The sequence below is a fragment of the Athene noctua genome, chromosome 6, assembly GCF_965140245.1.
Source record: "Athene noctua chromosome 6, bAthNoc1.hap1.1, whole genome shotgun sequence".
Classification (NCBI taxonomy): domain Eukaryota; kingdom Metazoa; phylum Chordata; class Aves; order Strigiformes; family Strigidae; genus Athene; species Athene noctua.
The window spans coordinates 47,015,571-47,158,469 of record NC_134042.1 but is presented as its reverse complement, the minus strand read 5'-3'; the positions used below and the strand labels follow the sequence as shown (position 1 = coordinate 47,158,469).

The window sequence follows — 142,899 nt, the reverse complement described above, 5'->3', positions numbered from 1 at the left end:
AGTGTGCTGAGTTGAAGATTAGGCTGTTTCCAACTTTGATATTTCTTAGCTCTCCCTCACCTGCCTTCCAGTGGCCCTGGGCAGTTTAAGCTGTGTTATCAGATGTGCACTGGACATGTCTGATGAATGCCAAGATCTCACAGTTTGAGCAGACAGCTACTACTCTGATCTGAATTTGCTGCAGACTTTGAACAGGCTGTGTTTAAGCTGAGAGTGGGTGGTCTGAGTTGTCTGCAGACAGTCTAACTTGAGAGGGATCTTATTCCTGGAGCATATCTAAAGCCATATATCAAAAGTTACTTTGATTCTTATCAATATTCTGGAGGCAAAACTTCAAAATATGCCATTAAAACAAAGAGACATGACTGATCTTTGTAAGAACTCTTGGGAATTTATTGTTGTCCTAAAGTCAAACAACCTAGGAACAGAAAATATATTTTCTGAGTAGATATCTAGGTTAAAGCAACTTCCTCTGTAAAAAAAAAAAACCTTTGGAAAGTCTATTTCTTCAGACCTTCCTGACATTGCTCTAGTTGAAGTAAGCAGTCTCCTTAAAGCAGATCTCACAGTGCAGTTAAAAATGACCTCCAGCAAGAGACATTTTCTTCAGTAAACAGCCAACAAACACCCTATTAAAAAAAAGTATCCTCATTCCTTAAATGACATGCAAGCTAAAATAATGGGCTTGTGCTGTCTTTGTTTCTTCGCGATGTACGTTCTGAGCCCAAGGGGATTTTCCATAAAGAGAGGAGGGCATGGATGGTCATAGGGTAGATATGTAGCTATGTAAATCCACAAAGATTTCTGTTATTTTATGCTCATTTATATTAGCTGCAGATAATATAACTTCCTTTCCCACCTACATCACAGATTCATGTTGTGTTTGTAGTACTCTGTTGCTTGAATGTCTCTGGGAAAAATGATAGTTTTATTACACAAGAAAGGTCAAGGAAAGGGAAAACTTTGCTGGGAGTTCTGTGCTCTCTTAACTTTTACTTCTTTCATTCAGGTCAAATTAATACATTATTTAAAGTTAAAAATCTCTTGATGAAAATTCAAGAGCCAGTAGGTTAAAGACACTGTTATCTAAACTTTCTGATGCTTGCTTTGTTGGAAGGAGAGGCATAATTGATGGAGGTAGAGAAAATCCCTACAACCCCTTCCAGAACTGACCACTTGTGTTTCAAAAACCCGGGGCACAGACTGAACATCCACATCCTTTTCTGTATCAGTCTTAAAATATCAGTGGGACAAAGTCTCCACAAGTGCTTTGGAAAGCAAGAAACAGCCTCCTTATTTCAGCTGTATTATTTGGTATTTACATGTGTGTGGCAGAGGGAAAAAATGTGATTTAATTAGCTTTTCAACCCTGTGTATGCTTTTAAGATATAATGCTTAAATGATTTGAAGCAGTCTTGTGTTGGAGACAGGCTTCTTAAAAAAAATTACTCTCCCTGTGTAATTACTCATAACAAAGCATAATGTGACTTTGCAAACAGCAAGCACTTTGTTTTTTTTCCAATTTCATATTAATTTTATTGGCCCTGAATTTAGGGTTGTGTTTTTGTATTTGGGATTTTACCAGAGTAGAATATCTCCTGTGAAAATGTTGTTAACTTGCCGGCATTATAAGTGTTTCCTCCTCCATAGTTTTGCTCTGAAAGAGCTGGTAGATTTATGTAAGCTGAACACACTTTCCTAGTGATATTGGTTTTTCTGGTGATAGTTATTTCCTAGAGGGTGCAGGCTTGTCTCTTTGGTTTATACTGTTTTCTGCCAGTGGGGAAAAGCATATACATCTGTGTCGGTCGATTTACACAAAGAACAGCTGTTTTAGCCCCTGTAGAGATATTTTCCACTTGAAGAGGATTGTTTGGTCTTGTCTTTACTGCTAAATTTTTTAAATCTTTCTTTTCACCCCAAGGGAATCAGTGCTCATCCAATATCCCGAGGTAAGGACACAAACAAGATGGTAAAACTAAAGCACCCTGTGAGATAAATTTGCAGAGGTCAACTGCAAGCAGGAACAGCATTGACCTTGGTGTTTACCCACAGTAAAACTCAAGTCCTTCATCCTGGCTGTGCTGTTTACCTCAAGAGAGCTGCTGGACATTAGTTACCTTCCAGTGAAAAGAAATATAACTGTTTTTCTGTAATGAAGACAAGTCTTTGGAGATTTGACAAAACCTGAGTTTAAATGTATTGTCAGAATTCAAAATAAAGTGGAGATTCTGCTACCTTTAACTCCCGAGAGCAGCTTCAGCAGAAGTGTATTTGGGAGAGCGTGTGCTGGCTGAGCGAGCCCTTCCTGGCCAAATCTGCTGCTTCCCTGCCCCACTTCACTACCCTGCCTTGGGCAAGTTCACAGGTGGACCCGGAGGGCTTTAAGTCCAGTGCCAAAGTATTGAATCTTCACGTGTCCAGAAAGATGTGTCTGATAAGCATACCAAAATGAGTCAGGGAGCAGGGTGAGGGTTATAGAGGGCATAGGATATGACATTTTGAAACCCAAAGGTGATGGTCCTTTGAACTTGGAAAAAGAGCTGCAAGACTTAGCCAGGATTCACCTGGGTCAAACTTAGATTGGTTCTTCTTTGCAGAACAAAGTGGAGAACAGTCGCATTCTTTTTTTTTTTTTTTTTCCCCTGGCCTTGAAGTTGGTAAAAGTGGCGCTGCCAGTGGTTTTACATTATTCTGAGTGGCTTCATTTTAAAGGATGCCTGCATGGTGTTTTGCTGCTTTCCTTTGAATTCGGTGGGACAGGGTCAGTGGGACGGGCACTGAGCCGCTGACGGGGCTGTTAGCACATCTGCGAGTGCTGGCTGCAGTGCTGGGAAGGAGGATGGAAAGCAAGTGCTGATGGAGATTGCTTTAAACAAAAAAGCAGAGTGGAGACAGGCCAGAAACCACACTGCAAAGGTCTTTGGGGAGCAGTAATAATTCCTCTTACTGGCCAAAGGCTACTTCCTGCTGGTCTGTGCAAACAACCCCGCTGCATTAACAGGGTCCTCAGGCATCCGAGGAGAAGTGGGATTTGGCACTGGTCATGCTGTGCGTGTGAGCAGGTCCAGAAAGGAGACCCGTCCTCTGCAAATGGGGGTTTGCACAAGCCCCGGCTGCTCTTTTTGCAAATCCCCCAGTGGGGCTGTAGTTCTCAGCACCACACCCAGGAATTAGAAACTGGGCTCAACCCCAAGGTATTTCTCTGTGACATTAAGCATGATAGGAAGACAGGCTCTTAGCCACAGAGGAGCTCTCTCTTTCCTGGCCGGTCGCCCTGCCAGTGTAAAAATCAAAAAGTGCTCAGCTGTTGTGGTTTGCAATGTTAATATTTCAAGCCCGAGGAAGCATTTGTTCCTGAAGAAAAAAAAATGAACTTTTCAGAAATGAACTTTTGAAAGATGAACTTTTTCAAATTATATCAGTTGCTTCCTATAAACCTCGCCTGGAAAGAGTAACTGTTCCCCAAGGGAGCTGAGTATTTGAGACAGTCCTGACCTCTCCCCACATGTAATGTGCATGTAAGAAGGGTTTTCACCAGGTGCTGTTTGTTTAAATAGATTTCTGGTGACGGCACGCTTACGTATGACCTTTGGGGACAGGGTTGATAAGGAAGGAGCAATTAAAACAAAACCCTGAAAGCAGATATGGAGACCTATCAGGAAGCCAGGGATGCAGATGAAAGAGCATTGGCCCCACAGTTCTGAAAAAACCTAGGGGAGACAGTCCTGTGGGCTGCAAGATGGCTGGAAGAGGCTAGTGCTTCTGGGCAAAGAGATGTGTGATCCAGCCCTGGGATAAAAACTGCGTGTTTTTTGTAAATGTGCAATTGTATCAATATATCTACCTGTATTGCCAGTTTTGTTGTCTTAACAGAAACAACCAACAAACCTCAAATATGATCAGATCAGAATTTATTGATTTATTGATAGTTTTGAGGTAGGGAGTTTCGATAGTTGAAGTTGGCAGAGGGAAGGCAACATGCACAAGGTCACCTAGAAAATCTGTGGCAGAGGGTGCTCATGGATGTCTTAAACTCCAAGTGAATGCCCTAACTGCTACAGCATACAACATCCTTTTGCTCTGACAAGAGGTCTTGAGTCCCTGTTCCTTCTGTACTAGGGCTGCTGCAGGAGCCAAACAGTTGAGCTTCATCCATTCCTTATTACATTTTATTCATTTATTTTCCATTGTTTGCTATCTCATTATGGGGTGAACCATCCTTGAGCACCCTGCGGTTTTGATTCAGATCTTTCCCCTCTCAGGCACCATTCTTCACCTAGTCACAAGTTCAGGATACCAACACCCTTGTGTTACCCCTGCTGTGAATTTGGTGGGTTTTGAGCTTGTGAAAAGGTTTTGTGTTGAAGCCTAGGGCATCAACTTATGAAAAGTGTCTCAGAAACCACTATGGCTCATAATTCTCGTAGCCTCCATGTCCTGGCTGTGTGGGAGATAAGGACAAGCTGATCAGCCAGCCAGGGGCTAATGGGAACAGATAGAGACATTCCTCCTCTCTTTGCCTCTCCAGAAGTGCTTGGTTAGGTTTCTCTCCTTTTGTGCAGGTGATAAGTTTCTCTTTGTCTGTTCAGTGAGAAACAAATCAGTAGGAGCATTATCTTGGGGGCATCTACCCCTCTTTTGAATGTCGTTAAAATTGGCAAGCTTGTTCAAAAGTTTGAAGGTGGAACCAACAGGCTGTATCCTCATATAAACCTTGCTTCCTGAGATAAAAATGGGTCCTACACCTTCTGCACAAACTTAACCACCTCTCGCTGTGTATCAGGCAGCTAATTGCTCGCAGCAAGTAACGAACTCATCTGCTCATGATCTGCCCTGACTATGTCGAAAGGAATCCTCCTTCGCTCTCCATCTCTTTTTGCACCACCCACCGCCCTCACCACCGCCCACCCAAACCTGCTCTGCCTTCCAGGGTCTTGGAGGCTTGAGGTCTCCTTTTATCCAAGGCTTAGCTCTGCGAAGAATAACTTGCTCTAACTGGGATGTGTCCAGCCACTGTTAATCTTCATGCCTTTGAAGTTGTCTATTTGCAGTGCACTTCTCTGTACCATTGTTTTTACTCCTCCACGTCCTTTTTAACATCCCCTTCACAGCTGCCTTTGCCTCCACCCCAGGCATTTGGCAGTGCAAAACCAAACAGGGAAGTGGAGTCGCCCATAATCTTAATAAGATATTCCCTCCCCATCCCATGGGCTGGAGACAGTGGCTCTGGGAGGAGGATTTGCTGGCTGTGATGAGGGCTGCTTTCGTTTACCCAGTGTCCCACTAGCTCTTTCCCATGAGGCAAATTGCAGCAGTCTGCCATGACCCCAGGGCTGAGCAGCACGGTGGTATAAAACCAGTACAGCTATCATGCTGACTGGAAATGAGCCCAGATGAAAATCCCTGCTTCAAATAGCTTCAAGCTTTCAAGAGACGTTTTAATTCCAGACCAAGAACTGATTAGTAAGAGGTTTTTTTGTTTTTTTTTTTCCTCAATGCATTTATCCTCTGCTCATCGCCAGGGTACCTGGACTTCTAGCAGTGAGAGAAAAAGCAATACCTGCAAAATCTTAAGGTATTCGGAAGTTGATCAGGATGATATGAATGTTGAACCTGAGTATTTCATCATGCACTGAAAAACAGTACTGGGATGGTCTTTGCAGAAGGACAATCATTATAGAGGATTACAGTTCATTCTGAGGGCAAGGTGAAATCTCAGAGTGCATGATGTTTAACTGGGAATACGTAAATTAATTCTCCATTCAATTTGGCCTTTGCTCAGGACAAGCGGTTGAGTTCCCCCTCCCCGACCTCACTTATTGAAAACATATCTTTGTTTAAAACCATAGGGAGTTCATTAGAGTTGTCTGTCTCAGGGCGACTAAAGATTAAGGTGTGCATACATTAGCCAAAGCAAAATACATCAGGCCAAGGAGAGAAAATAAACCAGGCTGTATTCACTACAGCTGACTACAATTGTGCGCTGCCACACACCAGTGAATATGGCCCTGGATCTCTCACATCTGATTCTGCACAGAAATAAATCAGGAATGAATATGGGATCTATTTGTATGTCAGCCTGCAGGACTCTAAGCGTGACTCCTGGCAGAGGTTACTTGGAACGGAGCCCACGAAACCCCACTGAGATTCCCATTGAGATACATATAGACCATTGTGTATTGCACATTAATGCAGAGTAATTATGTCGTACTGGAAACCTTTCAAGTCAGCATTCATCATTCAGAAATCGTCTTAAACCAGTTTGTGCTGCTCTTGTGCTTGAAAGTGAATTGTGTGAAATTGGCAGCCATAACCACCACTGCAACAGAGCGTATAAAAGCCCTTTCATTGTGGAGTTAGTGGTTTTACTGTAACTTTCCTGTCTCATCAATGAGCACCATAATTCACTGAAAAAATCTATAAATCCTGGAACATCCTGAGCCTTTGGCTTGTTGAGCATGAGTGACTCCAGTCTGAGCTGTGGTGGGATCATTGCTCCACGTCCCGAGTGTACCATCAGCAGGCAGACATCAAGCCTGGAGTCCCATGAAAATGGGTCCAGATTGCACTTTCCAGGTGGTACGGCTGCGCTTTCTGGGTGGGAGTAGGGCGGTAGGAGGAACTTCATCCTCAGCAGCAGTTCTCTAGTTGAGCTAATACAGAGGCGAGCAGGCATTTGCAAATATCATGCTGGGCAAATTCTCCAAGGCCTCTGTCCCAGCTGCAACATGAGAGAGATGATAATGAATATCTAGTCTGTTCTGTGGCCTTTTGGGCTGTTCCTGAGTTTGCGGCAGGATTACTGTATGCAAAGAACAAGCCTCCAGCCTCATGCACCAAATTATGTGGTAAAAATAATTGTGAAGCAATTTGTGGCTCGGTTTCATTATGTTGTGTTTTCTTTCTTTAGGAGCTGCGGTGTGCTGCAGACGCATGAGAATATCCTCAAGACTTCTCTGAAAAAAAGGGTATAAATAAAGAACTGTGAAGATTTTAGTTGGTGAAGATCTTCCAGCTCGATCGGTTTTGAAATCCAGTTCCGTATCATTGCAGTGTCAGGCATACCAATGAAGAAATAGCCATCCAGGTTGCTAGTGGTGGGAAGGAGTGAAACAAAGGTAAAACTCTTTGAAACTCACAGGTAAAACACCGTCCCCACTAAGTTCAATGCAAACCTTCACCGATCTCATTACAGCCAGATCTTCACCAGGCTCTGATTTTAGCGGAGCTGCTCACATGCTTACAGCGAGAGTCTTAATAAGCTGTTGCAAACTTGGAGCCTTAACTCATGGTCCCAGCTGCTGGAGGTGGGAAAGATATATTAGTCCAGCTTTTTGCCATGTGGAAGACCGCTCTCTACACGACATTAATTGCTCTCTGCCTAGCTTAATAAGAGTCTGCTTTCAGCAGCTGAATATAACCATGTAATCGGAAGAATTTCTGTTTATTGTTAAAATGTTTTCATGCCTAGAAAACGAGGACTTCTGGAATGTGTCTGATGGAACACGGAATGGGCGTTAGGAGCAAGCACAAACGTCTGGAGTGCTGAGCTGTGATTTGCTCCGCAGCCACCCCATGCCCTGCTCTGCAATCTAAAGCAGCCGATGCAGAATTTAATTTCACATTACGGAGCCTAAGGCAGCAAGGACTTTTCATTATAAGTGAGGAAATAGCGTGCCAGCTATGCTGCCTGCTTGCATGTGTTTTGTGTGTGTGAGCACACAAGCATAACTGGTGATCCACCATGATCGGAAATGATGAGCAGCTGGGATGTGTCCTGAGCACATGCACAACTCCTGGAGTGAGGGTGAGCTGTCAGATGTGTTGCTGCTTTCCCACAGCAGGGATGGCACGAAAACAGCATCAGCAACACCCTTCTTTCCAGGATAATCCCATGCCAGCTGTCCACACCATCCCCACAGCTATGCCCTGGCACGCCATGAAAGGAAGGAGAGGACAGTCCAGCCTTTGGGGTGCCAGCTTGCACTTTAGGATGTTGTCACCTTTGGCCATGACTCTGACAATCATCATCCCCTCTGGTCCTCTCCACCCCTGGAAGTTGTCCCATGTGTTTTGCATGGGAAGAGGGCTTCAGGGCAGAGGGTTTTCCTTCTCGAGTGGGACTTTCTCCAGGAACCATCTCCCAGGTGCCCTCATCTATTGCAGGAGCTGTGCTGGAGAAAGCTGGGCTCAACAAAAGACACTCTCCCTCAAAAAAAAAAAAAAATCTCTCTAACTACTGCTGATGGTTTTTAATTGGGCAGCACCTTCTCAGTTAAATTAACTGGTGCTTGGCTGGTTCATCCTGTCTGAACACTCCCCCACCCCAAACCTCAGACTAGCATCCACTGGGTCTCAGCTGGATCTAATTAGCGCTGGAAGAAAATAACATTTGAGAAGCTGTGTCAGAAACAGGCATTTTTCAAAGCTCTTTTGCCTCTGGGTGTTTGATGAAGAAAGCCACCATGCTGGAGAGCAGGCTGTGTGTCAGGGGACACATCTGCAGCGTGTCCCCACTCTCAGCATCACAGAGAGTGGTTCCTGTAGCACTCAGCGGCTGAGCTGTGGCAGCGGCAGGGACATGCATGCCGCAGGCATCCCATGCGCCAACCAGCCTTGGCTTTACCTATTTATTTTTCAGTAAGTGCATCTGAGCCAGGAAAGTTACTGTTTTGGCTGCTTCTCCCTTCATCCGTGAGTGTTTTTTTCATCTCCAGGCAGCCACCTGCATGTGGGGCACAAGGGACTCAGTAAGAAGTGAAAAGCACTGATTTTTTTTTTTTTTTTTTTTTCCATTGCATTCTGCACGTTTCCAAGGGGAGACCTCTCCCCTCTTCCAAGGTTCAATGCAGCTCTTATGCACTAGATCCACAAAAAAGCAGTAAATACAGCACAGAAGCATGCTTTGTGTGCTCTCCTGCCCAAGAAAAGTGTTGTAGAGCAACTAGAGTTTCAAAGCTTCCTCCGATAGGACGTTTCATTCCCCGCGGGATTTTGGGCACCGTGAAGCCTAGCTAACTCAGCAAATGTGTTTACTTTTGTGAACCGGAGAGCCACAAGGCAGGAATTCACAGCAACCCCAACTTCTTAGCACAGAACCAATAACATTTTGAGCACCTCAGGGCAGCTGTGAACAAGGGCTTCTTTTATAGACGGGAAAGTGTAATACAAAGTGATTCTCGGCCACAGGAAAAGGGAAAATCGCCCAGGTAAATGTGCAGTGGGAACTGCAAACTGGATTCTTTCTGAAAAGTCTAATAATTCTGTGCTATTCTGTAAAAGCTTTCCAGTATTATGAGGACTAACCCCCTCCCCCATCCCTACATGTTAAAGTAATTAGATTGCAAAATGCAATGACTGTAGAATGTATCTATGGCTTTTGTTATTTAGCAGGGTTTGGGTTGGTTTTTTTTTTGGTTTGTTTCTCTACCCCCATGATGAGTCTAATTGAAATCCAAATGAAATCAGAGTATAAAATAAATGGTGACAAGCTGGGTGCTTCCTCTGGGTCTGTGGCCCCACTGACACGCACATTTTGTTCAAAACCGTCTAGAAAATATAAAGCCAAATTAGAAAAGTCTTATTATAATATGCCCAGATGCTGCAGGAGATGTTTGGCTGTTCCTCAGGAACTGGTTCTCCAGATCAGTTCTTTAACTGTGAGGATTTTTTTCTTTCCAGTCAGCCTAGCACAGTGGTTTTGCTAAATTAAATTACACAGGGATCACCAGCACAAGGAAAAGAAAAAGAAAACCTACCATTCCCCAGATAAAGGGTTCTAGTGTATTGTCTTGTCAGACTGGAAGGAAATTCCAGTTTATCAGGGAAATAGCAATGTTAGGCTATTTTCTAAAGATTAAGCAACACCACTCCTACCTTGAATTGAATAAAAGACTCTTGTAATTGCTTCATATTTTTTCTGGCTGTTTGACCAGAGAGGAGTTTGGATGCAGAGTCAGGTGCTTCCTAGAGAGCTGAGAGACACCAGCAAAAAGTTCTGGCACTGCTTCCATCCCCACAGAGAGAGGAAAAGCAGAGGTCACGTCCTGAAGGGCCGGTGCTGAGCTATCAGGAGGGGGAGCTCTGGCCACGCAACCCAGCTGCAAGCCTTTTCCCCTTGCTCCCAGATTCCTGCCCACATCTTCAGTCCTCCCTGGTTTGTACTGGCACGTGCATTAGCACCCAGCCCCATCTCACTCTGCTCTATACACCTGCAGCAAAGGTCTCTGCATCACTACCGTCTGCTCAGGGGAATGAGATCTCCCCCCCCCGCCCCCCTGATAGCACTTTCGGGGTTCCCCAGGAGACAGAACAGAAAGGATTTGGTGCCTGGTAGAGAGTCCCTTTCCCTGTCACAGCACAAACCATCAGACCCTGTGGCCCTCTCTGTGTTTATAGTGTCCCGGGGAAGCTTTTCATAAGCTGTTGTTCTTAATGGAAGTTTTTAACACTTGCATCTGTAATGCTGAATGTGTCTTGCAGAATGCTTTTGACTAGATAAATGAAATCCAGTTATTTCAATTTATGTAAAAACTCTTCAATGCATGTAAGAGTATTTTTAAAATGCACGGCATAAAGGGATGCTACAGAAAAAGCAGATACTGAGGACTATCTGTCAGATGCTGGGATCCTGCTGATAGGTATCAGTCCTCGTGACAGAGCAGAACAGGGCAGAAAATGATGAATAGGAATTTTCACCACCATACTAATTCCTGTAGTACCTGGTGGCTTCCCAGTCCCCTAATAAATTTAGCCTCATGACCTCCTGAGGTGCCAGGTGCTCTGAAGGGGACCGAAGGCACAGCCCAACATGCCATTTTGGCTTTAGGCTTGAAACTTTTTTCCTGTCTTAGATCCCTTTAAATCTGACCCCCAGGGTTTGAGGAGGACACTGTAGCCCCAAGACATTGTTTGTCTCTGCATCTGTGTTAGAGGAAAGTGAGGGACTCTGGGGATTTTGTTGACATTCATTTGTAACAGGAGATTTGAGAAACCTTAACAGCCCAACATCTGTAGGTGACTGTTTCATTTCTTCTGCCAGTGCTTCTTGTGTTCAGGTCCATGCTGGTTTAGCACCTTCTTGATGAAAAAAACATACGAAAATCTACCCCAGCCTGAAACAGTGACACCTTCCCAAAGAAGGCTCCTCTAGGACCTGTCCCTGCTGCCATACAAATACCTGCCTGAGAAAACTGATATAAAGGAACTGTGCCAGGACTAGTTTGAGCCCATCCTCCTTAAGAAAATACAATACGTATATCTCAGAATGTCTGTTGTTAAGAGAAGATGTCACAAGGTTCAGACCTTCGATGGCTGGGTTGCAGGGAGGGTGCCAAGGGAGGATGGATCCAGCCCTGTCCTGGACCATCCCAGTCCTATCCAAGACCGCCGTGCCCAGATGAGCTGCATGCCTTCTGCAAGCTGGTATGTGAATTAAATGGAGAGGGATGAAATGGATGCATATCATAAAACTGCTGGGCTCTGAAATGAAATGATTGTGAAAAGAAGTTTAAAATATGTTGCCTGTCCCTCCTCGAAAATATACTTTCAGTTGCAAAGTGTTCAGCTTCCTCAACCCCTTTCTAGGCCACAACCTGGTTCATGTTTCCCTGTGCTGGGCTTTTCCTCTCCAAGTGGTCCAGTCATTGTTTCCACTCCAGAAGTTTCTCTGATGGGGAGAACTTTCCCTTTCTGAAGCATTTCTGCTCTCTGTGGATTAAGCACAGTCCCAGCCCCTTGTAAATTAGAGGGGTCTGTGTGTTGAACAATGAACACTCCTAACCAAGACTTAATAAAAACTTAAAGACGTCACAGTGGAAGCAAAAGCAGCTGGAACCAGAAGGCTTCCTTGCATCTCTAAATGCTCTCTTAATGCTGAGGAGTGTTGCAAAAGGCGACACTCTTTTTTGGAGTGGCATTTCTCTACTTCTGCTTGCTGTCAAGAGTAAGCACAGGAGTGAGGCCGGTCCCAGCCCTTAGCTGCTGCTGGAAATGCTGGGCTCGGTGTAAGAGCCTGTGACCAGTGCTGGGCTTACCTGGCCATCCAGTAGCAGTGATGGCTGTTCAGAGTTGCAACTTCCCCCTAGAAGCTTTTAAAAATCCAGTGTAAAATATTGTCAAAATACAAATCAAAGAGGCTTATTTGTCATGGAGCATCAGTTTCCCTCTCCACAGCTGGCTTCATGTGGTGGTCTGAAATATTACTTGTAATATTATGAGATCCAAAGTGATCTTCATATTGATGATGTCCCTTTAAAATGACTTTCAAAAATCCTTTTAAAGTAGATGGCAGAATTTTAATACCGCCCGCAGAGTTCAGCATGTATCAATGTCACTGTTCCCACACAGCTGTAAAAAACTCTCTCCATCTGGACTTTAAAAGATTTGACTGAAAAAAAAAGCAAAACAGCAAACCCCTAATCATTAACCAGGAACCATTTGCAATAGAGATCTATGAAATTAAAGAGTGCTCATGTTAAATTACTTCCATCCAATATGTACAACACATTAGATTTGTTACAGTTTGGGAAATCGTGATATTAGTTCTGCTATTACTAGGCAGAAATATAAAAATTCCTAATAAAAGAACACACACATATGAAAAATCAGATTCTTGTGGCATTTCTCTTTGAAGCTGCTCTGGCTCTGTGCCAGTGGGCGGTCACAGACCCATCTGCAGACGCTGTACATGCTCTCTGCATTACTGGACCCCGTCTGCTAACAGAGACAGCTGGACTCAAGGCCAAAATTTGAGTCAATATCCTCTCTCTCATGCTACTATGATCAGTACGGCACTTTGCAGGCCCCAAACGCTTTGCTTTTTTTTTTTTTTTTTCTTTTTTTAAAAAATCTATTTCTTGCTTTTCAGAAAATTCAAACTGTTGCTGTCTTAAGTGCAACAGGTGACTGCATTGAGAGAGCTGCAGTTCAGCACCAAGGGATATTGTGTGTCTGTGAGGGGAAAGTCACCTCCTAGCATCTTCTCCAGCAGCAGTCCTATCTCTCGTCCTCAGAACCTGCTCTCTCTAGCTAAGAGTTTGTCCTGGCTTTGATAGCCATCTGCCTCTGGTTTTGTGCAGGTTATCCAAGGATACGAAGCAGGAGGACTTATCCTAAGTGTGGTAGCATCAAAGACACATGGGTTATCTGAGGGGTGAGTTGTGAGTATGAGAAACAGTTGATTGAAATCAGACGTGCAAAACTGTTGAGAAATGTGGTAAGCCCCTGTGAAGCCTTGCATCCTCCTTGTCCTCCCACATCCAAGTATGTGTGGGCCCTGCCTCAGTTAGAAAAATGTACAAATAGCCAGGAACCCCACAGGTGTGAGGTAGGGGAGAGGGTGAGTCTACAAGAACATGAAGAAGAAAATGAGGAAGAGTTGATTTTTATTGACATCTTCCACAGGCTGACCTTTATCTTCACCTTCTGTGGAGAGCTGATCTTATTTGTCAGGTCCTTGTGAATCCTTGTGAGATGTGCCCAGAGATGATGCCTGAGACTCCAGTGTTTGAGGGAGGGATGGATGGATGATGGATGGATGGATGGATGGATGGATGGATGGATGGGCACAAGTAGACACATAACATATCCTCTCTATTCTCCCTGCTTCTCCAATTTTTCTATAGAAATATACATGCCCCATCATTTATCACTTCCTTCAATCCTGACAGCTGATGAGAAAGTGTTGTTTAGGACTCAAGGTCTTTATTTAGTTTTCTAATCAAATAATTTAAATGTATGAGTTGACACAATAGACGAAGAACCGCAAGTCCCACTGCTTTCTATTATGTGTGATTCTCCTTTGAGCAAATATATAATCACAGCCCTAAGTTATAATAATTATGTAATATTTCTTGATAGGAGCAATTGGAATCTATTGTGTAGGGAAGTAATTACAGCCTACTTTAGTTCCTTTGTTTCTGAGCGGGTGGCATTTATGGGCAAAAAATTATGCATACTCAAAAATCTTTATAAAATGTTGGGTTCTCAGAAAGTCTTGGACTTCCTCAGATGTATGGGGGTTTTAAGGAATAATAACTTCTCTTTATTTTCTTCAGTGCAAAATGTTTATTCAATTAACCAAGAAACATTTAGTTCTAAGGATGGTAGAACACCAAGACAAATGTTTTCCTTACAAGAAAAGGAGAGTTTATAAATTTACACATTCAAAGAGGCTTGATGGGTGTGTGCACATTCCCCCTCACACACACAGAAGATACGAGCTGCTTTTAATCTGACACCTTAAACATTGATTTTTATCCTGTAGCAATTTCATGTTGGAGGGTTTTTTCTGGTAATTAAATTGTTGAGAAAACCTGCACAGTAGTGACAGTGCAAAAATTGGCTCAAAGGAATAAATTAACAGTAATAGCACTAAAGAAGGAATGTTAAGCAGACTTCTACAACACTGTCAAATTTGCTTCTCCGATCGCATCAGTCAAGGTCTGGAAATAACCAAATGCATTAACGTTTATCTAGAAATGAAAGTTGCTATCCTGTCAGATATTCAGTTGGTTTATTAATTACCAGCAGAAACATGAGATGGGATGTGTGTTGGTTCAACTACTTAACTGCTCACCGGAGAATGTTTTTAAAGGGATTTCCTGTAGAGGAATAAGAGATGTTTGGGAAATATTTTTGAAGCTTGAAAACAAAAATGTTAAGTTTCAGTTCCTGCCATGATCTTTCTAAGTCTTTCATCGAGCGTTTAGGGGACTAGTAAAGGATGCAGGAAGTGGGCTGAAGAGGAGAAAAGATCATAAAAACATAAATATTTATCCTGGAGGCATGGGGTGGCTTTTTATACGTAGCAAGCTAAGGGGCTCCTCTTATAGCACGGTGTACTCAATCAATCCTGCACCCGTTATGGTCATGCTGGGTGCCAGAATTAGTGTTGACGAAGCTGGAATGGGTGTTTTCTGTGTCAGAGGTAGCACTTGCATCATCTTCAGCCCTGGCAATGTCTTTTCTCACTGAAACAGAGTGTTGACTCTGGAGATTAGATGAGACATCTCCCAGACCCAGGATATCTGGTGACAGAAATTTCTTCGGGTCTGTGCTTTCTGCTTGAATTTAATTTGCTCAAATAAACCAGCTCATCTTTGGTGTTTGTTTTATATTACCTTGCATCTTTTTCTGTGATGCTACCGTTCTAAAGGATGCTTTTCCCCAGATCTGCCCCAGCATACCTTTCTGAAGTAAACTGCATTTCTTGGGGTTTGGGGAATACAAGAAAATGTATTTGAGGTACCACCGTGGCAGCTCCTTTATCTCTGTGCCCATTCTTGGGGTCAGAGAGAGAAGGGGCTGGTGGGACACCAGTGGTCAGTGTCTCATGTCCCTCTCTGTCATCATGTGGTCTGAACCAAGAGTAGTCTTGCTGAAAACATTTTCCAGAGGTTTGTGGGGGCATCACCTCAGAAAAGGAATTATTTGGTGCTAATCTTCAATTCCTAGACTCAATTTCAGTGACGGTAAAGTACAAGAACCCAGCTGGGAGTCTCTGTTATCATTAATATTTAGGCGCGAGCACCAGCTGAGAAACTGGCCCATGGCTTAATTTTCTCCTTATTGACACAGAGGTTTAAAAACATCAGCTGCAAAGACACCTTCAGAGCCATCACTGGGCTGATAGCACTAAGTATTCCTTCTGCTTAGATCTGCATATTTCATCTACCTGCTTCCCATGGAAAGCCTTGTAAGTGGCTTCCTAAGATGAAAAAAAAAAAAAAAGCTATTTTCCTCCCATTACATGTAGACCCAGATACTTTTCTTCCTTTTGACCTGATTCCCTGGTTTCTGATCAATAGGCCAACATTTTAGCTAGTGACCCTTTCCAAAATATTCTCCCAGCCACTAGAGAATCTCTAATTTACCCTAACAATTTTCCTGGTAAGAGCAGAAATATGCAGCGTGGTCCCAGCCCTGTGCAGTGCAGATGCACAGGCTGTAACTCCATGCTTACATCTGGGTAAAGCTCTGCTGGGTGTAGACCTACGTGCCTACCCCCAAAGTGGAAACCTTTTCTCTGTGGCTGAGCTGCACTTAAGATTTTTCAAGTGTAAATTTTACTCTAGATGCCTGCTGCTTAAAACAGTGATGTCAGGATAACAAAGCCCACCCTCTTCCACATATTTTGACTAACTGCCTCAAAACATCCTGTGTTAGATTCAGGCTGTGTTTTACAGCCACAGCATCAGCATTTTCTTGTACATTTTATTTCACTGGCTTTCTGAAGCAAGGCTGTGAGCTGCCGAACTCCTCGGACATAAATTAGAGGTCAGAGTCTTCACTGCTGCTCCTGAGTGACGTGGACAAGGAGAAAGCCCCAACTCTTCCCCATCCTACAGGACAGTTCCTGTGTAGCTGTGAAAAACTTAGTTTGCAAAGAGGATAAAGAAACTTTATACTGCATTTGATGGGAAACATAACTGATCAGTGTGGGAGGTGGTTGAAAATCCCCCCTGAAGCTCTTTGTACAAGGTTTAGAGAGGCAGATTGATGGTGGGTGCTGTTCCACACATCCCTGGCCATGAAGCCTGTTTTTTCTCCAGACCTGAGTCTCACCTGGAAGGAGACTTTCTCAGGAACAGACACTTCAGGGCTGTGCCAACTACATAGCTGCTGCTTACCTTATTGATGCTTCGTATTGAGATTCAAATTTTTTTTTGAAAGATTGCAATTTAAGCATCAGTTTTATTGTATCTGGGGAGATTCCTTAATAACTTCCTGTCAAATACAAAATGCAAGTTAATTTCTGATCCTAAAGAGGTGCTGTGACAAAGGCAGTTTTAATGACAATGTTTGGTACAGCCAAGCCCCAAGCCAGTCTGCTCCTGCAGGTCAGTATGTACAGCTCATGCCCCCGTAATTGCTGCCCTGATGTCCTTCACACCATAAAATAACACTGTAATTCTCACTTGATTGGAAAAAGTCAGGCCAAGTTAAGAAAGAATTTGTTTTCACCTAAATCTTAGAGGGATAAATTTGGCCTGTTGGTTTCAGAAACTGCAAATGTGACATCGTCCCAGGTGAGAGCTTTTAGGAATATGCCTGATTGACAGCCGGCTGAGCAGGAGCCAGCAGTGTGCGCAGGTGGCCAAGAAGGCAAATGGCATCCTGGCTTGTGTCAGCAATAGCGTGGCCAGCAGGGACAGGGAAGGGATCTGAGACCTGTGCTGGGCACTGGTGAGGCCGCCCCTCGATTCCTGGGTTCAGTTTTGGGCCCCTCACCCCAAAAAGGCCATTGAATGACTCGAGTGTGTCCAGAGAAGGGCAACGGAGCTGGGGCAGGGTCTGGAGCACAGGTCTGCTGGGGAGCGGCTGGGGGAACTGGGGGGGTTTAGTCTGGAGAAGAGGAGGCTGAGGGGAGACCTCCTGGCCCTCTGCAACTCCCTGACAGGAGGGTGCAGAGAGGGGGGATGAGTCTCTGGAGCCAAGCAGTAAGAGATAGGACAAGAGGGAATGGCCTCAAGTTTTGCCAGGGAAAGTTTAGAGTAGATGTCAGGAAGTATTTCTTTGCAGAAGGGGCTGTTGGGCATTGGAATGGGCTGCCCAGGGCAGGGGGGAGTCCCCATCCCTGGGGGGGTTGAAGAGTCGGGTGATTTAGTGCTTAAGGATCTGGTGTAGTTGGGAACTGTCAGTGCTGGGTGAACGGTTGGACTGGATGATCTTCAAGGTCCTTTCCAACCCAGATAATTCTGTGATTCTGATAGCTCCAGAGTGACTTGCTTCAGCAGCCCACATTTCTCCACGTGCACAGTTGTCTCTGCCTGCTGTGGCATTAATAAATAACACCTTCGTTTTCACAGCGTGTACGCTGAGACGGAAAGTCATTGTCCCAGAAGCCAAACATCTCTTATGATTCATAAAAGAGTTAACAGGCAATCCTGCACCTCGCAGGGAGACCTTTGCTACACATTTTTAATGGCCTGGGCTCTTGGTAGGTGAAAGGAAAGTTCCAAGCAATAATTCAGGTTTAAAATACTGTCTCAGTGCCAAGTAATCAAACTAGTTTTAAGTGAAGCAATTAGCAAGCATTAGAAAGGCAGCTATTTCCTGCTTGAAGGTGGTAAACTCTGTGTCTCTTATTATGATTTCTCTGGGGATGTGAGTAATGGGCTATGGGCTTTTTTTGGGAGGAGTGGGGAGGTTTTTTTGTGTCCATGGAAATACTGGCAATGTCCTAACTCCTTGACAATTTACTAGATACAAATGACGATGAAGGTGGAACAAAGTCCTTACTCATTTCTGGTGGATTGAGCAATATATGTGTCGAAGTCAAAGAGGTGGTTTTCTCATTAGTTGCTTAAATCCAGGTTTTTCATTGTGGGTTCAGGCTCACTGCCTCACCAGATCACCATCTTTGGGACCAGGTTAGCGCTTGGTGCCTGGAATGAGCAGAGTGGGCAAAAGCTGATCACTTTGCCACATTTGCTAGATTTTGTTGTGGGATTGATGAAACACAGGCAGGGATCACGTCTCCCTGAAGGAGAGGTTCCTCTTTGGCACCAGGTTGATTTTCTGCCCAGGGGAGCTCTCCGCCTGCATTTCCAAGATCTGCAGCAGTGGGGTGGCTCCTGGTGGGTCCAGCTGCTTCAGCAGTCTGTTATAAAATAACTGGGTGCTTTTGGAGCCAATCTGCCACTTGCTCTAATTTCCTACACTTTGCTTTGTACAGGTGACCTGCCCTGGAGAGCCAGACCAGGTGTCTCCCCTATCCCCTTAATGCCTCTCCCCTCTACCACAGCCTTATACACTGCCATCCACATCTAAAGCTCCTCAGATTAATAAGAAATTCCCCTGTTGGCTCTGCTGGGCTTTGAAAAAGGCCTCAGGGGCTCCAACTGAATGGATGTGCAGCCAAATCAAGGTGAGAAGCAAGTCTGACACCTTGCAAAAATGCCTGAGGTGCAGGAAGGTGTCCCTGGAGGCTCAGCATCCCCTGGGGGCAAACTGTTGTCCCAAAGGGAAACCTCTGTGGGAAACAGACACTCTGTGACCGTTTTGTTGCAATTTATTTTTCTTGTTTTGACTTTGGGGAAAAAAAAAATCTGCCTTTTCTAAGTGAAAAGTGTGAATCTCAGGAAATATTAAAGCCAGTTTGCTTTCTATGGTTTATGTTCCTTCCCCATCAAACTCAGGTAGGATGGCAAGAGGCTGGAAAGCCTGAAAACCAAATTCTTCAGTAGCAATTCATATTTGTGCGAGCACGTGTCCTTATCTAGTACTGAGCCTGACGAGACCAGTTTTATTTTAACAAACCTGTATCATAAATTTGATCAGATGGCAGTTTGTAGTAGTACCAGCTGAAACCTGTACTCATAGAATTATTGCTGAGTATAAGCAAAATAGGAAAGCACACACAGAAAGCTGGAATCTTACCTCAGCTTGAAGAAACAATGGGAAGTTTGGCAGAAAATCTGGAACTATGTCCTTTTTTAAAAGTTTGGAGTTTTCAGGACCACAGGAAGAAGAGGGGGAAGGTCCCCGTCCTATACCCTGGATTTTCAATCAATTTGCTCTTAATTCTTTCTCTGAACATATAGGACAACTTGGGCTTTTCTGACAGGATGTCTAGGTACTGAAGATAACCACAGCTGTGCTTAAACTAATGGATTTTCTGGCTGAGCGCTGGGATAAAGAGCAGAAGAAGAAACAGTATCCCCAACATGCAGGACCTCAGCCCAGATAGGTATTGGCAAAAGAAACTCCTGTTTCAAAAAAGAGGGAAGCTGACTATCTCCTTTCCAGCTGACAACTCAGCTGATGAGTCTATCAGCTCATCAAAAAGCCTCTTGCCTGCTCTTTATTTATGATTATCATGGCATCTGTGCAAAATTTGGTGTTTTTCACAGCTTTGATTTTCACACTTGAGTTTTTCTGGTGGGGGCACGAATGCCTTCACATTCTAAGCACCTTCCTAGTAGACTTGAATTCATAGAGAAACAGGCCAGAGATTGAAAACTGTTAGATTGCAGCTGATAGTTAGATGTGATACTTTCCATCAGAAGACCCAGCATTCTTTTTTTTTTAGAGCTTTTCGAGTCCAGCCTGCTTCAGATGGGAATTTTGCTGTGTGTCTCTGGTCAGGTCAGACTCCTCGGAGATGGGGCACTAATTATGTGCTGCTGGTCTCTTCAGCCCCCAGCTTGTGACCCCCTTCTGCCAGACACAAGGGTGAGGCTCTCATGATTGCAGATGCAGTCAAAGGGGACCTGTACTATGACCAAGTAAAGTGCTATGGAAATAAGTACTCTGAAAAAATCAAGCCTTCAGCTTTCTCAAATTAGCAGATGCTTTTAACAATGTTGACCTTCCTATCTCTGCAGTTCTGTTCCCCGTCTCTGAAAATGGGGATAATAGTATCATTTTGTGGCACAGAACTCTGCGGAAGATACACCCATTAGTGCTGGTGAGGTTTTCAATCTCAAAGAGAGAGCACTTCACAGGGAAGCTCAGTCCAGGGTTTGAAAGATAGGCAAGCGAATGAAGACGAGAGGCTGTGTGTGATGAACAGGGACAGAAATAATGCAACAACCGTCTTGTCTGGGGGTGTGGATCACTCTGTACAGAGCAAAGCAGGGTTTGGTGGAGGGCGGAGCAACACGTCTGTGATCACATCTTCCTAGACCACATAGTAACATATGCAGAGGAGACCGAGTCAGTGTATGGCACTGTGTAAGTGTGTGTGCACACAGCAAACATGCGGCATCTAATCTTAAATTAACTGCTAGGGTGAGGCTGTGATTTCTAACGGTGAGATTCACAGGAGTGAGTGTGAAGTTGAGGATGACTGTGAAATGTATATTTATAGAAAAATAAATAAAATCAGGGATTTTTCTAATACTGCTATGGAAAGATCCTCTGATGCCACGAAAGTTATCAAAACAGCAGAAAAATTACCCACGGTAGCAACAAACTCTTAGGGCATCACACTGTAGCACAGGCAGGCTCCCAGGCATTTCTGAATGACAATAACCAGGGCTGCTGAGACAGGCCTCAAAGGCTTGGGATGTTACCAGGCACCAAAATCCTTCCAGCGTGTCCACCCGCTTGTCTGAACCAGGAGACCCTCCTGCGCTGGCTGTGCGCTGCTCTCTGCCTGGGTCTGGGGTCTCCACCACTTCCCACTTGCATCTGCCCCTGGCCGCCCTTTAGCCAGGACCTGCTCAGTGTTAAGGTGGTATTTGTTATTTTTGCAGCCAGATCTCTTCAGGGATGGGGTTTGAAAGGCAGAGAAATGTCTGTGTTGTGCTGCTGGTGGGGTGGTAACCTCTGGCTGGCTGGGGCAGCTGGGGCTGAGAGAGGGTTATAAACCTTTGATATCTAATTCCTCCTGCATCAGACTTCTGGGGTGGAACAGCAAGATTTGCTTCTCACAGCTTATGTCTTGCTAACAACACTCTCCAAACTCTCTTCAACCCTGCCCACCAGCCAATTACAAGTGTCTCTTTATACATATTTTGTTTCCAGCTTGAGCATCCAAACTTTATCCTGCTCATGTTCACTCATTTGAAGATTGAATCCTCTATATCCTCTATTTACTCTGTTTTCTTTCAGACAGGCCTGATTGCTGCTTGAAATATTCCCATTACCTCCAACTGATCAAGATTTTTCACAGTGGAGCACAGTGCATTCACCTGGAGTGTATCCACCTGATTTCATCATGCTGTGTTATTTGCTTGGGAAGCTATGACCTTGAAGGCTTTATATTTAATTTATTTCAACATTCCAGTCATAGAGATGTTTGCTCTGATTAGACCCAGTAAATTACCCTCTACAGATGAATTATCAGGGGATTTTCTTCTTTTTTTTTTTTTTTTTTTTCCCCTGCCCATTCTCAAACTACTCAGAACGAGCCCAGGTATGTAGCTGTGTGTGTCTGGATAGCTTAAATGACTCCTTTTCCGTAGCACAGGTCTCTAAACAGTTTACGGTGAGTTTTCCTGAATGACTCATGGCTCATCATGTATGTGCCATTTACGGTGTCACCCAGGTGGCTAATTTGATCATCAAAACTTTTCAATAATTAAAAAAATCACAAATTATTTGCAGTTTTGGCCAGTGATTAGCAAATAGATAGCAGATCCATAGGGATATTCAGATCTACACCCCAGATAAGACATAAGCAGCCCTTCTTTTAGCATACTGGGAAGGAGAGGAGTTTTCTTATCAGTTCAGGAAAGCAGACATACAAATAATGAACGAACAACAGAAGGCCTGAATGAAAGTCCACAGATGCTGGCTTTCTAGAATTAAGTGTCTTGATTTATATAGTCTGCTATTGCAGTGACCTTGGCTTCTCTAGATGAATAATATTGCTTGCAGAAATGTTTGGTATTCTGGTAATAGAAAAATGGGAATTTGGTCTTGGTACATGAACCTCAGACACACTGACCAGACAGAAGGAGGGCTGAACCAAATCTTTAACATTTTTTCTGATTCTATATGAGCAAGAGGTGTGCTTTTTCTGCAACCAGAGATATAGCAAGTACTTGCAAGCAGTTGAGTTACAGAAGCTTAATTCTTTATCACTTTTGCCCCAGCAAGAAGCTTTGTACGACTCTGAGCCAAATGCAAATGTAAAGTAAAGCATATTAGCTCCAGTCACCCTGCAGGGACATTTTGTTTTGCATTTGCAGGAAGCTAAAAGCCTGCACATGGGTAGTCACCATAGCTGACTTGTTAGCAGTAACTTTTGCTGAGCTTCCCTAATTTGGTCACCTGCAGCTACATGAATATATCCTTAGGGAAGAGATGGTTATATTAGCATGTAGAAAAGGGCTTTTTCCAGAATGACTCAAAGATTAAAAATAAGGATATAGATGCACCCTTCTGTAGGTGTTTTCTTCTCCTTGGGGGACATCTTTTCTTTAAGCAGGAGCTGTAGCATGTGCAGAGGCCAGGTTTAAGCCAGCGTGCTCATGATTCCCAGCAGAGCAGTCAAAGAGCCTGTTAGGACAAGCGTTCACCCTGCAAGATCCAGGGCTGTGCTACCTTACCTATGACCTGCCCAGGTTCCTGCAGGCTCCTCAGCTTCACCTCCCATCTGGAACAGTGATGAATATTGCCTGCTCTGCTGCGCCCCTGTGCTGGCATGCTTCCAGCACTGGGCTTGGGGACTCCATCGGGAGCTTATTGCATTCTCAGACAAAGCTATCTTTACAAAAAGCATTATCTGCTAATATCTCTGCAGCTCCATGAGAAGGTATTTCCCCCACAAACTCATTTTCTAGTTTCGATGAGGTTGGAAGTGATGGGAGCTGGTGGCTCTGGGTCCCCTGACATTTGTTTCCATGCAGTGATTTGGATAATGCTTCCTAACTCTGGGGGAAGGAGAGCTGGATTTTTTTTTGTTTTTATACCGAGGACTGGAAATTGTGATTTAATCCTTGAACTGTGTAAATAAAATCCTAAATGCAGAATTACTGGAAAAGGCACAGGGGCTACTTCAGCCAGGAAATAGCTTCATCAAATGTTTTTTGGATCAAAACTGCTCAAAGTGTATTTTACACTTTTAATAAAAAAAAAAAAAGGAAAAAAGTGTTGCAATAAATGAGGATACATAGTTATTTGAACTCTAGCATAAAATGCTAACATAACATTTTCTTGCACCATTAGCTCTGTTTCTTTGGGGTATGTATAGCTACAGGCAATTCAGAGCCTTGGCAGGTCAGGGTAACATTTGCTTAAAACATGTTTAAGCCTGGGCTCCAGTGACCTCACTAACCAAATAGAAGGAGCTAAAAATAAATGTGAGATGTTGTAGACACACAGGAGCCCCTGTTCCCCCAACTGTTTGCAAAAGGAAGAGACTGATTCTCCTGGTCGCAGTTTGTCATTGGAGATAAGAGCTCACATCAGACAGTTTGGGTGGGGGGTCCTTTGGTCTCATTTTCTCAGACAGCAAATACTGCATAGAGATCCTCCAGAAATCCCCACTGCTCTCTGCATTCCCATTCCCCAAATACTTCAGACCCTTACAATTTTATGGCTAGATAATGAGGCCAGGCCAAATCTGTCATCTGATCTCTTTGCTAACGTAGCAGACACAGTTTTCCAATCCCAGTTTAAGCCGATTTTACTTAACTGTGACCTCCGCAGCTGATGAGAAGTGAAACAAAACTTCTTCAGTTCAGGTCCTAGGTTTTGGACAATGTCTGACTGCTACTCTCTACAGGCCCATTTGAAAATCCATAGAAGTAGCGAGTCAAGATAGTTTAGAGTAACTAATTATCTTAAGCAAATAATTAGGCTCAGCTGCAGAAGTGGAACTTTATATTCACAAACAATTTGAGAATCAAACTGAGCTGGTACAGAAAGATTACAATAGACGACAGACAGTTGTCAGTTTTCCCACGTAACATGGATACAGAATGGCTTCAACAAAGGTTTGGATGTGCTGTGCAGATGGATGTGCTGTGAAGATGGTCTTCCACGAGTCTGGATGAGTCTGATTCTTTTGAAGCTACAGGAAGCAGAAGTGAGTGATGGTAACCAATCATGTTTACTTTGTGTTGACACAGCTCTGATTGACAGAGTTGACTCCTTTTGTCTTCACCCCCAAATGAGACTGAGGCACGTTTCTTTCAGCTAGTGGAGAGTTAAGAGACTTTACAGTGGCTCATGCAGGCAGACACAGGGCACCTGCAGCACCAAAGGTGTAACTGGGACACCTAAAGAGTCTGGAAGTCTCATTTGCAACCAGCCACACCGTGACAGTTAACATTGGCATGGGTCTCCACAGCCGTTGTTCCTTCCCCTCTTAATTAGACATGGCTTTATAATAGTGAGGCTGTCAGATCCAAAGGGATCTGGGTCCCGTGGGCTGGGCAGGGAGACTGGCCATCCCCACTGTTCCCCAGATTGAGGCAATTTCCTGCTTTTTGTATTTGGAAGGGAGCTGGGATGGGGGGAGGCAGGGTTCTTTAGGGGATATTTTAAATTATTTTTCCTGCTGGCAGAAAAGCTTCCAGAATGAGACCTGACCTTTTGCGTGCCGTGGCACCAGCTCCCAGAGAGGCCCGTTGAATTCCTCCCTAATGAGGAAGAACTTTGTTTTTGCACCGTGGCCGAGTTCACTGAGAATAGCCCCGTTTTCCTGCTGATCAGCTGGAAAACTTCCTCTCTCGGGGCTCACATGAGCTCCTCTGGCCGACAGCTCATCCCATCCACCTCATGCACGGGAAGCCCACTGCATGCCAGCTTATGGGACTTTCTGCCCAGGAATGGCTTGGTCTCTTCAGCATTTCTTCCGCAGGTGACCCCAAGGACCTCCACAGCTGCCAGTCAACTCAGGGAGGCCCAGGAGCTCTGACTAAACCCCAAAGCCCCTGGGTAAATCTGATCTGCCTCTACTATTTCTTAAAAGAGCCTCACAGCCCCAGCTAGTCCCAATGGAGGGAGAGTTTGGGGAGTGCAGACAACTCTTTTCTTCCAGGAAAGGCAGAGATGTCTCCTCCACTGATTGTTCCCTGCTCTGTGCCCCAGTCCCCACTTTATACAGTCAATTCCCTTTGTTCTCCACTGTAGCCAACCTCCCCTCATCTCTCCATCCCTCTTTCCTTGCCCTGCACCTGGTAGCTGTTGAGGAAGATGAAGGAAAACTGCACATTGCAGCAAAAGGGATAAAAATGGTTTTTCTTCTTTGCTCCATGCTGAAATGCAGCTTTGCTCTTTTTCACCCTCTGTTCTCCTATGATCATCTCCAGTGAAGTTTGCAGGCTAACTCCAGTGTCAGCTCAGCTCTGTGAAAATTTGTAATATATGTATGTAAAGAAAACCCAAAACCTTGTCCCTTTTTGTAAAAAAAAAAAAAAAAAAAAGGAAAAAAAGACTGGTGGGAATGTGTCAGCTGTAACAGCTGCAACAAAGGGAAGGGGAAGCAGTTGGAGCTGGAGTATGAAGGATGAAAAGTTTCCACCAGGGATACCCTGGGATGCAGGTAAGGTGAAAAGGGAGAGAAGAGAGCTGAGGACATGTTGCAAACAGGAGATGGGAGAGGAGGTTCAGTCTCCCATTTGCTCCCTGCTGGTGGGGCTTGGCAAGGACAGGCTGGAGTTTGAGATTTACGCTTAAAACTTTGCTTCTGCTTTTGGCCAAATCACTGAGCCTGGCTGCATCTTGTCTGCAAGAGGGTATTCACTGCATGGAACTGTACACAAATAACTGCATTCACAGCCCCGAAGGGCCTGAGCACAGCAGCACCAGGGACTGTATGCACAGCCGAGATCCACCATGCACCCTTTTCTTTGCCCTGTTTGTGAATCACGAGGGTGAACCGTGTTTGTTAAATCGGAACACCTCTGAGGGGGCTGACACGTTTCACCAAGCAGGTACAAATAATTGCTTTACGCTGCACAAAAGAAGCCGAGGGCTGTTAAAATGTTTGCGGTGACACTGTGCCAGGCTCTGTGATGGGAATTCACCTTCATGTAATTAATTCTGAGGCTCTGTCACTGAATCTAGTTGTCCTCAGATAAAGCCGGTGTTAAATAGGCTCAAAAACTTGCCATGTCAGTTCGCTTTGTGCTTGAGAGGAGACATGTACCTTGGGGTAGGGGGAAGGGAGGGAAGGCAAATATGCTGATGACTGAGACACACTAAGATATGCTGGTAATGGGGCCAGCCAAGAGCCAGAGAGGGAATAAATAAACATAATTTGCTAGTGACAGTCTGTCTGGCATTGTACTGCGTTCTGCTAAGATTTCTTTTTTTAAAGGATGCAGTAATATAGTGAAAGCAATACGGTGAAAGGGCTCTGGTGTTATCGATTATCTTTGATCCATAAATTGCTGCTGAGTTCCTTGAAAATGCATGAGCCATGCAGGATAGACTGGGGCCAGATCTGGACTTATGCATGGGTCTCGATGGTACTAGCACCACAAAATGTGATCTTAAAGCCAACTTGAGTGGCAATGCCCTGTGTTGGGGCTTGGCTGGGTGTAAAGCTAATGAAACCGGCTCTACTCAAGCCCTTCAGGGTCCTCCTACAGTTTAGGGACACCGTGTTGGGCTGCAGTGGCAAGGAAGCCTGTTTGAAGTGTCTCAGGATGGGTGTGAAGTAAGCCCCGTGGAGATGACGTGCTGAGCTGGGAGCTGGAGGGGGAGTAGAGACAACCCAAACTGGTGGCTAGCAGAGCCAGTGTGTGTGCTGGGCTCCTCCAGTCTCCTAATGCACCCTTTCTGTCGCACATTTGCTCTTGGTTTTAGGTGAGTTACCACAACCATAAGTGGGTTGCAAGCCCTTGGGCTATGGAAAATATGTGAGTTGAAACCTTATCCCTTGTGATTCCTCCTCTAAGGGAGGTTTCTTTGCAATCTCAGGTTGGACAGCGTTATCAGAAATGCTTATTCCCACAGACAAATTTGAGAATCTGAGCTCTGTTTGGAGGAAATCTGACCAGATCGTTTTCTGAGCAGTGAAACATTTCATAGGGCCCTAACCCCTAAGCGATGTAAAAATATTCATCTCATCTGTGCAATGCTTGCAGGCCTGACATCTCAAAACATGGTTATGTCGCAGCATTGCAAGTGCTGTTGCATGTCTCTGAATGCACAGCTTAGATCCCTCAGACACAAATTTCCTATGGCTGTTATGTCACTGGAGCCGTGAGCAGGGCTGGTAGCGAAGAGCGGACTCACGCAAGGATCTTTCTGTGTAGAGTCAGGCTTCCACAGAGCCTGGAACTGGCAAATGCATTGCAAGTTGCCAGCAAGTCTTTCCTGCCTTTGCCTGTTGAACCTCCAGACAAACACATTCTCAGCCTCTAGTGATTCAGGATGGACATTTTATTGCATTAGGGATCAGTTGTGGTCAGATTTGGCAAAGCCAATGACATCTTGCCAGCTGTCAGATGTTTAGTCTTCAAAGAGGTGTGTAAGGAACAGAGTATCCCCTTCTTATTGCAGACGGGAAACAGCTTATTTTAAGCATCTTGTCTTGCAATGATCTCCAGAGTGCTCCAAGTCTGATCAGGGAAGTAATTTGCTTTTCTTTGGACCATCACTGCTTCCTCATGGGTCTTTATGGGTAGCACACTTGCTAAGCTCTTTCTCACAGCACCAGCTCCTTTTGCAGTTGGTGCTGGAGCTCTCCTGACTTATCCTCCCACTGAAGTCTGTATCCACCTGGCTCCAAGTCAGTGACACATTGCCCATCCAAACTGCCACTGTTTCTTCAGGATCAAGCCATACGTGCTGGTCTTCAAGGGCTTGGATCTGAACACTAGAAGTGTCTATGGAGAAATTCCTGTTTGTTTCAGCTTTGGACCTGGTGCCAAGTTCTCAGCACTGTACTGAGTACAAGCCAGCATCCTGCTGGAGGCAATATCTGATGCAGCACCATGTTACCTCTTTGCATTCCCTGTCTTCAGCTTTTAAACCCCAGAATAAGTATTTCAGTCATCTCCCTATGGTTATTCAAGAACACAAGATGGAAAGACCCTTCCTTGAATCATCAAGGCTAATTCCCTGCTCCCTTGGGCAACCATGCCGCTCAAATCCTTGCCTAAACCTCAGTTTTGGTGGTAATTAAACTGTTTGACCCTTTAAACCATGGATAGTCTCTCATGCATGTTGCACTCTTTTTCTGCCCAATATGCAAGTGTGTTGTAGAGTCTTTTCTAGCAGAGCTTGGCTGCTGTCATTATCAGCTCACACCTTCTACTCCCACCCCATCTGTGCCTGGCTCTATTTTCATGCATAATACATCGATCATCTGCAGCCTGGTGGGGGGGAAATCATCACTTCAAGTCACTTGTCTGAATTCAAGCCACATCTGAGCTGTATCCTTTGCTGAATCCCGTATCTATAGTCTGATGGAGGGGGGGGGGGGCGGGGGGTGGCAGGGAGGGGAAGCCAGCCAGAAGATCTCAGGCTCCTCCTGTCTGCAAGGACTCCAAAGAAAATATTGCTTACATTTATAGAGGCCTTTGAGAGCCTTATGGGTCACAGTCAAAGCTGGTGGAAATCCATACAAGTCTGATGCACCCTTGCGGCAATGCCAGCTGACACTAGGCAAGGGATAAGGGCCGCGTGTCTTTGCATGTTTTGGCTTTCTGCAATGCAAAGGATTAGGCTCTCCTCTTCTGCAGATTGTTTGTGACCCCATGAATGTTTACCAATTTTCAAGTGTACTACTCTTGATTTATACCAACATTGCTGGGAAGAGCGTTGGTATTTCATTCTGGAAGACAGATCTTCAAAGAGTAATGTACACTTAACAAACTTGGTTTTGAAGTCTCTCAGGAAGGCTTTGAAAAAAAATGCTCAAATTCCAGAGTAAGTCGAAAGTCCTTGGTTCCTAGTGGTGAAAGATTCCTACCAGAATTATTCCCAGAGGAAGTATAGACTTTGCATTTTGCCTCATCTAAATGCATTAGGAGGAGTATTAGATTTCACATGTGCTGCATGTTGATGTAATTCTCCTGACATGTCTGTTTGCACCATTATGAAATAAGGGATTTCCTTTCCCTTTCTTTCCACATTTGCCCTGCTCTCTAGGGATCTCAAGGATATGATCCATTGGCATACAAGGATTATGCCTTTTACACAGAGGACTTAAAAAAAGCTTCGTCATTGTGCTAACAGAGGTCTGGAACAACATCCCGCACTAGCAGTGTTTGACTTAACTGACAACCTATGACTGGAAGAGATACATTAATCTTCTGTGACACGATCCCTCCAGTCACCCCTGGCCCTGCTCAGACTTTGCTATGTGCAGCTCTGATCTTAGGATGAACACTTTGGAGCGGGAGGATCTTGCGGGTCTTTTCATGATAAAAAACCACAAACACCGCTGTGGCCTACAAGAGTTGGGGAATCTGGAATCTCCTTCATTAATTTTTTGTTTTGATCTGGTGTTAGAGGGAGTATGTGTTTAAATAAACAGCTCCTCAATCTCCCCCCAGTTATCTGCAGGTGCAAGGTTAGGCTGGAGGTTGCTCCCTGAGACCCTGCACATCCCTCCTCCGCAGCCTATGAAAGGGTGATCAACGGTCTCTGTTGGGTCTCACACCTCTGCTGCCCCAAAGCTTGGCATCAGGGGCCATGCTGCTGTATTTATGACTTTATTCTGCATCACAGCTCCACCCTGTGTCAGAAACAATGTAAATGCCTGATTTGAGCAGAATCTGGGGCCTTTTCCTTCTCAATAAATTTTGAATGCATTTAAATCTGGTGGGCTGTAAGGAGAGAGCAGAGTTAAGGGGAAGAAGAAACAGAGATGGGATTTTTTTAAAGTGTTTTGTTGTTTGTTTGTTTTTTTGGGTTTTTTTTTGCTAATAGGTAAATTTACATTGCTGAAAGAGTGGCATAAAATGAACTTAACAGGCTGAGGGGAATAGAGGAGACAACCAATTTCTTGACCAGTTAATGTCAACCTTAGTACATAGAGTTGAAGGCATGCTGCTTTCCTCTACTGAGGGACCCAACCCATGCTTATGTTCTCAGATCCTTTATCCAGGGCAGATTGCTTTGTTTCTCAGCTCATCACTTGCATGGCTCACAGGAATGTGTACTGGAAGAGATGAATATGCATAAGGTTAGAAAAGAAACTGGAGGGCATGCCTTGCTTTTACCTTCATGAAAAGTTGTCAGCAAAGAGGCTGTTATTCTTAAGACCAAAAGTTATATATATGTATATATATATATGATGAGGTAGGTATGTACGTAGGTGATGAACACCTACACATACAGAAGCCCACATGTGGTCCACATCAGTATAATGTGCATGTAAAATGCTTGTGTGCACAGCTACAAACTACATCCCTTGGTTTTGTCTGTGAACTGAGCACTTGTTTCAGGTGAATTGGAAACTCTCGTCTGTCTCTTTGTTCCAGGTACTGGCAGGAGAGTGTTTCTGGAAGTCAAATCCTGCAGGTGGGGTTTTTCTGCACTTGCTTGGGTTGCTGCTGACATCTGGAGGCTATGTGGTGGCAGTGCAGATGCACAATTATAACATGGATTTTTACTCATCTTCATAGTTGCCTTTTGTGAGAAGCACCTTTTGGCTATCGGGCTATGCCAGGGTGATTTGACCCCGGGTCATGCCTAATTTTCTGGATATATTTGCTGAAATCCTGCTGCTGATTTGGGTAGCGTTTAGCATGTTTGCTCTGGTTCCCTCTGTTTGTTGCATCTGCTCGTGATGTGGTTAATAGCTGTGAGCCCAAACTTGAACAAGGCAGTTCTGGATACCAGACAAGCGATGATCTGACCAAGTGTAAAAGTCAGGGAAAACTGAATTAGGCTTTCAGATGATGGCAAATGGACTTACTGTCTCAGCTGATGTACATCTAGAGCATCGCTGCTGTTCATAAGGGGAGTTCACCTGTAATGCCAGCTATCTTACACCACTGACCCCAAAAATGAGCTGCTATCCATAATCCCATAGGGAAGAGTTCTCTGCCTGTCCTCCTTCTCTGTGCCACCTCTCCTTGCCATGCTGTCACCACGTATGATGGATGAGCCTGGTGGTGGAGTGACAATGTTACTGTAACCCACTTTTCTGCTTTCTGGCATCAGTGAGGTAAGAGCGAGCTTTGGGGTTTTTAGCATGAGGTTGCCATTCTCTGCTTTTACCCATGAACCATTTTAACTGAGAAAACTCTGTGCCAAAGCAAGGCTCTTTATATGGAAATTTCCAGTCATTCTTTTAACTTCCTAGAAGTGTAGCTGAAAGGCACCCTGGCTGCTACACCAAAGCCCTACCCACTTTGGTATGGATTATTACTTTTTGTTACTACAGATACCAGTATGCAAATCGTCATGCATAAGAAATCGTGCTTCTTCCTTAACATTTGCATCCTAAGAGGATGTTTTCCACCTTCACTGGTCTGTTTGCCAAAGCAGGCTGAGTCCCCACAGAGGGCTGCAGGATGATGACTGGGAAGTCTCATTTCCAAATCCCAGCCCTACAAATGAGCCACATTTGAGCAAAGACCCAGGGCAACTTATATTCAGGCTTTTGCTTAGAGACTTACTGCATGAAAGGAATAGACTTTTACAACCGCTGCTGGGAATTCCTCTTTTTGGTTTCCTCCTGGCAATTTTTGGCTATTTGGTATCACCAAATTGTGCTACCACTGCTGCTATTACACTCAGCTTTTAAGCACTTTGTAGACCCTGCTGCTGGGCCATGTTTCTCTAGGAGCTGCCCAAGCATTTCTGGGACTGCAGTGAGCTCTGCTACATCCATTCTTCATTCCCGCACCAACTTGAGAGCTGTAAGAAAGAAAGAAATAAGGAAGAAAAGGAAGAAAGGAACAAAATCTATTAAAAAAAAAAAAAAAAAAAAAAAAGGTCTGCATTGGAATTTTATACTGGCACTTGGGAAACTGGCCGAAGTTCTGCAGAGATGGGCATTTAATCTCTAATTGATTTCCATCTACTTTGGGGCAATATACATATCCTAATGCCAGCATTTCTGTTACACCAGACTTGCACAATAGAGATGCTGAACAGCCCCTGCATGTTTTGTGAAGAGGCAGACTGCTTGAATAGGGAGAACTGGTGTCTAGCAATTGGAAGGTTCCTATGCCGGGCTTCTTGCGTCTTTCTCATTCTGAGCCAGTGTGTATTATATCTTGTGATGAATGCCTGCACTTTTTATGTTGAGACTAGACAGATGTCTGCTCGGGTTTCATCCTTGGTTTCTAGCAAATGTCTAAAGCCATTTTAAATTTAAGACCTTAACCTTGTTTGAAAAGCACTCAGTGAACAGAACTGTGAATTCTGGTGGATTTTCAGCAAAAATTCTAACATGTTCTTTTCTGGTCTTGATGCATGTTTTTCTCCATGCCTTGCTATGATGAATCATCTTTGACTTTGAGAAGCTGGATTCACCTTAAGCCACATTTGTTCTTTAAGAATATCAGCATCTTTCTGGCTAATCCCTCTCAAGGAAGCCATTAACTTAAATTGTAAGTTGTACCTCCCTTCATTTTTCAATGACGCATGCTTGTTATTATTATTGTTCTGCTTATCAGTATATCTGTCTTTCTGGCGATACATTATTTCATGCTTAGGCATCTCACCACAGAAGTACAGCTATGGTTTCCAACCACATATGTGAGAGTAATTGAAAGAGAATTTTGGAAAGTCTTTATTCAGGAGACATGTCTCCTAAATCATGTAGGAACGGTAATTAAATTGATTCAATAATTACCCTAACTTCAACTCAGCAAAATGAGCCTTTCCAAATCAAGTCCAGAGCCCCTCGTGATAGAAAATGTTGAATTTTCCAAACGTATTTGGGGCTGTTTGAGTTCATGTCCTGAGGTGGAGGTGAGGCCAGCTGTGGGGACAAAAAAGCATGGAAAAGGTTCTCTGGAGGACAGCACTTTTGCTTCCTCCAACTTCTTAGTCCCAGAATAGCTAACTATTGACTTTGCTAGCATGGAACCAGCAATGTTGCCCCAGTCTTGTCCTCAGACATACATGCCAAGGATCCCGGGGATCTCCTTTCCTTACAGTGTAAAAGCTGGTATAAAATCTCGCAGGAAATCTTCAAGACCACTTTGAATCCTGATGGAATGGTACAAGGGGACTTGGTTGATACCAGAATCTGATTTTTTTGTTTCTTTGGTTACAATCGTGAGGGATGGAGAACAGGAGAGTGATTAGTTATGTCTGTTACACCAGTTCTGAGCTGGATCCCCAGTGCCTTTTGGTCATAAGTCAGGCAAGAAACCACATGTCCAAGTGTGACAGAGTGGAAAATAACATGTGTGTGGCCCCCGTTTAGTAATTTCTGTAAAAAAATTATCCCACTGGCTATATGATGTTACATTAACCAAGCTATTCCACTGCTTTGAGTACTTTCTCTGCTTCCAAAAAAAATGTAATCTCTCCAAATGAACTGGCTATTAATTGAAGGAGACCTCAGAAGTTCCCTAAATAATCCCATGTACTAATTAAAATCAGATCAAAGTGCAGCTTTTCCTATTCTCTCTGGAGGCAATTGAATTTCTGAGGGACTTCTTTCTGAGGGAAAGAGGATTCCTCATGGCATTTCCTTGGTTTCAAGTGCAGAAACGCACACTGCTAGCTGGCAACAAAGACGTAGGTGATATATGAGGAGCAGCCCAGATTGAATGCAGGAACATGCTGCTGCCATTTAATCCAAGATAATATATTTCATGATCATACTCCTGGAGTTTTTCAGCAACTGGTTTAATGTGCAGGAAAGTATTTGGCCTGCCTTGGAAATTTTTCCCATTTGAAAACAAGCTGCAGTGGGAGAGCTGGCAGTTGCACAGGAGGCAGCTCCATGAAAATTGCATTTCCCGGAGTGGTGCAGGGGCGCTGGGTCACAGCGAGGGCTTTTGAACAGCTCCAGGCTGTGCAGATCTGCCGATGGAGAACTCCTCTGCCTGGTCTCTGGAGGACTGCTGCTGCCTCGCCACTTGGCAGAACAGGGAATTTGGGATGGATTTTATTCCTGTTTTCTGTCCTTTGGTCAAGGGGAACGTGCAGAAGAGCCAGAGCCTAGTTTACACTCATGATTTAAAAGTCTTGCGACCATTTTAAATCTCCAACTGTGGAGGAGAAGTTGTGTTCTAATTTTGCTGTCTATTCAAGATTATTTTTCTTAACCTCAGCAACTGCAGAACCACTAGTTGGGTCTAATTTATTAGAAAGCAATACCAGGACACCTGGTCCTGGTTGAGAGAGCACCAGACCATGTGTTTGCCAAAGGTCTTATGCATGAGCTCAGGTGATACACTTAATTTTCTCCAGGGGCCCTTACTATCTGCACAGAAAGCAACAGCTCCCCCTTTCAGGGGTAACGCGAGGACAAAATATGCTGCGGTTGTGCAGTGCTCAGAGGATGATAAAGCTGGAAGAGGCTGCTTGCTCCAGCCCTGGAGAGATTTGTTGCTGTGCCTAAGCCCTTCTGAAGACAGCTTTATTGTTCAGTGTAAACATGAGGAACAATATAAAATCCAAAAAAGTTCCTCTCCCACCCTGGCTTGCAGCTTTCCTGGGCTTTTCCCTTGCCTTTCCCAGTGGAGAGGACCACACACCCTTTGATGCTGTTTCTTTCTTCCATATATCTGCAGCTTCTATCTCCCCCCCCTTCTGCTACCTGAAGCACTACCTGCCCTTGAGGCTGCCACAGAGCCAGCCAGCTCATCCTGGCCCCAGAGCCTGCAGCCAAACCTGCCATTTTGCAGATTTTTTCTGGGCCATTCCCTTTCCTCGTGGGACAGACGGTGTGAATGTGTGCCTCGGTCCTGCAGCAGACGTTCTGCAGGGGATGCTGGTGCATGGGGCGTGTGATACGAGCGTACCCCATCATCAGCACCGTGCGTGCTGCCAGGGAGGGTCCTTCGCATGATGGTTCACTGACAGAAAGCTGTTGCATCCCCAGCTGACCTCCACAAAGCTGTTTTAGTGTGGGTACAAGGCAGGACCTCTGGCTGGATGAGTTCGGGGTGCCTATCCCCACCTTTTTCTAGAGAATGAGGCATGTCTTAGTCCTTAGTGAGCTCGTCTGCACTGCATAAAAACACGGGATGGCTTCCTCTGGTTCACACTGACAAAACTGCTGCTCTGGGATTTGCGCCGGCCACGGCTGTACCAGCTACATCAGCTGAACTGCACAGTATGAAGCAGAGTAAAACTGCCTGTACTTGGCAGAAATTCAGAGGGAGGGGGACTGCATCACACAGCTGAGAGAGGGCACAGGAAGCAAAGCTGAGACCCTTCAAAAGGCCTCCCTGTGGGTATGAGGATTTATGAAAGGCTAATTTTCTTTCTCAGAGCAGTTACCTGAATTTCTCCTGAGAGCTTTTATGGGTATTATGCTTGTGGATGTGTTTTCTCTGTTCCCAGGCTGGCATCTACAGCTGAAGGGACACCTCAGTTCTTGGAGTCTGAAGGAGGACAGCCCCATGACAGCCATTCCCAACTCACCTTTCCCACATCCCCTGGCCCTGGGTGAGTTGTTCAGTCCCTCTGTGCCTTGTCTGGAGGGGCACATCCTTACCTGGGGAGTGTGGCAAGAGGGAATTGGTTAGAAGGTGAATTGCCTGCACCCGCAGTAGCTGCACGGGGCAGACTGAATTTTGGAAAGTGCTTGATTTTTGAGGCTCATTATTAAACACCCACCAGTGTGAAGGACAGAGAATTTGTCCTGTTCTGCTCAAAGAGCCACTGCTTGGCTCTGTGCTTGCTGTTCACGGTCAGAGCCCATGGGCCATGTCTCTTGCCCTTCCTGAAATGTCTAAACAAGCATCCTCGATTGCTCTGTGTTGCAATGGGACGTTACCAGCTTGTTTCAGGGCCAGGTATGTTATTTGTCATGACAGGGAACAAGTCGGGACAGAGAGAACAAGTTATAGAAAACCCACCAGAGGTGTGTTGACTTCAAGATGTTCCTTGGAGTCTTTCTCCCCAGCAATAGAGACAGCAAATCGACACGCATTGTGCTGGCCCAGAGGCCCTGCCTGACACCTTTGGGGCTGGGGGGCATCAAACACCAGGAACTGACCTGGTAGGAACTATGAGAGGCTGTGCAAAATGGCCATCACATCCTAAGACAGGACTGCTTCTCCCTAAACCAGCCCTGACAGTACCTCTGTTAGGTTGGGGATGGTGTTAATGATTCTTGGAGGAAGGGCTGGGAAAAAACAGAAGAGAAAAAAAGATGCCTGGAAAATAATAATGTGAGCCAATATTTGATGAGAGGGGAACACAGAGAGGTGAAGAGGTCCCTCTCCAGGAATATCCAGCTGCTTTCTCTGCCTGGCTATGGTGTTGCCTTGTGATAGCAACAGGGTCATGGCTTGCACAAGGACCACTGTGTCCTATGATACCCCTGCCACCTTGCCCCAATTTTGGTCATTTCTTGTTCCTTCTGCCTCAGAAAGGTTTACTGAGGGTGAGACATATTAGACAAGAAGTCAGCCTTGAGGGCAACACTGGAAAATAAGTTGGGGAGGGCAAGAAAGTACATATTTGGTCAGGTCTACATGCCAGGTCTTGAACCAGCAGAGCTGTTTTGGCAAGAAGTGTGGTTTTGTTTGATTGAAATAGTTATGAGTTCAAGGTTGATTGCATCTTTATGGCCTAAAATTGCTTTATAGCTGTAATTTATTATTCCTTTTATACAGGAATAGCTCTGGCAAGGGCTGGTCTCGCTGTAACTAACACATGGAGGGTGAGCTGAGAACAATTATTCACTGTCTGACAAAATAGGAACTTGAGGATATCACAAAAACCTGTCGAGCACCATCAAAGGGAGGCAGCTCGTGTACTGAACCTATGGTCTGCCTCGCGTGGGTCCTGTGGGTGCTGATATGAGTTCAGCATTTGGGCAGGTTCATGGATTTTGAAGTACAGAGACCCTACCTCTTGCTTGGGCAGCCTTTGAGGCACCAGCTACTGGAAGAGGGAGCGTGGGAGCATGGCAGAGCTGCCTCATTCTGACGCTGTTTGGAGGCATATGCTAGTAGGCATGGTCTGAGACAGGATACTGGACTAGACTGACTTTTAGTATCACCATATACACCCACGGGACTTTTCACCTCTATGACTGTGTCTACCACAGCTGCTTTGCCAGCACTTCAGGGTAGAGTTTTCATGCACTCTTGACACACACAAAGCACCCGACGCAGAGATTGAGCCTTTAAAAGGCCAGGATCTTCACTCAGGGATGGCCTGCAAGCCTGGAGGAACATCTGAAACACCGTGTCCAGATTTGACATCTTTTTTTACCTGATTGATGGTAAGGCTGCACTGTTTATACAACACTTGCACTTGGAAAGCTACCTTAGCACAGCATAACAGAATAATTTTTAAATGTTGTTATAGCTCCTATGGAATATAAACATAGCAGGAAGGCTCTGATGCAGTGAGGACTCCTCCATTCAAACCATCTCTGTAGTTATAAAATACTTATAGGATAAAATTATTATAAAATTTCAATTAAAGACATGGGTTTATATGTGTGTTCTTTAGAAATACCATCAGAAAGGTTTTTCAAAGCCACAGGGATAAAAGCTGAAATTGCCTTTGTTCATCTTACTATAAAACAAGAAGAGGTAGAATTAATAATTTCTAACATGATAACCTTTTTCTAACCCTGTCCATTAGATGCTTCTAGTGTCTCTGAACTGAGTCCAGGCCTTGTCCTTTAAACATACCTTTCAGATCATAATAGCTTATCCAATATGATGGCTCAAATCAGGCATCTGATCCAATATACCCTTATTTTTTCTTCCAAAGGTGCTACGCCATGCCTCAGAAAAGCTTGTGCATGTCAGTTCCTGGAAGAGACACAATTTCTTGCAAGCAGCAAAGTCCAAGTAGAACCAGCAAGCTCTGCCATGCCCCTCCTCTGCATTTTTGTGGAAGCACCTTAAAAAAACCTTGCAGAAGAAGTGCACTTCTCAGGTTGTCAGCACAACCTAGCTGCAAATTGAGGAGCAAATGTCTTACCATTAGTATTCAGATTTGTGTAACTGCAAGTCTTAAGTTCTGAAAGGTCATATCTTAGCAAAAGGTAGGAGAAATTTTACTTCCATGGGCATTTCTGTAGAATAATTCACTAGCAACTGTCCAATGAGGAATTCAATTCTCATATGTTGTGGTAATAGGTTTGCTATTTAAAATTTTTTTTTTTTCATTTTTTGTGTGTTCAGAATCTGCTGCTAACGACTCCATTTCCTGCTTATCCCCTCCAGCACATGGCGGTAGTAGTTCTTCTTCTGGAATAAATTGAGCAGGCCAGCATCTTCTTTGTTGGCTTTCTTCATTGTCCTTACTCACCTTTCCAATTTGATGGAGATCTTTGACAATTATTTTTTCAGTATCTTCTAGTACAGTTGTCAATAAATTAAATAGGAGAGCAATCCATGCAAGGCCGAAAAGAATCCAAATGGCCACCAGTGTTCGGTAGTAGGAAAAGTAATTCCTGCCAGGTTGTTTACCTGCAGATAAGAGGAGAGAAAGCAGAAGAAAATTAAGGAGTTAAAATTGCTTTGCCTGGGTGAAGTGGGCCAGCCTAACGGACTCAGTAATGTGAGTATTTTAAAGGGACTTCTTCATTGTAGTGGAGTCTCTCACCTCCCCAGCATTAGGTTAAAGCTGGGAAAGTCTCTTCTTGTTGCAATAAACTGATATATGCTAGTACAAACATACTGGCTTGTCCAAAAGACATACTGGGATTGTGGTGAATTAGTAGCACAGAAGGATATTTTTTTCCCCTTATAGCATACCAATCCCAGTTCAACCTCTGCATCTACAGGTAAATGTAATGATGTGGGAAGCAGTGTAAAATTGTGCTGTATTACCTTGAAAATATAACCAAACTCCCTAAGCACAAAAAGTAAAGCACAGTGGCTCACTATAACCACACGACTATTACTACCTAGGTTATGGTAATTCTGTGTATTTCTATAAAGAGTGAGTATAACCTAATAAATATTTGCTTTAAATGATAGGTACCCTTGATCATACAAAGAGAGTAGTTGCATCTCCTACTTCACTTTTGAACGGCTTCAGGATCTTCCTCCATTAAAAAACTAGGTGCCTGATGAGAACCCACTGACATGTGCCAAGAACACAACTTTCTGTGTTGGAAATCGGTTGACCAAAGCTTATTTCACGCAATCCAAACCTCTTAACATCATCCAGTATTGCACGCCAACTTTTCTACATGGGTCATTTTGTTTGTTTCTTCAGACACCAGCAATCCACCACCAACATACAGAGAGCATTTTCTCCCACTGTACTCAGTCCCACACAAAGTTGCCATCATGGTACAGCTGATATGGCCCTGGCATCTGCAGGAAAACTTGGTGATATTGCTTATTGAGTGCTGTAAGTCACAGTTAAGGATGGCTACATAGTAGATAACACGGCAGTGTGCATAGACAGGGAGATCACCAAGAACCGGGTGGATCATTTCCCATTGCCAAGCTGTCCAGAAGGAGCCAGGATGCTGGCAACACTTTTCAAGTCCTGCAGTGCTCTGTGCTGCACAGATCAATGTGCAGGATTTTTGTACCTCATCATGCAAGATCTTTGGAAACGGGGCAGGTTGTCATCATGGATAGATATCCAACAGCAGTTTCTTTTTCTTCTGCAGGGGTTGAGTTGACAGAGGGGATTCCAGCCTTGCTACAAAGGATCTCCTTCTGTGCTCTTATCTGAAGTTCATGACGTGGGGTTAGCAAAGCAACTAGTAGTATCTTCCCAATGTTAACTCAAAACTGGACTTCAACAGGGCATAAATTCAGTTTACAGCCCAAGGGCAGTTTCACCCTAAAAGTATCACCTATGTGTATATGTACTACAGACAGTTAAATCCAGACTCTGACATCTTCCTAGGATGTCTCCCTACCCAAAACAGGCTTTATCTCATGTTTGAAGTACAACAGCTACAAAACAGTTTTGAATTACTAAAATGCAAATAAACTCAAACCTGTTCTGTTTCACTTGGCCAGAGAAAATCCATTTGTCATCTGTAAGCAGTTCTAAATGCATAATACTTAGAGCAGTCTTCGATTCTTCTTCTTTCATTGTGAAGGTGTGAGGCACTAAACTTCTCATCATTCTATCAGCGTTGTTTAAGGCTAATTGAAATAAATACTGCAGGGAAAAAATTTTCAGCTCCAGTTAAGTCATCTTAAAGAAGATGAAAACACAGAGCCAGGAGGCCTCTCTAATTGTAATTTTAAAACTGTATTTATAAAATAATGTGGTTGCAGAGGAGGAAAGTGCTATGGAGGTAGTGGTTTTAAGGCTGTAACTTTCTGTCACAAGTGTAAACATTTAATTTGGACAAGGGAAGAGAATGCACCAGTCTGATGGTCACATTTTCTCCTGCACAGCACCATTCACTCTTAACCTTCCAGTATTCCACGTCACTGAAGTTCAAGGTGCTCTGTATCACACAGACCACGCTTATCAGTCCTACAGATGATTAGGAAAGAAATGCCTGTGCCCTATTGTCCTCTACTGCAGTGACAAAGATTGGCTCAGGCAGGAGAAAACAATGAGCAGAGGCCACGGGTGTGTGATACAGATTCCTTGCTGATGCCCAAGTTCTGTATCGTGTTCATGGCAGTACTGCTTAACCCCTGTTGGAGACAAAGAATCTTCTCTCTGGATTATGTGAAAAGCGTAATTTCAGGGGACACTGGTTTCCTGTGCTTTGTAGCAAGAGGGAGCAGTTAGCTCGCAGAAATCTGGCCTAATCAACTCATTGCCATTGCATGAATTAACCATCAGTTAGGCTACAAGATCATTATGATCACTAAACTCATGCAAACAAGCAAGATGTCAACTGGATCATCAAAGCCCTATCCAGCCTCTTTAGCTGACTCAGAGAAATTAAGGTTGGCAGGGAACAGCAGACAGTATCTGGAAAAGCTCGTGGGTTCCCTCTGCCAGAGTTGTCAGCCTGATGTAAGAAATATTTCAAATGCACAGCAAGGCTGACAGCCAGCCCCCAAGGCCCCCTGCCAGTCTCCGAGGCCTCTCTTGCATCTCTGCAAGTCTTGAGAGCTTGGGGTTTGTTGTGTGGTGGATGTCTGACCACCAGATAGGGACACAAGGCTTACAGATTCTCTGTAGGGACACGGCTGGTGCTCAGGTATCAGCTTCAGAGCTTCCTTCACATATCCCCACTGAAGAGAAGTTCAGGCTGGCAAGATGCTGGAGGTTGCTGTAGAGAAATCTTTGATTCTCCATAGAGTCCAGGTGTTTGATTGCTTCTTCTGTGGACACTGATTTGGCTCCTGGTGATCATTTTGGAGTTCCTCCAGAAGCTGATTCCATGGAGCGTACATTTTGGTCAGCAGACCCACAAGAAGTGTTTCGAGAAGCACTCCAGCACACTAGAGTGTAGCTTAAACAGTTCATCTTCAGGGGAAATCCTAAGCTTTGGCTTGTGAAGATGGAGAGCCTCCAGTGATCACTGGAGACTTAAGAAGGCCACTTTCACATTGATATGTATTTTTGAACTCCACTTCTCACAGAGTGAGTAGATTTCCTCACTTTCCTATGGCTGGGATTTCCACCTCTCAGTCTGTTGTGTAAAATCCTGTCTTCTGAAACACGACCACTTATTTCTTGACTCTACACTTTGAAACATAAGTCTTAGATAGCAAAAGCAGGAATACATGCCTTATTTTGCATGACTGTTGCAAATGGTTACCTTTTAGTATATGAAAATTCCTAGGCTTCTTGAATTCTCCCTCTATGTTTCCCCTTCCCTCCCCAAAAGAGTTGGCTTCTTTGCACCCCAAAGCACAACATTCCATTATATTTAGACAATTTTGTGCTTTTGTCAGCACATGCAATCCCAGAGAAATGAGTACTTCCCCCAGAACTGTACAAGGCAAAGACTAGTCAAAGACTGAGACAAAAGATTTGTCTCTACAGTACATTGGCAGCCTGTGCAGTCAACCCATGGTAATCACAGTCATAACCCTGGGGCTTTGCTGTGTCTCCTCTCTGAAATCAACCTTACCTACTACATAATCTCCAAAGCCAATGGTGCTGAGGGTGATAAATGCAAAGTAAATTCCTTCACTGTAGGACCAGCCCTCTGTTATCTGGAAGAAGAGTGATGGCAAGCACAGGAAAACTAGGATCCCCGTTGCCAGGAAGAACAAAAGGGTCAGAAATTTGATCTTCTTCTGAAAAAGAAAGAGACCAATTCAATTGTAATCATGATCTGACACACAAGCAGGCCATAGATAAGGGTGGCTATTCAAAATGGGTGGCTATCTAGGGCCTCTTCCTCTAAAGGTACCCTGCCCTTGCTGTGAAGCGTGGGGAAGCCATGTATTATGGGTGTTGCGTGTCCACAGTAGCCCTGGGAGATGTACTCTTATACTGGATTGTATCAACCTCCAGTGACCATGACAGTAGGAGGAATTCCTATCCAATGACTTTTACTGGGGTCAGACTATTTCTACTTTTCACCAGACAACTTCACTTTTAGGTTTTAGGTATTCAGGTGTGACACCTAAAGAATATTCAAATTTGCCTTGGAAAATTGACTTTTTAAAAAAAATATTTACACTATTTCTGACAGTATTATCTCCAAGAGTCTTGAAGGTTGACTGTTTCTTATTGCATCAGTGCCACAAATTGGCTCCTATCCCATGGATACCTTACTACAAGAAGACCTTTAACAAATGAGCTGATGAAGCTCCTGGAGAGTGACTTTTGAACTATCCTACTTCCCAGCAGTCCTGAAGAAGCTTTGTCTGGAGAAAAAGACTTGATATATTAAGATTCATCAGTCAGATGCACATATAGTTTATGTATAGAATTTTTTAAGTCCAGACTGTCTGAAAATTAATGGCAACTCCTGGATAATTTTTAATGCGTTTGTGCATGTGCTTGAGTCTACATCTCATTGTGCTGGGCTGGTGTGTGGCGGGGGGTTTGGTAGCGGGTTAGGGGGCTACAGTGGTGGCTTCCATGAGAAGCTTCTCAAAAATCTCCCCCAGCTCCAAGCCAGACCCATCTCTGGCCAAGGCCAAGCCAATTAGCGATAGTGGCTGTGCCTCTGCAATAACATATTTAAGAAGGGGAATCTGGGATGAGGAGTTGGAGTTGTGAGGAACAGTTGTGAGGGAGACACCTATGCAAACACCGAGGTCAGTGGACGAAAGGAGGAAGAGAAGGAGAAGTGGAGGGGGAGGTGTTTTTTTAAGATGTGGTTATACCTCTCACTGTCCTACTCTGATTGATTGTTAAATTAAGTGCTGTTGTTGTTTGAATTAAGGTTATATTATTCTTCTTCCCCTAATGAGTCTGTCTTTTGCCTGTGAACATAAGAGGTGTTCCTCATCCTGTCTTTGTCTTGATTCCCGAGCCTTTTGTTTTATTTTCTTCTTCCCGTTCCTGAGGGGGAAAAGAAGTGAGCAGCTGCGTGGTGCACAGTTGCCCTCTGGGCTCAAACCACGACACTCATAGAATCATAGAATGGTTTAGGTTGGATGGAACCTTAAAGATCACCTAGTTCCTATTCCCCCACCATGGGCACAGACACCTTCCACTAGATGAGGTTGCTCGAAGCCCTGTCCAACTCTGGGCAACTTGTTCCAGTATGTTGCCACCCTCACAATAAAGAACTTCTTCCTTATATCTAATCTAAATCTACCCTCTGTTTTTTAAAACCATTACCCCTCATCCTATCACTACAGGCCCTTGTAAAAAGTCCCTCCCCATCTTTCTTGCAGCCCCCTTTAAATACTGGAAGGCTGCTAGAAGGTGTCTCCAGACCCTTCTCTAGGCTATATCTGATCAAGCCTTATATTCTATTTAAGTTCACCAGACACAGTGAGAAATTTAACAATTTGAAGAGGGTTGTCTGTAGTGTTCATACCTTGTCCTGAAAGGGAATTACAGTAGGAGACACAGAAAAGCTATTTTCATTTCCTCAGTAGTGGTGAGAGAAAGGGAGGAGCTGCAGATAACTGGGGCCATGACCAGGCAAGACACATCCCATCTCTAGCCCTTTATGGGTGCCTCCTCACCTCTCAGCAACTGGGCTCAAATGGACAACTTCAGCCTGAGGTTTCCTTTCTGCCAAAGTCAAGGGAGGAGAGGGCTCAAAGGCCTGCATCATGTATAAAGAGGGGTGACACACTAGGCATTGAGTCAATGTCTATTGAAGCCCTTACAGCTCACCTATTTTTACAGCTTTTTACAGCTCACTTGCTTTCTGCTGCCTCAAGTTGAGATGTTTAATCATCTCTCTCTTTGCTAGTTATAAAGGGAAACAGGTACTTCCCTCGAGTGTTACCTCTTGAGGTAAGTGTCTAGAGAAGTGGGATGAGGTGCCCACTCTCTCCATTGATTGCTGAAGGGGGCTGGATGTCTGCCACTTCGATGAGTAGACAAAATGCATCTTCTCTGAATATCTCCTCTACGGCTGCCTTGTCAGCTCTGCAAGTGAACGTCTTTCCCTCTCCTAGTACAATGTCTAACACAGCATGAGAGAAAGGAGCATACAACTATGCCTGAGTAAGTAAAACTAATTACCTTTCTCATTCCTTTCTCGTACAGGAATTTCCCCAGCTTTTTGCACAGCAGTGACAGCATCTTACCGACACGGTGCAGAAAAACAATATTCAGAGGGATTCCAAACAGGGCAAAAAAGACACAGAAGATCTGGCCCCCAGCAGTTTTAGGACGTAGTGTGCCATAGCCTATGAAAAAAGATGGTTCAGAGGAGATATTCCAGACAACTGGAGCAGTCTACATTCACACCTACCCCAATCTGGTCTGCCTTTGACCCCAAAAGATGTGGCTAGCACTTCTCAGTCCACATGCACTCTTTTTTTTCTGAAAAAGGCAGTCAGCAGATGAAGCGATTCATCCTGCGTGTTATGGGGGATGCAGAGAGCACTGCGTGTTTCCAACCCAGCCTTAGTGGGAACGAAAGCACAATCTAATAGCAGTTATGGAGAACATGCTCTGTTCTGTGATAAATACATGGAAATACAGAGACCAGAAGTCGGGGGACCTGGAAGACATCAAGGCTGGAGTCCCAGGCTGTTTGCTGTGCTGGAATCTCTAGCTTCTAGTCCATCTGCTTGTGTGTTAGTGACCTCCCTGGCTAAATGCCAGTTAGTTGGTATGCCCAGATACTGGCTCCAGTCCTGGAGGCAGGGCAGTGTGCTTTAGAATAGAGGGTGCTAATTAGTGCAGACCTTACTGGTGTCTGATTTATTCATGACAGAGAGATATTAATCCTAAAGAGGATTTATCTCACTAGTGGAACAACAGCTGCAGAATTCCAGACATGTCCTTTAATGGACTGGAGACCGTTCATTTAGACCCATGAGGTACATTCCTGAGTGCAAGAGTCCTGTACTTTGTATATGTCTTTACCAGTGGCCCCAAGAAAAGGCACTTTTCTGAGCACAGTTCATCTCATGGCATCCATTACTTGGAAAATGAAATGTTTTCTTTGGGGGGAAAAGCCCAATAAAACAACTGACTTATTGGCTATTAGGCCCCCAAATGCTTAAGCTGTCTTGTGCTCCCTGTTGCAGAAATACTTAATCACAAATCTCGAAGATGAGTGGAAGTACCTGATGTACCTTCACAACAGACCTCTGTGGTGAGGGTGCAGAGAAACAGGCACTGTTGCACTTTTCCTGGGACAGCCTGTCTGCCTCACCAGGGAAACAAATTTGATGGGAAATGACTGATTTGTTTGGCAGAGAAGTGCTGCAATGAAAAAGCACAATAATACAAGTGGTGGCAAGGAATGGATTGGCTAGTAGCAGGGTGCTGACAGACTAGGGAAGCTTTATCTATAGGTGGATGTTGTTGTAGCTGATGTGATGACTGAGAATCCTTTCTTTCTTCTACAGCAGGAGGTCTCCACATGGGTTCACACAACACCTACACACCTGCCATAGTGCTGGGACACCACCCGGGCTCTTGTGACATGTCACACTCACGGATCAGTGGAGCAGTTGTGCCTAGGGGTGTCGGGGGAGTGAGGCCTCAGCTTCACTCTGCAAAAACATAGATTTGACTTTCACTGCATGAGAGTGTGAAGCAGGAGCCAAGAGTGTGGATTTTATGCTTAAATTTGGCAGGCCTGCACTTTTTGAGATGTATATTTGAGAGAAAGGGAGAGGCAGGCAGGGGCCAGCAGCCCCTGAAAAGGTCAGAACAGCTTGAAGCAGCAGTGTAAAAAGTCTCAGCATTTGCCCTGCCCTCTTCCCCTTTTTTCTCTCCTGGCATGTTACTAATTTAATATGTGCACTAACAGCTCAGCACGAGTTATTAAGACAGTGTCCATGCCCCAGCAGAGTGCACTTCTTTCCTACCATTCTTTTATGCTTTACAGCACTCTTGAATTTAAAACCTATTTGACCCTAGAATAAAGATTGGGAAAGTGAAGCTTATCTCCCACCCACAACTGGCAGCAGAGTGAACATTTTAACAGATGGGTCGAAAAGAAGAAATAAGTGGGAAAGAATACGAAAGGCCACTGGTATTTCACAAGCCAAAATAATGCACCAAGAGCTGTGCAGTAGTGAGGCCTTAGGACCAAGTTCATTGCTGCTTACCATCCATGACACCACAAGGCTGGGGTTTTATCCTTGAAAGTATTATCCATTCAGGTCCTAATAACCAGACATAATAAGCATCACACACATACACACAAACATGGAAAGCATTAGACCTACCTATTGTGGACACAACCGTGCCTGCAAAGAAGAAGGAGTTACTGAAATCCCAGTTGCTGTCTTCAATCCGTGATTCATTTCCGACAGGGTATACTCCATTCTGAATGGCTTCTGTCAGGTCCTGAGGGGGAAAACAAAGTTTGGTATCGACATGGCTGATTTCCTCAAGTGCTTGCTGCAGGAATACTACCGATTTAGCCAACTACTGCTCCTTTCCCAAGAATTCCACTCACCTGCCCTCAGCCATACTCTGACACCTTTACCTCCAAGGTTGGGTAGCAGCCAGCCACTGGTTTGGAGTGTTAATCTTTTGCCCTGCTTATGCTGATTGCTCTAGTGAGTGTTAGAACTTGTTTCTTCTAGTGTGATCAAGGACCTCCATTCTTTTAGGCTAAGTACTTTGGAAAAAATGGTCCTATAGATGACTAGGATGTGGCAGAGCAAGAGAGCCCACTGGCTTAGGTGATGGAGTGGCTGCTTGCTGCTTTTGAGTTTGCCCTTAAGATGGCAGCAGTGGATCTAATCACCCACCTGTATGCAGGTACACCAAACAGTGACTTCGATCCCTCCCAGCGGGGCATCGGTGAGTTATAGCAGGGTACACATGACACACACAGAGTATTTCATTTTAAGAGTGTATTCTGATCAGTGTCATAGATCTAAAGTCAAAGAAAGCCCACAGATTTGCGAAGCACTACTCTTGGTACGACCACAAACAGAATTCAGTCTGACATACACACTCTCCTCCAAACTGCATGCATGAACACACATGCACATATTTGCAATGCGGCCTTTGAGATGAGGTAAGATGAACGTCCCTCAGAGATGGTTTGTGCTGAGCTGAGACTTCCCTGCCACATGGGGTTTGACTAGATGTTTCTCCTCAGCCCCTCCAGCCCTATCATCTAATCATGCCATGCATTTTCAGACTCTTCCTTTCTTCCTTGTTTTTAATTCTAAGTGCGGTCATATTTTTTAAGTTAAAAAAATAAATTAAAATACCCAAGGAATAGCCAGCTGTCCGTGCCTTTAGCCAACAGAGAACATTGGACTGGATGTCTAGAAGGCAGGCTGGTTTGTACAGAAGCAACCTAGATAAATTCCAGGGCTGAGCATTTCCACATTCCCATATGGAAACGCTTACAGCAAGGCTATTTGCACTCCCCATTTTCTTCTGCATTGTAACAGATAGAGCTAGGAAATACCAAAGATGAAGAGACAGCCGTACTCATTCTCAGCTTCCTGTGCTGTGACCAGAAACACTTTTCCCTTGGCTAGGCTACCTGTTTCACAGCATCTTCAAAAAGTAAACCCTATGACACTCTCCTTGTAGTGATTTGGGCTGCTTTTTTTTTTTTTTTTTTTTTTTTTTTCCCCCAACAGATTATTTCAGACCTTGCTGTATTGTTTCTTTGCACTATCTGTGACACTGTGGTGTTGATGTGACCACTCCATTTCAGACGGCCTCATTTTTCCTGCCATGCCACCACTGTAGGTGAGCACAGCCCCACTGAAAGCTGAATCAAGAGGAGGCAAGACCCCAAATTGGGACATCGCAGGGTGGGGACCATTAATAGCTAACACACAAGGTTTTGTCAGCTACACCAGCTGTATTTAGCATCAGTGTGACTTGCCTGATCAGACGGGAGAGTGGGTTAGGGGTTAGCTAAAATCATCCAAATGACTACATCGGTAGGAAGGCAGTGAAAGTCATCTGTGTAGCAAGGCTGAGCAGGAAACATCATCTGACGGGGAAACAGGAGGGAGAAAGGGTTGTGTAGGGCTGGGACTTACCTTCATAAACTGCTCCATCTCCGCCACCGTGAGGTGGGTGAAGTTCTGCAGAAAAGCCTCCTTCATCTGGGCAGCTGCTATCTTCTCCTGCTTCTCAGCAGTCCTCTCCAGCGCCTGGAACACGGCTGCACCCACCAGCAAGTAGACGAAGTAGCCAGCCACCAGCAGCCCTGTCTGCAGCTTGCCACTGCACATGGCCTTTGGTAAGACAGAGCAAGGGATGGGGAGTGAAAGGTGGCGATTGGTAAATCCCTCACACTCCTGGGAAGTCTCCTCCTGGCAGGAAGAGCCCTCCCAGCTCCAATTTCCTCTGGGACCCTGCGCAGACAGGGAGAGCAAGCTGTTGAATTAATCCATCAGGAAGCTGGGGAAAAAAAACAAAACAAAACAAAACAAAAAACAAACCCAACCCCCCAAAAAAAAACTTTCCACTCTCTGGGCTGCATGCACTTTAGGGATTTCCTCTTGTCTGTGAAACTCTGCTTTGCTGAGTTCTCAGGAAAAGTGGGTCAGGATGTAAGGCGCTGGCAGGTGGCCATCTCCTGCTCAAGAGACTCTGGGGACAGGTGAGGACAGCTTGCAAAGGGCCCACAGGGGAGTTTGCTTGGAAAAACATTCTTTTCCCTCCTCTGCCTCCTGCTGACTCAGAGGACTGAACTCCAGGTCAAGCCCTGATGACCTCAGAAGCTCCATCTTGCCCTATGTTCAGGGACAGCTTCGGGGAAATGCAACTGGGCTGCTCTGCTGGACTTCACTTGTCCACTTGCAGCACAGGGCAGGGCCATGCAGCCCTGCACAACCACAACAGCTTGCAGCAAAACCTCGGAGATAGAGGCAAACGGCTGCAAGTTGCGTATGTGCCAGGCCTGGACAGGTTCTTCCGCCAGCATTTCTTACGCTGTGTATCCAAGAGAGGAATCTCAGTGTCACTGGGTGCACAACTGTATTAAAAAAAGGTCATGCCGTCAGATTCATAGAATTACAGAATCACGGAATCAACAAATCATTTAGGTTGGAAAAGACCCTTAAGATCATAGAGGCCCAACTGCAAACCTAACACTGCCAAGCCCACCACTAAACCATGTCCCCAAGCACCACATCTACATGTCTTTTAAATACCTCCAGGGATGGTGACTCAACTGCTTCCCTGGGCAGCCTGTTCCAATGCTTGACAACCCTTTTGTTGAAGAAATTTTCCCTAATATCCAAGCTAAATCTCCCCTGGTGCAACTTGAGGCTATTTTGGGGGCGGGGGGGGGGTGGGGGTGGGGGGTGGGGGTGGTGGGACGTGAGGAACAGAGAAAGTCCTGATGCTGTGCAAACATTTTTCAGCAAAAGCTAGAATATTAATGTGTTATCAGCACTGGTTTTGTTTTGGTCAGGAATCTAAAATACAGCAGTGTATAAGCTGCTAAGAAGAAAATTAACTCTATCCTAGCCAGGCCAAATACATCATGTCAGATGACAACACTGTGCCAACCTCTTGGTATGCCCTAAACATGTGAAAAGAACCTCAAAAACTACAGGTTTGATCCTAAAGGGTGTACAGGATGACATACCTCTAACATTCATGGGGATTTTGCCTGGATTGGATCTCTGGGCACCAGCAAACAAAGCATCTGTGTACTGATTCCAATGGGACTTCTCTATAATAAAGTCTTCCATGACATCACAGGATAACTCATGTGGGAAGAGACTTCAGGAGGTCTCTAGTCCAACCTCCTGCTCAAAGCAACACCGGCTTTGAGGTCAGAGCAGGTAGCTCGGGGTTTTGTCCAGCTGGGTGTTACAAAATCTCCAAGGATGGAAACTGTGCAACCTGTCAGATCCTCAGGCTCTTTGTCCCAGGTCTGATCTCCAGTTAGTCGATCCTCAGCCTATATCCTTGCAAGGTGTTTTACTTTCCCAGGGGCATGACTTTGCATTGGGCCCTGTTGAATTTCATAAAGTTCCTTTTGGCTGATTCCTTCAGCCTTAGCAGGTGGCAGCCCTGCCTGCAAACAAATTTCCTGGTCCTCTCAATTTGCAGTTACCTGCAAACTTGATGAGAGTTCATTCTGTCACCTCCTCCAGGTCACTGATAAAGATGTTTAACAGGCGAGACCTCAGGACAGACCCCTGTGGTACTCCACTGCACTTGAAAAAGTACAACCCATTAACCATTAACCTCAGAATATCTTTAATATTTTTATTCATCATCTGGATGGGGGGATCGAGTGCACCCTCAGTAAATTTGCAGACAATGTCATGTTGGGCGGGAGTGTTGATCTGCTTGAGGGTAGGAAGGCTCTACAGAGGGATCTGGATAGGCTGGATTGATCGGCCGTGGCCAACTGTACGAGGTTCAACAGGGCTTAGTGACAGGTCTTGCACTTGGGTCACAACAAGGGAACTGGGGGTGTTTAGCCTGGAGAAAAGGATGTTCAGGGGAAACCTTATCACTCTCTACAACTACCTGAAAGGAGGTTGTAGTGGGCTGGGTGCTGGTCTCTTTTCCGTGGTAACAAGCAATAGGACAAGAGGAAACAGCCTCAAGATGTGCCAGGGGAGGGTTTAAATTGGATATTAGGAAACATTTCCTTACCAAAAGGGTTGGAACAGGCTACCCATGGGAGTGTTTGAGTCACCATGCCTGAAGGTATTTAAAAGATGTGTAGATGTGATGCTTAGGGACATGGTTTAGTGGTGGGCTTGGCAAGCTTTGCATCTTAAGGGCCTTTTCCAACATAAATGATTCTGTGATTCTATGTTAGCTACACTAATTTAGCCTCTACTGAGGTCAGAAGGATGGTTCCCATGTACTGGGAAATCACTTACGTAAGTGTCAGAGCTTGTTCCCATCAGGTCCAATGGGAATCCGGCCATCACTGAGAAGAATTTGTAGGATGGGAGAGCAAAGCCCTTGAATGAAGATACTGACTGGAACAGCTACCAGACAGATCTTCTTGGCTGTACCATGGACATTCTTAACACTCAGATTAACTTGCTTGACCCTAGATTTTCCAGCATTTTCATTTGCTCTGTGCACAATTTCTTTGCTATTTCAGCAGATACCCTGCTTTAATCATGAGAAAACACTGAAACAAATAAGCCTTTGCAGAAGCATTTAAAATGTGTCACTTATTCTGCTCTTCAAGCCTTTGTGTTTTTACTGAGTTTGAAAATACAAGAGAAGGCAGAGACTCTGGCATTAGCTCCGCAGGACCAGTGTAAACAAGAAGTGGCAGGTGGCTTCCCTCTGTCAAGTGCAGGTTGTCCTTTCACACATAAATCTGTTTTACCTCCAAGGAAAACAGGAAAACTAGGAATGAAGGTAAGTGGCTTTGCAAGCCCGTAAAACTATAAAGATTTTCTTCAGAGTTACTGGAAAAGGGTTTGTAAAAGCAGGATGTTTCATGTTTCCTTCCACTTCTTTTGAAACTACCAGGTGTCAAAGGTGTGTGTCCTCCTCAGTTTTAAACTATTTCTATACAAATAATGGCACCTATGGCTTCACCCTTTTGCGTGTCTCAGACTCCCAGCCCTGTGAGACAAGAGAAATCCCTTTAAATGTAGAGATGCAGTATTTCCTTGTCTGCACAGCAGGCATGAATACATGTGGAGTCTTTCCTCAGTATATCTGCGGGGAAAATGGATCTAAAAACTATGAGACTCATGGAAGATGGTGAGAATTTTGATACTAACTTCAGTCGTAGTAGTTGGATCAGGGTAGGTAAGGTGTCAGGAAACCTCACCTTTCTCATGCTGTCTGCTCTAAGCTGCATTTCTCCTTAACCCTATCTCAGAGATAACAGGTTTTCTATTTGTGCACACATCTCCAGAGGCCCTTGACTGCAAGAAAACATTCAGAAGTTTGGTGATATTTGTTTTCCTCTAGCTCTGGAAAAGGAAATACACACCGTCCTTTCTCAATATGTTTCTTCATACCTGTCTGCGAATCGTTAATAGCCATTGCAGATGGTTCTGACATGAGAAGAGTGTCCCATCACACAGCATCTTGTTCGTACTTGGGTTGACACTTGCAGAGGAAAAGGGAGAGAAAGTGCAGTATCTGTTCACTACAGGGATCTTCACAAATAAGTTGGTTTGGGGAAGAAAGGAAGGCGGAACCCATGTTCACTCAGTGGAGTGCTCCACTTGAAGCCATTCCTCATACAGGTGAGAATAATTTCCCTTAGCTGTGACTCTGCTCCTCTCCTTACTTTGCTTAGATTAAAAACTGCAGAACACGCTTTTGGTGGAGGTTGCTGGAGCTGTGCCATATGTTGTAGCTCCTGAGTGAAAGTCGCTGAGAGAAGGGGGATCTGGGCTGAGCCAAAGCACCATCACTGACTCCTCCCCACCCCAGGTGTCTGGACGCTGAGCTAGCCTGACACCACGCACCCCAGTCGTGCAAATTGAGCACTTCCTAAGTGCTGGGAGCTGCTGTAGGTACAACATGCTCATGAGGGCTGATGCTGGCACCTCACACCTGCCTCATAACCACGGTGATAACCTGTCTAGATAGCTGGGAAGGTAAATGGGGTTAGTCGATACGATGAACCAGTGACCATTATTGCTGTGCGCTGGGAGATCATAAATATAACCCACCTAGATGCAAGTTAATATAACCCTCCTAGAAGCTAGTTAATCACAACAAATCACTGGTGAGGGCAGCTCTTCTCTCAAGTTCCCCAAGACTTTGGGCCAGCTGGACTGACAGATCTATTCAATGCCACTTGTTCCTCAAGGAGGAGCAGAAGAAGTGGACATAAGGCCTCATCACTGTACTTTTCAGCAGTGGGAAACCAACAGATCCAGCTATCAAGCAGTAACACTTCACAGCTCATAAATTGACAGGGGGACTGCTGTTGGCACAGTTCAACCTTCCCTTGGGGCTGCCTCGCTGCCACCTCATCTGCATCTTGCGGTTACAGCAACAAGAGGATCTATTAGGGTGCAGGAGGCTGTGAGTGGTTTGGGGTGAAGTTTCCTGGCAAGGATTTGCAGCAGAATCTAGGTATCGTGGCATTGAGGATGCTTGTGCTAGGGTGCAGCAAGAGCCAGCAGCTCCTTCAGGGCCCGGGAGTTGGGAATTGAGTGTGCTAACACCAAGCCCTCTCCCACCGCCCCCATCGGGGGAGCAGGGCAGGCCTGGAGACCCTTGGCAGGTTCAGTCACGCTGGAAGATCATCAAGCAATACTTTTTGTTCCTAAGCTAGGAGAGACCAGTGATGCAGTTATGGGGCCAGGGCAAGAGAAGTGATGCAGACTTCTTGCACCTGCATTTGTTACCCAGTCCACTGCAGGGAAACCCACGTAGTGAGATTCAGTGGTAATGGAGGGCAGGGAGCATCTCCCGCCTGTGACACAACACACTGGGACAGGGTTTTTTTACACCAAGTCCTGCTCTTGCTCCTTCCCACTCCCATCATACCCACAGTTCAGGCATTTCCTTTCTGTACTTACGGCATTAGCTATCTTGCTGCACCCTTATGTGTTCTGTGTTCTTAGGCACATGATAGCCTGAAATTAATTCCAGCTTAATGGAAAATCTTATCAGTTGCCATGGAAATGCCTTACCATGTGATTGTGGTTGTACTTCCTGTTGTGCTTAGGGCTAAAACCATTAGATGACCCTCATTTTTACGCTTTCTTACGGTTCTCCTATAAATATCTGTTACTCATAACTGTGGTCAGAACATTCAGTCTTCTAACACAGGTCATTTTAGTTTTTATGCTGTGATCTTACGCCAGGCTATTAAGCACTTATGCTAAAGTTTTCTTCAACACAGATCCTCAGACTTCCTGGGTTGTTCTTTAAGATCTGCAAAGCCAAATTCCTGCAGATAACTATCAGCTGTCAAGGAAATGGGCTGATTTCCATGAGTGAAGAAAATAGGAAAGCTGGTCACTCACCTTAACTAGCTGGCTGATACTGAGGTAAGAGCTCCAGTATGCGGGAGGTAAGGGCTGCTGTGCCAGGCAGCCCAGCATGGAAAATGCCCCAAGTGCTGGGTGACTCCTGGCCACAGTGTTAGCCACTGTAAACAGCACATCCTTTTGCCGTATATCTGCCATCACTAACAGCTCATTTGGGGATCTGTACTGGCTCTTTCTTTGTTCATCATATAGATTAGGGATTCAGGTAATGCAGCTTTGTACAAGCTCATCTCTGCTGTTGCCATCATCAAAGAAAAGAATCCCCCCACCATCAGCAGTGCCCCCTCCAACAATATTTGGACAACGCTTTCATTACTGGTAGCTCCACCTGAAGGCCTCCAGAGCAATGGAAACATCTGCACTATAACGTCTTTCACCCCCACAACAAGGTCACCAAGGCGTTTGATCCTCACTGTCACAATCAGAGCAACATAGAGAATTTGGGTTGGGAGAGACCTCTGGAGGTCTTTAGTCTAGCTCCCTACTCAAAGCAGGGCTAACACCAAAGTTAGGACAGGTGTCACCTCCCTCTCAGATGAGGGAGACCAGCGACTCAGATTTGCAAATCCCCAACAGAGCGGACAACGCTGAGACAAGTCTCAAAGTCCAAACACTTACTAATTTCTACTAATTGGACACATGATAACTACCTAAGTATATAACGAGTTGTGGCAGACAATACAGTATGCCTTGCAATTCTTAATAGTAGTGAAGGAAAAAGGGGAAAAAGAAAAGGAGGGAGATAGAGGAAATAGAGGAATAGAGATCACCGGTCTGTGTCTCTGCATCAATCCCAACCAGCGAGGGTTCCAGGAGGCATCTGTCTTCGCTTCACTGCACTTTACAGCCCCCCCCTCCCCCCCCCTTTCCTCCCCCTTGATTTATACCCACTTTCCTTGGGTCTGTCCCCTAGGTCGACCCACATACCTCCCACATACTCCCCATACGTATGGGGAGTGGTAAGGTGTTTCATGGGATGATGTAATTAGCATGATCTTGTTAGTCTTTGTTAGCATATTCAGGGTGTTAACTTTAATATGCATTTCATGGATAATGAAGCAAACGTTATTCACCAGACAGATGGCCCTTGAAACTTGACCAGGTACCCCAGAGCAGAGCCATCCCGTCTCCACAGGACTCCCTCCTTCAGATGCATCCTGTGTTATTCGGGCAGCCTTATCAGCTTCAGCCTCCGCACCATCCACCCCGTGACTATAGTTTCATTATTTGCGAGTGTTTGAGGCATTCCTTAGCTTGGGGGGCCTCAACTTTTATCTCTTTCTCAGGCTGTTTTTCTCGGTCTCGCAGGCCTTTTTTTTGATCTCTCACAACATGTCGCTCAGGGTCTTGTCCAGATGAACTTTCAATGTTGCGAAAGGAGATTCCTCACCCCCTCTGACTCCCTCTTCCAGGGCTTGTCTGCTCTCATGGAATACTACCCTTGGCACAAGTGGGTGATCATTGACAGAGCTGCAGCATCAGCCTGTCACCAAGAGTCACTTATGCACACAGATAGGGGCAGTATAACCTGTGGGATCCTCTCTAGATTTCACTCTGTCCTTAACCACCCCTGCACACCTCTTGGCATGCTTACTCAGGGCCACTGGCATGGACTGCAGGCTCACATGCAACTGTGACCTGGCTATTACTCAGTGGATAGTGCCACGCATGGACGAATCTATGTACTGTCTGAAACACTTCCTTCACTGACCTTTTCTTACAGTTGTAAGCTTGCAACATGAACATCCTCATGCCTACAGACTCTTGGCATTTAAAAGGCCTCACAGTTGCACAGAAAACCAGACAAGCACCTTCTTCCTTATGCAGCCTGCTCCTAGGAGCCCTACTTCCCTGGCATCCTGGGGCTCCCAGGAACTAGCCCCAGGCTGTACTAATTCCCTTCTTGACAGGAATCCTGTCTCCTCTCTGCAGCATGACAGCCAAGGGACTTGGGGAAGGGACACAACTGACAGCAAGCTGCCAATGCTGCCAGGCAGGTCCTTCAGCATGCTCCTGGGCAAGAGGCAGCTGCTGGCTGGGGCACTGCTGGGACCCAGGGGCTGTACAGGGGGTGTTTAGTTGTGCCTGAACACAACTGGGATGGAAATCCCACAGCAGCTGCCTATCTGTGCCAGTTGTACTCTGGGAGTCAGAAAACAGCCTGGTCAAGAAAAGTTTTGAGTAACGCTGCTGTGATCAGCGTTGTCAGTGGCTCAGGCTTTTTACAGAATATGAAAAGGAGAAAATTCAATCCAGGATACTCCTCTCCAAGAAGAGACTGCAGACGGGTAAGCAACTCTGAGGAAGTGACAGGAAATTACTGGAAAACCTGGGGCCTCTTGGAATGGGAACCAGTTAACGTGACGAACGTGCTTTGGCCTGGGTCACTGCCAAGCCTGCCTTTGTGCTAACAACCTGTTCGGATGCAGAGGGCTAAGCAATTCTACATAAATGGCAGATCCAAAGGTCCACGAGAGGAACAAAGAAAACTATTACTGCACAATCAATTAGATAAATTCCCAGGATTTAATCCAGGACACTTAATCCCTCACTGTTTTTAAGAGGAGGGCTCTCAACCTCGAGGCTTTTCCTTGGGCAGCGTCCTGACCCAAGGGGAGGGTCCTCGACTGCAGGGAGCTGCTCCAGAGGGGACTGGCTCAAAATGGCCTCCCCAAGGGGCTCCATTTATACCTGAGCCAAATCTGACCTGTGGTCAAGACCAGCTCCCACTGGGCAAGGCCCCCAGGTACTGTAAAGGCCTGAGAACAAGGGTGCAAAAAAGGAATCAGCAGCCACTATGTCTCAACAGCCAGGGTGTGTGCACCTGCCACGATGGGGAATGAGTCCCATGCTCTTGGGATACTCCAAGAGCTGCTGGCAGGATGGGTGCTCCTGCTTGTGCCCAGCAGCCTGGGTGCAGAGAGACCCTGATGCTGAAATTCAGGGTTTTCGACAAGTCCTGGGAGCTTTTGCATAGTGGGGAGGACTGGATGCTTCTCCACAGTGCTGCAGAAATGCACAACAGCCCCAAATTTCCTCATTTCCTTCCTTGTTGTCTATGATAACAATTACACCACAAGGCTTTAGAAATTTACTTTATTTGCCCCATATTCTCTGTCAAAATTACGTCCCACGTAATGTATAAAGAACAGGTGATTTAAAAATTTAAAAAAGAAACTATTGGGCTTGTCTAAGCCTCTGGTTGCATGCATGCGTATTTTAAACATATATCGATCTGTAATAACATTGCAAAAGCAGGGATAGAGTAGTTTTTGTCACTACCTTGTCATTTACATCACACTTTTGTCACTATGTGAACATTTTTTCCTTATCTTTCCTACACCCTGAAACACCGTCTAAGCTTTGGCTAAGCCTTGAAACACTTTTTGAGCCTTGAAACGTCTTGAAGCTCGGCAGAGGGAGAGAATGAAGCAGCTTGCCTTTCACTGATGACCCACGAGCATCCTCTAGTGTATATTCAAGGTAATACTTACACGTCCCCTGACTGGTTGCCTTAAGAAAAATGATATTGTTAGGGGCAAAGGAGCAAAAAACCCTCCATGAAGTTCGTGATAAAAGGCAGCACAAGATGCTAGCTGAGGCAGTAGATGCAAACAGAAGCAGTAAGTGTTTCCCCCCATTCAAGGCTGACTTCAGGAGGAGCCAAGAGCTGAAAAGAGTGTGAAAACCCCACAGGGCCAAGCCTGTCAATGGGGTAGTTGGGTAGCTGTCATCTATAAAACTCCGAGAGAAATTGAGAGCCAACCATTTCATCATGTTAGGTGTATTGATGCGTCCAGGTATATTAAAAACGGAAGACTTGATGCAGACAAGCACCTTAAAACGAATTAAAATGCGTATGATGTTCTTCTAGATAACAGTGATGTCTGTAGGGGGCATGTTTTGACTGCAAATGTATTTTGCTAATTAGAAAAGGTAAGTGAAACCACCTTTGAGGTTGTGCGGTGTAAACCTACTTTATATTTTTGGTAACAGTAACCAATTTCCCGCACTGGGACATTTTGATTTTTTACTACACTGCGAAAAATGGTGCGTAATGAAGGGTGTAGCTAAAGATTTAAAAATAGCCATTACATGGCTATTCTGTGTATTTATGCTATTAGGGTATTATATGACACAATTCTAGTCCCCCTGTTCCTTATTTTTTTTCTCCTGTAAAATGGAAAAAAAAAGGCTAATTTTCCCTGCCTTAGAAGGGAATAAACGTATTATCTTGTATGCTCAGCTAAAAGGTGATGGGGAGCTGTATAAATGTTACAGGTGAGTGGACATGTGGCCAATGACAACATACCATGTTCCAATGTCTGGACAGCAGAGATGATGCCATGCTTTCCTTCCCTGCCTCACTGCATCTTAGCATTTTGGCTTTCCTCTGCTAGCAAACTACCCATTTCCAATAGAGTCATGGCACTGAGAGGGTTTCCTCTTGCCATCTTGTCATGGTTTAACCCCAGCCAGCACCTAAGCAGCGCACAGCTGCTCACTCACTCCCCCCAGGCAGGATGGGGAGACAATCAGAAGGGTAAAAGTGAGAAAAAACATGGGTTGGGATAAAGACAGTTTAATAAGTAACGCAAAAGCTGAACACGCAAGCAAAGCAAAACAAGGAATGCATTCACCATTCACCGCTCCCCATCAGTGGGCATGTGCCATCTCCAGGAAAGCAGGGCTCTGTCACAGGTAACGGTTACTTGGGAAGACAAACACCATCACTCTGAATGCTGCCTCTTCCTTCTTCTTCCCCCAGCTTTATACGCTGAGCATGACATCATATGGTCTGGGACATCCCTTTGCTCAGTTGGGGTCAGCTGTCCTGGCCGTGTCCCCTCCCAGCTTCTTGTGCAGCCCCAGGCTACTCGCTGGTGGGGTGAGAAGTGGAAAAGGCTTTGACTCTGTGTAAGTGCTGCTCAGCAAGAATGAAAACATCTCTGTATTATCAACACTGTTTCCAGCACAAATCCAAAACACAGCCCCGTACTAGCTACTATGAAGAAAATTAACTCTCTCACAGTCAAAACCAGCACACACCTCCTTTTGAAGAATGTCTACTCCAAGCCTGACTCTGTGCACGCACATGTTCATAGAATAGATCACAGATCATAGAATGGTTTGGGTTGGAAATGCCTTTAAAGACCATTCAGTTCCAACACCCCTGCCACGGGCAGGGACACCTTCCACTAGCCCAGGTTGCCCAAAGCCCCGTCCAACCTGGCCTTGAACACTGCCAGGGAGGGGGCAGCCACAGCTTCTCTGGACAACCTGTGCCAGTGTCTCACCACCCTCACAGCAAAGAATTTCTTCCTAATATCTAATCTAAATCTACCCTCTCTGAGTTTAAAACCACTACCCCTTGTCCTGTCACTACATTCCCTGACAAAAAGTCCCTCCCCATCTTTCCTGTAGGTCCCCTTTAAGTACAAAAACTATCCTGTTACCAGGGTGGGGTTTTTTTGCAGTTGTTGTTATTGTCTGATAAAGGCCTGTGGCAAAACACTCCTGAAAAATTCTGCAGGAAAGGAAAGCAGCATAGCTCTAATTTGCAGATATTAGGACAAGTAACATACTCTGTATGTGTGCAAACTTGAAACGAGTAGAGAGGAAGGGTGAGATCAGGACAGCCACACGTTAGATTAATCTCACCTCTGTGGGATGAAAGGCTTTGAGAGAAACCTTGAAGAATTGAGCATCTACTAACATGGAAGCAAATAGAAAAAGAGATAACATCCAACAGAGCTTACCCAAAGTCCACCATGCCAGCCTAACCTGTTAGCTTTCTTTGATAAGAGAACTGATCTTCCAGACAAGATCTACTGCATCCATACATTATCTGCCTTGTCTGTCAGAGCAGTTGCTAAAGTGCCATTCGGGAAATTACGCATTAAGATGGGAATTAGTAGGAGTGTTCTGGTGGGATAAGGAACTAGCCAGGGCAATGTGATAGTAAAAAAGGCCTTGGGGGAAGCTGCTGGAGCAGTTGCTCAAGAAGGAGACTGGAAAACCATTGCCAGTACAGGGGAGCTGCTGTGTCCCAGTGGGGCACAGATGGAAGGACTAGGAGAAGGGGATGAAATTCAGTTGCTATGAGCATGAGCTCATGGAGTAACAACAGAGTTTCTGCCATGAAACTGGTGCTCAGCACTTGGGAATGACTAGGAAGGAGAACACCTCAGTGCTTCCTCTGAGAGCAGGAGGACTGAGATCCATCACCACGCCATGGCTCTGACAGTGGTGTGTTCACTCCTAGGACGTAAGGGGTGGGGATGGATTTCCAGTAGATACAAGATGGGATAAAGGCCATGGTACGGAGGTTGTTAAGACTTCACCTGGGATGCTCTGCTCAGTCTGGTCCTCTGTGTGAAAGGAAAATGAATGTAGGAGGAGGCAATGAGACAGGAGCATTTAAAGGTGGTGTGGCAACCAAAGGGAGCAGTCCTGCCACCGAAGAACTGTCCTGCACTAAAACAATGTGTTTTCTTCTTCCTTTTTTTTTTTTTTTCTTTTTTTTCCCTCTTTATTTATGTGCCCAATGTGAATTTTACCCTGGCACAATCAAGGAGTACTTGGGTGGGAAGCAGCAGCCCTGGTGAGGAAAAGGAGGGGCAACTATTTCCAGGATGGTTCCATTGCACAGCATGGAACACACTCTTTCACCATCACCTCTCATTCAAAAGATACTGGAGATGGCTAGTGGGGCCCAGTCAGACAAACTGGAGCTGGAGAGGCCATGGCCACATCTCTGGCCACACTGCTGCAGTGCAGTGTGTTGTGGGAACCATGTGGTGGGGAGGGTGAAGGGACTGCCTTCTGGCTTCAATGCTGGCACCAGGATCAGCAAATCCAGGTTGCCTCATGAGTAGTTTTGGTTGGGAATGAGCCAGCTTCTAACTCTTTGGGCTGGAAGAGTGTTCTTGTAGGGATGAGTATCAGGAAGAGAAGCCCAAAGTGATTGTCAAGCTAGAGCTTGATCTGTTTATATGCGGGGTGTTGTGACGTAGTTGCCTGAGGCTAAGAAAGGACCAAGCTCAACCTGTGAGGTAGCTTAGCTTTATAATACACCTAAGGAAATCTATGCTAAAAAAGAGGAACGAGGAAGGGAAAAGGACCTGAAATTTGGGAGCATTTATTTTTTGATGGAAGAGCATGAAATACTGAGAAGTAAGAAAATCAAATAAGGCAATTCTGAGTGAGTGCTCTGAAAGGAAGTGTGACCATCATAGAAGGGCTCATTTTAAGGCATTCCCTCCTCCTGTTTCACCTTTGTATCGCATCCTAGATGCAATCGTTTGGGTGCAGAAGCAATTTCCATTTCTGTTTCTACCTCTTTAACTATACTGGTGTGGACATGACAGACAATTCCTCACCCATCTCCCTCCTTCACGCAGGCACAGTTTTCAGTATAAAAGGGATTGTGACAATTCTTTTATTTAATTTTGGAGGGGAAGATGGCTAGACAGGTATAAGCCAGCCTTACACTGGTAGTCTGCATCACAATAAGTTTATTTAGCTTTCAAAAAATAGAGTTCACATTCTCAAAGATTCTTGAAGGCTGGTGGTTTTTTTTCAATTAAGCACACACTAGTGTATACAAATAATTACATATTTGTATGCCAATCGTTGTGGAATTCATGTGCTACCTTGTATGGAATCAGTGTTGAAACAGTTGAAGGAATCGCAGCAAAAGCAGGAACTTAGAAAGTCCATCGTGCACAAAGGGATCTTAAAATCCCTTATTTCATTTAGACACTCTCAAAATTATTTTCTAAATATGAATATCTCTTGATGTGATCAGATAGATGAAGCAACAAGTTCACAGCCTATTACAAATCTTGGAGAGGACTGAAACCACAGAATGTTGAGTTCAGTTAACATAATACATTGTATAGCTGAGGTTGACAGTGCTACTTCTAACTTCCTCTCATAAACCCATTTTCACTCAGTTATATTTGGTTTAAGGCTTATTCATTTGGGTTAAACCTCTCAATTCGCTCTTTGCCTCAGGCCCAGAACTGAAGCTAAATTTCTTTTTAGTTATTTCTAAGAAAGACTAGAAGGAAACAGAAATGCTGGCAACCCACTCTCTTTAGAAACTTCAGCAGTGTGCTGTGTTTCAACAAGATGGTGAGATCTGGCAGGAGCTTGGCCTTCACTTTTGCTTTTGTTCTACACCTGACCCATCTTCCTCACTCAGACACACTGACATATGACCAAATGGAGATGTCCGAGTTGCCACCTATGCCCCTTCACTTGCCATTTCCCACTGCCTGAGTCTTCAGAGCAGACTTGATGATCATAAGGGTCTTTTCCAACGTAAATAATAATATGATTCTATGATGATGAAGGAGCAAAACAGCACCCGGATGAACCCAGAGCATCTGAATATGGCCCAGTCCTTATACCTCAGGCTTCCTGTCCCCATCTACTTTTACATCATTTCAACCCATGACAAAGCAAGGTTTCCAGAAAGTTTTCTTCACTGGCCCCAAGGAACTTCAGTAAATTCTAAGACACATGCTTGGGATGTCAAATTTTAAATTAAATGCTTCTTGTGATAAAACTACAAGTAACTGTGTAAAGCTGGATCTACTGGGAAGTACTGGGCATATCTACTAGGCAAGGCAGGCGGCTTTGGGGAGAACATGCACAGCTTTTTATAGGCAAATATTGCAGTTGGACTAGATGATTGTTGTAGATCCCTTCCAACTGAAACTATTCTATTCTATTCCGATACCTTGAAGAGAACTGCTGGGCATACACCATAATTTTGAGCTTAGTTCTTCTGCTGACTTGTGATTTAATCAGGTCACGGAGCTAAACACAAGATAAACAGGTTCAAGCAACACAGATCTTGAAAATCAAAGTAGAAATATTCATGTCAGCAAGGCCACTCTGGATTTTGCCGGTTCAAGATGTTAACTGAATCACAGATTGCTGAGTTTTGAAGACTGACATCCTCCTATCTGCAGCTGGGGTGGTTTTGTGCATTGGGAGCATAAGTGTGTGTGAATATTTGCCCATGGTCTTGCAGGGCTGATTGCTCATCTCCTGCCCTGCCTTGATCTTGTATCCTCTGGGTAACATATTGCAATCCCACCTTGAGAGCATGCAGACAGCATTCAGTTTATATTGTCAGTGGTTCCAGTAGGACAGTATGGATAATAGAAGCATTGCAACAAATGTCTGTCATGAATAGACACAGGTGGGGCCAAATGCTATGTCATTTGGTCAATAGAAAGCCTCTCAATAATACTTGATCCAGATTGTAGAGCTGCTGCATAACAGTGGTGAGGAGACGTGTTGCTGGAGTTATTAATCCAACCTCATGCAAAATCTTGCAACTCCCTGTCATGTCCCGTCACTCCCTGCTGTAAAGAGCAGTGGCTTAGCTGCTGATCAAAATGCGCATTGGATCAGGTGTTGGTGAACACTGTATTTTCTTCCACTCTCTGTTTTAACTGGTAATGGCACTTGCAGCAGTGACTGCCAGTTTTCTCCTTAGATATTGAGTGATGCTGCCTCTGCTGTCTTCTTGGTATCTCCCTGCCTTTTGTCTTTCTAACCAGGTTTTTACCCATTGACTCAGCCTGTGCTATTTGCCTTTGCCTGTTGCAGGAGGGTGGGCTCTGGAGTCACTTCTGTGTTGCCCTTTGGCTTCTTGGCTTCTGTCATTTTTGTGGAAATACATCCTACCTTGCCAGCATCCAGCCCTGTCTCCCAAATCCAGCCTTCTAGCTATGCTGCCTCCCTTTAAGTCTTGGATATCCAGAAGCTGCTTTTCTCGGGCAAAGAAGCTAAGCTTGATTTATAAAGTCTATGGTCGTGATTAGTGCAGGTGACCGCTGAACTTCTTTTAAGCCTTTCCTTTTCCCTAGAAGGCTTAGCCCTTGCAAGATCCTTTGTATTCACCTCATGGTCTTGCTGAGCACAGTGCTTGCGGTGGGAAGCCTTCCAAAGTCATATCACCTTGTGCATGACTCAACTCAGGTGAATCGTTAGCACTCAGTGCCAAGAAATCACAGTAATTGCATAAGGGCCTGAAGGAAAAGTCAGTGCAAGCTGATCTATAACAGCCTTCAAATGCAGTGAGCCCTCTGAATACAGGGGTCCTAATTCCCCCCCCTGCCTCTGCCGGTACTGGGGAGCCCACTGTACCCTGGTGAGGGAAGGCAAAACGTGGCCCCATGTGCCTTATATCTCTTTGGTGCAACATTACATTGCGAATGATACAAATTCTGCAGAGTTCACGGAGAGGCTGGGCAAATTTGCAAAAGACTGTTTAGCAGAGGGAAACCACACAGACCTCAGGCAGCCCCTGAGCTGCAAATGGCTGGCAGCCAGGCAATACGCAGGGCAAGTAGGTATTTTTTCATTTTTCTCGAGGAATTCACTTTGGCTGTGGCCAATGAAGCACTGCTGTTAGGTGGCCCCTTGCCTGACGGGTATGGCCATTCCCAGGAAAGCCATTGCTTCCCAGAGCATGTGTGAACCCTCGGTTCTCCTGCTCATCACACACTGGCTGCCCTCGGTGGGAGCAGGTCGCAGGGGCATCGGGAGCCTTTGTAGTCTGGACCCGTCTGCCTCACGTCAAGAGCAAAGCAAAAGCTGCTGTGCTTCCTGAAACGCAGCTGGCAGTGCCAACTTTAGGTCAAGAGCGTTTAATTTCCCTGCAAATAGCAAAGGCTGCAGTTTAAACCTTCCCTGAGCGTGGGGCAACGTCTGTCGCTAACAGACAAGGGTGCAGTGTGTAAAAACTTTCCTCACTGAAGTCAGCAGGAGTTCACCCCTTCCCTCGAATGAGGGGCTTTTCTGGCCATCCCCTACCTTTCCATTGTGAAGGAGCAGAGACATGCAGTCCCACGCAACAGTCTGCAGTCAGCAAATCCTCCTGTCGAGAGCAGCAAATTTATGAATTTTCATGGTATCCATTAGTAGTAAGCAGAAGTTGCCTTGAGACAGACTTTTTGTTAATTAACCTTCTGAACACACACTTTTGTTTCTAACTGGTGAATGAATTTGGTGTTCAAAGTCTTTCCCACATGATCCTGCTTTTTTCTTTTTCTCTTCCAGGTTAATGCCATTGTAATCCTTCATGGATAGTAAAATAATTACCAGGAGGCAAGAGAGGTAATTACACGGAGCAGAATAAATGCATGTGGTCAGACCCTCTGCTAAAGTAAATAGATTTTGAGGGATCTATTCCTACTAGATGAGGGTGTTCAAAGCCTCTCCAGCCCTTCTTCTTCCCCCAGAAGAGGAACTTAACAGTGTAAGTTCTCAGGAATGTGAAATATCGCTGTGTAAGGATGTTAGCATCTCCATGTTTACTTCTCGGCTTTTTATTTTTACACTGTCTTAGCAAAAGCAGTCAGAGCACAGATGAAGCACTCAGCTGTGCTAAATGCTCTCAGCATGACTGCTTTGGTGACCAGAAACTGGAATCCCAAATGCTGAGCCTCTTGTGCTCTCATGAGTCTCTGAAGCTGGATGGCAGCACACAGGGCTGGGAGGTTTCCAGGAGTGATGCACGAGAGGACACGGCCTATCTCCAGCCAGTGGGTGATCTCGTGATCCGAGAGGGTTGGAGTGGGATCTGGGGGTTCTGCATGGTGTCAAAGCAGACTGGTTCAGATTGACTTGCTTCTGCATCTGACCAGCACTTTTCCCTTGTGCCACTGCTGGGAGAGAGGCCCCAGGGCTGAGCTCCTGCCCCACACCCGCTCTGGATTTTGTATACCCAGAGGGACCAGCTGCAGCCCTGTTACGGGATGATATTTTTTCATAGCCAGTTGCAGAGGAGTCAGTGGTACAAAACTGACTTCAGCTGGCACTCCTACAAAACATGACATCCCCATTTTTTAAATTAATTTTAGTTTTACACAAACTACACAAAACACTCCCCTTAGAAAAAGCATCAGGATGATGTTGGGTACAGTATCAGGACCTGGTTACACTTCTGTTTCTCACTGAGTCTTTACCAAAATCTGTATTTTACTTAAGACTTGCCAGTTTGTCAGTTCTTAATTCACTTACCTGGTATTAGTTATTGTGAGAATTTCTGAGACCACTGCAAATGATAAAGCAATTAACAAAAGGCAAATATCTTATGTCTATTTAGTAGCTGTTATCAACCACACCAATAATTTAAGGAAAAAAGAAAATCAAGTTTCGTTCACAAGATTTTTTCCCTGTAAATTATGTTGACCCCTATTATTTCCACTGACATTCTTTATTTGCTGACTTCTATACTAGTATTTCATTACTTTGCCCAGAATTGCTAAGCTGACTGGCTTAGAATTAATTACATTGCACTAGTGATTTTTTTTTTTTTAATGATTTACCCAAAATACAGCATTTCTCCAGTCCTCTAAAACATTTGCAGCCCTCCAAGATTAAGTGGGAGTGGGTCAGAGATCCCTTGAGCCAATTAATTTCATTTGTGAGGGTGACAGTTGTCTGAACCTGTTAAGGTAATAATGTTTATCTCTAGTAATGCTGTTTAATAGCCTTCTTGGTTACTAATGGGATGCAAAGTGCATTGTCCTCATGACATCAGTGCATGATTCTTCTTGTTTCCAGATTCAGAATAAAAGTATTTATTGAACACCTGAGTCCTTTTCACATCATCATCAACAATTTTACCATTTCCATCTCGTGATGCAAGTGCCTTTGAAGCAAGCATCATCTTAATGTAAACTAGAGCCAAATGCCAGCTTATTGCCCTGTTCTATTTAATGTACTTGTGACTGATTTAGGACCTGATTGTTCAAGACATATGAAAATCCTAAAGGACCTTCAGGGGTGAACTCAACCTCACAGGATATAGAATCACAGAAACGTTTGAGTTGGAAGGGACCTTAAAAATTGTCTAGTTCCAACCCCCCTGCCACAGGTAAGGACACCTTCCACTAGACCAGGTTGCTCAAAGTCCCGTCCAACTTGGCCTTGAACACTTTCAAGGATGGTGCATCCACAGCTTCTCTAGTATATTTGCTGCTGCCTGCTAAAATTACTTCAGAGATTGAAATGGGCAATGACTGACGCAGCGTATGGTCTTATCGATTTTGCTACAGCTAAAAATGGCTGCGATTCAAGTTTTAAATTAGTCAGAAAGGCTGCACAGTACTTTCCTTAAGACAACGGCATTCTTATATTTGTTTTACAACAGTAGACATCTTTCATACAATGCTTTTAGAAGCTGGTTTCTTTGCACCATCTGCTCTAAGTGCTTCTAATGTAAAAAATTAACCAGGTGAGATGGAGGAAAATAATGTCTTAAATCTGATAGCACAGCACAGAAATGGCACAGAGCTACAAAAGTGCACCATGAGGAAGTGCCCGATGGCCAATGACATCATCGCTGCCACTGATAACATCTACGGTCTGTGACCTGACCTTGATTAGGTCTCTGAAGGAACCGACATCACTTCACGTGGGTTATGTTACATCAGGTAAACTTCTGTCTTTCTGGACACTCTTGGTCTCAAGCTTCATGCTGCTGTGAGCTGGGCAGTGATGAGGGGCTGTGTTCCTGCTGCTCTGGGGTTCTTGTGGTGAGAGCACTCCAGTCCCACCAACGCAGCGCCTCTCCTATTCACTGTGGGGGGGGCTCTGCAACACCCTCGGAATTATACAGTTGCTCTCATTTTTTCCAACTCCATTCCCCCTTTCTTTAAGGAAGAACAAAAAGCATATTTTAAAAGACAGCTATTTTGGATGGGTGGGTTTTTTTGCTTTAAAGCAGGAAATGACATCTCTTTGAAAGCTATTGTTCCCATTTCTGTTTGCAAAGGTAGATGTGTAGGGACAAGGAAACCTAAGCCATGCTTCTGTGTTTTTATCCTGCAGGGTGGAAAAACCCAACCTAGCAAATAATTGGCCAATGCACTAGGCAGAGTTCAAAATGCTTTCAAGTATTAACTGGAAATTTCAAAAGTCCTTTTGTGCCACCAGGACAGTATTGGATTGCTTTTTTTTCTTCCCTTCAGATGCTTGCAAAAGACATTTGCATAAAGTTTGCTGAATTCACTGTGAAAGCACATAGCGAGCTCTCTGCAGAGTGTAGTCAACCTCAGCTCCTCTCCCTGTCCAGACGTGTCCCGAACAATCAGCTTATGGCTGAAAAACAGATCATAGGACGAGTTGAACTACAAGCTCTAGAATTTCCTATTCATCTTCTTATGTTAATAAGATGACTTGTTATAGATGTGATCATTTGAATAAAAGGCGTTGCTCAGTTCCTTTTTTTCTGCTCAGCTATTACCAGTCTATCAAATAAATTATAGACCACGTCATCAACCTTAACTATACCACCATCTCTCTTCCCTCCTCAGTTTATTGTCTTCATAGTTACATTCTAACAATAAGCTATCTCCAGTTTACCTAGGGTCTCAGAGGGATCGGATTTTCAACCCTGTCAGGTATACATCACATTCCGTTGAATGATTATTTGTATTGCAGGAGTGCTGGGAAGTTCAATGTAGAGTACAAAGTGTAAGAGGCAGTCCCTGACTCAAAATGCTTGCAGTCTTCTTGGATACCAGATGACAGGGGGGAAAATAGCTGTGAAGTGGGACAACTCTCATGTCCCACCTGTTCTCAATCTTGTACACCACCTCGATCTCCAGCCTTTTTCTTGCTCTCCTTGCATTTTCTTTCATGTTTGCTTTTTCCTGACCATCCAGGCTCAATGCATACACTTGGAGCACCTCTTCATGGCATCTCTCTGCTGTGTTGGCTCCTCCATTCTCCTCTATGTGTCTGAGCTGATGCATATGCAAGACCAGGCGCTGAGAAATTCTGATGTGCAGTGGGGTAAATAATCCTTGAGAATGAATGAGAAATTAAGATAAAAAACAGTGTTAATGAATGTCTCTGTATTTAAATTCAACTCACAGTGAGTGGGCAGAAAGCTCTAGAATGTTTCTTCAAGATCACAAAAGAAGAAATTTGACCTGTAGCAGCTAGTGCCAAAGACAAAATGAAGCTAGACATGGCTGAGATGGTGATGTGTTGTAGAGAAGGCTCTGCCCTGTGATGTGATGCAGAACCTATTCTTTATGTCCCTGTGCAAAAAAAGGATGGCTACAGCCCCTCAGTGAGATTTAGTAGCATAATCCATTCTCATACCTAAATACTCAGCTGTTGGGCAGGTGTGATCAGCATTAATTGGTGTTACAGTCACTGTTTTTTCCTAGAGGCACAATTTGCTGCTGGCGTTATCTGCTTCCTCTCCTCTCTAGAACAGGTGCTCAAGTCAGTGAAAAAGAGAAAACCTGCACAAATCTGCTGTGCCCCAGGGAAAGGAGAGGCATCAGCCAAAGCTGATGACTGGATCCTCCTCTCAAAGCTCCTACACCCTCTGATATTAGATCTGGCCAATGAGCTACAACATGGTCCTTCTGCATGCAGTGGCCAGGTGTGATCAGTTCAGAGTTGTTTCTGCTAAAGCTTTTCCTGCAGAAAATGCAATTGATCTGCAAACACTGAAGCTGATACTAACAATGGCAGTTGGATGGTGCCATTATCTAACAGCAGGCATTCATCTTGTAGTTATAGGTACTGAAAAGGCCCAGAATTTTATTAATCTCGAAAATACTTCAAGAATGTGAAACTCAGTGGAGGTGAGAAGTATTCTGAGTCTCTTCTGGACAATTTAAACCAAGCATCCTGTATGCGTAGGAAGTACACAGCTGCTCAGCAGATAACCAACACTGTGGTACCTCTGGTTCTTCTTTGGGTGTCACTTCGTCTTCTTCAATCAGTTACCTCACCTAGCCACAACCCATTTTTGAGAGTTAATTTCACCAGCATGGAAATACCCTGGAACTTGAGCCTTGCCAGGAGTGTTGAAATGATACAGTGATCTGTGCCCAGCTTACCTGAGAGCGTCTGTCGGTAGGGATCACTCTATTTACCTGAAATGGATGGAGCTTACTTATAAAATCTGTTGGGAGAGGACAGCCCCAAGCACGTGTGCAGTTAGCTAACATGCATATGTTGCAGGGTTTTAAGGTGATTTAACTCATGTGGAACACATGGGAGTTCATGCACCTGCAGACCAAAGAAGATTATCGCAAAGTATCCTGAAGCTGTTAAGAATCCGTATGTAATGATTCCACTACTACTGCATCTCAAAAACACTGCCCTCCTGGTCTCCTTCTGGTGGCTTTTATTCTTCCACGGTGCTGCTAATTCAACTGTTTTCCCCAAAGAAATAATTATTGCTTTGATGAGTTCTTATGTCTAGCAAGCATATAAATCTCCAACTGATGGCTTGTATGCTATAAATTACTAAAGCTGCCCCTAGAGTTGACCCCATGGAAGCAGGCTGGCTCATCCTGACACTGCTGACCTTTTAATCTATATTCATAACCTTCTTCTCCACCATTCTCAAGTGAAGGAAGAGCATTGCAGAAGATCAACACAGTGGAATACGGTTTTAACTTCACAGGGTGGAAAATAGGTGAATCTCCAAGTGATTTAATAAATTATTCCCTGCAGGCCAGCAAATTATGAACCTTCTCTTCCTGTAAGGCGTTTGCTACATTGGATGTTACTGTAACTATATCCTTCAATTTAAAGGGAACTCTGATTTTTTAAAAAATGTATCTGTTAAATATTTCATCAAAGCTTTTAATCTCGCAGGCAAAAATTATAATGCAACAGAATGCAAGAAACCAACAAGCAGAACTGACATTTTCATTAAATTGCAATACAATGATCTAGTATTGGTCAGCAGAGTAAACACTTGGCTACAGAGACAATAGTAATGATTCCTCTAGAGATGCAACTGTCTACTGCAACCTAAAATCTCCTTTCTTTATTTGTCTTATCTGTAAGTCTCCTTACCTTTACCCCTCCAATTCTCTCTCCCACCCCCTGTGTGGTGTTTGGCTGCCATCCGTGTTTAAACCACAACAATAAGGCCAGCAAAGAAAGTTCAGCAGTCTTGGATTTCCAGTAAAACACATTAATTTGATCAAAATGCATAGGAATGGCTTCTTTTTTATGAGTTCTCATTCACCTGTTGCTGAGTCTCTAAGTCTTGTCTCAGTAAGTCTCTCAGGCAAGGAGCAACTTTGTGCAGTTCATAAACCAGTGAGCTCCTGCCGAACAACAATCTTGGTTTCCTTTAGTGTAAACTGATGTTTAAATTTGGACTAGGGTTTTCATCCTCTTCATGAATATCAATCAAATGGCCTCAGTGAACCAAATATCAAGAGGATTCTCCCAGAAAGGCATGAAACCGATCCAAAAGAGAAGTTCTATAAAGCATCTTCAGAACACGCAGACTCTTGGAACAGGGTAGCTGAGGATCAGCTGTGGGGAACAGAGTCTGTAGAGAATGTACTCCCAAAACAAACCTTGGGTGAGGTCTGAAAATGTGGAAGTGCATGAGCGGAGTAGTAGGGGAAAGGAAGGAAAAGAGAAAGAGGCGATTACTGGAGCAAAACTGCTTAAGGAAATCTTGCATCTCTGGTATTCAACAAAATATTCATGCCTTAGCATTATAATAGCAACCACAGAGAGACAGAAGGAGTTTGCTCATGGTTGAGGGCAAAGTACAGTCCTCTAGTCATGCATGTTGCATTGGATTCTCCAGGCCATGTGAAATCATTTTTCGGTTTAAGTAGGCCTGCAACCTTTATCATAAGAAACACGCGCATCCATGAAAATTAATTGAAAGAGTAAGAGTAACAAAACTGAAACAGAGACGATCTCAAGCTGGCTGTTGTTCCCATTCTCCCACACAGGAGTCCTCAAAACCCTGCTGCTTCTCTTATGAAACCAATCAACTTTCCCTGAGAAGCTATTTCTTTAAATGTGATATCAAAATGGCTCCGACTTGCCATAAGGTGATTCCCACTTAAGATGCCACACCATACAACCATGTATCATCTGACCTAATCTCATCAGACAGCACGACATCATCATTGCTGAGCTTTTACTAATTAAAAATGCCAAAAATGAGCTCAGTTAAGTGTATATTTTTAATTCTTTCAGCCATGTTTTATGCCACAGAAATCCTAGGTGAGACATTCTGACAATGTTCACACTACACCAGCTCTACTCTTTTATTGCATTGATATTTATTTCCCCCCCCCCAAGTTATGTGGGTCATAAATTAAAAATAGCTGTATGATTTTGGATACATAATAAAAAGAAAATAATTTTTGTGGCATAGCAGGGGAATAAAAGAGGATGACTGGAAAAGGCCATACTGCACATTCTGAAAAGGAGTGTTAAATGCATATACGGTTTTATATTAGTAAATTCCATAGAAGTAAATGTTATGTTGGTACATAGGACTATGCTGTGGGTAAAAATACCGGAAAAATTATCCAGATGGTATAAAACAAGGATGCCAAACTGAGGCCATTTTGCACAGTGCTACCACACTCCAGCTAAGAATCTGTCCCTATAGCTGGTTAATGAATGGGTTAAAAATACTAGTATTGTAAAAAGCCATCTTGTAGAACCATCTAAATGACAGAGGTCTGTCCCAGTCAGACTGTATCTATGCAAACATTTATGCCAGTGAATAACCATGCACATGAATGGACTTACTGTTTTCCAGTTGACTAGGCAGGACTGGGGCCTGTTCCCGGCTGTACAGGAGAGGGGAATGTTGGCAACCGGCACAACAGAGATATTGGGCAGAGCGAAAGATTGATGCTTAGACAGAGAGAAAGGGTGGATTGCTTTTGCTGGTCCAAACTCCGTTCAGCAGCTTTGTTACAGCAGTCTAACTAAAATTAAGATAAACATCCATACTCCTGACAAACACCTAGTCATTTAAAAATCAGTCACCGAGAAATAAAAAAAAATCAAAGGAAAGATTTTCAAAATGGCACTTAAAAAGTGCATATTCAGGAGGAGGATTATTTGCATATTATGATGATCCAGCTCATGCTGGTACACAGAACCAGTGATGAAAAGCTTTGGTCTCAGGCTCTATAGGAAAGAACTCAGTGCTGCACTTTCTCTTGGCAATCAACAGCACCAAGGACACAGGTTCAGACCTGCAGTGTCCTCTTGCAAAAGTCCACAGATTGCTTGCATCAAAAATCCAGGCAGAAATCCTGATCCAAAGTGAGAACACTGCAGGTGCACACCAGGAATGCATGGCCCCTGCAGCAGAACTGACCTGGCTGCAATATTGACTTTCTGGAAAAGATACATCAGTGGGGAGCAGAATCCATCTGAATGAAGAAGGAGGTTAAGAAACCCTGCGTGACCTACTTGTGAACCTCTTCTCATGCATCCTGAAGTTAGCAAAGAGCAAATGAAATAATCTTGGGGAACAGTGCCTGACGACTATCTCTACGGTCTCTTTGATGCAAAGCAGCCAGGAATTAATGATTTGTCTACATACCTGTGAATATATATGCATGCAGCTGTGTACACCAGATGTCAGCCAGCCTGTGATGGGTTAATCGGGCAGAGGTCACCTAGCTGTCCTGCACACCTTTACTTATAAGTTACCCACCATGTCAATATCTAAGCAATAACCAAAATTACTTATTTTCCTTAGCTCATACACCAGGAAAACTGCCCTTCAGGGGGAAGCCACATGGGCTATCTGGATCAGGCTATGATCTGTCTGGAGCAGAAGCCTCCTCTGCAGCAAGATGCAGCAAGAGGGTTCATGTTTTGGAACTCTGTCAAAAATCTCCCTTACATCAGAGCCTGGCAGAAAGAGCCTGATTCAGTTCAGGTCCTCTGGGAATGGTGGGATCTTTATTTTGAAGAAGGGATCTGAAGTGGTTCTGCTCCAAGTTGTGATAGCTGTGGTTTCTGCCTGTCAGTAGAGCAGACAACCTAATTCAACAGCTCTGGCTTTCCTACAGCCCTGTGACCTGCTGTTATTCTTCTGCCTGGACATTTTGTTTCACCTTCAGTCTTCTTGTTTACTGGGAATATTTGTGCTTTGGGACAGGGACTGGTCCTTACTCTGCATCTGCACAGTACAGGGAACCTCTCGCCACCTGGGTCATGCAGACTGATACAGCCGTGGGCATGTCCCTTGTCACTGAAGGTGACAGTGCTGTAGATAAACATGGAGAGATTTGCATGATAAGATCCTTCTGTTGAAAACTTAGTGTGAGCCACATTGAGGTGGTGCTGCTGCACTTGGCTTCTTGAGGTCTTTCTCAGGCCTTCCCTCCTCCCTGCAGGAAGAGATAGTTTTAAGACACTTCCACAGTATCCTATTTTCAAAGGCAGTTCTGTGTTTAGTCAGCCTGTGAGTAGCCCAAAGTTTGCAGTGACTGCCAACAGGGCTTGTTCCAATAAGAAAAAAATGTAAAATCAAAGTACAGCAGTGCAACAGCTTCTCTTCCCCAAAGACACACTCTCTGCCTGGGATTTAAAGATGACAGTGTAGCACCAGGCAATTCTGCAGCCGCAGTGCTCACACACTGCTTTGGGAGGGGTGAAGGGAAAGGAGAAGGAAGGACTCACTAGGTTTTTTATTCCCTTTAGATCACTGGAATAAAATAAATAGGCTGTAATGCAGCTTTCAGCCAGGCCCAGTGTATTGGCCTCAACTGCATCTTCAACTGGGTCAGAAGACACGTGGTGTGAACAGGAACTATTTTTCTTCTCTATAAATAGTGAAGTACTGACTGCTCAGATAAATACACATGTATAAATGATCAGTAAAACCGGGCTTAAAGAGAGACTAAAGCAAACACTAACCTTTTTATAGTAACTTATAACAAAGATTTGCCTAGATGGCAGGCTTGTATAAAGAAGTAAATTATCCTGCTTCCTCATGGCAGTATAGAGATGCTCTACGAATCAGCTCATAAAGCAGACTCTCCAGTAAGTAGATGTGGTTCAGAGAGAAGTGAATAATATTTGTAAAAACTTAAGCTACAGGTCAGTTAAATCACTAATAAAATATCATTCAACGACAGGACAAACTGGCAAATATGGTGAAAATCCATTTTGATTTATAAAGGTTTTCTATTACTTTATGGCAACGCTCAATGCAAAAGCCTTTAAAGTGCCCTGGAAGTGGAGGCCGCTCACTCCCTCCTCCTGCCTGGTGTGCTGCAAGGGCGTGGTGCTTTGCTCCCAGGAGATACCAAGAGCACTCCAAGAAAACGTAGATGCTGCAGCCTCAGCCCGCTTCGAAGACTTTAAAGATAATCGTACCTTCAAATCACTGTGGGGCGTGATGTATTTGCCAGGGAAGAAGTCAAATGTTGATTAAAGAAGGCAATAATGCTGTTAATTAAATAATAATGAAGTCGTACAGCTCTTCAGAAGGAGGAAAAAGAAGAAGTGCTGTTTTCCTTCCTTCCTCACGTTCCTGCTGCAGCTCACTTTGCCTCCCCTGGCTCCTCAGCCTTGCAGTAAGGCTGTAGGCCAGGAGTAAGCCCACGGAGTGATGCTGCTGTAGGACTGCTCCCAGCGAGTGGTGTACTGGACTTATGGTTTCCATGCCACCAGACTTCATTAAGGTTACATTCTGAGCCAAAATTCTAAATGACAGCACTGAAGACACCGAGGGAAGCTCCTGCAGGTAACTGAGAAGCAATACTCAAAACCAAACATAGTGTATAAATGCAAAGACACCTTTCCAGCTGGAATACGAGTCTGGGGAAACATTTTTATGAACTTGCTGTCTTCCTATGGTCTTTCCTTAGCAGCTGGTGCCAGCTGGAGCCAGCGCAAAGCTGCTGCTGTTCGCAGCTCCACCGAGTTCTGCAGGAGCTGGGGGCTCTCTTGAAACAGCTCTTGCATCAGCAAATAATTGGATCCATTACCGTGATACTCAGTTTTCCTCCCGATGGGAATAAACGTGGTCATTGTGTTATCCGAAAAGCGGATTCGTGGCCGTTGTGCAATAAACCCATCTTAACACGCTCAGGAGAGATACTGTATTTATTCAGGCCTGGGTGCTCGGTGGACTTTTCCACACGTCAAGCACACCACCAGCAGGTTTTCATGCTCCTTTTATACACAAAAATCAGAAGTTAGTGCTTTTCCGTAACACGCCTATTAGATACTGATTGGTTAGTGATTATCACACACTTCTAATGCGGGTTACCTAATGCCTGTAATACTACGCATGCTCAGGGGAAGGGTCTTAACCTGACTCTGTCAATTGCTCTCTGCACTTACTGCTGTGCAGGAATTTTCTAGTCACCTACAACTGAAAAGAACCCAAAAAATGGTGCGTCCTTTCACAGCACCCATTTGGGGCTCTTATTCCACGGTCAGATCCTCGAGATTAATTCAGTCCTGGCCACTACCTTGAGGTACTGCCCTGCGAGGGGTGTGGAGGTGGGTGCCAACCTACCCCCCCAAGGCCGGTGGAGAGGGAGGGAGAAGAGGCCGGTGCTGGCACTAGCGGAGGCAGCATCTCCGGTCCCACGACCTCGAGCTCGCCTGTCGGGCCCTCCACGGTCAGGGGCCGCTGCGTCCCGGTCCCAGAGGGGCTGTGAGGCCCCGCTGCGCCTGGCGAGCCCCGGCCATGGCTGTTACCGCGCTGAGGAGCCGCGCCCCGGCCGCCCCGCCGGCCGCTGTCACACCCGCCGCCCAGGTGCCGGGCCCCGGGGAGGGCCGGAGCCGGGGCCGGCCCGAGGGGCGCGGGCAGGGCGGGGGGGCGGCCGGGCCCGGCTGGAGCCGCCTCCTGACGTCGGGAACCTGCCGCGCGCGGGGGCGGGGCGGGCGCCGGGAGCGGCCCGCGGGGCAGGCAGAGCCGGCTGGCGGGGCGCGGCGCCCGGCCTGCCACCGCGCCCAGGGCCGCAGCAGGTACGGGCGGCGGGCCGGGGGCGGCGGGGGGAGCCGGGCGCCGGCAGACAAAGGGCCGGGTCCGCCCGGCATGGTGGGGGGGAAGCGGGAGCCCCGCGCCGCACCTGGCCCGCCGCGGCCCCTCCGGCCGGGGCTGCCCGCCCTCCCCTCGGCAAGCGAGCGCGGCCCGGCCGAGGCCCCGGGGAAGCGGCCGGTGCCGGGGGCCGCTCCGCAGCGCGGCCCGTGCTCGGGGCGGTGCGGGGCGGCCCCGGGGGCTCGGCCGGCGGCGCCCGGGTCCCCTCCCCGGGCGCTTTGTCGGGGAGGCGGCGTTGGGCGGCAGGGCCGGGCGGCGGGCGCGGCGTGTGGCGCGGCCGCTCGCATGTCGCGACACGGGCACGGCAGCCCGGACCGCCGGCTCCCAGAGAGGGTTTGCGCGTCCGCAGCGGGGGAGAGGGCGGCGGGGGGTGCGAGCTCGCTCCGTGTGTGTGTGTCCCCGCCAGGCCTCCGCCTTGGCGGGGGAGGTCATTCATCCTCCCCGCGGGAGTCACCCCGGGGCCGCGGCGGCGGGGGAGGCCGGCGATCCGGCCGGGGAGCGCAGCGCAGCCCGGCTAAAATGGAGATCTCCTTCCCTCGGTGCATTTAGGAATGCAAGTTCGATGCCGGGAGGTGGGTGAGGGGAAGGCGAGAGCCTGATGAGTGCCACTTTTATTTTCTTTTAGCCAGAGAGAGGAAGATGCGATATTGTGGGAGAGGGAGGAGGAGAGGCCGTAGGAGCTGGCAGCCTGCAGCCGGGCTGTAGCAGCGACAACAAGCCGGTGCTGCTGGGAGAGTTGCCGGTGAGTGCTGCACGCCGCCGCTGCCCGCGCAGGTGGCAGCTGCCTGCTCCTCTGCCTGCTGCGGGGGGGAGAGGGGCGGTGTACACCACAGCCCCCCGCTGGGAACGGCAGCCTGTGTTTCCTGTCCTGGGGTAGCAGCAGTGCGGTTTGGGTTTTGGACCAGCTCATGCTGTGAGGGAGGAAGGATCTGTGGGCTCCCAGCTGCTGGCAGCGTGGAAGTGGGATGAGCCATAGGGGAGGTTCTTCTCCTCCGCAGCACCTGTGTAACCGCTCCTGGGACTGCGCTGTGAAAGGTTAGAGGAGCCAGGTTATGTCACCTTACTGATACACTGGCCCAGATCTTTGATGACAGGGGAAGCTCAGACTGTGATTTGTGCACAGTGCTAGCAACGAGGAAATGTTCTGGAAAAGAGGTCTTATTTTTTTCCCCCACCACATTTCATAATTTCATTGATTGGATTCATCTGCGCGCTTACTTAATTTTTTTAAACAATCCTTTCTTTAGACCTCTAGCCTTACTTTGCGGTGGGAGTATTTCCAGGATTGCAGAGCTCCTACACATGGCACTTGGGCAGCAGATCCAGGCACACACTTCACAACTGCTTGTTGCCATGAGAAATTTAAGACATCAACACAAAGTGCAAGAGGCAGCGCTGGGTTCCATGGTGCAGGGAAATGTGGTAACTGCAGCTATGCACTGGTATACTTCCACGCTTCATTATTAGCTGACCGTCTCTCATGTTTTTTGTATTTAGGATGTATAAAGATTAAATGCCAAGCGCCAAAATGAGCGTGACTTCGTGGTTCTTGGTGAGCAGCACTGGCATTCGCCATCGGCTCCCTCGGGAGATGATATTTGTTGGCAGAGATGACTGTGAACTGATGCTCCAGGTAACATGGCTTTTTTTGGTTATTTCTTCTGAAGATGCAGTAGATGTGTATCTAACACTGGGGATCTGTAGAGATGTTTCATGCTTTCTTCAAATGACATCTCTTAAAATGAACTTCCTTTTTTATGTGGTCTGTTGTTCCCACGAAGACTTTATATGTTTGTGAAAGTGCAAGTGAAGCTTCTTTCAAACTGCTATGTCATCAGATGGATGGGAGCTGTAGCGGTTGGAGATTAATCAAATAGATAAACTATCTTGATACTGCTAGGAGTAGTAAGCAAAGACATACCGTTCTGTCCCGATCTGCAGTTATGATGGTGGGTTTTGTAGCTTTTAATACATGCACTGTTTACTACTACACGTGATTTGAATGGGGGCAGGGCTTTTTGTTTGCCTGTTTTTCCATGTGAGTTTGATTAAACTGTCTGTGCTTGTATTTCTCACTTGGATGGTTTTTTTATTATTGTTACGGTAGGTAATACTGCTTTTTAGCAGAGAAACTCTAGCTGTTTTGGTGGGGTGAGTAAGGTGGTGACTCCTCCCTAAAGCAATTGTGTTAATAAGGCAAACTTGCAGCTTCTGTTAGTGATTCCCATACCGGTATGTGTTTCTGGACCTGATGCAGTGTGTCTGAAAAGTTGACTATGGTCTCACGTTTGATATCATAATGTAACGGATGTCACTCCAAACAAATGGAGCTGGACTCTCACAAAGAGCTTTTGACGGGGTCAGTTTGGCTCAGGAATTTGTAGAAGCTCAGAATTAAATCAGTGTTTCTGCTAGGCCCATGCCGTGAGTACTTAAATGCAAAAAAATGTTTGACCACACCTGCGTGTCCCCCTTTTGCTGCTTTACAAAAGTGCCTGTTGGTGGCAAAATTAGGAAGCTGCCTGCACAGCTGGGTCTCCTTCCTCATAATTTCCACTGCTACGCTGTCCTGATGATCTACCAAGTTACTGCAGGGTTTTTGTGTGATGCGTTAGCAGGAGGTCTCTTCAGGGGTGTAGAAGTTCTTGTATGAGGTGTACTTGGAAGGAAAAGTGTTGACTAGCTGTAATAAAATGTTAGTGTCCACAAAAGGAGAACTTACAGTGTCTGTACTGCTTTCCTAGCTGATAGTGAATGGCATGGCTGTGTGTTTTGCTGATCGAGGATGCCAATTAAACTCAGACACCAGAGTGAAAAGAGTAGGCTTATTTTGCTGTTAGTAATTAAAGGATATAACCAAGTAATACAGAAAATCAGCAATAAGAAAAATACAGAATAGTATACTTTATTATTGCTACATACAGTTAACTAGAAAATAACAGTTAATACAGTTAACAGAAAATAAGAATAAGCAAGGCAATGCACCTAATCATCACTACACGATGGGGAGAATATTGATTAAGAAAGATACATCACCACTTGCGTACGTTACCAACGTCCAGATCTGCAGTCGTTGGGGAGCCCTGGTTGCAGCGAGGATTTGGAGAACCTTTCCCTGCAAGTGGGAAGTCTTACACAGTGCGTCCACCCGTAGGTGAGGCATCCAAAACCACAGCAAGAGGGTCCAGCCTTACATACCAAAAATCAGCAGATTTTTGAGCAAAAACATTTGGTTTCATCCTCCTGCTGAATTCCACCCAGAGCCTGCCCAGGGCTCGGGGGAGAGAACCAAGGGACTTTCTCACAAGGGCAAACACGTGGGTTCTCAGCCTTGAACAAGGCTAAACAAGGAAAGTTGGATACATTCTCACGACATTTCATCCCCACTACAATTTTGTCTAAACTACATCTTTCACTAATAAGCATACATATTGCGTTAATGATCAAACACTAATAATAAATGCTAATGGTAATATAGATTTTACTAATTAGCATATACTAATAATGGATAACGTTTGGTTGTGAGGTTCATCTAGAGGTCAACTTTGTTTCAAGGCCTGTTATTCAGGCCCTAGCACCACACTGTGCTTCAGTCTGAAGCATACTCCTGTTCACAGCAGATCATTTGTTTGGATTTTCCCATGAATCACGCTGGTTTTTATTTCATGTTTCTACGTGTCTGACTGGTGAGGCTTGTAAAGGTGAGACATTAAAAATGTCCTGATATTTTCTGTAAGTCTGCATTTGACTGCTCGGAAACCTGATTGCCGTGTTCTCTTGTGACTTGAAGGGAGAAAACGTACACAGTGGCCTTCGTTTCCAAAAATGGCCTGAGTTCTAGGGTGTCCATCTTAATACCTTTTGAAGGTACTTGATTTTTTTTTTTTAAATTACTGTTAGGGTTCAGCACTCTGAGAGTCATGTGTCTTTAAGTTGCGCACCCTAAAATAAAAGTACCCAAATATCAGTCATGCTTAAAAGGTATTGCTTATTTCTCTGGATATTTATGGGGTTGACTGGACAGCGTGGATTGTGGGCCACTCCATACCACACGGAGTATTGCATGTTTCTCTGCAAGTCTGAGCTGGCTTGTCGGTGCTGTATGTGGACTAGCAACCTTATGATGCTCTACATTTGCCATGTTCTTTTCTGCAAGGTAAATGAATTGAGATTCTTGGAGGAGCCAGCAGTATCTGTGAGAGTGAAGAGCCATAGGTGGGCTCATAGGTGGTGGTATTAAAGGAAGTTTTCATTATTTCACGAGAATGAAGCCTCTGCATTGTCTGTAAAAGCCAGCTGCTTATTTTCATGGGGTGAGTTACATGTGACCCATTATAAACATATTAGTTTACTATATCCAGAAATAAAGCTTTTTCATGGATCACATGTAAGGCCTTATTTGGAACAGCACAGCATGTTATTTTCCTAGCCATTTACTACTTATAAAGATGTTTTCCAGAGCTACCTTGGGCTCCAGATGAGATGACCATAGTAAGGCTCAGTGTGGACTGTGAACAGAGATTTGATACCCAAGCAAAATTGTGTGTGAGCAGATGGAGGATGAGATCTAAAAATAGACTTTTTTCCTACTGTGACTGTCCGTGTCACAAAATCATTGTGCAGACTGGCACAATCATTTGTCTTGGGGAAAGCTTAAGAAGCAGGGCAGTTATCGGAGCAGATGGGCAGAGCTCTTGTGACAGTGTTTGCACCTGTAGTGTTTCTGTGGTGCTGCCCCTGAAACTGTATATTCACTGCACGATTATTTTGCTTATGTATTTCAAGATACTGGCATTTAATCCCTTGAAGTGCACAACTGGGAGCAGGCTGGCAGTGTCTGGGGAACAGACTGGATGACCTGATTGGTGGTTTTTTATCTGTAAGACTGTTACTGCTTAGTGATTTCATCATGATACAGTTTGTGGTTCCCTGTTGACTCCATGTGTATTAGATGGCACGCAAGCATATGACACAGATAACTTTTGTCCTGGAGACTTTGCAGTCTTACCTTTCTCATTTTACTGTTTTAGGAGTAGTCGTATCTTTTGACATTTTCTTAGAACATGTTGTCTCAAGGTATTGGATCCCTAAACAGCAAAAAATGATGTCTTTGTCACCAAACAATCGAACTCGAGTTTCACGTGTGTTTACTTGTTCATACAGGTACTAGATTTGCTTTCTGGTTAACAAAGTGGTGAAGAAATCCAGTCTTTAAGCTTAATTTTAAGTAGGTTTGATGGTGGGGAAACATAATCTACCTTGAAATCTTCTGTGCCTACTAAGAGGATTACAAATATTTTAAATGTTTTTGCAGCACTGTAAAGCTTCTAGTACAAGTAAATGCGAGATTTACGTTGGGTTTGAATGTTAATGCATGAGGAAAAATGCCATGTAGCATAGCTTGGCATGCACAGTGTTGTTACGCAGAGTCGAGGGCTCAGTTCTGCCCTTTTCTGAAGAACAGTGCTCAATTTCTTCAACTGTCTCACTGGCTCCCTTCAGGTAACAGTCAACAAACAGCAGGAGTATTGAAATCTAGACTTTTACTAACTTGCACTAGTGTTTTTTTTTTTTTCTGTGAAGCTTGATGGTGGTAGGAAGTAATTCTCTGAAAAGGTTTACTTTTTTGTAAAACCAAAATTAAGAGGGTTTTTGGACCATCTAGAACAAAATAATCACCCCCATCCTTACTGGGAATATAGTTGCCATTTTTATCAGCTTTGATAATTTGCTTAATGTGATGTGTATTTACTCAGGCATAAACATTTTGCAAACTCAACATTTTCATTTAACTATTAAAACTTTCCCCTCTGCCCCTAAAGAAAACATCTTTTGTGTTTTTGCTAGATGTAAATATTTAACAGAAGGGAAGGCAGGGTCATGATTTTCCTGTTTTTCTTTGAGAGAGAGATGTTTACTGAAAATTTGGAAATGCAAAATGTTTGACCAGTGCTCCCTTGTGTGTTTCCATCTCTTTAGAGCAGTGGTTTGGGCATGCTATTGTCACACACCGGGTGAGTTTGTTCATGTGAGTGTGTTACAGCAGGAGTAGGTGCAGACGGCGTGATGCTTTCTGTTTTATGCCTTTGTCCTCTGAGCCTTTTAACAGCTCAATTGCTTATAACTCTGCTAAACTTTGTAGCTGTTTGGGATGAGAGTTTATTTTCCAGGCATCTGTTTTAGGCAGTGTGTTCTGGATGTGATCAGCTCCCTTCTTTGGTCTTTGCTGTGAGCAACTCTGAGAAAAATGCCATTTTCTTCATGTAAACTATTTAATACTATGTTTAACGTATTATTTGAAGTTCTGATATTGTAGAGCTGGGGGGGTGACACTTTTCAAGTGTGAATGCCTAGGTCAGGGGTGATCTCCCTTCCACCAATCAATAATCTAAGTGTGTTTGACCAAGTTCCAAACCTTTGAAAAAAAGTTGGGGTTTGCATATGGTCAGCAGGGACTTGATTGATACTGTTGTCTTAGTCATATTTTATCTGGTAGTGAGGTTGGTGAGAGGACAGATTGGAGGACAGAACTGTCACAGGTTGGGCAAGGAGGAACTAGGTGCAGGAGTGCACAAGGCTGGGCTTTAGATGTAAGAGCAACTGCGTTAGATTAGATTGAGGAGCACCTAGCCCGTATCCTGACTCAGACAGTGGTCAAAGCAGCTGTTGAGGAAAGCCAAGAGTATAATGATACTTCCAGAATACTTGCTCAACCTCTTGACCTGTGTTTCAGGAAGCCAGAGGCCAGATCTTTGCATCTAGTCATTGGATTTCTACCCTATAAAGCCTCACCAGGAGATAAGGATTTGGCTGGGCAGGGAGGCACAACAAGGAGTCTGTCCTCTGTGCAGAGTGAGAGGAGGGCAGGACTTGGAAAAGCAGAGGGTGTGTAAGGGGCAGAAGCTGTTCAGTGTGGGGAAAGCAGGCATTGCAGGATGGGACTGCTGAGCAGCATCTCCTGTAGGCCTGAGGTGGGTTAAGACTCTATTCTGGTGTCAGCGGATAGCTGTGAACACTACTAGCCAAGCATCTGTCACTGGTCCATATGGGACATGGCATGCTGCTTGTGGTATCAATTAGTCAGTTCAAGTGTTAGGGGCTTGTGAGCTGAGCATACAAGTTCGTTCTGCTGGTGAATCGGATAAATGGTTATGATGCTGCTTGAATAGACATTTTCCTCTTTTTAGCTTGCTTTGGTAAAATGCTGCGGAATTACAAGCATTCTAGGCACTGAAGGAACATTCTTATGACTGCTAAGCCAAGTGTTTATAACTGCAGAGCAGTGATGACATACCAGTGTGAAGGTTGCCTGTGTAATCCTGCTTCTGTCCCTGTGTACACAGGCATGAAGATGCAATCTGTTACTGTGTCGTTACTGGGTATTTTTTCCCTGCAGGATCTGTTCTGTGTTTGGTACACAGGGTGCACTCTGCAAATAATACAGTGTGGTGGTGAACTCTGCCTGGATGTGACATCTGGTCAAATTGAGGTTTCATTGACCTGATGTTTCATGTCTTCCCTGGGCTGTACTTGGTAATATGATGTCTCTCTTATGTAGTTGAGTAACTGTATACATAAACAAGTGTGAATGGGTGTGGTGTATCAATAGTTTGTCTACAGCATTATGCTGGGAGAAAGCAGGTGGTGTGAACTTGGTAGATTACCTTTTTCCTGGTACTTCTGGGTGAGTTCACTGCCGTGCAGAAGTTGTATCCCTCCATCACTCAGGTATTTCCTGCACTGGGAGCTCCCAGTAGAAGCCACGGGGAATCTCTGCTGCCTGTTGTGTCCCCGACCTCCTTCCCCATGGAGGTGTGGGGCTGGAGTGGAAAGCTGTAGTTGGGACAGGGCGGTGCCCCACTTGTGCTGTTTTAGTGCAGTTATCCAGAGGGTGTAAACTAGCACCTGAGTTAGTCCCAGGGCATTGGGAATTGCATTCATTAGGTGTCACAAGGGAAGTAGGTGTCTTACAGGCAGAAGGGAAAGGATCTAGCCTTGGGAAGCCTCTGCTTTTTGACAGGTAGTGTTTCTAGGTGCCTGGGCAGCAGCTGTGAGAGGAAGGAGGCACATCCTGTATTTCCTGGCCTAAAGTTGTCTTTTTGGCTCTTGCCTCTCTCATTGTTTTGTGTTAACATGCAGTTGACAGGAGGATTACAATGACTGATGAAATGTGAGTTGAGGAGGCTGGAGACATGGCAGGACTGGCAAACCTGGGTGAGGGAATTCATTGCTGGAAACAGGGGAGGGAGGGAGGTGATGGTGGCACTGCAGACAGGTGGTTATTAGGGTTGAGAGGGCTACATGTGGCTGGTGAGGCGCTGAAAGCTTGGCCTGAGGAGGGAGGGTTTGTCCCTCTCTGAAGCAGGCAGAGAAAAAGGGGACCGCTGCCATGTCTGAGATCCTGATCCAGGTGCTAGCATGCAGCTTGGCTGTGCTGTAGAAATTCAGGCTTCTGTGCCACTGAAGATAATGCTTTTCCATGCCTCCTGAGTGGCCATGTAAGACCAAGGGAAAGCCGGTGCTGCTGTGGGCAGCATGTTCCCTGAGTGCGGTCAGGATCTGACCCTGGGTCACTTAACCCATGCTGCACTTTGGGAAGGGGAACCGGCAAGCAAAAAATCCATTCTACCCCAAAAAGAATGGGTTAAATTGTTATGGGAACTATGCCAGCCTCCAAATCCCTGTGCCAAGCTGTGGGGATTACAGTTTCATTTTCCTGGGGGATTTCTTTCTTTTGTTCGGTGCCTTATTTTTTGCATGAATACTCAGGCCCTGGTCCTGCCACAGATCTGTGATCTTGGTGGTAGCAAAGCTGAAGGCAGAAGCCTCTGCAGCTTGGGAGCTGTAAAGTGAGTCCAATCCCAGGATGAGGTGGCTACTTTTGCTGAAGAGACATTTGTCTGCTTAGGCAGAGTCATTTAGAAACAGGCAGCACATGCCCCTGGGAGGGATCAGGCTGCCTCGTGTCGGGGTGTCACACTTATAACCAGCCTGGGGTGGGATGGACCATTCGCTGATATTCTGGAAAAGTACTGAATTGGCCAATATATACCACTCTGTGAAATGCATCGTGGTGAAAGAGGGAGACTCGGTGTTCCTATCTGTCAGTGAATGTTGTCTGGGGTTTTACTCCCGAGGAGCAAAAACTATATTTCAGGCCAGAATACAAGGTATTTTTGTTTGTTTGTTTTTTTTGTTTAAATTTGGCTTTGTCTGTCTCCCTTCTAAAGTGGGACACTGGGAGAGGTTTGTATTTCCTTACTGGGACACTTGTGCGGAGCACAGTACTGGCAGAAATGTAACCTGTTCTCTGTGGAAAGTATTTGAGCAAATGTTTATTGTGTGCTGCCACCAGAATGCTGCAGTTATCTTGTGCCAGACATGCACAGCAGACTCCACTGAGGAATAGGGAAACTGCTCTCGTTTGTTTATTTTATCCAGTACCACGATGCCTCGTGGCAGTGCCAGGGCAGAGGTCCAAATCTCAACCCTGAGCAGTAGGTTTTTGCCCATGGTAATTCTCCTGGGGAAAAAGCAGCATCTGTATCCACGTAGACAGCTGAGCTGCGTCTGCTCCCCGGCCCTGTGGGGAAATGCAGGCTGGCTGGCTGTATCTCCTCTTGCCTTCCTAAGCAGGTTTTGTTTCTTGTGGATTTTGTTTGGCATCTCTGCAGCTCATGCCTTCATCCTGAGTGCTCTGTCCTACATATCAGACCCCTCACCAAACACAGAGCTGGAGGGTATCTGCAGCACGTGTAGCCAGCATGATATCTGTGGAGATTCCTGCGTGTTACTGAAGCTGCTTTCGCTGCTCCCATGCTAAGCAGGGCCTTTTGCTGGTTTGATGCCTGCAGTTTTGAGAATTGCAAGCGAGCTGCCTGATTGCATGACTGGAGATTGATGACCTAAGATGTGTAGGAGTGGCAGACCCAGAGGTGCTTAGTATCATCTTGGAAGAAAGAAGAGCTATAAAATACCACTGTCTTTAGATATGTGCTGTATGTGCATTTTGTCTGCTAGGTGTTTAAAACATGTTGCATTGTAGATAGTATGATGGAGAAGCAGGACAGCCTTGTATTAGGAAGTGATTTAAATGTCTAGAAATGCAAGCCCTGGATGAGCTTAGTGTAGGAACAAATCAGTGTCCATGTTTTCCCTTCAGAGAAGCGTAAATGTTGTTAATCAGAAAAGCACACATTGTGTTTTCCCAAGAGTTGTTTTCATTTGATAACAGGTCTGGTGTTGGGAGATGGTGAGGATGCTATGTTCTTCCTTCATTCCCAGCCTCTCAGAGTGTAGCCTTATTTCTTGCATGCTGATCACTAGTTCTTGGCAGGACACCTCCCTTACTTGCCTCCTTTGCCCTTCTCCATCTCATCTGAGGTGCTCCAGCTCTGGTTTTGTTCGGATCCAAGCAGTGATCTTTGCCATAGCTCAAGAGTGCTGCTTACCCCATTGGAATTGCTTTTCTGGTGAAAAAAACAGGTTATCTGCTAGGGTGTACTGGTTGTTTTCTGCTTTTGACATCTGGATAATTCAGGGTTTTTTTAACACTTTATTGGAAATTCTTTTTTTTTTTTTTTCCACTGGGACCTGTCTGTCCCCTCCCAGCATCAGTCTTGCCTTTGGTTGTGGAGGTTGTGATTGATCATAAGCAAGGCTCAGTATGTGGTGCAAGTGTGCATTTAAGCTAGGGAGTCCTCTTACATCTGTGATTCAGTCAACTTAATTGCAGCTTTGAAATTTATAGATGCCTCAAATCTTTCCAGAGGAGTTGCAGACCTTTGGGAGCTCTGCACCTGTGGGTTGCTCTATAACATGTATTGACTAGAGCTTCTTAAATCACTTTCTGTGATGTAGTGGGTCATGGAATAGAAACCACTGGCCTGCTGGGCTGAAAGAGACTTCTGCAGGACTGTTCTTGGGCTCACCAGTCTAGAAACTTTTGAACTGGAATTGAGGCAGTTGGCTTCTCTCTGAGAACAAAAGCACTATCAGGCACTGGGTTGCTGCTGTCGCTGCAGACAGGAGTGGTTTATGTTAAATGTGACTGATGTTGAAATAAACCACACCTCAGTTCTCAGTAAGAGCAATCTTTAGCAAGCCTGCATTAAAATAAGTAAGGTGTGATTTATTTTTTTTTTTTTTTGAGTGTCCTTGGAGACAGGCCCATAGGGACTCCTGCTGCCAGTTCCTGTGATGTTTGCTGATTTATTGTAAACAAAACTAAGAAAATTCCTCTCTTCTCCACAAAAACATGAAATTTCATAGAAGTGCAATCTATGTAACAGTTTGCCATGTTCCTGATGTGCTCTTTAAAGAAATGCTGAGAGGTAGTATCAGGACAACAGGTCAAATTTTGCATATCATTTTGACTCTGTCTTGAACACAGATGAAGTTACCTTGGAGGATGGGAACTTTTGGCATAAATTAGTTTCTTTGCTGACCTCTTCCTGCTTTTATGTAGGGGACTATCATGCTGCTGGAATACATCTCTGTTCCCCTATGATGACCCTTGTCTGGTCTGGGACCCCTGAGTGGCTGTGGTCAGCTGTTGTAAAATACAGCAGCCCAAAGGCTGTGCTGACTTACATCAGGGTCAGATCCAGGGAGACAGCTGATTCCCAGAAATAAACCCTTTTTTAAATGACATGTGACTAGCTAACAGATACCCTAATTTTTTGTCTGGATTAGCTTTTGGGGGTGGAAGCCTTTCTGCCCTTGGAAGGAGGCTAAATTCTGTTAATCTTTAAATGAGCATCCGTGACATGCTGTAAAAAGCTAAAGCAAACACTGTTGCACTAGTTAATCAACATTCCCTTGCACCCTGTTGAGGACAATGGTGTCCACAATTTTGGGTAGCAGAGGGACCAGGACAGACGTCGCCTCTGCGCACTGTGCAGGTGGGACCCCTGTGCATCGTTGTCTTTGAGTCCAGCAGGATGAAATGTGGTTATATAAATGCCCATGGATGGGGAAAGGGGATTTCTATACCTGATGATTGTGGGAATTGACTCTGGGCAGGCAGGGTGGTGGGAATAAACCCTCTCACATCCTCCCAAAGGGTGTGAGGGACTGGGACAGCCCCAGCTCGTGAAGCATCAGCTGCTGCGATACATGCAGATTCTGGGCAGCATCTCTCAACCATCCTTACCTGGACCATCCTCATGTTACACTGCACATACCTGCTGCAGCCACTTGGGCGATCGCAAATCAGACTGAGGGGCTGCATCTGACAGGAACAGTAACAGAGAGAAGCAGCAGCTTTGCACTGCAAACACTTAACCACCTGCCCTACCTTCAGGTCAGGGTCAGACACCAAGCGTGGGGATTGAATGGGGGTGAGAGCGTGTGCCCCTCCTGGGAGAGCGTTGCTGTATGTCACTTCCCCTATTTAGGGTTCAGCGTGGCAGGAGATATGAGTGGGGTGTCCACAACTGCATTGGCTCTGCCTGACCCACTGGTTCTTTGTTTCTTTGGGGAGCGATTGCTCTCTGAGTGGCCCTAGTTGGGCAGCAACGCATTGAGTGCTGCCTCTTTTTTTTCGGCTGGGACTCATGTGAGCTGACATCTGGTAAATTCAGCAGTGTCTGGGTAGCTGTATTACTGCGGCAGCTGGAGGCTTGGAGTCACCTGCCCCTCTCCTCACTGCCTCTGCTGGCAGTAGCATGTTTGAATGATGTGAGGGACATCGCAAGGTGGAAGGGCAGCCTTCTGCTCAAGTAAATGCTTGCTTAGTATTGGTACTTCAGGGTCGTTCTGGACAGGTCTCCTGGGCTCACATGCTCTGCAGGGGAGGTGCTGTTTAGCAGCTGTTCGGTTATTACCATTGTGCTTGACATTGGCAGGGGCAGAAGAAATTCCTGCAAATGGTAGTAGATTGTCTGGAAAAAGCCTCTGTGTTCTCACCAAGGAGTTCCCTTAAAACAATCTTTGCCTCTGCATGCTTGCAAGGAAGTAGATAATGGCTTGCTGAGAGTGATGCTGTGGAAACAAGTGTGTTTATACTTGGGAAGAGAGAGGGACTTTTCACCAAGAACTTGTTCGTGGATCCCCAGGAAAAAGAGGATTAGCTCACTTAGAGCCTGGCTTATCTCCCTGCTCTGGTAGCATGCCCTACCCTCCCCTGGCCTGAGATACCAGGGAGGTCTCGATGTCTGTCGCGTGCGTGTGCTGGTGGAGTGACCGCTTCCAGTGACTGCTTGAGGTCAACTGCAGCAAGAATTCAAGTTACGAGAGAGAGGTCTAAATACAGACAGTCTGGTGTCTTTATAGCTGTGACACTTAGGCCATATTTCAAAATTATTTAGAGAGTGTGTTCTCACACTTCTTCCTTGGAAGTCTGACACTATTTCTGCTGAAGTGTCATACTGTGTTTTGAAGATAAGGTGCATTTGGTACGTGTGTATTGTGGCAAAGCTGATGGTGCCAAATCACTGTCCAGTTCAGTGTTCTAAAACATAGCTTTAAATTTGAATTTTCCTAGAGTTGCTTTCTTTCTCATCCCAAGTTTACTAACCTCCCTCCAACTTGGAAAACATCCTAGAATTTAAATCAACTCCAGTATACATTGTTGTGAATAAGTTTGGTTTATAACTTCAGAAAATGATATATTTTTTTTCCTTTGAAAAACAGGAAGAAATCATCCCACATAGGAATGTCCCTAGTGATGAGGCCACTGGCTTCAGCTGGTGAAAAATGGAGCTCTTCTAGTTTGCACTAGCTGAGATCCTGCCCCCCAGGCTTTCAGTTTGACTGGGTTTGTTTTCACTGTGTATTGATATAATTTTATTGAAATTATGGCGTAGTCTTGACAGCCTTCAGTGATGATTTCTTTTTTTTTCCCCTCTCCAAGCAAATAGTGTATTGTCTGCCGTGAACTGTTTAAACAACCATGGAAGCATTTACTGTTTATCCTTTGGTTATTTATAGTAGTAAATAATATTTAATCCTTCCTGCTTTTCTCTCCCTGTACCCCCATATCAAGTTAGTTTAACGTCTGAATGTTGCTTTGATTAACAGTGTCTCTTATGCCTGACTGGTCTCACATTCATTGTACTTTCATTGCCAGTCCCGCAGTGTCGATAAGCAGCACGCTGTAATCAACTATGACAAGGAGAAAGATGAGCACTGGGTGAAGGATCTCGGGAGCTTAAACGGCGTAAGTAGCAAACCTCCTGGCTGACGGAGGTGAATGCATGGCGTGCCGAGTCTGCAAGCGCTTGTGCGCTTACTTAATTCTACTGTTAGATCCTTTTGGGTCACTGCAACTGTTGGCATGAATTAAGCTAAACATACGTAATTATTTGCAAGGCCTGAGGTGGAGGTCACGTAGCATCTCATCTTAAAATTGGAAAGCTTTGGTGGATGTTTTATTTCTTTTTCCCTTTCTTCTGGTGTCCTTGCAGAATGCTTCAAGGCTCACAAAATCATAGAGCCTCTTGCAAAAGAGGAGGAAATAAATTCAGTCTCATTTCGTGGATGTTAGGATTAAACTGGTGAAGATTCTGGAGCAGCTGTTCAGTATGAGCAGGGTGACCTTTTGGCAATTCAGTTGTCAGTGCATGGAGTGATATATGGGATGATGAGGCATTTAATTTCTTTGGGGAGAAACTATTTAAAACCACCTTTTTTTTTTTTTTTTTATAATAAAAATTGCTCTTTTGCCTGCCTTGAGCCTGGTTTGTGTGAAGACCGAGAGATAATGGGAGCCCAGAACAGGGAGCTGAGCCTGCCTGAAGCTTATTCCTTGCTCTGGTTCTGACTCATTCTGTGGTGTTAGGCAGCTGGGTGAGGACTTTGTTCGCCCACTTGAGTCCTGTGATTTTTAAATACACCATCATACTTAAAACTGTCCTGATGTCATAGCATGCCTCTTTTTTGACTGTTTCTTCATACCAGCAGAGCTATTCCTCAGCTGGAGCAGGTCTAAGCTAGATTCACATAATTGTCTTCCCAGTAGGGATTTTACTGCAGTCATTGTTTTGGGCTTAGAAGCAGAAGCCCTTCACCATCACAACCACAAAAGCATGAGAGGAACCCAGAAACTTGAACAAAAACAGTGGCTAAAGCAGACCTCAACTGTTCTGCCTCTTCTGGCATCTGGAAACAGCAAGAATGAGTGTTAAAAGGCTTCTTAGCCTAATAGCTGAAGGCCCAGAGTCCTGCTGAAATGGGAATATTTCCAGTAACTGGTCTGGGCTCTGACTGGATCCCTGGTTCAAAACCTGTGGTATTTAACTCATGGTGGCAAAAAAGCAGTTGAAAATTCTGCTTGAAAGAGAGGGAGTCTTAAACCTCTAATTATCTTCTACCTTCACATGCTAAAGAGTATGAATTTGCAACATTTCAATAATAGGCTTGTGTTCAGAGGGGCAGTGAAGAGAATGGAGTTATAGCAGTGCCTGTCTTCTGCAGCTGGTCAACCACACTTCAGTTGAAAAAAATTCAGTTTGGCCACAACAATCTATTTTGCATGAAAAAAACATAGGTCCTTATTTGAAAATTTTCATGAAAACTTGTTTTCTCCACTGAAACTGAAGAAATCACTTTTGAGGACCTTGATTTTAATTTCACTTTCAGAATCTGCTTTTATTTTGTATTTACTTTCTGGCTTGTCAACAATGCATTATATGGCTTTACTGCGTAATCTGGTTTATATTAATTGTTGAAACGTTTTGTATTGGGTTTATTATAATATTCAGCTAATTCTACAGTCTCTATTAAGGGTCTTCAGGGTTTGAAGGTAGTGTTTCTATCTGCAAGAAGCAGTTTCCTTGGGTTATTTTATTTGAAGTAACCATGGATGAATAGGTAACAACATCAAATGGGTTTTCTTGCAGACTTTTTTTTTCAGAAAATCCAGCAAATAATTATTCCTCTTCCAGATGTGACTGTTGTGGGATTTTTAAATATTAAAAAATTTCATGCAAATAGGAATTCCGTGCATTTTAACCAGCTTCACTGCTTTTATTCTGAAATTACAGGCCTGTTCCCCAGCTCTCCTGTAAATTGCCAGGAAGCTGGGGGGGCTGTTGTCTGCTGAGGTTCTGTTTTCCTGCTTTAGCATTTATTTTTCCCCTGTGGTTAATACTTGGTCTTATCATGCATGTTTGGCTTGGCTGAGGTGAGAAGGCAGAAGGAGAAGATTGTGCCTCAGTGGTGAAAGCATGTAAATTCATTTTCTAGCATAATTTTAATTCATCAGAGCATAGGAAAAATGAGTATGTGAATCTTTTGAGCGAAGGGCCTGTGGTATGGGTCTGTGGTGTCTGGGACATCGTGGCCATGCCACTGCAAATGCTTGTTTTCCTGTGCATTTTTGTTTCCCCCCTCCTCTGTGATAGGCTTTGCTTGTTAACTTATCAGGCCTTGGGGCTGACACCAGTCTTGTTTGACATGCAGCAGAAAGCTGATTCCCAGCTCAATAATTAAGAGTATGAGTTGCATCATTTGCTGTTCCTGCTGTTTGTGAAGGGTGGAGGAGAACGGAGAGCATCTGAAGTTCCTAACTTCAGGCATCTCATTTATGTGTTCAAGTTGGAGACTAAAATTTCATTTGCAGTTGGTGGAAAGGTAAATCTCCCTAGAGGTCCCGTCAGAGCATCTTGCTTTGAAGCATAATTGGGGTGCTCTAACTTGTCCATGGGAGCTACTTGCTGGTGTTGATTTTTCTTAGAGCACTTAGCTCCTCGCCTGGCTGACTGTGTGCTAGTGCACCCTGAATGTATGCAGTGCTGTTGGCAGATGGGATGGGTGCCCTCCAGGAGCCCCATCCATCTGAGATGCATCACCCTGATACCCTCAGTCAAAAATCATTCCTGTGCTTCTTTCCTACAGACGTTCGTCAATGATGTGAGGATTCCTGACCAGAAATACATCACCCTAAAACTGAATGATGTCATTCGCTTCGGCTATGATATCCTTCTCGACTGAAGAGGGAGCGGGATACAGTCTTTGGGTTTTGTGCTGTTTGCTGCATGGAGAGTTAACAGTACTAATTGTGACTAATGAGGAAGGGTGGTGTTTTGCCTCCAGGAGCCTTTGGATGGCTCATAAGCTTTTGTTTCTCCACCATGGACCTGATTCAGAGCATATTAATCATGATGCCTGCTACCTTCATTGGAGTTTGAATCAGGCCCTGCACTGGTAGTAGTGACTGTAGAGGTGCCTCATCAGTCTCTTTCTAAGGAGGTTTTTTTTCTTTTTATTTGTGTGTTTTTGTTTGGGTGGCAACTGTAGCTGGTACCAGCTGGGGAGCAAACATATTTCATATGCTTTTGTATGAACTAACATGCCTCTATTTTTTTTTTTTTTCATCCAACTTGTGTGGTTTTATTAATCATTTCACCCAAATACTTGCTTTCAGACAATCTGCTGGTCTTCAGCCTTAAACATTTAGCTTTGGGGCTCGTGGTCACTTCCTTAACTCTGTATCGACTGAAGTTTGCCTGTGTAAATTGCTTCTGCAACAAAATGCAAGAGTAAATCTCTTTAGCAATAGCAAATTTCACCTCTATTGAGGGAGGCTAGGCTGCAGTTACTGCTTTGTTTGTCACAAATCCTGCTAGTGTCTGCAAAACCACCTTTGCCTTCATCCCTTTTTTTTCCTGATGTGACTGTATTACTGCCTATAAGCATAGATATTGGAATGCCTTTCTGAGCCAGCAGAGCAAGCAACAGTGGTAAGTAGAGGCTCCTATTGCAGCATGTAATCTAATCCTTTTTGACACTTTTTTGTTCAGTTGCTTCTGTCTTTCAAACTTTACCTGCTCAGGCCGAGTTTAGAAGTAGCAAGTGTCTTCTTCAGGTTTCTTTTTTCTTTTATGGGGAAATTTTGATTAAAACAGTCCAGGCATTTCTGAGAATACAGGCAGAGACTAAGTCTTACCATTGGTGGGGTGGAGAGGAAGTGTTTGGCTGGAAAACTCTTGCTCACCTTTCTGGAGCCCAGGGAGCTGAAGCATCAAGGAGAGGCTGAGCCTCGCTGGCCTTTCAGGGTTCTGGTGCCTCAGCTCCAAGCAATGACAGTGCAGGAGCACTCACTGTTGTAACGGGGATGCTTAAAATGATGTGTGTGCAATCCTGGATCTGCTGGAGTGGAGGGTTTTCTAGGCCTTGTGTAAGATCATATTCTTGGTCTTGGTCTCACTCTGTCTCTTGCCATTTTAGAAATAACAAATCCATACTTCACAGTGGTATTTCTGGGTTGGTTTTTTTGGTTTTTGTTTTTTTTTTTTTTTAAAAGGGAGGTAGGTAGTTGCTGAATCTTTTTTTTAGAAAGAATAAGAAAGGAGAGAGATTGTTTGCGTTCAGATCAGTATTTGAAGAGGGTGCAGTTGATGAGGGTTTGGGCATACATGGGAGAAAAAATACTGAGTAGGCCCTTACTGAGTGCTGCCCAATAAAAGAGCACTGTCATCTGGGGCCATGTCATTAAAGGTGTTGTCTCAGTGCACATGTGATGAAGTCTGTTACTGTCCCATAGGCAACCTCAGTTCTAGATGGTTTTGAATGTGTAACTTTGCAAATGTTTTTTTGATGTAACCGGTCATGTGTCTTCTGGTCTCTAGATGTGTGGGGAAACTCGTAGAAGATACGCTGTGAACTCCAGTCTGGTGAAGGCATAAGCCAGTGCCTAGAGTGTGGGTAGGTTTTAATGGCTGCGATACAGGTTTAAACTTTTTATAGAAAGCAATTCTGTGTACTAAGCAGCTGAGTTGGAAGTGTTTAGTCCTGCAGCCCTTACATGGATATTCTTGTAGCATGAATGATTGCATTTATGAATTGTAGAATTTATTGCCCTCAACAGGAAAGCTTTAAAGAGTGTAGGTTTTAGTCATCTTTTTACTTCAGCGTAGTTGCTATGGCAGTTACAATCTCTTCTTCTTCTTCTTTGCTGCTTCAGTGCCACCCTCTAGCAGTGCTTTCTGTGCATACCACATTCAGCTCAGTGTGGATGGCAGCATCTCCTGAGGTCTTGGAGTCAGCTGTGTGCTGTTGCATAAGAGCATTTGTCTCTTTTCCATTTACAGTTTCACTTACCGAGAGTGCAGTTTCCCTGCTATGCCAGTATCACTTGGTTTATTTTTAGTCTAACATTTTCCATCTTTCCTTTTTCCTCCCCTTTTCTCTGTGCTGTCCTGATTGGGTTGTTCATGATGACATTGCCAGACACTTCCTTTTTTTTTTTTTTTTTTTTTTTTTTTCAAGCAGCATGGCAAGGATTATTGCTTAGGCTCAGCCATGTTGAATGCCTCCCTTCCTAAGAGATTAGGGCAGCTCACAACCTGATTTACTTTTCATCCAGGAAACTGCAGTGGCTGAGAGGCCTTGTCAGGGCAAGAGAGCACCATAGCCCAAATCATCCTTGCAGGGATCAGAGACCTGAACTCTACTGTTCCTTTGTCTGGAGCACATGCAACGCACGCAAGATTGCCCCATCTTGGCCAGGATACCACGGGGAGAGAGTGGTCTGCTTGGAGCTGCCAGCTGGGTAGAGAGGGGTGTGGGTGACTCAGGGCTCTGGTTGCTCTCCTGGGGCCTGGACAGAGCTGCTAGTGCTCCCCCAAGCCTTTCCTCCCCTGCTGCCCTTCAGCTGGCATGGGTCTGGCCAGCAGATGGGATTGCACGCTCTCTTCCAAATCATGCAAGACAAAGACCATGGTGGGATCAAGCACAGGCAACTTTTAGTACCATGCATATGTTAAGGTTCTCTGGTTTTATGATCTTGCTTTCTTTCTGTGACTAAATGCTAGATTTCTTTGTCCATCCAATTCCTTTGTCATTACCTTAACAAGTTATGTACATTCAAACATGTATGTCCTGGAACAAATTCAACACAAAGTCCCAGAAGAAGCATTAAAGGTAAGAGTGTCTGGATGCGGGTGCATTTAAAAAAAAAAAAAAAAAAAATCAAGTGCTCTAGTAATGGTCAAGCAGACTGAAATATTAAAATACTCTTGGTGACAGTAAAATGTTCCACAATGTGAGTCTCTCCTTGGATTGGAACTGAATAAAACCTTCCTTTGAGGAGAGATGCATTTCCCAGTTATCTCAGCTCTAATCTCTCTTATCCCTGTGCTAACAAGTTATTTATGATTTCATGACTGCCAGTAAAAAAGTTTACTAAAGCTGTAATGTATTAAAGAACAATCAGCACATTAACTTGTGGGTGAAGCACAGCAGAACTTGTTCCCTCCCAGAAATAGAGTGCAGATGCCTTTTTCTGAGTTCAGTGACTTAGGCCAGCTCCATCACACTTCCTCCAGCAGGCTAAAGTTTGCTTAATTTATTCCTGTATATCAACTAATTTTTGCCTTCAGGCTCCCAATTCTTACTTACTGAGGAGTCCTCTTATGAGTGAGGTGTTTTTTAAACAAAGAGTTCAGTAACAGGTACGAAATATTCAAGCATCTTCTTATCTGAAGCAGGAAAGCAACCCCCTCTAGGCAAGAAAGTTGTCACGTTCACCCAAACATCACCTCTTGGCTAGCAGATACTATCTTAGCCCTGGTTCCATGTTTAGGACCTGGAGAGGATGGGAAATGTAACAGCTAGAATTGGTTAAATGATTCATTGAATTTACTCAGGGGTAATCTGGATGGGTACACCCTTCTATTAATTTACTTGTAATAAACCCACTTTTAAATAGCTCGTTTACCATGTTAATGTGGAGCCTGTTTTAAGGCAGAATCACTTTCCTGGCTGGAGAGAGGGTTTGGAGAGAAATAATTAAAATATATTTTAATTGCCTTTGCTGAAAAACTGAGATAATGCAGATGAGCGCCCTGCAAGAATTTATAATGTTGCTTTAAGAACAAAGGGGATTTCAGGATTTGAATCCTGAATGGAAAATGGCCTAAATTCTGATTCTTCTCAGTTTATTCTTTAAAGGGATTCCTAATTAGCTGTTTTGCAGAGCTAAGTCGCAGTGACCTTCTCCTGGGCTAGAATTATCACTTAATGTCTTCTAAATGGGGTATTTGAAAGCCTCTCTGGCTGGAATTTCTGCTGTTCTGTAGCCTCTACTCAGGTGTGTTTTCTTTTTGTTTCAGAACATAGCTGTGGTATTTGCCTTTGCCTGATCCGTTTGTGGGGAAGGGTGGTTTATCTTTTCCATGGGCTAGCCCACAAATTGCACAGGCACCCTGCAACTGTTGCTTGTGTCTCTCTAGCATGAGAAGTACACCAGCCAACTTCAGATGAATTACAAAGGCACGGCATTGAAGAGGGCGGAGCAGCCCATGGAGCATGGCGTCTACACTGAGTCCCCACAAGCAAAGCTGGAGAAAGGAGAGAGGAAAGCAATTACAGGTACTTGCTCAGGAACCAGTTAATCAAGATTCAGAACAAAGTGCAGCTTGAGCCCTGCGCTGGGTCATGATTCTGACAGTGCAGCTTTGCGGGTTGCATCTAGGAGCAGTTCCAGAAGGGTCATCTTCCTAAACCTCTGCATATTACAGACTCTTTTAGTTTTTGGAGATACAGCTTCTAATAAAAAATCATCTGGCATGATGGCTCACACATGCCTTGTTGCTGTGTGTGTGCTGGAGAACCTGTGAGCTGAGCAGGTTTGGTAAGTTCTTTGGCACCTGTCTGGTCTATTTTTAATTTCCTCATCGTGAGCTGGTGTTTGAACAGGGACGATGACTCAGAGTAGGAAATGTATGGCTGCTGTGGTGTGGTGCTGGCAGGCAAAGAAGCAACAAACCATTTCTTTCAAAAAAGCCCTGTATGGTCTTAAATGACTGTATTTCCTAGTGTGCCAAGGTATGGGATTGAAACTGACTGCCAGCCTGGGAGACATTTGCTTCAGGTTCACTGTTCCCTAGCTGCAAACCTTTTCCATTTGAAAAATTCCTTCTGTTCTCCATTGCTTTACCCACTGCTGCCTTCAAATACCCTTTGTCAAACTTGCTTCCTCCCTGTTCCCCATCACGTTGAACCGAGACCTCCCCAGCAGTCTTGTCTCACCCATCTCGTCCAACTTCCCCTCTCCTGTACATACCACCCTGGCAGGTCTCTCCCCAGTTCTGCTCAGATATCAGTTGGTCTTCTTGAGTTGGCCTTCTCAAGCTTTATGACGTGTGGGAGGAACAAACATGGTTTTAAAGCATCCCAGTGATGGACGGCGGTGGTCTTGTGACACCAGGATGGCTGAGCAACTGGAAATCTTTAGGTTTAGCAGAGAGACTGCCCGCTGGATCTGTTGCAGGAAGAAGCAGGGAGGTGAATGGAGGGAAGAGGATGGGCAGGTGAAAGAGTGAGACAGCATCTTGGGTGAGATGACCTAGAGACAGATATAGCAGCTTTCTAGAAAAGTGTACTACTTCAGGTAAATCCATTAAGGCTTCATAATAACTAATTGGAGTGACTGACCTTAATCTCCCATGTATCTTTATGGAAAATCCCTCTAAGCTGACACGGAGTACTCAAACTGTGATTTTTCACCCTGGTCTCACTGTTGCTTCCAGCTGTGTGTGGAAGCACATGCTCTCATGTGTCCAACTCCCATTTTTCACAGTGCAAAACCTTTCTTTGTGTTACTTTAGCTGTGTCTGTATGTTGCCTCCCCCATGGATGTGGCATTTGTGACTTTGCCTCACAAGTGTGCAGTTAAAGGGATGAAGTTGGCGATAATTAACCATGAGAATTAACATGAAAGTGGTGAACCTCACTGGGGGGGAGAGCTTTCCAGCTGCCTTTCAAGGGGCTTGGGGCTCTTGAAAAGCATTGCCAATAACTGGGCCAGTTTGCCAGTAACTGGAACCAGTTTGCGTTTGCTGCTGTCTGATTGCATGAACATTCTCATTTTTATTCTTGTCACCTTCTAAAATACTCACTGGCTGGCTTTAACCTACATAGCGTAAGCGGATGATATTTGGAACACCTTCAGAGTCAGGACGTTGGGTGACTCTTCAGCAAGCTGACCCATTTCTCTAGCGTCTGGTTTGCAGACCTGCATTAGTTTGTTGTTGTTAGTGGGCACGGACCATAGATCTAAGGCAAAAAGGGCTGTGAGTACTTAATTGGGGTCTAATGTTGAAATATGTCACATGCAGTGGGACTGATGGACAGATATAAAAAAAAAAAAAATCTTGAAGTGCTGCTAACCCCACTGAAAGGTAGAGGAATTCAGGACTTTTTGTTGGAAGTATTTTACTGGATTGGACTGAAAGAGGGGGCAGTATGAGCATTAAATCAGCCCCTCACTCTCTAAAAATCATCTCTGTCATGTGAGCAGGATGATCGTGGGTCCCTTTTTCATCTGCGATGTGACTGATTCACCTTGTTTTCAGCTACGCACATGCACAGTTTCTCCTTGGTTGCTTGGAGGAGTGGCAGCAATTTAAAATGGTTAGTGGAAAGAAAAATGTAGTATTCTTACGGGGAGTGGGCTTGTGGCAGCAGAAAGAGGCTTTGGGGAAAGAGCTGTTTCGCTAAGCCTGTAGGTATTTAGGAATTTGCATTGACTAATTAAAGCAAGGTCTGGGGTGACAGAAGCCTTTAGAAGGATTGCTTCCCAGGGCCTGGGTGGAAAAGAGGCAGAGGGAATGCAAGCTTTCAGGAAAGAGGTTTAACAAAACAATGTGAACAATTAGAGCTGCTTAGAAATGGGAGGAGGTGAGGGGCTGAGGATAAAGAGATCCAGAGCAGTGAATGGGAAACAGCCATTTAGTCTTTATGCTTGTTGAACTTGCAGCTTTTGGGTGTATGTTGCCTGTAAGCAGAAAATCATCAGGCTTTGTGAAATGTTTGAGGCAAGGAGCTTGGTAAGCTCTATGGGTTGGATATGGATATGAGTAAGAAAAGTGCCCACAGTTCAGCTAGTGAATACTAAAAATAGCTAGCCATCAGCTCTCATGTTTAAAGCCTTAAGCCATCGGGTGGCCAGGTACAGCCTTGAACTGAGCAGATTTTTAAGACTGTCACAATCCCCATCTGTTGCTACCTGAGTTGAGGTACTGGATGAGATAAGCTACTTTGTCGTCTGTTCTCGCTGATCTTAATTTTTTTTTTTAAAGTCTTCACAGGCTTATGGGACTAGATAATGCTGAATCTGATGACTATCTTCTGAATAACTGCTGTAGGCCTGCGTTTCCAGGGGTGGAGGTGGCCTGCAGCATCCAGCTGAAATGGTCATCACCACTGCAGGAGCAGGACTTTAGCTTCTCCCGGGATGTGTTAAATAGGATTGCTTGCCAGGTCAGCATCCGTGTCATTAGGGAGTCCTCTCAACAGAGTGGCCAACTTGAAAGTCTTGCTGGTGTGTGGGGCTGAGGTCAGTAGGCAGCGTGGACAGAGGCAGTGGGAGTTGTGCCCAGTTGTGAAGTGGTTTCCATGGTCTTTGGCTGCTTTCCCCATGAGATCATAGTAATAACTATTTAGACGCACAGCTCTACCCTAGCCTTTAATTTAGGGGAGTGGTGGTGGTGTATCTGCTTTTCCTCTGAGCTAGGGGTGGTGGTACCTGCAGCACGTTAAAGGTTTGACCGTGTAACTGATACAGATATATTTGTGATTATCAGCCTGATTTGAAAGCCTCTGGGATCTGTGTATGTTCACAGCAGGTACAAAAGACCAGATCTTAGGTTTGCCATACACATGTGAAATAAATACTGCAGCAAAGAGTCAGAGAATTGCTTTATGGTTATTCCTACTAGATCTGAATTCTCTATTTTGCAGAGGAGTTAAAAAGCAGAGATGTAAGGAATTAATTTTAAAATGTTATAGCTAGATCATCTTTTTTTTGCCTCTACTGTAAGAAGCCTACTCAGCATCTTCTGAAGATGAACGTTACTGTTATTAATAATGAATCAAAATTGGTTTGACTTCAAGCTGGATTTCTCATGCTTTTGTTATGACTTGCTATAGACAGCTTCAAAGCTGCGTGTGCTTCTGTCAGCAAAGACGTTTGCTGTTGCTGTCTGTCTCTTGTGATGGTTTGAAGCTTTGTGAGGACCTGGGTGAAGCGCAGCCCTCAGTCCTGTCCTGACCACAGGGGACACCTTCAAGGGAAATCAGGCCCCTCTGGAGTGGGAGCTGTGTGCTTGTCATGAGAGCTCTTTTGCCCACTTGCTGATAGAAAGCAGCATTAACGCAGGCTTTCTCCTTACTCTTTCATCCCTTGGAGTGTGTTTTCGGTTCTGTCTTTGTGCTGTTCTGTGTGGTTCACTTCTCCATAAATACATCTTTTGTATTGACACGTCTCATTCTCTCTTGTTGTGGTGCTTCTCCTTCAGGTGTTCAATAGGTCTGTATTAATTTAACAGGCCACATTCTTGTCAGATTTGTTAAACAAATGGACCTCCCTTGTTCTGCGCTAAAACAGCCTTCGTTTTTTCTTTTGAATGACTGCCTCAAAGACTGAAATCCAGGAGCAGAACATGTGTATGTCAGTGGTCTTCCCTGTATTACACCGTCACCCATAGCTCAGTATTTATCTGGCTGAATGCTTGTGCTGACCTCAATTCAGTTATCTAAAAGGATGGTTTTCAGGCTGTCTGCCTGAATTGATGAGCCAAGAAATATGTCTAAATGAATTGGCACCATCTGGGCACCCTGGCACAGAGTGGAGAGAGGTGGTAATGAGCTGCCATCAATTGGAGGAAGTCTCATGTCATTAAAAAGACTGAGCAGTTAGTTTTCATTGGTGTTCCTCACTTTACCACTAACTTGGGCAAGCCGAGGGTCTCTCTGCTCTTGCAAGAGCTTCTATCTTACACTAAAATATAAAAGACAGGCAGTGGCTTCAGGGTGGTATGCATGTCTCGGGACACAGGCAGATGTGCTGCTCTGGATGCTGCATTGTCCAGGTTGAGGTCACAACCCAAAATGCATCCCAGCTGATGAAGAGCAAAGCCTCCTTGGCACAACTACCTATGTAGCTGCTCCCTGGCCCACTTCTGTCCCAGCCATGTGTTTTAGCTGCCTTCCTATCATGCTTTTTTGTTTTACACACCCCCCATCCCCCCTATTTATACAGTATTGTTGTGTTATTGCTGAAGTGAGGAGACGTGTCAGGTCATTTGTGCTGGCAAATTAGGAGGGACAGAAGCGTCTGACATGAGCAGGGCAGCAAATTCCTGTAGCTTTCTGAAGTCAGGGAAATTTTACTCTGGCTCGGGATCTGGCCACTTTTGGCAGTAGCTGAGAATGAGGGTGTCTGTGTCACTTCATAATGTTATTCAAAATGCAAATTAATATGAAGGCTAAGTGGAAACATTAATTGCTCTTAAAATATTGAAACTGTCCCTAAATAGCAAGATACTGACTCCTCAGCTTTCCATTTGTGCTTTTTGCAGTCTTTAAAATGAAGTTCCAGTTTATTGTGGAGGCTGAGAGAGGGAAGGAATGGAAAAAAATCCCCACAGAAGCGAGCAGAAGCAAGCAGATGTATTACACCTGCTGTAACAGAGCATTGCTGGTGGGGCAAGGTTGAGCTTTGTGTTGTCGGGCAGGAGGGACCTTCTGCTGCCATGCAGTGAGTGCAGCGGAGCGGATCCCACCCTGGTGGCCCCAGGTCTGCACACTCTGGGCAGTCTGATTTGCTTTCTGTAGGTGCTTCTTGATGTGCCCTGAGGTTTTGGCTTTGTGCTAGCTTTTGTCAGAGAAGGAATCTGGGAAATTTCCAAGCACCTATTAGGGCTCTTTAGGATAGAGGAGGAAATATGAGAACGCAGAGGTGCTGGCTCATTATTCTTCTTGGTAAATCCTCTTTTTTTCCTTGCAGTCACGAAATTCCCCATCAACAGAAAAGGTCTGACCAAGGTTGACTTGCTCCCTTAGCTGCCTTTTCCCTGTAGTAGGAAAGCTCCTGTTCACTACACAGGTGGGACACAGACCTTGGGACTGGAGCAGCTTCTGGGAAGAAGTTTGTCCTGCAGGATGCATGTGATGTCTCTTAGCTCACTTCTCCCCCTTTGGAAACAAAATTTTCTCAGAACAGGAACTAGAATCTTCTAGACTAGGGGGTCTTTGGGATCCTGCAAGGGGCTGGTATAAGCTGGAGAGATAAAGCTGTAACAAGGCAAGGTAACAGCACCCATGCTTGGGAAAGATGCTGCTGTGCAAGAGCCAAGTGTGAGATGGTCTTGCATTAAATCTGTAGGGTAGTATGCTCAGGATTTGTTCCACCAGCAACTTAAAATAAACCACTGATGCTTTCATAATTGATCATATTAATTTGAGGCAAGTATCTAAAGTCTCATGTGTTTCTTCAGGGTTGAACCTTTCACTGTGCCCATTGACCTTTAGGCATGAGTTACCCCAGACATAGCTGGTTGTTGTTAATGAATTTGTCCATCACCCCTAAGTGTTATACTCCTCCTGGCCCTGACTGCCTTTTGGCCATCAACCCTATGATAATACTGCAATTCAGAGGGTGATAATCAAATGCAGCGTGTGCCCAGAAAAGTGCCTGGCATTGGTAGAGCAGATACTACGTGGTTGGGAACAGGGGTTTGGTGAGCAAGTCATGGCATGAAGAGAAAGTGGTAGGTTTTTGCTAGTCAGTGTGACGGAAGATTTCAGCCTAGCAGAGACCAAACCTTGCGTTTGGGTGCCTCTGTTCACTGACAAGCTTGTGAATAGTTTGGTGTTGTGGGTTTTTTTTGTCCCCTCTCCTTTGAGTGATTTACCCATCCTCAGTTATGAAACATGCTGCTTGGCAATTCCAATTTATTCATGGTGAGAATGCTTCCTCCTTTGAACTTTCAAAGGCCGCCTACATAATGGGAACACGGTTTATCTTCCACGCACTCTAGGCAGAGAGTAATACTTTCAGCCTCTTTTGATCCTCAGTGTGAAGGGAGGCAGCGTGGTTAATTTTGAAACACGAAGAAGATCTCTTGAAAAGGGCCTGTGGGCTGCATCTGTAAAGCAAAATTATTGCTTGTGGACTGTCAGTCTATGAGCTTATGTATCTCTGGAACTATTCTAGAAAAAAACCCATCTGAAGTAGTGGCCATTGGGTCTGTGTAGCTTTAGAAACAGCAGCATAAAATCAGGCTTATTTTTTTTCTTTTGACTTAATTCGCCTTCCTCTCCTGATTTCCCTTATGCTAACAAATACTTTCTATCAAGTCCCTATGAAAGTAGGGAATGCGAAATTGCAGGGCTCTTTGAGGACTACTGCTTCACACAGAGCAGCGTGGGGTTTTGAAACCACAAGCTGAGCAGCAGCTGGCGGTAGAAGCCCGGCTATGGCTCTGTAGCTGGAGCCAGTGTTTAAGACAACAGCCAGTGAAGTGTGTGCTGATGGCTGTTATGGGTAGAGGCAGAAGCAGCTAACAAAGCTGGAGCTTAACCTCAGCCCCTGACCTATCCTTGTGTTTCTGTCACCTCTAGATGAAAGAACAAAAGCTACTTTATTTGCTTCTCTTAAACTATTATAAAAACATAATAATAACTGTACCACAGGTAAATTGAGGTGTATTCTTTTTACTTGTTGCATAAACAGCAGCAGCCCAAGGCACTGCTGAAAACACAATCTTGTTTTGTGGGAGACAAAACAAGCAGCAGTGGATCAGCTCCTTCAGGTACCAGTTGTTGCAGCGAAGCCCTGATCTTGCAGTGAGTGCTTGCTGAGCAGAGAAGGTGATAAAAGCCTGGCTCTTCTAGGGGAAGCTTCTCCATTAGAAAAACCTCTGTCCTGAAATGACTCTGGAATCCATTTGGTTTACTTTAAGCTTTAGAGAACAAGACTTTACTACTACTTTATGTATGTGTAAGGAGATGGTTTTACCATTTTCCCTAAATCTGTAACGCTTCAAGAATTTCCTGTGGTGGAATGTGTGTCACTCAGAGTGGGAGTGGTTGGTGAATAGTTGGAAAATATTCCTGGCCTCACAACATCCAAAGACACGGTGGGGCAAGAAAGGGCAGAGCTGAAGTCTTCCTAATTAAGATCAGGGAAAAAAGTCTGATTTTCACCTGAATTGCAGGTGAGTTGCAGACAGTTTTGTGGTTAGTGTTTTGTACTCTGTCCTGCCAAAAAATCTTCCACTTCCTGTGAATAATGAGGCTAGGAGGAGAGAAAAGCCAGTATTTAGGAAACACAGCTATTACAGACAGTAAAGGGAGGTGGAGTCAGCATCTTGCAGCAGAATGTAAAGAAAAGGGGGGGAAAAAGGAAAAGCCTGAACATACTCATTGTTATGTATAATTCGCTGCTGTTATAACTGCAATGTAACAGGTACATGATCTCATCTGACCCTGCTTTTTTTTTCCCTTTTTGTCATGTGGTTGACTTCTGTGAACCTGGTAAATTGGTATTTTCCGTGTTAAAGTATTTTCTTATCCTGTTCCTAGAAACCAATACCTACCGCACCCCTCTTTATGGGCAGCCCTCCTGGTGGGGGGAAGATGATGCAAATAACAAGGAAGACAGAAGGCAAGAGGAACATTACTCAGGTAATGGAGGTGATTTGAGGTGGGGGAAGATGGAGGGACCAAATTTCTGTGCACTTCTGATCTTTACTGTGTGAAGCCATCCTGCTTCGAGGCTTTAATTACCACTTTTTTGTGCTTATTTGCACATTCCTATGTGTAGATTGCTGCTGATGTAACCAGAATAAGGGAAAATTAAAATGTTTCCCCTAAAATATTTGAATGTTAGAAACAGCACTTGTGGAATAATTTGGTATGGATGAGAAAGGCCTTGCTAAGCTTGTTTTAGACCTAGTTACACAGCAGTGCTGTATGTGTGATTGTATGCAGCCCACCTGAATAAACCATCCACTGTGTCTCCCAGGAGTTTCCTATCCGAGAGGCACTTCTAAGAGCTCATGCATTGACTGGTTTTGATTAATATGGAAGCAATCTGTTTCTCACCTCATCATCCTTGGAAGCCATTTAGTCTTGCCATTTTTGTTGTGAATCTGTATGCATGGAAGATGCATCTTTTTTCACTTATGCAGCAAACCTGATGTTTCTATCAAGCATATGCTTTACTGCCCAAAGAAGTGTTTTATTTCAGTGCAATGTAGGGTACCTGTTCTCTAGCAGAGAGGGTTGTGCTTAGCAACCCTCCCAAGAGGTTGAAATAAGGAAGTGACCCTCTAGACAAGAAGTTTGGGTCCTACTGGAAAAATGTGGTTTTATCCTTGGTGACGTTACAGAATTAGGTGTTCACCCAGCAAAACTGTGCCTGTGATTAGCTTTGCTCACTCAAGCTTTTCCTTTGAACTGTGGAAAGCTGCATAGGCGTGCATGTAAGTGAATTGAGCAAAGTGAAACAGGATCTTCCTTCCGCATCAGCCCAGGCATACAGAAACCTTGAAATGCCACCAACCGCATAGGTTCTGTCAAAACTTAAAACTCTGTGTGTGTGTGTGCGCTCAACGCTCTCTTGGGGAGTGGTGGAAGGAAGGACAAAGTGAATATAGCAAATGTTGGTCAGACTATAGCAGTGCAGTAAGCACTGGTTTCAATGATGAGGCCAGAGTACAAAGCTGTCTAAAACAGAACTTGGTATTTTTTTCTTTAATCCATTTCAGCTAATGTTTGTGAATTTCAAGTTTTCTTGCCTTTTTTTTTTTTTTTTTCCTTTTATAGAAAGATCGAAAGAGATAACCCAACATGAAGAGGAATTGAATGGTAATATTTCTGCTTATCGAGATGCCCAAGAACAGTCTGTGTTTGCCTTCCGGAGAGAGCCAAGTTACTTTGAGATTCCAACTAAAGAATTCCAGCAGCCATCAAAATCTTCAGAAACACAGGTCCATGAGATCCCAACAAAGGATGTTGATGCTGTAGTAGCCCCCGTTGTACAGAGCCATGCTTCTTTCACCATTGAATTTGATGATGGTACCCCTGGTAAAATAAAGATAAAAGACCACGTAACTAAATTTTCGCTCAGACAGAGAAGACCATATAGTAAGGAACCAGCTCATACAGAAGTGATGTCAGCAGAGAGCAAAGTGGCTGACTGGCTTGTCCAGAATGACCCAAGCTTGATGAGACGGCAGTCTCCAGGAGATGATGCCTACAGTACAAAGAGTGACCTGCCAGTTCATGTGAGGACTCTTAAAGGTGAGTGAATGTTTTGTCATGTGGACATAGTTCTCTATTATGCTGCATTTGCACAGCCAGTAAAGGAGGAAAACTCTTCTCCTGTCAAGGAGAACTGGACTTAATTATCACTCCTCCAAAACTGTAAGATGAAGAATATTTCTTTAATGACTGTTAATAGTTTTGAATCTGGCTAGCAGGCTCTTCACCTGGCCCTGAAGTCATGTGTGATGCTGGTCTGGGGACACTCTAGTCTGGTTCCTCTACATCTATAAGGCTAGCTCAGCAGTAACAGTGATTGAAAAAGAATTTTGATTCTTAAAAGTCTAAATTTCCATGTGGTCAGGCAGGCTGGTAAACGGGTATTTCAGTGGATTTTCTTCTCTTGGCTTCTCCTAGCTGAAGGAATGACTTTTTGAAGGAATGACCTAGCTGAAGGAATGAAGGAAGGAGCTTGTAGTCCAGAGGAGGCTAAGTGTAAGCATCCTGATGGCTGTCATGACCAGAGCCACTTGATTGGGATGACTAAAGGTCCTGACACAGAGACTGATGATAGAGTTGAGATATACATGATCCCTAATGGTGAGAAGAGGGTAGAAGGTTTCTTCTCTTAAACTAAGGCTTCTATGAAATCCTGCTCTGTTCAAAACCATCAGGTTTCGTGGGCCTGTGTCCTGTTATGTCACTGGGAGGTGTTCTTTGGGGTTTTTCAAAGGTCTGAAGTGTAGTTTGGAGCTCAGTTCTTGGTGCAGCTGGTGGGTCTCACGTGATTCTCATGCGACTGTAAATATATTTTGCAAGATATGGGCTTAACTTGGATGTCTCTTTTGGGCTATGCACTGAACAGCTAGGAGGAGACCACTGATTGCTGCATTCTCACTGCCTTGCAGGCCTCTGGAAAAGCTATTGTTCTGAACTGCAACTTTGTCTGATGAAGTCGTACTGAAGGTTACTAGACCTGTGTGTGCTTGAGATCGTTCCTAAATGAGAGCAATACCTTGTTTTCCCTTAAAGGAGTATTTGCTTGGTCCGTGTTAAAAAACCCCTCCTTGTATCTGAGAAGCTCATATGGTCAAAAAGGTCTCACAAATCCAGCCCTGGTCTTTGGCATGGCATGGAAATTGAACTGTTTTGCTGTCATTGTTTCTAGTTCTTCCCAATACGGGACAGTGTTGAGGTGCTCTGCCTGGTTATTTAGGGTTTAGTTTCAGTCTGGTGTGACTGTGTGATAGAGGGTTTTGGGGATGAAGTGTTTTTGTTGTTGTGATACTGGATTTTGTTGACTTTGCTGGAGAACATTGTCAGGGATAGAAATGTGCTTCAGTAGTTTTGCTCTTTTGTCTTGGAGAAAACTAGAGAGTTTGGCAGCTGCTGCTCATCGTAGGATTTTCCTGAGTGATGCACAGGAATGCTAGACTGACTGCACTTGCCTCCTTACAGTCCATAAGGCATGGAAAGAAGCTGAGGTGATTTAATGCATAATTTGCATATTAAGAAATCAACTCTTTGGACATTTGATTAAAACATACAGTGTTGGTGGCCTGAGGAGTTTATCCACCTCTGCCTCAGCGGAGGACAGGGCGTTATTTATCTGCGATAGCTGTGTAACGTGTTCTTCTGGCAGGGCTAATTCTCAAGATGTCTTGAAAGCTACCACTGGCTGCCTACCAGGTTTGGGTCTCCAGGATCATAGACGCCCACCGTTGAGGTTCATTAGTAACATTTGTTCCCTCTCAGGAGCAATGTGGTAAATGCAAAACCTGTTATCAAAGACTAGAGAGTTCAGGTTTTAGCATCTTGAGGGGATGTTTGTGGTGTTCTGCTGGAGCATCCATGGGCACAGTGGGTGTTATTCCTTGTGTCCTCACCATTTTGCGTTCATCAGAGTTTGCAGCCAAGACCCTTTAATTTAAGAACTTTCCAAGCATGAAGCTTATCAGCCCTCAGGGCACGATGCAAAGTTTGCTGGCTTCCTTCATGAGGGTGTTAGGAAACTCTTCAGAGGACTGACTCCTGGGTTGAATGGATCTTGTATTAAATTCTAATCTTTCACAGCTAACTCGAGGTAATAATTGGTCTTCACCCATGTGTCTGGAGAACTTGCAAAGTAGGTTTGAGCAGTTTTCCTTTCAAACACGTGGTATTTTAGCCAGTGTATCTTGCTGCATATTACAGTCTAGAGCGCAGAGACCTCTTTCCCCATTCTCCCGATGACAGGTTCCTGGTCGTTGACTGAATCGTGTTGTGTGCCTTCACACCTGTTTCCTTCTCCAAAAAAAGGTTTGTTTTTTGTTTTACTTTTAACTTTTTGTTTACTTTAACTTACTTTCTGAGAGTCTTGAACTAAGGTTCTGAGGGGCAGGCATCACTGATACACAGAGAAGGTTTTAAAGATGATCGTTGCTAACATAATTGAAAATAATCACAAGCTTATTTTAAGTTTAGCAAACTCTTAAGTAATGTTTTAACCTTTGCTTGGCTGGTGATAGAATGGTGTAACTCATGGGGGTGTCATTCTTAAATCTTCAGGAGAAGTGGAGAATCCTGCAAATTCACTTTTATTTTAGTCTCTGGTTTATTTCCCCCATGTAGAGCAGGGTAATGTGGGTGCACAGAGGTGCATGCACTCGTAACACACTGATCTGGTTGATCTGCACTGTGGGGATTTGGTTTCATGGGATGCAGCGTGTGGGGTTTATTGACTGATCCCGCAGAGATATTTCTGCTCTGTAACAGAGAGAACCTAATGAGGTGATCTTGGATTACAGTAAATTGGCAGAACAGCAAAATAATGCCATTGTTTTTATTTAAATGGAGAAAAAAGAAACAAAGCATTAGGTATCTAAAACAATCAGTGTTACAAAATCAGAAACCCTTGGGGTTGAAAATATTTCTTGAATTGTTTTTTAATAACTTGATAGCCAATCAGTTGTGAAAAGTGGGGTCAGGAGACAGCTGCCTCTCTCTTGTTTTCTCCGATAGGATGCAATCCCTGTACCTCAGCAGATATCTTTGGAGTTGTTTAATCCTATAGGATTTTTAACTGAAATGATAAATTTCAAGTGGAAGGTAATGACAGGGCCACAGCGACTGAGAATATGAAAGTCAAATCTACATACCTTGTTTCCAGGCAATAGGCACGAGGACGGGACTCAGAGTGACTCTGAAGACCCCGTGGCGCCCAAGGCAGAGAAGGAGACGACAACCGGCAGCGAGCGTGCAACGGAGCAAACCAGGCTGCAGCGCCAGATGAGGCGTGACCCCCATGAGATGCTGCACAACAAGCAGGCCTTCGTCATCGAGTTCTTTGAGGACACACCGCGGAAGAAGCGGTCTCAGTCTTTCACGCACAGCGCTCACTCCTCCCAGAGCGACACCGATCCAGGGCTGAAGACCAAGGTTGAGAAGCGCAAGAACACGTTGCCAGCCGACAAGTTGGGAAATTCGGTACCACCATCCCACCTTGGGGCCCAGGCAGGCAAACCCAGTAACAGCTCCTCTGGGACCCAAAGAACTAGTTCCTTCAAGAGGGAGAAGACGGAGGATCGGATCAGTTCTTCGTCCTCCTCTGCTTCTAGAACGTCGGCCAAAACTTATGGAAGTGTTGGAAGGAAGTCTAAAATGGCTCAGGATTTTATGGCTGAGTACTTGCGGGAGACTGCTCAGTCTGGGAAGCCAAGTGCTGAGAAACCGGCACCTCTGCCCATGCCGGTAGCTCCACGCATGGGTGTATCGTCAGAACCAGAGTCTGCCTCTGCTCCACCTCCGGAGGTAAAGTCAGCCCAGGGCAGGAGGAATGATGAGGAAGACAGCGTAAGCGAGACGGGCACATACACCATTGAGACAGAGTCGCAGGATAAAGAGGTGGAGGAAGCGCGAAAAATGATAGATCAGGTAAATGCTGCTTTTCTGTGCTTAGCCACTGAGCTGAGGGCTGAAGGCTTGGGCTTCTGCACCTTGTGCTGGAGGGCCTGATTTCATTAGCTGTTGCTGTGCAGGACTGCTCCCTTCGGAATTGGGTGCAGCAAGGGATTATGGTTAGGGGTGGATAATCATCCTGGGTGACTTGTGCTAAGGATAGGCCCCAATAGATGGTGAGGCTGGTCTTTAAAAAGAACTTGAACAAAACAACAGAATTACAAACAAATAAAAAGACCACGGAGTGTAAGAAAGCAAGGTAAGCCTGCAGCAAAGAGTGCCTTGCTTCCAAAATGAGGTTTGGGTGCAAAGGTGCAAGAGTGGGCTTGCTACCTCTTTAGGGGAAAGGCAACAGCAGAATAAAGATCAGGCTGTTCCTGCTGAGAGCTGTGGCTGGAAGTAGCGCTGCTCTCTAGAACTGCTCCCAAGCCTCTGCCTTGGTGTTGCATCCCCTCCTGCCCACTGTTACGAAGACAGGAGCTGCAGCCCATCACTGATGCAGCATCCTGTGGTAGGCCAAAGGAGATGCAGGCCAAGGGCTGGTGCTCTTGGTCCTTCACAAGCCTTAATGGTAGGTGGTTCTGTATATGGCTGTGCTTGGTTATAAAGGGTGTGCTTCCTGGCAGGGCAAGTGGCAGCTGGTTGAGATAGTGAAGGGTGTGGTCTAGGGCAAAACCAATCCTAGATGGATCTATACTTTTTGAATTTTGCAGAGTGAATGATAGCCTAAAAACAGAACTCCAGAGATGGAGAGGCTTAAAAAAACCCCACCCAACTAAGCAACCGGCGGGCAAACCAAAGTTTGTCTGATTTTCAGGTTTAACTTTCATCTGTGGTCTATTATGAAAACAAAACTGACAAGCTGCTATGAAGATTTAGTGAAGTGTAGGCAGGAGGATAGTGAGATTTAAAGGAAGCCTTAGTTGAACTTGGCTTTAGAGCTTTGTATGCAGCATTCTGTGAGCATAGAGCTAGCTTCCCTCTTTATTACATTTATTCTTTGTGTTGTTTGAAATGTGATTGGAAGCTGTCAGGGCAGGATGTTTGAGCCACAGCAAGGCCCCAGTCCTGACATTAGATGGTTAATTGTTCTGGTGGGGAAATACGAGGAAAAATGCCACAAATGCAGTTATTTTTGGGGAGTGGTCTTGGCAGCCACGTGACTTGTGCAGGCAAGCTGGCCAAGTTCTGCTCCTGACTCTGTCATAAACTTGGTGCCATGCAGACCTGACACTTAAGAAACAAATAATAACTGGACCTCAATGTTTCTGTCCAGGAAGAAAGATGATATGAATTCTGGACTTGCTGAGGTTTTGAGGTGACTGTGCTTTTTATTGCCCCACTATTGCACACACACACATGTTTTTTTAATACGAGAGTGGAGAACTTTATGGCTATCTCTGCCCAGACTAGACACCCTTCACGGTGGCATCTTCCTCTGAATTACTTGTAATCAGGGAAGAGAAACAAGCTCTTCTGAGGTATGGATCTTGGTCACCCCCCTGGAAGGCCTGTTTATCTCCAGAGGAAATCTGACCGACTAGCTCAAACACTCACCCATCTCAGGCGCATCCTTTCCCAGGTCCTCACGTGGCAGTGCAAGCTGCTTTGTTCAGCCTACTCTCTGCTACAGTCTACGAAAGACTCTGGAGATAGAGCTTTCCCCTTTTTTTTTCTTTTTTTTTTTTTCCTAATTCGTCATGAATGAGCTGGTAATAGCTTTCCTGACACTCATCCTAAATTTCTCAGGGCTGAAAAGGGACTCATTTTCAGTGAAAGTCACTACTGTTAGAGGCAAAACACTGAAATAATGAGGGAAAGAGGAAAGGTGGGTGTGAGTGGGATTCTATGAATAAGTGTATTTAAAGCTGCTACCTTGAAGTAGGTGGATTTACATAGTTTGTATGGAAACGATCATAAGTGTTTCTGGACCTTTGAGATGATAGTTTGTGTGTGACTAATGCTTTGGGGATTTGGATTTGGGGCTAATGTTTTTCTATTTTCTTGGTTTTTAATCTTTCCCATCCAAACACCTTTTCAGGTTTTTGGTGTTCTTGAGTCGCCTGAATTTTCCAGAATCTCTTCAGCCTTTAGACCAATAATTAAAGGTGAAAAAGATGACTCTGGTTCTCATCAGCATCTAATCAGTGAAAATGGCACTAGCCAGAAGTCACCCTTGCTCCAGGCATTTGCCTCAAAAGCTGTGAGTGGGTCTCAGGCTGATGTGCAGGTATGGGCAGTCCAGGTGGATTTGCTGGGATGGTGGAGGAATAGATGGGTTTTCTGTCTTGATAGAAATGTGATGCATGGTTTGATTTCCATTTTGAGGAGACTGAGTGATGTGTGTATGAGAGAAGAGGTTTTGTGTCTAGGATTTGGTTTACAAACCCTCTTTCTGACACCACTTTCCCTGCCTTCTTGTAGATGTCTGCAGCTTCTCAAGGGAGTCAGAAGTGGGTGTCTAGGTGGGCAAGCCTTGCGGACAGTTACTCTGACTCTGGATCTGTCTCTGGGCAGGGTGATGGAGGTTCAGGTAAGTCTCATCCTGACATTACTGTTTGAAGGTGACTGGACCTAAGACAGGATGTGGAAAGCAGAAATTAAGGGCTTCCGTGCATCTGGCTGTGGTTTATTTTCTGTTTTGGCTAATGTATTTGGGGATGGGAAGGACAGAGTGAATCATTCCCAGCATAGTAAAGATGGAGAGAGCCTCTGGTTTGCATTTCAGTCATCCAAGAAGTTCGTAAATGTTTGACATGACTGAAGGGCACCTGGGAAGGAGGAAGATCGTAAGGGCCTTTGGTGTTAACTAGCCCTGAGTAGTGATTCTTTAGACTGCCTTATGATGCCAGATGAAAGCCCTTTGCGAGTTGCCTTGGACTTAATTGCTGACTTGTGCTTTTTTGGTGTGCTTCTCCTGTGGCTGACCATGCTGAGAATTCTAGGCTGTTCTGGGTTTTGCTGTCAGGTGGCAGGTTTGAAGTGTAGAGATCAGCGTAGAAAACTGGGTGAGGATGGGAGAAGGGGAGCAGGAGGAAGGAGATCAGGCTCCTGCTGTAACTGGGAAGACAGCTTACAGACCCCGTGGTCCTGTTGGTATGTGAGAAAGGGAGAAGTGTGCTTTTGTTGGCTTTTGTAAACATTTTCAACTTTTTTGGTTGGAAATATTTGACATTACCTTCTTGCCATCAACAGCTGTAGATACATTCAGTAAAGATTAGAAGCAGCTTTTGTTTCAGAAGTCACTGCTGCTGTTTTCACAGTGTGTGAGAACCTGACTCCCAGATTGTTTGAAATATTACCATAGTCAAATAACCAGTTATCCTGGTATTTAAAGGTGGTATCAGATACAAAGTCCTGGCCACCGGCATGGGAGAATGAGAGTGCTCTTTCTGTGAAGTGTCTTAATACTGAGAAGCCCACTCATGCTGGAGTGGTGAGCTCTAATTCAGAGCCCCTTAATTGTTACACAGTCTTTCTCCTGAGACTTTGCTGTGGGATATGATTGTATGAGAACTTGTACTGTGAAAAACACCTTCTATTTAGTCAAATGGACTACGCTGTGTGGAATGGCACTTAAAACACTGCATCACTGCAGTGGTTTGTCTGATGGCTCTTCATCTCATTCCTGTGGCCTGATTTATGGTAGATACATGCCAGCACTGCCATTAGCCTCTAAAGTATGTGCTTGTACTGAGAGGTATATTATGGGAGAATGAGTGTGAAATCCTACCTTGAGAGAGGAAAAGCGTTGAGCACTGTGATCCAGCAAAGGAATTAAGTATAGTGTCCGTATTGATAAACCTGATGAGTGAGCACCAGCCAGGCCCTGTTGATGTTCATATTTACATAAAAGCTTAGTTCTAAGCATGTGTCTTGTGAGTGCTTCTGTGGAATTGCACTATGCAGGATCAAGCTCTTCCTAAATAAATAAGTAGTATAGTTGTACAACATCTGATTCTTGTCCGCTTAACTCTCTTCAGAAAGTGGTGTAGCCCCAAAACCAGGGGAACCAGAAAACGCTGTGCCCTTGAGAACAAGGCGCCTTCTTCCCCAGCTCCCACCGAGCGATAAATCAGACAGCCCCACACCCACAGTTCTGGTTTGCCAGGAGTCCTATTCTGAGGTTACCAAGAGAACCATCGTGAAGGACCACTGCATGGAAGCCTATGGTGATCCCAGCAGCCACCTCTTCATCCAAGAAGACTTGGATCCAGATAGCCTCAGTGATGCCAGCAGATCTGATGATGGCTTCAGCACGGAAAAAGGAAAGAAATATAAAGAGAACAATAAAATGCTAGAGCAGATGGAGGAAGACACAAGATCAGAGAGCCGGCAGCCAGGAGCCTCCCGGGTCTCAAATGTGAGAGCTGTAAGTGAGCCAGTTTCTACTTCGTTCTACATTGGTGATGACAGCAACGACGTGGGGATTCCCTCCAAGCTCTCTCTGAGCGTGTCTCATGCTCGAGCAGACAAAGACAGCAAGGATCAGGAGTTTTCCTTCAAGTCTGCTGGCACAGCAGTTCCTGGAAAGCCACCAGTCAAAGATGTTAGCGCTTACATAAATGCAGCTGGAAAAGTGGTTATTTCCCTCCATCAGAGTCTTCCTCAAGATCAGGAAAACATGGCAGGAAAGGAAACATCATCTTTTGTTAGACAGGAGAGTTTTACCAAAGATAAATCAAGCAGTGGTGTTCCTCAGAATAAACTCCCACATATTTCAAGTCACCCTCTGCTTAAGGATTTAGAGACTGTTCGGTCGACTCGCATGGACTTTGGTCAGGAGACACACCTTCTCCTTAAGGACACTGAAACTGCTTTGGCAGCACTGGAAGCCAAATTACTTGGTCAAAGCCAACAGTTGGAGCCCTCGGAAACTGCTGGTCAGCTGGAGGACTCCTTGTCAGGGGACTCAGATGTAGACACTGCCAGCACGGTCAGCTTGGTGAGTGGCAAAAACGTCCCGACGAGCGCCCCGAAACGCAAAGCGGTCGCGAGCTTGCAGAAGGAGAAATCTTCCTCCACACCATCCATCCAGGACCAGTGTGGGCAGCCCAGCGCTCGGGACAGGCTGACGGAGAAGCGGAAAACACAAGCACCAGAAGCATCAAACCGTGTGGAGGCTGCCAAACGCTTCCAGATGAAGCGGAGTGCTGGGACTCGAGGGTCACTTGACTTCACGGATGATGAGAGAAGCTCGAGCTTGCCCTACTTGCCAGTTCCCGACACAGTTGTGTCTGACCACGAGCACTCTGTAACCCGTCCTGTTCCCAGAAGGAAACCTTTTACTCAAGCCACCAAGGAGGACCACAGCAAAACAACCTCGAATGTGCAGAAAATCCAGCAAGTTCTCACCCGCTCCAACAGTTTATCCACCCCGCGGCCCACAAGGGCCTCAAAGCTACGTCGTGCCCGGCTGGGAGACGCTTCAGACAACGAATGTGTTGATACTGAGAAAACACCAACCAACCCTGAAGCCTCTGCTCCGGGCCCCAGACAGTCCACAGAGACAAAGAAGCTCTCCCGGCTAGACATCCTCGCCATGCCGAGGAAAAGGGCAGGTTCATTTACGGTGCCCAGTGACTCTGAGACAGCGCAGTCGAGGACGGGGTTTTCGGGCCGGAGTGTGGAGTCCTGTCGGAAGACGGGTGTTTCAGATGTTAGAGCTGCAGCGAGGAAAACGGCCGCCGCCGCCTCTGCCAAGCAGCCTTTTAGCAGGACCCGTTCAAGCAGTGTCAAGTATTCCTCCTCGTCCAGTAAGTGCTCGTGCTTTATGTTTCTCCCCTGTTCCCCTCTTTCTGATTTATAGGCTGCACGTGGTTGCCAAGGAGTGGTAGCTCAGTAATACGAGTGCTGCATTGGTGAGTACAAAAGTCTGCATTAACAAGTGGTACAGAGGTTGGGATTTCCTGTGGTTTTGGAGACAGCAAAGCATATCTCATACCCAGTGAGATATTATCATGGTGTTGTCTATGAGGATATTGCAAATAGCTATTTTTCTTTCCTTTTTTTTTCCCCAGTAACTTTGTTTTTTGAACAACCAGCTGTCATTTGACAGGAGAATGTTAGCCATTTTTCTGTTAAAAAGGTAGATTTTAATGCCTTTTCAGTGCTACAAGGAATTATGTTCTGTTTTCCTTTGACTTCTGATTCAAAGTTTGCTCCTAGATGTTGATGACAACTGATGTCCAGGGAGGCAGGTTTGAAGGCATCTGAAACAGGAGAACAAGAAATTCATGTCCCTGTGTTGTGAAGGCTGTTCCCTTGTTCTTCCTGTAAAAACAAATGTGGAGCTGGACACTACATGTTGATTGCCCCAAGAGATTACTGCTACTGTGTGTTTTTGTTCACTTCTGCCATAGATAAGGCAGATGCACAGTCGTGTTTCCCAGGAGGCAGATGTTTGAGGGCTATCTTGCCCTGTAGCTGTGCACTCAACAGACCCTTGCAGTATCAACATTTGTCATATTGAAATCAGCCTTTAATTAAGAGGTGGGGACAACGCAGATGACAACTCTGAGATGATAATTGGTAATCAGAGATTGTCCCTGACACCTTTGGTCTAAATCCTGGTCTATGCCTGTAGTCCTTGATTTACCATGGGTGTGGCAAAGCGATTTGTTTGTTTAGGTTTTTGGGAATGACGGGGCCAAAGGGGCAGGAAGAACCCTTTTGCCAGGGTTTCTCAGGCCTGTTGGGGATATTATTTTCAGCAGATCTGTGTTTTTGTAAGAGGTCGTAGAGTTCTGGATGTGTCCTTTTTGTGTATTTTCATACAGTTGAATTAATTATCCTTTCGTGGTATTAATTTTATTTGCATGCTAAAAATGTTATTTGCTGCTTGCTTTGATTTGAATTGTTTTAGTGCATCCAGCTTCCCTTTTATTTTAATGATTTTTTTTCTTACACGTTTGTATATGCGTGCAAATCAGAATGTGAATAAGCTAAAAGAGTATGTACAGTCTCTTCCCTTGCCTTTTCTGAGGTGATGCTGTTATTGACTTCTTGTTAAACAATAACAAATTTAAAGCAAAATAATGTGGTCAGAGTTTTCCAAACAGCAGGCACTCTGCACTTCGTCTGCGTTTGGACCATAGACTTCAAATCATTTGGAGAAAAATGATAAGTGTTGGCCAGTTCTTGGTTTAAATGAATTGGTTTTTGATTTCCAGAGCTCTGTAGAAGCTTGCTAACAGTTTTCCTTGTGCATAGTTGCAGCAGATGATGCTAATCCTTTCTCTAAATTAGTTGCTCTTAAAATACTAACCTCCTAATTCCTTGATAGGATTGTGGACCTTGCACAAGCTCTAAGAATACTAGTGTACTTCATGCTTCATTGTGCAGTGCCAAGTGTGTGATGCATGTTCCTATACTAATGCTATTATAGATAGAGTGAATCAACACCTAGCACCCTGCTCCTGGAATGAAAGTGAGCTGTTAGTAAGATGAACTATTGCACTGTGCCATCAAGACATTTTTTAGCATGATACAATAATCCTTGAAAGCACTGGGTGTCAAACTTGGGAGTAAGGAGGCAGATGTGGCTGATTTATTCAAGGATGTCTTAAAGTGTTTAGCTAACCACAATAGTTTCCAACTCTCCCAGTGCAAGAAAGTTAATCTTGCTAATGGAGGAACAGAATGACAAGAAATGCCAGTGAATTGTCAGGCCATCTAAAGTAGCTTTATGTGAAATGCACAGGTAACATCAGAATAATCCACGTTACCAATTGTAAAAAGCTAAGGGCCTGTCTCCCCTGCTCCTCTGTACATGATTTGTTTACTCTGTAATTTGAAGTACTGAGGGTGTTGATTCTTATTTCCCGTGGTGTACAGGGATGGAGAATCAGGCTCTTCATTTTAAAATTCCTATTTCATTTAGAATTGCTATGACAGGGTGGCCTCTTGATTCTAAACCTGTGTTTAAAAAAAAACCCCAAAACTCTACTGATGGAATATGAGCAAATTCTTATTTTTTTTCTGTGCATATATATATTTTAATCCTAAAACAAAACATTTATTTAGCTATAGCTGAGATAACAATGTCTAGGAATACTTTTTTCACTGTACAGTAATTATCCCTAGTTTCTACCTGCATCTTATATGCCACATTTGTTATTTTTGTTTGTATGATCTATGATGCTGGTTTAATTCACTTTCAGTGTTTCAGTGTTAAGATAATCTTGGTAACACAGTGAAGCTTTTGGATGTTGTCATTTAAATAACTTGGCTGGTTCTGTGTTTGGTGGGCCTTCATTCTCCAGGGAAAGATGGAAGGGAATGAAGCAATATCCACAGAGAGTGTAGTAAGGCAGCAAACACCCGGAGCCCAGTTTTCAAATAAGGACATCTCAGTGCTTCCCATGCAAGGAGGACGTGGGTGTCTACAGATCTGCAAAACTGGTTGGGACAAGTGGGCAGCTTCCATTTGGCTCCAGGGGTTGGAGCTGGTCCCGACTGTGTGAACACTCTTTCTTGTAGAGTGTCATTAATGGTGAATTGTGAGGCAGGAGGTGAATGTGGGGGTGTGGACTCTTGCAAGTTAACACCAAGGACCGTAGTCTGTTCTTCACTCAAAAACCCCTTCTTTTGCTTGTACTTGCAGCTAATTGGAAAGGTGTCTGCAGGCTTGAAAATTGGGCTCTTTTTAGAAAAGGACTTCTGTGGGACTGTAAGGAGTCTGAAATGTGTGCTGCTTACACACAGAGCTTCTGTGCATGGAAAGCCAAGTCTGTGGTAATAATTTACTACATTGGAGTTGTTAACACAGTCATTTTGCTTTTCCACTGGAATTTCCCACTCCAAATTTTATAGTGAATGGGAGCCATAGAGGTGCTCAACTTTTAAATAAGCCTAAGAATGTGCTTTAAACTTAAAATCTGCACAGAAACTCTCCTCTCCTTATGCTCTTGGGCTAGTTTTGTGTTACCTTTTTGCCCTTTTGTAGTTATTCTTTACTACTTTCCTCGGTCTGAAACCAATTCATTTTTTATAAGCATCAAGGCGGAGACCACAGGGTTCAGATTACACTTCTACTTCGGAGGAGGAATATGGCTCAAATCACAGCTCCCCTAAACACAAACGCTCCCATACTTCAACAGCCACACAAACGCCGAGGATACGTGGCTCTGGGCTGAGCAAGCAGAAGCACAACGGCAGAGAAACGGATGACGATGAAGATTTTGATGACCACCCTGACCCCTACAACTTCATGGCGCAAACAGCAGAAATAGCAGAAATAGCCAGGTGAGGTGGGGCTTGCTGTATTGACCCAGATGTTCAAAATGGGTTGAGTTTTCCTTGGTGTTAAAATCACACCCAGATATGGAGGTAGAAGGAGATGCACTCTCTCCCGTTGTTTGTGTGCCTCCCATATTCAACATAAACTTTTTCAGACTTGGAAAGTTTTCATGAAGCTTTACAGCTAGGATGTGTTGGTTTTACCTTCTCTCTAGAAAATGCCAAGGCGCAGGGCATTGTTTTCTTAGTTTGTTTCTTGTTCAAGCTGTGGACAGGTCTCCTCTTGTAGCTTGAAGTCTGTCAAAATATGTAACTGTCTATACCTGCTTATCTCTGCTTTCTGCTGGAAGTTTCCTGCACACATGGATTGGCTGGTGTGAGCTGCCCCAGTTCTCTGCAGAGGAAGTCAAATGGATTAGCAAAGACTGAATATGTAAACTATTGAAGCTGCTTTGCCTGAAGCCACTGAGGGAGCAGTAAGCAGTTGCTGTGGGGCAGAAACCTCTTTACTTGGCACAATTGAATCCAGACCTGTCTAGGCCCTATGTATAAACGAATCGTTGCTTAGCTTGATGTCCCTGGGTACAGGACCTGTTGTATACTGGTGATCTGATGGTTGCCTGGAGGACCTTGGCGGTAAAGCAAATAGATTCTTTTTTTAAACTGTGGCATTTGAGGTTTGACATCTCTAATATGCAACTGTGTTATGCCAACTTTCCAGAAATACTGGTCTTCAGTTGTACTGGCCATACTTGAAATACTTTAGACTGAGGAAGCCATCTTCTGTCTGCTTTTGGTCAGCATTTCCACAGCACCCATATCGCTTGCCGCACTGATCTCAAAAGGGCTTTTCTTGCCTGAACGTTGCTGTCAGGCTGCCAGAAAGTATGTCAGCCTTCAAACCAGGCTGTGTTACCTGTGCCACACTCAGTGTGCATGTGGGAGACGCTGGCTTCCCTCCGTTCCTAGCCCAGGAGAGTGCTTCGGGTTGCAGCAACTATAAATAAATGGTTGCGTCAGACTTGTCTGGCGCTGCACGTTGCTGGGCTCGGTCACAGAGTCTGCGTCGTAATTGCAGTTCTGATTTCCGTTGCTGCTCCCAAATTAACTGGGAGGGGTTTAGAGGAGTCAGAGAGAGTTAAAAGGGAAAATGCCACTTGTTTACAGTAAATGAATCACATAATGGATGTGTTTGGTGACAGCTCTATCCAAACCAGCACAGATAGGGGGCACCTTAGGCAGGCGGATCAAACGACTTTTTACGAGTTCAATTATGCATTTTCTTTCCGAGGAAATGTTTTGATGAACTGACAGTTTTATTACAGTGCTTGATTTTTCGAATTAAAGAGGAAAGTATCTTTTAGATGAAGCTAGCTAGCTGGAAGATTATTTTTTTTCTCTTAGAAGCTTTTTGTTAAAATTACCACAACAGCCATGGTTGGTCTGAAGGGGTTTGGGTTTTTTTTTAAGCTCATTAGCAACAGTCCAGAGACTTAGAAATTGTTTTTGAGATCTAGAGCGAGTGCTGCAATCACTGAATGTTAACTGGATACCTGTCAAAGGGCTTGAAGTTTCAAGATTTGGTTTCTGAAAACCAGATCCCTCTAAGGTACGCTGTGCTTACCCTGGTAATCCCTCATCCCTTCTGGAGACTGTGGAGGTATACTTTGATTTACAGTCTATGAACCACAAAGGAGAAGGAAAGAGAGTTTGAAATTTTATTATTTAAGTAATAGAGAAAAAAGCTTTTCCTTGTATGGGCTTTTTAAGGGAGAAGAAAGAAGTCTTAAGAAGAAAAAGGGGCTGTGTTCTATTAAAAAAAAAAAAAGGAAGTAGAGTGGATGGGGGGGAGCATTAACATAATTCTTCTTTATGGATTGTCTCCAACACTTTCTGGTAGTGTGTAGTCACTCGAATTTGCTTTATATCAAATGTCTACTTTAAAGCTGGGTTCAGGAGTGGTGTGGATTTATTTTCTTTCTCTTCTATGCAGCCAGAGTATTCCTCAGCACCCTGCCAAGGCACCCCCCAAAAAACCTGCTTTCCCTAGCCTCTGTAGCAGTTATAATTCGTACAAACTTTTGGTGGCTGCTTCCTTTGTATTTTATACAAGGCTTATACAGAGCTTGTTGTATCGTGTGTCCTAATGGCTCCGCTGCATGCCCTGTGCTTCAGACTCAGCCAGACCTTGGTGAAGGATGTGGCTATCCTTGCTCGAGAGATTCACGACGTTGCTGGAGATGGGGACTCACAGAGTTCATCGGGGACGGGTCAAAGCACCCTCAGCTCTGTGCCCAACACTCCTGCTTCTACCATATCAGCGAGAGAAGAGGTAAGATCCCATATGACAGAAATCTCCACCTCTGAGTGCGAGCAAGTGCATGGGGTATAGTTGCGGTGGGAGACCAGGGCAGTATCCCCAGTTGCTGCAACATTAGAAGAACCTCACCCCCTGCCCCCCTGAAAAAATACCAGCAGAAGGATTGACTGCAGTCTGTTTAGGGTGCTCTTTATTTTGCCCTCCCCAGTGCCACAGCCAACGTTGCAAGAGGTGGGAGCAGGCTGAATGAGTCAAGAGCTATACTGGATCTGGGCAGGTTTGGCTTTTGTTGGGGGCATCCTTACTGTGCTACCAGGAAGTAGGAGGACACTAGTGTCAAAATGTTACATTCCTCATATTATTTTCTGTAGGATTTCATGGCCTTTAGTCAGACTTCGGTTGCTGAAGTTTGCATCTGAGGAACAGGATGGGGTGGGGGCATGCTGTGCTGCTATACCAGGGAGCCTGAGCCTCCCTTCTTGTTCCAGATAAGGCACTGACGGTGTGCTCTGGCTGCACACTCTGTATCAGCTCTGTATTTTGTACCTCTGCTGTGTCCTTTCTGTCAGGGCCATTGAAACGCTGTGCAGCTGTTTCTTGAATCTCCTCCCCCCGTCTGGGTATTGATGGGTAAGGGCAGGGACTCTGCTCCCCAGACAGCAAAGTGGGCATGGAGGAAGGCAGTTAGCCTGGGAAGTGCTGTCCTCCAGCCTTCACTGAGCCTGTGGCTTCCTCCCAAACTGTGTATCACAGTTTTTCTGCACTGAAGTGGGAAGGAGAGAGGCCATTTCTTAATTTGGCTCACCAGTGCTGCAGCGTAGGGACTCAGCTCAAACTTGGCTGTAAGGTCACCAGGAAGCTCCAGCTGCTTAAAGCAAAATTGCTGTTGCTGCTGTTTAAATCCCAGTTCCCTCCTGCCTACCACTATTTTGGGCTTAAAAAAACACACAGGGCACTTTATCTGCTGTTCAGATGGGCCACTTTGATTGTTGTGGGAATTACAGTTTGAACCTAAGCAGGGTTCAAAGCTGAGGACCAAGTTTGCTGCCTTGTCAAGAGAGTACTTGGAGGCCCTGTCACCCTGCAGTGATCATCACAGCAGTGAAGCTGCAAAGCAGAAGTTTAGGGAGATAACCCAGAATATCAGGCAAGTGTAGCTTGCTTGTTAAGCCAAGGTCAGCTGCAGCTTGCTCAGGGAGGTTTTTTTTTCCTGGGGCTGGTGGAGCCGCAGTGCACAAATATTTTGCAATAACTTCAGGCTCTGAGATAGTGTTTTACTGCTTCCGTTGCCATGCAAGTGCCACACCTACAAAACTGCCTTTTGCATTATTCTTTTTGAGCAGTTAAGGTGACAAATCTACATTACTTCTGACTTGCAAAAGAAACGTTTGCTTCAGGTTGGTAATAACCAATGCTCAGCACCAATTTCTTTCCAGAAAAGCAGAGTTCCTACTGCTTTGTCAGGTGCCACTGAACGGTGCAGCTGTTAAGTCAGGATATACAGAGGAATGTTCCCTGTTGCTAGAGGAGGAAGAACACCTGCAAAAAGCCTGTGTTTCTACTCTGTGCAAAACGATGGGGTCCAGAGTTCGAGGTAGTGATGCTGAATAGCTTGCCAGGATTGCTCAGACCCAGGCGATCTGAGGGTTTCTCTGTGTCGTGGCTTTGCAGTGCTGCTGTGGGCTGTGTGGGATGTGCCAGTCAGCCCCCTCGCAATGGTCTGGAGAACCAATATAAGGCTGGAGGTAATGTTCCAGGACGTACCCACTGCTAGAACCATTTTTTAGGTCTTACACTGGTGTAAATATAAAGAAGCAGTGGTAGGAGTCTGTGAAGACAGGTCAGGAGCCATAACCTTTGGTATGTTCAGCCAGTGGTGGCTGAAACCACCATAAAGGCTTTTAACTAGATTTGCTCCAAATAGGGTTGAATAAGATTGATTTCAGTAGGGCCAGCGGCTGGGAGGCTGTTTTAGTTACACCCAAAATGCTGATATGTGTCACTGGAGCTGCCCTTAAGTTAGCAATGGCCACGAATGGGTTAAATTGGCAGGAATTTCTACTCCCGATGCTGGAATGTAGAGCTGAATGCTGAATAGCTTGGGATCCATGTTATGAATGGGAGTAATATTAACTGATGTGGGTTTAATAAACACAAATTATGTCTTTGGAACTGGACTAGAATCAGTGGACACACTTCCCTCAGTCTGGGTGCTGCTGAATCTGTGATAAAATAACTATTTTGGCTTAATGCAGGGAAGTTGCTAGGAAATAGTGGAAAATGAGTGTGTGTGATGCTAAACAATTTTGTGAGTGTTTATTAAGCAGCTTTATATTAAGTATTCTAGGAAAGGACACAGGGATGAGAAACAGCTAATATATATTGAAGCATCTGACAAAATTTGTGAATAAGAAATATATTCTGTGTGTGACTGTTTCTTGTACTGCTCTGGCTCTCACAGTGTTGTATGCCATTCTGCTAGCTCTTGATTTTCTACTAGTAAATATTTATACCTATGCTGATAAAGTGGGGGAAAATGCAGGAAAAGTGCTGATGCTGGAATCACTTTTGAGGATTTAATGTCATACTAGAAGCTTCACTTTGGACCAGTGTGTGGCACAGCAATTCCTCAGCCTCAAATGAACTGCTTTTTCAATTACTTTTATTATGAAGCTTGGTTAAAGGTTCAAATAATGAACATTCTCTTAAAAGTTAAGATGGAGCATTAGATTTAAACCTTATTCTTCATGTTCTGTCCTTTCAGGTCCAGTGTTGGCTTGGATGTTTTCCAGGGAGGTTTTCAGTTCCATAGTGGATGTTTGGGGTATTTTTGTTGGGTTTTGTTGCTCTCGGCTGTATGGTATATAATAGTCTAGATTCCTGACATACTGAGCTGAGTACTACTACAAATCAAGCAAAAAACCCCAAACAAACCAAAGAAAGGGTCCAGCAAGGGTAAAACCTTCCTGCTTCCTGTTTACCAAAGCCATGGTTTGTTTGGGATGCCTTGTTGTGGGTGTGCAGTTTTTACAGGACCCGGCTTTCTGCAGAGCTGAGCAGTCAAACTGAAAGCTCAGCTGCTGCAAATGTCAAGTGGGTCATCCCAAATCACTGGCCACTTCTGCAAATTTTAGCCTTGCGTAAAATTCTTCTGCTTGGTCTTTTTTTTAAAGTTGATAATGATATAGCAAAAACCTAAGAGCCCAATTATGTTTAAGTTGTTGTTTAATGTACACAGTATGGATGTTTGTATGGCAAGAGGAAATGCTTACGGGTGTGACAGAACGGAAAACATGAAGAGAGATCAGGTCACGTATGAAAACCTCCTGGTGCTGGGGGAGCAGGTGCTGTCCTCACCGTGTTTTCAACGGGTGGTGCTGAGAACTGCTGGACTGTAGGAATATCTCGTTCCCTTCTGATGCTGTTTCATTGCTGTGAGCAGCCTAACTTACTGTTTCTGTACTTCAGGAAGGGATGCTTAAAAGAAAGAGAAGCTTATTTAGCTAAACATTTTGGCTGTTGTGCCCCTGTGCCGTAATACCTCATACCTTCTGCCTGTGTATAACCCAAGTGCTATTGCATGGAGTGTGGGGAGCCTGGACCTTGGATGGCACAGGGTTTCCTCACAAGAGCTGTGTGCTTTGCCAACCAGAAAACCTCCCGGGCTGTATGTTTAGCCTGTTCTCTGTGCTCAGAGGGCTGCTGAATTTCATTCAGCACAGTCTGTTTTAAAGTAACTGGAGAGCTGCCCAAAGCCGCTTCTGGTTGGTGACCAGGACCCTCATGGGCTTCAGTGCATGTGGGAGGTGGGTATCGAGTACTGATCCTCAGGAATGTGCTTTTGGGAATGTCGACCCAAAATAACCCCAAACCATGTGTTCTCTTTTGGTACTTGCTGTCACAGTCACTCACTAGCATTGATCTCTTTGTTTCTGTTTTAACACAGATTGCTCGTAGATCTTTTCGGCTGGCATATCCATCTCAGGTGCACTTTCCATCCCATTATTTTTGTATCTCTGTCTTGTCACTGTTATTTTCCTCCCCTTCTGTCAGAGTTTTTGTCTCTCAGTCAACCAAACAGGAGTAGCTGTCTTGTCTTTTCTGTTCTTTCTGTTAATTATTTGCATTGTCAGTGGTTTTGTATTGCTTTTTCATCTCTCCCATGTGTTACTAAATGGTTTCTGATTAATTTTAGTGTTGCTTTAATGTTGCATTGATATATTAAAACATAAGATGGGAAAATAGGGCCTTTTTGAGTTTTAGCTAAATTTAAAAAAGGCAAAAATGTACTTTTCAACTACATACTCAAAATTATAAAGTGAAATAGCCCCACTGAGTTTCACAGGATGACTCCAGTGGGTAGATGCTTGCAGGATTGGGGTCTAGTAATTTACTTAGGAACCCATACCTGTCTGAACAAGACTTAAATGAATCAGTGTTCCTCTGGGGCTTGCCTGAAAATCTGCAGTACCTGCAGTGAGTGCCTGTGTGCCTCCTTCCCTACTAATTTTTAATGACTCATTACTCATTATTTCCAAGTTGGTGCAGCACATTCCAGAAGCAAGTCTGAACTACCAGAAAGTGCCTCCGGGATCAGTGGAACTGAAGGATTTTGACCAAAATATGAACGATAATAGAGAAGACGATCCCTCAAGAAAAACGAGGACAAGAAACCGTGAGGAGGCAGGCCACCTTTTTCTTTACTTTATATATGACATTGCTTTAAGCTGCAGTGTGTATACCTGCTCTTTCTAAGCTGCCAAAGGAGGCTACTCAAAAAATAAAAAAAGTGCTTCTCAAGAGCCGTGACTTGTAGGTTTAGAAACAGTGTTTAAAAAAGGAAAAAAAAAAAAAAAAAAAAGAGGAACAGAATCGCCCTTCTTGCCAGTACTGACTGGAAGTTTCCTCTCTTGTGTAAAAACCCCACTAAAACCTGAGGCTTGGTCACTGGTTTGGGAGGAGGCATTCAGTGTCAGAGCCCACTTATTTCACTGCTGTTTTAAAGAAAACCACAAAAATCTCAGCTTTGAAATCCCGGTGACACAAAAATCGCAACTTTGAAATCACCTTCGTTTTCTGCAACCAGTATCCTGGTTAGAGCTGTCCATGAAGCAGCAGTGGCAGAATCTGGACCTTGTGAGGAGTTTCTGCAGCTGGGCTTGAGTGCTGTGGCACAGCTGGTTTGCTGTGTGGTGCCCTACAGATGGCAAAGTCAAAGCCACTTGTTCTGCACTGCTCCCCCCAACATACATGATTTGCTGAAATTCTTCTGGGCTGAGAGCAGGGTGACCTAGAAGTCATGGGGATGATGCTGAAGGGTGAGGAAGCCTGACCTGAAACTGGAGGCTGAGGCAGGTGTTGGGGTGAGGGGTATAGCAGGGTGATGGTATCAGAGAGAGGAGAAGCAGGCTGCTGATGCAACCCTCGGCTGTTGTTTCTGCTTGTTTTCTGCCTGCTGACTCTAGTTGGGTAGGAAGAGCTGGGAGAGAGGCTCCAGGGAGACAGGGCTGACAGGAGGGGAGAGCTGGGCTCCAGCACAGGCACTCAGCTGCTCTGGAGGTGGAGTGTGGCTCAGATGGGAGGATGGGGGGGTGAGCTTAGGCTGAGCCACTGGTACCGATCCTGTCCTGTGACTGACTGAAGCAATCCCTTGCTCTCCTGTCGAGGGGTGCCAAGGCTGAATAAAAGATGCAGGTTCAGAGTGCCCTCAGCTGATGTGGACTTCCCTGGCAGAAGCCTGGGGGCTCTGCTGAGCCACAGGACTTGATTAGTTGGGGTTTGATGGTTTGTTGTTGTTTCTAACAAAGCAGAATATAAGATGGTGGGATACCTGGCTGTGGAGGTGGCTTGAACTCATATAAATCATGTTAGATGGTTTCACTGAGACTGCTTGTGGGACTTCTTGTATTGTGATTTGGCTTTGGGGGGAAGGGTGTGGGGTGTGCCTGTGAGGCTTGGAAAGTCTTAAGCTTTTTGTTTCAGAAATGTTTAAATGGTTACATTACTGCAGACGACTGTCTCTAGAAAAAAAAAAAAATCTGAACAAGTTAGTATTAATCTTTTTTTCCAAAGTGCTGCAACAAAGCTGCACGTCGTCTTCATCTAACTTGAGCTTCAAGTATCACCCACGTAGATGAAGATGTTTCAGTGGAGATCACTTACTGTAAAAAAATTTCCAGTTTTGTAATATGCCACTTTTGCTAGAAGTTTGCTCATTTGCCCTTATATTTTAGGTAATCTTTGACAATCTGATGTTGAACCCAGTGTCCCAGTTATCACACACAATCCGTGAAAATACAGAAAACCTAGCTGAAAAAATGAAGTAAGTAACTTTTTGTCCCTGGCCTGAAATGTTGACTTGCTGCCTGTAGAAGATAATGCACTGTCGCCTTGGAAGGTCTTGTTATCAAGACGCAGGGAATCTAGACGTAGGAAACTGTGTGTGCAGTGAACAAGGGGCAATATGATTATTTGCTGTCTCTTTTCCTCATATATTTGGCCTTTGGAATTTTAATGCTGGATTTGTAATGCCTGTTGATGCCTTAACTTTGAAATGTTGCCTGTCTAAAGATACAGCAGAATATTGGTAGATTGTCTCCTCTTTCCTGCTCTGTCCCAAGGCTCTCAGAAAGCCTGCAGGTCACCAAGCTTACGAAATCTCTTCAAAGCTTGTTGTTGGTATAGAAGACATCAGTTAGTAAAGGACTTTGGACTGTTCCTAAATCAGCTGAAAGGCACTTTATCCAGTCACTAATCCACTAATCTCCTTTGTTGCCACATCTTGTGATAATTAAGTCTTTTAAACGATCAGCTTTTGGATGGCAATTTTAAGGCCTGCTCCACTTCTTGTGCTGCAGGATTCTGTTTCAAAACTCGGAAAGGACCTGGGAGGAGATGGAGGCCAAAATGAATTCAGAAAATGAAGTGCCAATTCTGAAGACATCAAACAAGGTAAGACCATGCAAACAAGTGAAATACTGAAGGCTTTTGTCCATGAAAGCTTTGTAAGAAAGCAAAACAACAAGCTCTGGCCCTTTTCAAATCCGTTTCTGAAATTTCTAGTCCATTTGCATGTGTTGAACTGCTGGGTTCTGTTGCTATTTGAAATGTGACAAAGTGAGTTCCTTCAGCTGTTGTGTTTCACCAAAATTCCCCTCTTTCTTTGTGATTCATCTTCAGAGACCCAGTCCCTTAACAGATGTTCAAGTTCAGGGTCATTAGGCCTCATTTAAATATCTCCTAAAGCATCACCTACCATGTGGTTGCCACAGCTTTGGTTGTAGACAGGTGTTTCCCACGAATGTTTGTTTTCTTCACCTGTAACAGTTTGTTAATAGGGCAATAAAAAAGCCTTCAGCCCTAGGGTGGTGTTTGTGCTCTCATGACCCCTTCTTGTCATCGATGGGGACTGACAGTGGTACAATAATGGACCCAGTAAATACGTTTAATGCTAAGTGTACATACAACACTGTACAGGACCTGTGTAGCTCAGTGCTACAGCAGTATATGTGTGGTCAATTGCTTTGTCTGATCTAGGAGCTGAGTTTACAAATATCTCCGTGCATTTGGTATTAAGGGGCATGTGAGGAACCTTTGTACAGTTAATCTGGCTAACATGTCAAATCTAAAAACCTCTGTGGCTATGAAATGGGTGGTGGTGTAGCACTTGGTGAAATGATACAGAGCAGAGGTCCCTGTGCACTGACCAAAGGCACCTCGATACAGATGCTAGCCTTGTCTTTTCTGTTAAACAAGCAAGGTTGGAACTGACTTGAATCTTTCTGATGATCAGATAAAGCAGGAGGAGTTAAGACTAGATTCCTGGGCCAGTCGAGCGCTTTGTTGCTTAATTTTCCATTCTGATGCTTTTGTTTCTAGGAAATCAGTTCTATCCTGAAGGAGCTTAGGAGAGTTCAAAAACAGCTTGAAGGTTGGTAATTTAAAATGTTCTTTTTGTCTCTCAAATGCCAGTAAGTTGCACAAAATAAAATGGCTTGATTTGCCAGTGAAAGCTGGGAAAGGATGCAGAAGTATAGTTTGTTCGCACAGTGCTCTCTGACAAGTGCATATGGAATGAAGAGTAGATTTATCTTGTGCTGCCAATTTTGAAGAAAATTTTGACTATTGAAATGTGGAAGCTGTTGCTGTGGAAATGCTTTGTTTGTGGAAATTAGCATATTCTCATAAGATGAACTGGCAAAGGTCTGTTCTGCTGAAATAATACTTAGCAGCTCTTTGAGCTGATAAGCTGTGCTACATTTTTTGGACTTGAATTTTGCAGATAGAGCTGTGCAATAGAAAAGGCAAAACAAGCTCTTGCATCATCCAGAAGCTTAATAAAGACATATAAAAACATACAGGCATCATTTCGGCCTTCTGCTAAAAGCTTGCCAGTTTGGCTGCTGTAGTTTGTTTTTTCCAATTTAACCAGAAAGTTGAGTGTCCTCATAGCTTCAGTTTGGGTGAGGTTTTGCTTGTTAAAGCTGCTTAGGCCCGAAGGTACCAATGATAAAAATACAAGTCTCTAAAATTAATGCAGGTACTGCCTACCATTCTACTGCCTTCAGAATGGAGGCAGCAACCTTCTGTTTAGAAACTCTGAGTGCTGCTAATATGACTCTGTATCTCTTTTTTTTTTTTTTTTCTTGTCTCCTCCCTCCCCAGTCATAAACGCTATCATTGACCCTACTGGAAACTTGGATGTAGTTGCCAGTAACAAAGCATCTTCTGCTGCTAAACAACCTACAGCCACTAAAGTCAGGACTGCTAACACTTCTGGGTCCACACTGGAGACTTTGTCCCCAGCACAGATGAGAAACTACACACAGAAATCGAACTGTGGATCTTCTAGCTTACGAGATTCAAATTTCATTCCAGATGGGGAGAAATATGTGATCTGATACAATATTTTGTATTGCTATCATATTGTAATCTACTGTTGCATTAGTATTGTGTATGAGTGGTTTGTGGACAGTTTGTGTGGAGCAGTTGTTTAGATTGCTAACACGTTGCACAAAAAAAAAAAATCTATGCTGTGAGGGTGAATGGAAAGTCTGTGTATGCCTTTTAAACAAGACTAGCACTGTGGAGCAGCACATACTCAACATAGAGGCAAACTGATTTTTAGAAAATTACTCACTTATTCTTCCAGTGTGCCATAAGAAAACAGGCTTTGCATATGCTCCATTCAATACTGCCGAAGCTAAAGTGTTCTTGCATTGGCCTGTTTATAATTATTCAGTTGTAACGAGGGGCAATTTAAAAAAAAAAAAAAACACAACACTTTTTTTGTACTATATTTGGTTTTGGTTTTTTTTGGGTTTTTTTTTTTTTTTTTTTTGAGTGTACAATTGAAGCATTACAACTCTGTTGGAATCAATGTGTAAATCCAACAAAGATCGTGCAATATCATGGGTTTCTAGGAGAAACTCTTACTACAGTTGTATAAGAAGTCCTTTTCAGCTGTCATAAAAAGGCAACCACTTTGAAGTTCTGCATCATTTTTTTTCAGTCCAAAACCCAAAACAAGACAGAATAAACCCTTTGTTTTTCTCTTCAGAAGGTGTAAAAGTTAATAACGGTATGAATGTAAAGACTACTAATACAGTTGCTATTTTTGATGATCTTTCAAGCCCAAAGTTTGAGGTAGGTACAAAAAGTCAGATTTTACTGTTTAGCTTGCCAACTTTTCATGATTTTGGTACAAATGCTGTCTGTGAATTGTTCTTTTTTGTTTGTTTGTTTGTTAATATACAATCTTTTTACAGTGAGCTACAGGTGCTTTTGGCTGGGCCAAAGACTAAGATGTTTGTGATTAGGTAATTGCTGAGACCTAAGAAAAACATCTGTTCCAACGGCTCATGTAATAAACTTAATTGCACGGTTGCTGTGAACTAGTGTTCACTCGACAGCACTGAAAAAATAATGGCTTAAATGTAGCTCCACCTTTACGGCTAGTTCTGTTAAGAATTTTTTTTCCATGCAAAAGTGCTTGAAGACCATCGTTCCATGGTATTCTTCAGAATGAGTGTCAAGCACTTGTTACATTTGGGATTTTTGTCTGGATTTTATTTTTGATCTGTTATAATCCTAGAAACACTAAGGATTATGTGCAGTTGCACTGAGCAATTTCTTGTTTAAAAAAAAGTTGGGTTTTTGTATTGTCTTTCTGTTAAACAGCAAAACATAAAGCAATTTTTGTTGTTTTAAGAACAAAAGTTTTGGTTTTGAGGGGATCTCTTCCAGACGTGTTTGCTCCCAGTTTTTTTTGTCTTGTGTATCGATTCCTTTTTCATTCTTCCTGGTCAATAAACAGTAATTAGGTGAAGAAATTATTTTGTAGCTGTGGAGGATACGTTTACTGGGAAGGGTGAGCAGATGAGTTCCACTTTGCCCTCATACAGTGTGTAGTTTAACCAGTGAAAATGGTTTCCCAAGCTTGACTGCGTCTTGTGTGCTGACTTTATATTTTGGGGTGGGTAGTGGATTCCTTAGTTAGCTTCAATAGTTACCTGAGCTTTTCTGCTAGAATGTTGTAACAGTGGGAAGCTGTTACAATAATTTAATTAAATAGGGATGCTCACAAAGTGTTTAATCTTACTAGCTAAGACCGTGATTGCTTTCCTGGTGAAGCCAGTGGGAACTTTCTATCAATTTCAGCAGAAACAGGATTGGTCCCAAAATGAGAGTATGCCAACAGGCCATTAGTTTCTTTTGAGCGTGCAAGATGCTGGCTGGTAAACAATACGTGCAAATATCCTTCCAAGATTTCCAGTAGGTTATAAGACTCATCTGCTTCTGTGGAGATGCTCTTCCATGAAGAAATCTGCTGGATTTCACATAGATGAATGCAGAATAAAAAAAGAATTCACCCTTGATGTTCTTCTGCCTGTAATATACGCGCTATCTGAATGTGTTCATTCAGTTATTCATTCTGATTTGTTTTTCTTGAAATACCTGACTCTGTCCTTGATGAATATCATAAGTGGTGGTATCATTCCTGACATACGAGACACAACTTCTCAAGCCCTTCTTGGTTAGGGTTTGAACTGACCAGGTGCTACCCCAACTCACTAAGAGTTGAAGGACCTTCACAGATAAGGTGTTGCTGTTAGTTTCAGTTTTGGTGTAGAGACAAGTGAATTACTCGGGCATCTGACTTTTATTCATATTTGTTAACCATGTTTCCACATCATCATGGCTATGCTCTAGTGGATTCTGTTTCTCTACATCATGTCCTTGATGAGACTTCTGTTTACTTGAAAATTGCTTGATTCTTCTTTTGTTCATGAACACATCAGGGATGGATTTTCTTCCTTGGCTGCTCTGTTCTGAACTTGAGAGAGCGCCCGCAGACACCTTACAATTGAATCAAACCGTGAAATTCCTCTTCACATGACTAATAAGGATATAATCGGTGTCTGTTTATAATTTGGAAATGTGTGTGTGAAGGGGTGGGAGGACGCACAGCTTAGTTTTATTTGTGACTCAGCCAAACTATAAAAATGCTTCTGTGTCCTGACACGATGTTCATCCTTGGATCTTTGCATTTAAAACAATTTTGCTAGTCAGTGATGAAATGCAACATATTTTTTTCTTGTATTCTCTGCTTCTGAAGTACGCCCCATTTGCACTTGTCTGCTCCAGATAAGCCAAAGAGCTAGCCACCTGACTATTACTCCTTCGTTGATTGTTCATTCTTACAAGCAGTACTGTATGCAGCCGTGAAAACACACCACTGTGTGACTCCAGCGTGAGCCTCACAGATCTGTAGTGGTGTAGCTGGGTGGCCCAGGGTTGGTGCATAAGGTACCTGTTGGCTTCCATAAGCTACAGATGGGCCTTGGTTTGGGCTCGGTAGGGGTGATGCTGACCTGTGGGTCATTCTCCATACCATATTGCTTTCTTGTGTTTTGTATGTGACTAATGAAATGTAACGAAGGGTGGGATTTTCAAAGTCTTGGGGAAGCAAGTGCTCAGGTCCTTCTGGGTTTCATACGCTTTGGGTGCCTGATGCCATGAGCACCTTTCAAAATCCCAGCCCTCAGCTCTTCCACTATACTTGAAAACCATGTTCTCAGTTTGATGCTTTCAAATGTAAAATCCTCTTACTCTGGTCTGATAACGTGAATGTAAATTCCTGCGATCATCTGTACGAGCTTTGTGAGTGAGGACCTCACTGTATCTACAGTGATGTCATGTCATGGTCGTGCTCGTGCTCCAGGAGAGAAGAACATCTGCATCATCTTCGAGTATTTTAGTAAAGGTACAACTAGTGGAATGTTTACATCCAACCTACTGAAAAAAAAAAAAAAAGAGAAAAAAAAAAAGTTAAAGAAGTGTAAAGTATTTAAGTGCAAGATTCTACTAGTTTTTTCTTGTTTTGCAGATCACACTAGCTATTTTTGAAGTTCTGTAAATGTGTATAACTTTTGCAAAGACCAGACAGAACTACCTGTTCACTTTCGATGTGCCCCGTGCTGAATTGTGCCTATTTCACTCTCTGCTGTTGTTATGCTGCTGATTCTGCTGTTCTGAACTGTTCACTGGATCATTCCATTTGCATGCAACACAAATGCAAGCTGAGCTGTCTGAGAGTAAAGCTGAAACACGTTTGTATAACTTGAATCAATTAATGACTTTCTCTTTTCCACACCCTCTTGAAATGCTGTGTATAATTTTGATTTGTTTCTCCTGCCCTGATTTTTTTTCCTGCTTTTGGTTTGTTTTGTTTTTGTTTTTGTTTTTTTTTTGAATGGTAATTTATTTTTGTTTGGACTATAGGCAGTATCTGTACATTTTGTTTCAAGGTGATATTGTGGATGTCTTTTAAAAAAACAAATTGTTATTTTATATAATTTTATCATAAAGTTGCTCTAATAAATCATTCTTTGATCATGTGACAATGGTTCTGGATTTTGTGTGTTAATTGGGGGGGAGTATGTGTTTGGTGGACTAAATTTTTCAGCTGCCTGTTGACACTGGTGTTAAGTACAGTGCAAGGAAATAATTGTCAGCAACTAAAGACTCACATTGCAACTGGATCCATCCTGGTGGCATCTATGGCTGGGGCAGATCCCTCTCCAGTAGTACAGGAGGTCCCCTTCCCTGCTGCCGTACTTACAGGTTTGAAGTCCCCGTCACATGAGGGTGGTCTTACTTCTGAGTATGGTATGGTGATATTTAATTTTTGGTACAGTTTTATTTCATTGGCATGATTTAACAATGGTAGTTAAAATGAGCCTGAATATGATCATTCCCCAGCAGGTATGTGACTACAGAGAAACATTATTGGTCTCATATATATGTATTAGAGTTTTTGTATCTGTAAAATTCTGATTTTTCCCTTCATTCCATCACTGTCCTCCTTCCCTCCTGCAGTTCTGTCTGACCTTTGCTTCCTTCCTGGAACTTTTGAAACAACATTAATTCCTCCTTCCCCTTCGCACAGGCTCCAGGTATCTGCAGCCTCCCTGTCCTGTTGGTGCCACGTGGGACTCTGCCTCCATGAAGGTTCCATAGGAAGTAGAACATGTGGAGCCAATAACATTGCATTGTTTGCCAGCAATAACTAAAACATGAAGGGAGGAGGAAAAATAATGTTGGTACCTAACCAGGATTCAGCAGGAGACTTCCCATCCCCTGGTGACCTTTCCAGTAGATACTTGAATGTGAGACCTTTAGCTTAAAGTCTTAGGCAGGGATTTTGTGTGTTTTTTAAAAAAAAAAATTAAAAAAATTTTGCCTCTCTTAAAAAGCTTTCTTTTGTGTGCTGTGTAAACAGAGAAAGCTTTCTGTGATCTCTAAAACGCAGGGCTGCGTTATGGACTAGCTACACAGCCTCTCTGCAGGTTTCCCCAGCAGCACTGAGCAGTGTTGGAGTTGGAATGCTGTGCAAAGCGCCCTTTTGAAGCCAATAGCGCAGCCATTTCATTAATTTTTAACAGTATGTCTGAATAAACTTAAGTAGTAGTGGAACTGTGGCCAAAACTATTCGCAGCGTTACAAAAGCTGCAAGCTGGCAGGATTGAAAAATAAAGGATAGATGGCAAAAGTAGTGATCTCTGTGCATCTTCCTTCTGAGAGTTCAGCTGCAATCCTGCAGGCTCTTCAGCGTCCTCATCTAGCAACAGCCTGGTTTTCCACGTGTGTATAGAAGGGAACACCGCAAAGCCTGGCTATCGGCACGGTTTGCAGGATCCTTCCTCAGAGCAAAACTTAAGTCATTGGAGCAACAGGTTCTCAGTTTTTGACTTTGTGTGAAGATCTGCCAGTAGACCCCCATCTATTGGGTCCTGCCCACGCCACGGTGTGAGAGGACCATGCCTTTTCTGACAAGGGCATTTGTGGACTGCTCAAGAGCAAAGTCCTGCTGGTCTCAGCTTTTTCTGGTGAGATGGGGCTGCTGTGGGGCAACAGTGGGTGCTTTGGCTGTGGGGCATGTTACTTTCCTTAGGAGGGGTACGACCATTTGGATGCAACCCTGCAGAGACTTGGAGCACCTGTGCACAGCAGCATGCTTGATGTTATTTAGAAAAAGTTTTTAGTTTTTTAGTTATTTAGCAAAAGGTTTTTTTTAATGGATTGGCTGCTTGGATTTTTGAATGATGTGGGCCAAGCAAGGGAAGCCAAGAAAAATGAACATAAGAAAATAGTACTCACTAGGACTCTACACTGGTTAAGCTTGTTTTTCCTCCTCTGAACAGAAATACTGAAAATACTGTGCTTGCCAGAAGAATTAGTGCCAGAAAAGGCTTTTTCAACAGTAATGCTTCTGCGTTTGTCAACATTCAACTCACAGGAACCACAGGAAGGAGAAAAAAAACAAACCCAAAATGTGGCATCCACCTGGCACCTGGGGACGCTTCGTAGACAAGGAAATGTCCAGAGGCACAGGGGAAATTCGATTTCAGCAAGAGGACCTGTGGCTTTAGCACAGCAGTAACCACAGATACCAGGTCACTCTTTTGGGTGGTATGGATCTCCCTCCTGGCTGCTGATCGCTGGGCAGGCTCGAAGAGGATGGATTATAACAGCCCCGTAACACACCTTCATCACAGGCAACTCTGTGTAAGCAAGGGAGATGTTCTTCAGAAGGATGTGAGGAAAGCAGTTGCTTCGGGCCTGTGGCTTCCTGGGTTTCCAGATACTGTGCACATTGGAGAGGAGTGTAACTTTTGTAATACAATGCCAGATATATGCAAGGCAGACAGCACAGACTGAAGCTTTTCCCAATACTTGTAAGTCATCTTCCCTAGGTGTAATGGGAGGGTGAGTGCTGTGTAAGAGGTGTGACGAGACTGAGACAGCAGAGGACTCTGCAATCACTTGTGTTATGCAAATCACTGATTTTATTTTATTTTTTTCCATTGAAATATTTTTCCAAACAAAATACAGATGACAAGCATTTAATTTTAGGTTGAACAAAAGTGATTCCAAATAAGTGCTAAATACTTCGAGTTAAATGTTTCAAGTCCAGGGTTAGATATTTTAGTGAATTTATTGATTTTTTAAGTGAAAGTTGGGTAAATCGTTAAAAATATTTCCAAACGAAAGAATCACAATTTTATTTAAACTTTGAAATTTTCTCTAGGCTTGTCAGCTGAATCACTTCCCAATCCTTGACCTGAAATGACTTTTTTTTTTTTTTCCCAACACGTTTTGAGTATACAATCTTTTGGTACAAAGTATAAATAGTACATTTTTCTTTTCAAGTGTAAAGACCCTGGCTGCTCCTGCCTCCCATCCTTCTGTCGACTGTTGGTGTTTGCAGCCCAGCTGCCTAGTTCTTGTGAAACCTAAAGTGTAGTTTTGTAGTAATCTCTGCAGTGGTAGCGACGTTTTTGTCTATTATTAGCTCTTGGATATGAGAGCATGTTAAACTGGCAGGTTTTTCTTAGCGAACCTCCCACATAGGCATTAAAAGATCTTTCACTGTATGTTCTACTGCACCCTTCTAACAAACTGGAGTCAGGCATGCTTTTTAGAGAGAGTACATTAACCACAGAGTGGCATCCAACTGTACAGTGAGAGATGGATTTACTCTGTGTGTGGGATGATGGCCAGTCAGCCAGACCAGCTGGTAGAAGGACCCTTGTCTGAGGGACAGGGTAAAGGAGGGATAAAAAAGATTGCTTGTTTGCCCTGAAACTTGCCAGTATTTTTCTTCCATCCTTCCAATTGCATGAATTGGTCAAATAAATCATATTCCCCCTATAAACTCACTTCCATCTGTAAACTCTCAAAGCTGCAACGCTACTATAAGATCAGAAATGTGTAATTTATGTTGGGCTGGTATGTGAGATCAGATAAGCAGAAGGAAATCAGGCTTTTGCAAGCTGGAGAGGAGGAGGACAATTAAATTAATCAGTGCTGTAAGTGGTTAGAGAGCTGCCGAGGAGGAGAAATACAGGTCCTTCTTCTGGAAGCTGCTTTTCTGCCTGATATAACCCAGCCTCTCCCAGTTTGAACTAAACTGGTGATATTTGAACAATAAATGGTAAGTCCTGAACTTCATACACATGTGCTGATGCTTGTGTGGTACAATCCCGAACTTACTGAAGTCAGTGGGAGCTTTTGTGATTTATGTTGGCACACTTCATGCCAGGATTTCGATCCTGCACATAAACAGAGCAAGGCAGCTCCTTGCTAAGCTTGCTGACATGTACAGCACACGCACTGACTTGAACCCATGAGGCGCTTAGCTGAAATATTTAGTTTGGATGCTCAGCCTTTGAAGTCAGAGGAGGGACAAGGACACTTCCCAGAGATGACCTTTAGCATGGTGGCTTACTGGAGTTGCCTCTTTTCCCTGACTGCAGATGAAGCCTTGGTCAAGCAGGATCCTGCCTTCAGTTTCCTGGTAACCTGAGTCTAAAGGGATGGTGGCAGTCTTTGCCTTGGTTTTTAAACCCTGTTTTAATAGAGATTTGGGATGGCCCCAGTGACAGATGATCTGTGTGTGCACAGCAGTAAATTGAGGAGAGAGCTGGCTGATCAGACAGGTGTCCTATCTGCTCCACCATTTTCTCTCACTTTTGTCCTTCTTTGAGTGTTTTGGTCCCAGGGGAAGTAGGCAATTCATGACACATTCAGCTTCCCAGAGAAAGGCCTCTTTCTGCTGTACCTGACCTATCCTATCCTCTGGCTCCTCTTAGCTTTTCCATCATCATCAGTTTACTGTGAGCTATGATAACACCTCGTGATCCTTGCTGGCCCTCGGTTGTGTCTCCATTGTTTCCCCACTACAGCAGACTTCCTCAGGTACTGAACTAGGGAACTGCATCTTTGGTTCAATAGGATGGAGGGACTGCCTGGAGAATAACAGCAGCATTGTCATACTGCCTTGTGTCCACAGAGGTGCAGCCTTTGGATTATTACAGTAGACATAATTTATTAGAAGCTGCTTTGAAGTCAACATTGCATGTAACTTTCTTCCTCAGCAATGTCACAGCAAATTACAAATACCATTTGTTTAAGAAAAAAAATATATTATTTCAAAGGAGCTAGTTTGTTCCCTACGTTTATCCAAGGGTGATTGGGCAGGAGAGTGGCTGCAGGAGGAAGTGGGTAGAGAGGCAGTTTTGGAGGGTTTGTTCCTTGGTTTAAGCTTCTGGTGGGTTGAGTGAAGCAGTGAGTATGCTGCCATGTCTGGGATGCAAACTGCACTGAGGCGGAGTGGTCCTTTCAGCCAGTGTCTTGAGGTGATTTAGGCTCTGATCTTACACCACTGAAGCAGTGAGAAACTTTGCCATTCAGTAGAGTTTGAGCTAGGCCTGGCACTGCAGAAAGTTATGCTAAATATGTGGAGATCAGGACCTGGAGTCTAAGAACTGAGCGGTAACTAGATGAGAACTTGGGCTGCTCTCCGTGTGTTGCAAAACTCAAGTGTTTATGAGGAAGTAATCTGCAGCAGGAGGAGGAGAAAAAACAGAAGAACCTAAAATAAATCTGCTGATGAAAAGCACTGCCTCTTATAAGTAGAGTTGGGGGTAACATCTGACTACAGTTGGACATCCACACAGGAGGAGGTCTTCCAGGATGGTAAGTACATTTGCCATCATCTTGAGAGTGTTGAGGGGTGGTTGTGGAGAGATGAATGCACTTTGTTCATCTGAGGATGTTCAAACAGCTTCTGGGGAGGATTTTGTCTACTGAAAAAGTCTCATTCTCATATTTGAAATCCTAAATCTGAAACAGTTTGGTGATGATGGAGAAAAGAAGTAACAAGAGTTATTTGTGGGCAGAGAGAAAGCAGCCTGATGTTACAAACAACAGTCTCCTGTGTGCACTCAGCAGATTGTGGTATTAGTTTGTGTTCCAGTGTGTGAAGCAACACTAAGCAGCACTTGTATTTATTGCTCTTGGATTAAATTTAGTCATTGAAATTGGCAGCTAGTAAAGCCTGAAAGTTTAAAGGGAGCCATAGTTAATTACTAACCAGCTACAATATTCTTAGTAAGAATTCTGATTGAGTCTGTAATGTTTTCTTTCTTGAAAATTAAACTACATATTTTAGTGCAGTTCTCATGATTTCTGTACAGCAGCAGGGAATCTAACCCATCACCAAAGATATCAAGAAGGACTTTGTTTGATCCAGAGGGTAGATGACTATTATGGCACATATGAGATCTGCTCACTTTCAT

The 142,899-nt window shown here is 44.5% G+C and overlaps 2 protein-coding genes across 11 annotated transcripts; one reads left to right on the top strand and one right to left on the bottom strand.

The window, feature by feature from the left end:
• Positions 1 to 27,788: 27,788 nt before the first annotated feature.
• Positions 27,789 to 49,286, bottom strand: LOC141961698 (potassium channel, subfamily K, member 16-like). Of its 6 annotated transcripts, XR_012633822.1 has the most exons (8): positions 48,984 to 49,286; positions 47,190 to 47,310; positions 45,022 to 45,188; positions 42,491 to 42,659; positions 38,157 to 38,942; positions 35,782 to 35,998; positions 31,989 to 32,229; positions 27,789 to 30,523 (listed from the first exon to the last, which is right to left on the bottom strand). XR_012633822.1 is itself a non-coding variant. In XM_074908872.1 (5 exons), exons 1-5 carry the CDS (start codon positions 49,176 to 49,178, stop codon positions 38,584 to 38,586), a joined length of 1,011 nt encoding a protein of 336 aa, XP_074764973.1. In that variant the 5' UTR covers positions 49,179 to 49,286; the 3' UTR covers positions 37,705 to 38,583. The 6 variants fall into 6 exon arrangements, 1 of the variants encoding a protein (XP_074764973.1); XR_012633820.1 differs by having other exon boundaries at positions 27,789 to 32,229; positions 35,926 to 35,998; XR_012633824.1 differs by having other exon boundaries at positions 27,789 to 32,229; positions 48,984 to 49,212.
• Positions 49,287 to 77,594: 28,308 nt separating this feature from the next.
• On the top strand, positions 77,595 to 137,154 carry CEP170B (centrosomal protein 170B). Of its 5 annotated transcripts, none has more exons than XM_074908870.1 (22): positions 77,595 to 77,690; positions 78,389 to 78,505; positions 79,261 to 79,396; positions 91,835 to 91,924; positions 94,603 to 94,683; positions 97,573 to 97,629; positions 98,940 to 99,078; positions 107,077 to 107,178; positions 108,322 to 108,798; positions 110,995 to 111,057; positions 111,908 to 112,671; positions 114,737 to 114,925; positions 115,120 to 115,228; positions 116,679 to 118,451; positions 121,797 to 121,941; positions 124,111 to 124,267; positions 128,202 to 128,240; positions 128,795 to 128,938; positions 130,489 to 130,577; positions 131,113 to 131,206; positions 132,134 to 132,185; positions 132,920 to 137,154. In XM_074908870.1, the coding sequence occupies exons 3-22, from the start codon at positions 79,277 to 79,279 to the stop codon at positions 133,153 to 133,155; spliced, it is 4,920 nt and encodes a 1,639-aa protein (XP_074764971.1). In that variant the 5' UTR covers positions 77,595 to 77,690; positions 78,389 to 78,505; positions 79,261 to 79,276; the 3' UTR covers positions 133,156 to 137,154. The 5 variants fall into 5 exon arrangements, with proteins under 5 accessions (XP_074764971.1, XP_074764968.1, XP_074764972.1 ...); XM_074908867.1 differs by having other exon boundaries at positions 121,692 to 121,941; XM_074908871.1 differs by lacking the exon at positions 128,202 to 128,240.
• The last annotated feature ends 5,745 nt before the right edge of the window (positions 137,155 to 142,899 follow it).

What these genes read in the sequence shown, in the direction of transcription:
- CEP170B (XM_074908867.1), top strand. Translation starts at nt 79,277, where the DNA reads ATGCCAAGCGCCAAAATGAGCGTGACTTCGTGGTTCTTGGTGAGCAGC. An exon ending in TCATTCGCTTCGGCTATGAT is followed by an intron (nt 94,684 to 97,572) that starts ATCCTTCTCGAC and finishes AGTTATGTACAT; the next exon opens with TCAAACATGTATGTCCTGGA. An exon ending in AGAGAGGAAAGCAATTACAG is followed by an intron (nt 99,079 to 107,076) that starts GTACTTGCTCAG and finishes TCCTGTTCCTAG; the next exon opens with AAACCAATACCTACCGCACC.
- LOC141961698 (XM_074908872.1), bottom strand. Translation starts at nt 49,178, where the DNA reads ATGTGCAGTGGCAAGCTGCAGACAGGGCTGCTGGTGGCTGGCTACTTC. An exon ending in CACGGTTGTGTCCACAATAG is followed by an intron (nt 45,189 to 47,189) that starts GTAGGTCTAATG and finishes CTTTTTTCATAG; the next exon opens with GCTATGGCACACTACGTCCT. An exon ending in ACGAGAAAGGAATGAGAAAG is followed by an intron (nt 42,660 to 45,021) that starts GTAATTAGTTTT and finishes TTTCTTTTTCAG; the next exon opens with AAGAAGATCAAATTTCTGAC.